Source organism: Lethenteron reissneri, chromosome 22 (assembly GCF_015708825.2).
Source record: "Lethenteron reissneri isolate LAM-NWPU_2019-01 chromosome 22, ASM1570882v1, whole genome shotgun sequence".
Taxonomy (NCBI): Eukaryota; Metazoa; Chordata; class Hyperoartia; order Petromyzontiformes; family Petromyzontidae; genus Lethenteron; species Lethenteron reissneri.
Genome location: NC_083800.1, coordinates 9,136,063 through 9,249,994, shown reverse-complemented (window position 1 = coordinate 9,249,994; position 113,932 = coordinate 9,136,063). Strand labels below are relative to the sequence as shown.

General features: G+C 41.3%; 2 protein-coding genes across 3 annotated transcripts; one reads left to right on the top strand and one right to left on the bottom strand.

Annotated features, from left to right (window-relative positions):
- The first annotated feature begins 24,071 nt into the window (after window positions 1-24,071).
- Window positions 24,072-75,622, top strand: LOC133345614 (B-cell linker protein-like). Its single transcript, XM_061556536.1, has 22 exons — window positions 24,072-24,251; window positions 25,257-26,516; window positions 35,749-38,693; window positions 41,146-41,208; window positions 46,029-46,075; window positions 46,566-46,622; window positions 46,731-46,792; window positions 48,506-48,540; window positions 50,236-50,298; window positions 52,434-52,653; window positions 56,785-56,858; window positions 58,809-58,851; window positions 60,120-60,866; window positions 61,234-61,268; window positions 61,677-61,717; window positions 63,217-63,360; window positions 64,672-64,765; window positions 65,807-65,837; window positions 66,262-66,368; window positions 70,543-70,581; window positions 72,162-72,317; window positions 73,467-75,622. The coding sequence occupies exons 3-22, from the start codon at window positions 38,619-38,621 to the stop codon at window positions 73,581-73,583; spliced, it is 2,250 nt and encodes a 749-aa protein (XP_061412520.1). The 5' UTR covers window positions 24,072-24,251; window positions 25,257-26,516; window positions 35,749-38,618; the 3' UTR covers window positions 73,584-75,622.
- A 4,384-nt stretch (window positions 75,623-80,006) lies between these two features.
- On the bottom strand, window positions 80,007-106,585 carry CCNJ (cyclin J). Of its 2 annotated transcripts, none has more exons than XM_061556534.1 (5): window positions 106,454-106,585; window positions 101,887-102,097; window positions 87,373-87,672; window positions 86,470-86,629; window positions 80,007-84,118 (listed from the first exon to the last, which is right to left on the bottom strand). In XM_061556534.1, exons 1-5 carry the CDS (start codon window positions 106,520-106,522, stop codon window positions 83,389-83,391), a joined length of 1,470 nt encoding a protein of 489 aa, XP_061412518.1. In that variant the 5' UTR covers window positions 106,523-106,585; the 3' UTR covers window positions 80,007-83,388. The 2 variants fall into 2 exon arrangements, with proteins under 2 accessions (XP_061412518.1, XP_061412519.1); XM_061556535.1 differs by having other exon boundaries at window positions 80,007-84,115.
- Between the last annotated feature and the right edge of the window lie 7,347 nt (window positions 106,586-113,932).

Here is a 113,932-nt window from a genome sequence, read left to right as displayed (position 1 = left end):
TTTCTATTATTTTTATTTTTTAATAATTCTATTATTTTTTTATTTTTACTTACGTGACTTTACCGAAAAAAACCTAAGAGTAGGACTCGGTACAAACTCGCCGGGTTTTCCGAATCTGGATTCAGAAATTCTAAACTCAACTCAACTGGAGTAATCCGATGAGCTGTAAAGTGGCTTTTGGGGGGGGTGGGGGTTCTCTCTCACAGATGGTTCAGCAACTTGCGGTTCTTGAAATATTGGAGGGGGGGAGAGGAGGAGGGGGAGTTGTGTTTGTGTTTACCGAATTCGAACCAAAAAAATGTCTCTTCTTGTTATTTTGTTTGCCAACCGCTGACCATGGGAGTCCAGTTTACAATGGGAGTCCAGTTTACCATGGTAGTTCGGTTTACGATGGGATTCAATTTTGCCGTGGGAGTCCAGTTTTCTATGGGAGTCCAGTTTACCATTTCGAGTCCGGTTTACCATGGGAGTCCAGTTTACCATATGAAGTCCGGTTTATCATGGGAGTCCAGTTTACCATGGGAGTTCGGTTTACGATGGGATTCCATTTTGCCATGGGAGTCCAGTTTTCCATGGGAGTCTAGTTTACCATATGGAGTCCGGTTTACCATGGGAGGCCAGTTTACCATGGGAGTTCGGTTTACGATGGGATTCCATTTTGCCATGGGAGTCCAGTTTTCCATGGGAGTCCAGTTTACCATATGGAGTCTGGTTTCCCATGGGAGTCCAGTTTACCATGGGAATTCGGTTTACGATGGGATTCCATTTTGCCATGGGAGTCCAGTTTACCATATCGAGTCCGGTTTCCCATGGGATTCCATTTTACCATGGGAGTCCAGTTTACCATATGGAGTCTGGTTTCCCATGGGAGTCCAGTTTACCATGGGAGTTCGGTTTACGATGGGATTCCATTTTGTCATGGGAGTCCAGTTTACCATATCGAGTCCGGTTTCCCATGGGATTCCATTTTACCATGGGAGTCCAGTTTACCATATGGAGTCCGGGTTACCATGGGAGTCAAGTTTACCATGAGCAGGAGTCGGCAACATTCATCTCTGCAGCAGCATGCGGCTTTTTAAGGATAGTTTCGTGACGTTATTTATTTAGAACCGTCTCGTATTTACATATATTACAGCTGTTGAACGTTGCGTTTTTACTGAATTTGAAAAAAACGGCTTTTATTATTTTTTTTGTTTGCCTACCCCTGCATTAAGTCAATATAGAACATAAACGTATTGTGTATTCAGCTGCAAAAGTATTGTTTTTATTTGACAAACTTGACTGTACATACGCTCCTCGTGATTTATAAAAACTTACATTTTTGTAAGAACCAAGATAATAAAAGTTGCTCACTGAATTAATTACATTTATTATACGTTTGCTGCGTTTGCAGTTGTGTACAAGTAATTGTACTTTGGTCTTGAATAGTTATTAAAAGCTTTATCGTGAAAAATATCGCTGAATAAAAACATACATTTTCAGAGTATAACAATCAAATATTTTAAGATATACAGTTGATGCAACATTTGAAAGAAAAAAATATTGTCGTGTTCCCGACAGTTTCCTAAAATATTTCAACCTTTATATTAATTTTAAAAAATAAACATGCCATAGTAATGTTGGTCAGGCCCTGGCCAAGAAATTATAGACTGGTGGCATTCGCTTTTCAGCAGGTGACAATCGCTACCAAATATATAAATTACGTAAATAATTGACCCTAATATTTCATGAAAGCCCCCTGCGGCAAAAGCCATCTTATATAAGAACTGGATAGTCTCAATCAGGCCAGTGTTTAATAGAGTACCGTATGAGAATGCGCACACCTCATGCTAACGTCACAACGTCAATATGTCAGGTCAGCACAAAAAGTAATAGAGCGATTGTATTTTTGGGTCACTCAAAAGTGATAAATATGTCACTACCCATTATGACCTCTTGATATAATACATGTTTTACTGTTCTCTGTAATTAATTAGCATTTTCAATGCAGGGGCAGGGGGAGCAATACAGCCCAAAGTCAATCACGTCTCGAATTTCATAAAAGACAGCTCACAGAAATATATCACTTTTATCTACTGATCAATACAGTGTCCAATGCAGTTACGTTACAATGCAGTATGACACCATGAAGGTGGAATTTGCATTTTCATTTACGACTCATTGTCAATCTCGTAATCTTCAGCTGAAATATCTCTGATAAAATTCTGCAACTGTCAGCACAAGATATGGCACTATATGGCAGCAATTACCAGATCTGCTCCATTATAAAATCTACGGGCATAAGCTAATCTTTTGCATGCATGCATACATATAGGACAATTGAGATACAATAAAAATGGACACGGTTAATCATTTAGATTAATGCAAACAGGGAAACAAATTAAACTACTGTAGTGCATTCAAATGTTGGATAATGATCTTCATAAACCACAACAATATTGTTACACTAGCCTTTTGCCCGTCCTAGGATGGAAGATGAAATATTAAAGATGTACATTTACTTGTTCTTGTGTGATTGTAACTTTTTTTAGGAATTGTTGCACATACATTTTTCTGAACTTAAAACATTTAATTAAGGAGAATGTATCGGTATTTTGTGTGAATCTCTTATCACTGTTCAAAAGGTGTCCCTGCAGTTGACTATCCTTGATGAACACTTTGATCCGCTGAGGATTTTAGATCTAGACAGAGCCACGTACAACTGTCCATGGGAAATTACGTGTCCATTGAGATAAATACCCATATTTTCAAAAATCTGACCCTGGCACTTGTTGATCGTCATCGCATACGCAGGAATTATCGGAATTTGTCGTCGTTTCAGTATGAAAGGAATAGTGACGTCACTTGCAGCGAGGTCGATTTTCGGGATGAAAACGATCTTGCCTCGGTTGCATTCCGATACAATATCTGCGGTGATTAAGTTATTTTGTAATGATTTGACCATCAAACGCATTCCATTGCAAAGACCATTCTTCGGGTTCAGATTTCCAATGTGTGTGGTGGCATTCCTGAAGGCGTTTGATCGTGAAGAAATTCTGGAGGGTAATTCAATGGGTCCGCAGGATCTTCCGACACGATGGAGTCATAGCTGAAATAATTTGAGCACGGACTCTTGTGTATCTTGTGCAATTTTAAAAGGCAAACAATATCTGTCTCAAAATAATTTGAATTAACACTTCACGTAACTTTAGCACTGCTTTGAACTCACCTGAAGCTTTGAAATCACAAATGTTTCTTCCCCGATGGACGATTGATAGGGAAGAGTGAATAAAAGTAGACTGCTGATACTGTCAGAAGATTTCAAATTAAAAAAGACCAAACATAACCATTCAATTTACGAAAAATTGACCAGAGTATTATTATTCTTAGGTTTTTTCGGTAAAGTCACATAGGTAAAAAAATTAAATTAATAAAAGTAAAATAAAACAAATTAAAAAATTCACGACGTTTCGGAAGCAATACAAGCCTCCGTCTTCAGGTGGAACCGTCACAGCCACGACAGCTGTATCAAGTACTTGATAAAGCTGTCGTGGCTGTGACGGTTTTATTTTACTTTTATTAATTTAAAATTTTTACCTACGTGACTTTACCGAAAAAACCTAAGAATATGAATCCTTGCAGTCACGAAAGCTTCAAATCTAGAATCAGAGTATTATTGTATCTTGTGTAAATTTAATGGCAGTGAATCTTGCACAAAACTATGTTATAAAACACGTCACTTCATGTAACTGTAGCACTATTTAACTCACCTTCAATTAGTTCTAAATCACTGCTCTGATACTTTATTTTCTTCTGCTTTCATTCGCTGGGGTTGAAATAAATTTGAATTCGATACAATATCTGGAAAATCACGGAGAAATGTAAAAAATGTATAATAATTTAGAAGCAAAAATTAGACTTACCTTTTGTTCCAAGTGCTGAAGAAATAAAGACACCAAAAGCACTTTCTTTCTGCCTAGAGTAATTTATTTGATAAAAAAAAATTTCAATAAAGAAACGGCAAATTTTATGCGAATTTGCGTAAAAAACATTTCTCCGTTCGACCTAGGGGAGTGTAAAAATCTACCTGCTCATGATTATTAATGAGGGGGGGGGGGCTCTTTTGCAGTGACGTCACAGACGGATGTAGCACTGTGCTGCGTATATCTATTTTTGACCCGTCACTTTCTGTAAAGAAACGTCATATTTGAAGCGACTTTGCGAAAAAAAAAATATTTCCGCTCGACCTTCTTCCGCATGAGTGTAAAAATCCATTCGCTCATGATTATTTTATTATTAATTACGGGGGGGGCGGCATGTGCAGTGATGTCACGCACGTGACACATTTCTGGACTATTGTAGTAATATGCACACCAAATAATGAAAACATCTTACAATTTGGTTTTATATCGTATGTTAATGCAGTTGCTTCTAAAACACGCTACAGAAATAGAATATGTGCATCATGATAAACCACCCAACAGCGACAAACTAGAAATTGAGAAAACCTTCATGATGGTGAGCGGGCCCGGGTAAAACTACGTGGCCAGGATGTCGGAGCCATTCCGTGTTCACCTTGGGGTGCGACAGGGATGTCCTCTGGCTCCCACATTATTTAACAACTTTTTCGACCACGTAGTTCATGAAGCCTTTGATGGCTGTACCAGAGGAATTCTACACTCGGGTCTTGAATGCCCATCTAACCACGCTATGGCAGAACTAGACACGGTTCGCTATCCTGGTCTGGACCACAAGCTGGGTCCCGGACCGCATGGCTAGAGGCTTCTTCTCCCCGATGTGGATCTTCATAACACCAGCACACGAAGAACCTCGAGCTCCTCACGGTGCCCTTGTTATATACCCCCGGGCAGGGGCTGGCTCCGCCTTTCGCCCCGCCCACCTTCCAGGTCTCTCGAGCTCCTCGAAGGTTCCCGAGAGCTCTTTTGGACCACATGGCCATCCCGCGACCCCCGTCCACCAGTGGCCCCCCTCCAATATCATCCGGTCATGTGTCAGCAGGTCAACCAGCATATCATGCCCCAAGGTAACCCTGGCTAGCTGACACTCCCTCTCGCTCCCTCACCGGGAGCCCGCACAGCACACTGCTTGCGGTGCCTCCGCGCTAACCAGCGCTCACCAGTGCCCTGCTCGGGCTGGTGGCTTCACAAGCCCCGGCACCAAACAGTGACAAGCACAGTCACTACATATACGTACACTTGGTGCCATGCGCTCTCTGACAAAATGCATACTTTTATTCAAGAAAGGTCATCCATGAGACCATTCTATGGGCATATTGCTGCCAAGTGAGATAGAGCAAACAATCATGGGAATGTTGCACCAAATAGGTAAGTGCCTGGCAAATACCAGCCTCATGTTAGACGCTTGCCTGCATTCTGTCCGTTTAACTTACTTCAAGGTCGTTCATAGTGAAGCTTGTTCTTTTGTCAATTTGATAAAAGGGAATAAACATTCAATCATACTCTTATATAAGTGCACAACTTTATCTATCTGTGAAGAACGCTGCACTTTCCATCGTTTTCATGCAGGGGGCACTGCAAACCTACGCGCCTCCTGCATTAACGACGGAGGCGCAGGGACAGAGGTTCAATTACATTGGAATCGATCTGCAGACGGCGGTCTTCTCGCACGGCCAATAGCTCTATGTCGCCTTATCTCGATCCCGCAATCCCAAACATGTGAAAGTCCGCATCGAACCGAACCCCCAGCAAGGCCATCTACTTAACGATGAAAGAAAATTCACACGAAATGTCCTTTTGAATTAAGTCTTCCAGATGTAAAATGATATAAGCTTTTAATGAAGAAATAAAATTATCTAATTCACAACATAATACAATTCAAAGATGTTTAATTTTTAAACTTCAAAACGGAGCATAGGGTGCTTGTGAATACGTCGTTCGTGTGTAATTTTTTGTGACTTTCCTGGCCGAAGGCCATAAATGGTTGTGACGTACGTAATCCTGGCCATGCCACCCTCCCCATATGCTGTGACAGCCTTGTTAGATGCTTGTAAAATTACAATGGAAAGCTAATTGGCCGAATGTTGTATTTCTGTGCTTAAAACAACACACACTTAAAAAATTATCTATGCCTCAAGTTTCCTGACTGGCCACTGGATGGGCTGCTCTCCACCCCAACAATAAGTCTTTTGTTAGTGTATGCAGGCGGTTGCCACCAAAAGTACCTTGGTAATTGGATGAACCGCAACATTTCTGCATAACAATTCAACATTAACTTGGACCGGCGGAAGACATTCGGGAGACAATAGATTTCGACTCCAAATAGGTGGAAGTAACAAATACAAAACACTGACACGGTTAATATAAAATTGCTCTAACTGTTGAATTTGTCTCCCATTTATGTTTTTGTTTCACCCAGAAAAATTATTTAAATCCCAGAGAATATTATCGTGGCATTCTACTTCATTAAAAAAGCAGATTACTTGTCGTGCTCCCAGTACAGGATTGTGAGATGAGCATGAAAATGGCAGCTTGCTGTTGTTTTCTGTTGCAGAGCAAAGGGTTCTCAAGTTGTACATTTAAAATAATGATGGGTTAAACTATTTTCATAAAATCACTCGAATAAACTACAAAAAAAATTCTGGCCTATATACATGTAATGGGGAAGAGGTATTGCAGTGGTTCGTGCATTGGTCTAGAAACCCGGTGAGCCGAGTCCAATACCTATCCACCCGCTCTGACCAATGTGGTGAAATATGATCAAACAAGCCCTATAATTGACACAGAAAATATAATGTATTATCCAGCAGTGGACTGACAAGGGCTGTCAATTGTATTCGTTATTTATTTACGTGTACCTGACCTGAGATAAATCTAATAGAAAAAAATGATACTTTCACGACGGCATTAACTAATCTATCCAATGTCTATTGACAGCTGGGCTGACACTAAAGAATTAAATGTGCATGAAATATGTCCAAACCATCGGAGTAGACTATTCAGTTTCTTCCTCCTCTCTTTTCTAAATGAGATTTGAGTGCATTCCACCTTGAAGTCAAACTTAATCCACATGGCCCATGTTGCTTATACAGGAAGTTAATTATGTTCTAATAACAAAAGCAAGTTCCTAACAAAAAATTATGCTCATTCTCTTTTTCGCTTGTTATTAAACACAGCTAAAGGTCAGCCAATACACATGCAGCAATACTCTATACATCTGGCAATACATTTTCGAAGGATACCAATTTACATTTATATATCTTTAGCATTAGATAATGTATCTTATATATTACAACATTGTGTTCCTTCTTACAGACATAAAGGTTTTTAACCAGGAGCTCGTTAAGACAAAGCTCTTTTTTTGTTCAAGAGAAAATACTGTGGAGATTAAAATACGAAGCAAAAAAAAGCACAATCATAAAATCAGAAATGACAAATGCGTTTATTTTACATAATCTAAAATGCACAACAATCACAATTAACGCTTTTTAACTGTAAATTCCAAACAAATAGCGAACATCTAGTGCTCTGATACATCAAAGCAGATTGCCCATAATGGGTTCATTCATTTATATATTACACTACACAGAAATGTACACACGTTTCAACACATGAATGCAAACGTAGCTAATTGTAATGTATACAGCCCGAGAACAAACTCCCTCGCAGCTGGTGTCACTCAAGATGAGAATATTGGGGACAGCACAAATGCCAGTTGAAGGCTGCCTTAGCACCCTGGTAATCACAGAGAAGCTGTTTGAAAGCGGATTCAACTTTAAGCGATTGAACGTCAGAAAGAGAGGAGTTTTAATTAAGATGCAATGTCTAATTTAAAAGGGTAGACAGGAATAGCGAATGGTGATTTTTTTTTTTACGTGAAATGAAGATTCATAATTATGGTTTGGGTTAGATCGCGAAAGTATAAACGTGTCGTGAACGACACATTGGTCGCGAAAGCCTACGTATCGCATTAAAATGAAGATGTGCACATTCTTCTGAGCATACTAGATCGTTGCTGGTGTTACTGCCTAGCGAGCTCTGTGCTAGGCAGAAAGATGATTTGGGGCAGATTCGCATCCCTGGCAAAACAAGACACCAAAAAATAAGATGTCCCGACCATGTTTACCAGCTGCTGCAGACCACCGGATTCAAATTCGTAATCTACAACAGCCAGCTAACACAAATTGGCCCTCCACCCAATCACACACCAACCTGACCTATGTGTTGGCACTGGGCGGCTAACTGCGCATGTTGATCGACCACAACTTGGAAATCTCGGTTTTCCAGCATTGCTTTTTCATTCGGGCAAAATCGTGGTTAATCGCCTTTTTTGGCACCGTGGAAGGCGCACGAGGACCACCACCACCATCATCTGCAACAACACCCAACGTGGAGGAAGTTCGGAGAGACAAAGGAGCAGGGCAACAAGTCGGGCAAGCAGGTCAGAGGGTGCCTGACACGTGTGGCACTGATGCTGCCCACGACACGGATGCCACGTTCCTGGTGTTTACTTCCTGCCAGCTGAGCTTGCATGCTCATGGCGTGAATGTGCATCACATGGTAGATGTCCTCGACCAGTGGTGGCTCCTGCAAAATCTCTCAGGGGGGGCAAATGTCTGGATGATTGATAAGGATAAGGTCCACCCATGCAATGGATAAATTAACAGCTTAAGCATGTAAAGGCAACTTCACTTCTTTAATATTAATGAAAAATAAAGTGACTCTTACAATACATCTTGTTTGTTTCTATACTCACTATTAAAACAAATCACTCAAGTTTATTTTATTAAAGATTCCACTCGGTGGCAACAAATTATATTGTTGGATGAAACGTGCTTACGTATGATGACGTAAGCACGTATGATGACGTAAGCACGTTAGGGCGAGCCCTCCCGGAAGCCATAGAGAATGCATTGCAGCGCCCCCGTTCGAAAAAAAGCATCTTTGAATGTAAGTCTATGGGGCCACTCGGGGCGATTCTTAGCTGGAGGGAAATCGCCCAAAAAAAGGCGGTACTCCACAGAACGTAGCATGACGCTGATTGGACTATATCCAGAGGCACAGTGACGGCTAGCGTGACTCTGTGGTTGAATGACATTGGTGGTGCGTCGCCCAATCGCCCTAATGAAGAAACCGCCCCTGTCCTCGACGGTAGTTTATCCTGAGAGAAGTGTCATGGGGAAGATGTACCATGTGCCACCTCTTGTCCACACTGTAGAGGGCAGCAAATTTCTAAACCCACTTCAAATACGAGTAATCTTCGTCAAACGACAGTCAAACCAATATTTTTATTATCAGTGCTGAAAGTTTGCGAAATTAAGTGCAGAACAAAATATAGTCATTATAATAACAAGTTACATGTAAGGAGCCTTTTCACTAATGTCTCAAGATTAATGTTAAAGAAAGGCCAATCGAGAAGGAGGGCTAAATAGAATAAACTGACTCGAGAAAATGTGTTTTAGACGCGACTTAAAAGTATCCACGTTGTCGGTTAAACGAATTTCTAACGGTAGAGAATTCCACAACCGAGGCGCAGACACAGAAAATGCCCGCTCACCCCAGGAACGCAGCCGGGATCGAGGTATGCACAAAAGAACAGAGTCTGCAGATTTGTAACGATCTTGAGGGGGTGTACGGATGGATTAGCTCGTAAATATATGCTGGTGCCAGGCCATGCAAGGCTTTAAAAAAAACTCTACTCATTTCAAAACCGGTAGCAAGTGTAATGATAAGAGAAACGGAGAAATGTCGTCACGTCATGGAGTTCGTGTGTGCACCCTAACTGCCGCATTCTGAACAATGTGTAGCCTAGGCCTCGGCAAGGTAAGGTAATTTACCATTTTTACCGGGTAAAAGGGTAAAGGTGAAGGGTAAAGGTGTCGACATGCCAAGGGGTAAGGTAAAGGGTAGGGTAAAGGTAGTGCAGAAGAATTACCCAGTAGGGTAAAGGTAGCGCAGAAGAATTACCCGGTAAATACCTGTTTACCGCTCGCTAAAAGCTCTGTGGTGCAGTCCTTGGCCTCCATTTAAAATTGGAATCATCGAGAGTATTCTATATGAATAAAGCGCTCTTCCTAGCATTTACCTGTTATAAACCTTCTTCATGTGTAGCACCCCAGTAATTACCCTGTAATCGGGTCATTTGTATGAGGTAAGGGTAAAAGGTAGGGTAAAGGTAGGCTCGTTGCTTTTGACCTTTTACCTTCCCTTGCTAAAGGTAAAAGGTAAGGGTAGAGTGATTGTATTGTTTTTACCTTTTACCTTACCTTGCCGAGGCCTATTGTAGCCTACCGAGGACTTATTTGGAACACCAACCAGCAAGACATTGCAGTAATCGATTCGTAAGAGGAGTTTGCGCAGCCGAACAATGTGTCTGAGGTGTTAAAACGAGATTTTCACAACCTATCATATGTTTTTTTTTTTTAGTCATTGGTGACCGGGCTGAGACAATAAACTCTGCGAACGCCGTTTGATCACAGGCAGTTTGCTTATATTTTAAATTCAGCATCTCAGCAGTGCTCTGACCGCTAAGTCACCTGGCCTCCTGTGGCAAGAACTTTCCAACATGACAAGGATGTACAACATGGTCATTGTTGCAGGTGTAACCAGTGTGGTTATGCTTTGTGATCAATGGTGCAGATATTCGCACCACAGGCGGTTTTTACTTTAAAAACCCCATCCTTCCGCGGGCATGCACTTAACTCACACGTCAGAGCCATGCGAGCACTGTAAAATGGCTTCTGGATCGATGGGGAAGGCCTTTTACCCGCAGGCCAAAATCGTGACACGAGCGCCTTCACATTGGAGGTCTGTTGGCGTACCAGTGTGGTGCTTGGAGCTGTTCAAATAAACAGGCCACATTTCACATTCTCGTCCTCTTGTGTGCCTTGGGTGGTGTGAGAGCGAGAGCAAGTTAGGACGCAGTATGCAGACAATAGAAATGAACCCACAATACCTTGCTGATCTCGTTAAGGAGTATAAACCATCACGCAAACTCTGGTCATCTTGGCAGCGGCTTTTGACTAGCCATCGAACAAAGCCGACCACTGCATCGCGCGCTTCTGCGGCCGTCTGGGAAGCTCTTCTTTCCGATATTAGAAAACCACTGGAGCTATGCATTTTTTAATCTAAATTGAAAACTCATTATTTAGAACTGCTTTTATGTTTAGTTATTCTTCCCCCACACCTCTGATTAGCACGGTTGGCTACGTGCTGTGCAAATACATAGAGGATCGCGGAGCAGAAATAAGGAGACAACGTATTATCACTGCCAAATCTTTAAAGATTCATTTATTGATGGCCAACCCTGTGTTCTCGGTGAGGATCACCGGCCAAGAAGAACGAGACAAAGTTGGAACGGGTCGCACAGGCATAATTTTGCTCAGGCTTGCAATAATATATGTTTTATAGCTACAAAGATCCCATCACGTCTTCTAGTTTTCAGTATACTGCAAGTTGTAAGTCGTTCTACTCATTATCGAGTATGTGCAACCTCGATAATTAAACTACGCCAATCTCTGTGATTTTGGATTTCCTATAACTTCATTCTCCCAGTTACATTTTCAAGAGCTTTCTTCAGCACAATCATTCAAAAGCTAAGCCCTTCAACTCAATATTGTTAATCTATTTGTTCAAAATCTAATCTCAGTGGTGAAGTGTTGTGTTGTTTCTATTTTTTTAGTTTAATCCAGAATTCAGCAAGACCCCCAGTGTTCAGTGTGTTATAATGCTAATTTACAAACCGTCAATGAGTTGAATTCTATGAAGCTGTTCCACTTTATTTAAACGAACATTATCTTCCTTCATATTCAAGCACTTTAATCATGAACACCAATACGGTGGCACATTTTTTTTTTATGAGAATACTTAAGAAGTGTAAGAGGTTGATATATTCACTCATTAAGGAATGTTTCAGTCCGAGCCACAAGTCACAGTTTGGGGCAGCATTTCCTCGTCGTGCATCAGGTTTGGGGCACACTGACCCAGGAACACAGCTACTGATCTGCCTCGCAAAGCAAAGTACAGCACGGTTTATTTTCTTCACATTTGACTAAGGTGACAGCAGAGTGCTATATGTGCCATAGTCTATGTTTGCCCTCCAACGTCTGCTCCGCTTTATGTGCCATAGTCGATGTAAGCCTTCCGACACAAAATAAATAGAAGAATTTAACTTTACTCTTAATGTGAGGGTGAAAAGATGAAAAGGCACAGCCCTGTCCACAGTACCGACACACATAACACATCACTCGTCTGAATTATCCAGGTGTCACACGCACAGCTATTGTATCTAGTTAGGGATCTTTCATAAACTTTTTAAATAAATGAATGACACAAAAGTCAGTCGCCGGAATAAAACTCTGACCTTCGTTTAGAGTAGAAGGTCCAACTTTTGAAACGCTGCCACAATGAAGAGTGTGGAACCGGGAGGACAAATATCTCGTTATTTCCAACGAGATGCAGCCTTGTCTCGCTGGAGGGTTATTCCTGGATGGGAACTTATGAAATATTAAGCTCTTCCCATACAGAGCGGATAGTGCAGGTTAAAGGTGAGCTGTTAGAGAAGGACCTTTCTTTGTCTTTCAAAAGATGAATCAAAAACAGGGGTTGCCAGCCACAAGAGGTGATCTTGCTTATTCAACCATTTACAACATTCCATAGCATTCTAGATTTGAAGCTTTCGTGACTGCAATGATTCGTATTCTCGGTAAAGTCACGTAGGTCAAAAAACATTAAAAAGTAAAATAAAATAAAAATCACGACGTTTCGGAGGCAACACAAAAAAGATTTAACTATACTTATTTGCCAATCTTATTTGACAGACAACCATCACAGTTTTACCATGTCTAGTGCCGTGGTGGTCTCCCTGTTACAGGTTGAGTCACAAACCGCACCTCTCCATAACAAAGGCTCGGCCTTTGTTATGCAGTCTATTCTTAGTCTTAAGCCTCACCTTACCATATTAATAAAAGTATGCGGCTCTTGCTCCACCACCTCCTCCAACCATTATATAAACGGAGTGGTGGCTTCTGCAATCTCTCATTTACTTTATACAGCTGTCGTGGCTGTGACGGTATCACCTGAAGACGGAAGCTTGTGTTGCCTACGAAACGTCGTGATTTTTATTTTATTTTACTTTTTAATGTTTTTTGACCTACGTGACTTTACCGAAAAAACCTAAGAATATTCCATAGCATAACCACAGTGCAGGTATCCCTCAATTTACGAAAGGGATGCATTCTTCAAAAACACGTGTAAGATTAAATGTCATGATTCAGAATGGCTTTTCCCATTAATTTAATTCGAAAATTAGGGTTGTGTTTTGGAAAGTCATTCCAACGCTACTCCTACACTAAACATATACACCGATATCACTTTTCGCAATACAAGAAAAAGAATACAGAACATAAATATGAAAACGATTAAATAATAGTTAATTTTAAAGAAAAAAAATTAACCTTTTCAGGGAACTCACCAAAAGATCTGCATGTTGAAATGCCTGGATAGGTGACGTGGAGGGATCACTGTTGCACCGTAGGGATACCGTGACGCTGTTTGCACAAGATACACAAGAGTCCGTGCTCAAATTATTACAGCTATGACTCGATCTTGTTGGAAGATCCTGCGGACGCATTGAATTACCCTCCAGAATGTATTCCCGATCAAACGCCTACTGGAATGCCGCCACACATATTGACACTGAAGACAGGCGTTATCATCATGCTGCTGCGAAATCTGAACCCGAAGAACGGTCTTTGCAATGGAACATGTTTGATGGTCAAATCATTACAAAATAACTTCATCACCGCAGAGATTGTGTCAGAATGCAACCGAGGCAAGATCGTTTTCATCCCGAAAATCAAGCTCACTGCAAGTGACGTCACTCTTCCTTTCATACTGAAACGACAATAATTCCTGCGTATGCGATGACGATCAACAAGTGCCAGGGTCAGACTTTTGAAAATGTGGGTATTTATCTCAATGGACACGTATTTTCCCATGGACAGTTGTACGTGGCTCTATCTAGATCTAAAAATCTTCAGCGGATCAAAGTGTTTATCAAGGATAGTCAACTGCAGGGAAATCTTTTAATAAAAATGTATTTACGTGCAACAATTCCTAAAAAAAAGTTACAATCACACAAGAACACGTAAATGTACTTCTTTAATATTACAGCTTCTGTCCTAGGACAGGCAAAATGATGTATAATATATCTAACCATCGCAAAATGTCTATTTTTTTTAAAGCCTTTAATTTCCATTTTTTTAGGGGTTTTTTTACCAAATAAGTTACTTGTTTTTATAAGACAGCCACCATTATGGCGGTAGCCAGTAATGCTTGACTGCAATTGCATATTTGGCAGAGGTTAAGAACGATGCCCGATGCCTCAACATGCTTACGTCCATACAAATGCAGCCAAACAAGCGCAGAAAATCTGCTCAAGCCATTGCACACGCGCGTGCACTGTTACCCAAAGGCAAACGCACTTGGCACTAAAAAGATCACACACAAATGTGTAGATACACGCATGGCCAAAGACAAAATATCCACTGTGCAGCCTGCACAGGCTGTTTGGGGTACCTCCTGTTAGCGAGCACCAATTAAGGCGGGCATGGAGTACCAGAGGGTGGTTTGACCAGCACGTCCGGCCGCCTTTGTCTCTCCGGTGCTGACTGTTTACACACCAAACCGCTCTACTCATTTAAGGGCTGAGTTGACCTAGTGGAAGAACCAATTCAGATATTTGTCACTGATGTTGGCCAAGGAGCGGGAATTGATCTCAAGCTGCAGGGTTCATAGCAGTGCAGTGGACGAGCCACTACACTTTACATACAAACACGTGGCTAACGACTGACATCACCCCATTGTTGGGATCGATTCAAATGCCTTGTCACTTGAATATCGTTCAACAATGAACATCTGCAGCAGAGAAAATGTTCACTCATTGGTGCACAAACCAGCGTGATAGATTCAGTTCTAACCAAAGCCAGCTAAGGGTTAATTTAGAAAAACCCGTATGAGTGAAATGCTGCTGCTTGCGTTGTGGCCGAAACGTCGTGAGAATTGTATTTTATTATGTTTAATTTTTATTATTTTGTTATTTCCCTTCTACGTGACTTTACCGAAAGAACCAAGAATATGAATCCCTGCAGCCACGAAAGCTTTAAATCGAAAAATGAAATGCATCTCGTTTCAGTAAAATGTTTATAATATAATATTTGAGGAAGTGACACCTTTGTTAATATTTACCTGCAACAATGCACAGAGTCGTGACTTAGATATGTAGCCATAGGTGTGTGCTGATGGTTGGCGGGGGGGGGGGGCGGCAGTCTTAGCGTTTCTTTCAGCAAATCATGAAAAGAATTGCAGCACAGTTAATCCGACCTACAGTGGATTACAAAGGTTGCTTGATTGCTCAGGAAACGATCCCAGGCCTCCAAAAAGGGAAGCATACAATTGGAATGCAGCAATTGCATTTTTTTACTGTGCCCAGTCACCAGTAATGCAACACTCACTGCTTATTTAAATACGTCACTTATCACCAGTTCGTGAAAGTACGTATATCTTTGAAAATATTGGTTCTCATCTATCTGAAATGTGAATACTGCTCATGCCCGTCTGTTCGAAGATAAATGTCTGCACTCGTCTTGAAGACCAGACCTGAAGCGTTCAGTGCGACAAAGCTATATGCCTGCCTGTGCATAACCTGAATTGGGCTTATATAATGATGGGCACATACAATGATGGGCACATTTACTCCTATAATGAGCCAAGAATGTCTGTGTGTCACGCGCATGACGCCACTCCACGTCGACCAGCCCCCCTCATTAATAATCATGAACAGGTGACGTCCTCCACTTGGACCCCCTCATTAATAATCATGAGCGGGTGACGTCACTGTACATCGAACAGCCCCCCTGATTAATAATCATGAAGAGGTGACGTCTTCCAAATGGACACCCCCTCCATTCATAATAATTAGCGGCTGACGTCACTCCACATGGGGGGCCAAGGCGCCTCCTCCCCCCTCCTCGGCGTCAACTTACAACCCTCACTACAAAGGCAGAACCCTCACGTTACACGATCTCCATAACGCTATTGAGACATAGCAGTAAAAAGTACATCATGATGAACAAATGAAATAAGTCTATGTCACTGCGGCCTTACAAATTGCACACAAATCGATGCAATGATTATATCACGTCGCGCTCTGCTTTTCGCTTGCAAGTTTCAAATTTACTGAAATACACCCGTCCTTGGACGGGCAAAAGGCTAGTACAATGATGTGCTCTCTTTAGAGGGCTTAAAGCTGGAGCATTCTGCATAACTGCAGAATGCTCCAGCATTATGCAGTTATAACACGTAGAGGAAAGTATGTGTTGTGTCTTGCTACTTCAATTCAAATAACGAACAGAGGTGGATTCAGTTCAGCTAAACATATTTTGTTTTACCCCAAACCACGCAGCCACTCATGGGGACAATATGTACAGGTGGTAGTACATTTATTGTTTAAATGTTGAGAGAAAAAAATGTGCCCAGATACAAGTGTAGTAAGTATATAGGAGGCTTGACGACAGGATCGGAGGCACACTTGTTTATTACACCAACTTGTGCACACACAGTAATTACGGGTCACTTGGCTACAGGGATACACGACAGCTAACCCCGCTAACCTATGCCCAATTCCTCCACTACGGAGCTAGGGGAGGCTATCTATCCCAGCCCTGGTCAAGCTGGGATCCCGGCTCCCTGAGTCTCCAGACCAGCTTGTTAGTCTGGGCTCTCGGGGCCACGCCACCGGCTTGCCCTGGTCGGCCCTTATAAGGACAGCGAGCCAGGGGAGCTCTGGGGCCTATTCTAGTAGATCTTCCTTCTTCTCTGGTTAAAGCTGAGTTCCCACCTCGAGCCCTCCGGCTCATCACCTTTTATAGGACTCGGCCCCCGGGGGGGGCCCGTGGGGGATGCAGGTGCGGACGTCGGTGCGAGCGCCACCCTTGTGTACGGCCGTAACCCCGCCCCTTGTGTTTGTTGGCCATCCGTGGCCATGCACAATTACACCTCAACATCCGTGGCCATGCACAATTACACCTCTACACAAGCTTCGTAAAATACATCCCTGGTAGGGCTGGCTTTGTATTTTTAGGATAAAATGTATCTGAATAAGTCTCCTCTAAGTCGGCTTAGCCTAAAATTAGTCATTGGTACAGTGAATTAACATCAGCACTGGGCAGTCAAAGGCGGCCAGGCATGGTGCTACCCACACCACCTCTTCATGCACTTGGTCAACATCAAAAGGAGTTCAATCTTGATCATTAACTGCACTTTCTCCAATAACCTGCAAGGCCTTACAGGGGATCTCTGTCTTTGAATGGAGGCACATTTTACAGCTTTCGGTGGGACAGTGTGGCAGGCTGAAAGCAACTTTTGATATACAATACAGCATAGCCCAACTCACTCTTATAACACACTATCCATCTCAATTGCCATATGCTAATTTAAAAACGCAAACATATGTACTCCCCTCTCTCGAGATAACCTATCACATTTAGTCTTCATAACTGGTACTGGACAAATGTTTAATACATTTCGCCTTTACAGCTGCCAGTTTCATATAGCTGAAGCACCAGCTGACACAGGGGCAAGATAAGATATTGGCAGGGCATCGTAAATCATTTACTTTTAGAACTGTGGCGACTGAGATTGTCTCTGACGTCCGTTGCTGGGTTTAATGGCCCTGTTCGACTGTGCAACGGATGCTCAGTGACGTCATTCACATACCTGTAAAATCCAACTGATAATTCATAAAAAAAATATTGCACAACGGTAAAATAATTTGCCTGGAAAACAACACCGGTTTTAATAACGCACACATTCCGGCATTCAAATTAATGTTTTTAATCCTGTAAAAAAATTCTCTCGAAAAAATTCACCAGTTGAAATGGTTGTTGTCTCAACACGCTCTTACCAAGTTCACTTAATGTATTTTGTAATAAAATAGTAATGATATTAATGTATTATTGTTATTATTTGTCTGTGAGGGAGCTTGCTCTGAACATAAATCAGCCCCATATTCCCTTTTGGGGTAAATAAAACATTTGTACCATTTTGAGGGCCATAAACAGTGACTGTTCAATGGAGAACCTGCCCCTACCATAGGAAAGTGGAATTTTCTTCATGGATTCCCAACTGCCAACAGGAATAAGCATCACAAGCTTGTGTACATGTGAGCATGGAAAGACGTTTACGAGCATGAACGCAAGGTGTTAGTATGAAATTGTATTTGTTTAATAAACGTTACATTTACAGTACTTCTCAGATGTGTTTTCAGGTTGTACTGTTTTTTTGTAAATCCAAACTACATTATACTGCAACAAATATTGTAACATTGCAGCTTTGCATTGAATTGAGATATTTGTTGTTGTTAAAGAATAAAATCTGACCAACTATTTCAACAAAATATTATCAGTTGAAAACTCTGCCAAGCTGTGCTATCATTGTCTAAATATCTACCAAAGTGTACATATGGTTACATTCTGTCCTGTGCAGAGTAAATATTTTATATGCATAGGAGCTTTAAACACCCAAGCACTTCATAGCTATATTTTTAAGCTCAATCCAATTTGAAACATGAACTACACTTTGTTATGTTATAACTAGAAGAGATTTTTTAAAATGGCATTGGGTCAAGAATAAGTCTTAATTTAATCATATCGTGGTAAATTTGCTTTTTCAAGTATGTGCAAGCAAGACAAATTTTACCGTATTTATCATAATCAAAGCAGGAGTGTAATGCAGCATGACGTTCATTGGGGCAATTTGGTCACATAGTAAGATATGACCAAAAACTAATTCTACGTTCTACCGCCATAAATATCGTAAAAAAATATATGACAGTGCGCACGGATTTTTTTTTTTTACTTATCGATGCAAATAAAGTATTAACGTTGTTCAAACACCAAACGGTGACTGAAAGTACCCGACTTCATATTTTTGTAAACTATACGTGTTGAATGAATGGTGATTGGGCAAAATAAGAATAGTGCATAATGGGATCACCAAAAAATGGTTTTGAGGCACCTTTTGAAAGTCATAACTTTTTTCATAACTGAAAGGTCACCCAAGCCGTTATATAACAGATTTCAATCATGTTCTCACCCAAATGACCTCACATTGAGAAACAGGGCAGAATGACAAGGATTGCGCGAGTCTTAGAGTCCAAGGGTCATGGGTTCAAAACCAAACCCAGCCTTCATTCTGCGTGACCAACCCAGCACACAAGACACGGTGTGTGGCTCGTAGGAATGGATAGTGTACTGTATTGTTTTATTTCAGTTACGGTGGACAATGACTTCTAAAAAAAAATTTGGCCAGCACCGTAAGTTATATTATGCTTTGGAATACAATATTGATCTTAATTTGAAAGCCATTCATACAAAAAAACCCCGAGTGCTTTACTGCTCTCAAGATTAAAATTGCATTAGAGCTTGGCTTAATATACGGTGAAGTAATGGATACTGATTAATATACAATATTCAGATTACATATAATACTTCATTTAATCACATTAGAAAATAACATTATTTTTGCTCTCCATGTACTGCAAAATAAGGCTATAAAAACGTACAGTGTTTTTGAAATGTTTCTAATCTTCTTAAAACAACAGCTCGGAAATGTGTTGAAAGTCTTTAACTGAAAATCCAGTGGATATTCATTGCGTATTTAGCAAATAATACTTGGGTATACAGCAGTTATTTTTTTTAAAGGAGTACACCAAATAATGATAATTGAGTCAAGTTATCCTACACATTTAACATTTTATCATTTAACTTTTAATACGAAATATTTTACTTCGTAATCCATTTTAATTATTGAAGGATGTCTATGTCTATTCATCAATAGTTACGAAGAGGGAACTTCATATGCCAGTTTGAGAACTGTAATTCGCAAAGAAATCTAATTGTATTCATACCCCATGGTGTTAAGTGCAGTCTCAACCCTTAATATCCACTCCGTCTCTCAGATCTCTCTTAGTTAGGAGCTATGAAGAAGGGCCATTTCCCAAAACAACACTTGATTGCATATACGATTTCTTTAAGGGCAGTATTCTTGACAAACGTGTCGAGTTTTTTTTGTTTTTTACAAGTAAGATTCTAACATATAAGAACAGTTAAAAGTATTTTAATAGCGATACAAATAAATAAACTACATCAATGTAATACTGGATGTATACTATATTTATATGCTTATTTTGAAGCCCATTCAAGCACTATTGGTTATGTAATTATTCATTGTTTAAATCATTTAAAAATCACTTACTACACTCAAAATTCATTTGCTCATGCTTGCAGGAATGTATAATTTTCTATTTGTGAAAATGTACATTTTTTCTCACGGTTAAAATGAATGACAAAGATCGCACGAGACAGTACAAATGAAACCGTGAAGACCAGACATAGCAACCGATGCAAAACCATCAACTGTTGAATTGAATCATGATCTGGAATTGTTAGCGTGTAGTGCACCAATTCACAGACACTAGTAGAAGACTCTCTCTTTTATTCCAGCCTTCACAGCCTTAGGGGTTAACTATATTCTGGGTCGGGACAGCCAACATGCTGCCAGACCCACAGCTTGCAGAGAGCAACGATCACGACAACGCCGGCACGACGAGTAATACTCCAGATCGCAACAACCTCGATTGTGAGTCGGAGCTCGCCTTTTATCCTGCCCAGTGTGGCCAGGCTCCGCGCACGGCCCCGCACCCCTCTGGATCCCCCAGAGTGCTCCGTGCCTTGCCCACAGGTGCAACTGGTAGAACGGGCTGTCAAATCTAGCTGTGACGGTCTCACCTGATGACGGAGACTTGTGTTGCCTCCGAAACGTCGTGATTTATAATTTGATTTCTATTATTATTTATATTATTTTAATTTGTATTATTTCTTTTTACCTACGTGACTTTACCGAAAAAACCTAAGAGTATGAATCCTTGCAGTCACGAAAGCTTCAAATCTAGAACCCATTATTCTATTGTCTACCAATTTCCCAGTGGCACGCGCTCCAGTGACTCGTCAATTCACTACACATGTATCAAATCCCAGGAGGATAGGGTTTGAATATTTTCCAACCCAATTGCCCAATTGTTCATACATCAGATGCCTAGAAAATGGCAATATGATTAATTGGTTACGAGAAGCATGTACTACTAGATTGAGAGTTTTGATGAAATGCTAGAATCCATCAAGCCACCCATACCACACTGCCGGCATGAAAGACAAGCGTTGCTGGATACATTCCACTGGTATCCACGCAGTGTTAACCATTCTTCATCTTTTTTTACATTTTCGGTAGCTGCGCAGAAGCGACTCTTAATGTCTGCAACTCTATTGTGCTAATAGTCATGTTTTTTAATGCCTCTCTGGAGAAGAGTGAATAAAAATGAAAATGACTCTGTCATTCATTAGGTGGAGCTGCAGGCTTTGTGAGTGTTATATGCTCTCACCACGTGACCGTACATGCACCCAGACTTGAGCCCTCTAGCAATGCATTATTAACATCCTGGGAAAACAATACATTCATCTCTCGTGTTTTTCAGATGTATTTTTCTAAACCGCGTTGTCACGTTGGGCTTAACTTTATTACCTTACTCTTTGGTTCTTTTGGTAAAGTCACGTAGGTATAAAATAAATAAGAGTATGGATCCCTGCAGTCACGAAAACTTCAAATCTAGATTTATTTATTAGCTTAAATAACATTGACAACAAAGTAAACCAGTGTAAACTTTAAATACCTGTACACTCATAATTAGGCGTGCAATCGTGCAAGACTACACTCAGTACTTAATCATATTCCATTGTGATTTATGTATAGCATTGTTGTCTAAATATGTATTCTCGGCATAGCAGTCAAACACCGGTGCCTTATATTAAATGTTTAACAATGTAATATACAGTCCCTTGTCACTGAACTGCTGCATAAAGGCTACTTAATACATATTAGTAACAGGGGGCTTGTGTGATCATACTTCGCTGCACTGGTCATTGCAGGTGAGTGAAGGGGGCCCATGACAGGTTCAGTTTTTACTCGCCACTATTTTAGCCATGGCCAGAAATAAGAAAATTGAGGTGGCCGGTTTCTTATGACAATGCTCTGTAGCAGGTATCAAACCCTAGAATCTGTAGTACCGCACCTCTGATTAGCACGGTTGCCTACGTACAGGGCTAAAGAAGTTCCACATGCATGCATACATACCGAATGAAAATGCTCTTTTTAATGGCACAATGTCATCAATTTATCTGAAAAAGCCTAAATTAGTCTCAAGGCAATTCTTCGGAATGGTCCTGCATGGGGATATGTGGCGAATACCCTTAATGAGTAAGGGAACAAATTTGAACATTAGGAAATTAATGTCCATGAAAGAAACCTCACGTGGTCTGGTACAGAAGTTGAATAACGTCTCATATTTTCCACAAAGAGCAGCACTGATAGCATTGTCTTGGAAATGCTTAAGATGGCTGCTGGCTAACAAGAGACGTAGAGATTTCCACTGCAACAGCTGCTCGTGTTTCTCTGCGTGTGTTGTTAAGAGGGAGTTCACAGACGGACACTTGTTTGCAGTTTAATGTCTTGTTTTAATGACATGGCTTACAATTGTGAAGACTACTTGAAGCAGCTGCAGTGTATTTTTGCAACGAACGCGCCGTTGCCAACAGCCCCTCATCCCCCTGGGTGCGGCAACGAAGAGCAACATTGACAATGTCCGGATCTTGCCGAAGGCCACACCCGCTGGCATATCTGTTCGCAGTATTGAGGTCCTTTGCCCAAATCTAAACCGAGCTTTGGCGCTCCACGACTGGTATTTCAGCGGTGAAGAACTATGTGTTCTGTATTTAATAGATGTAAGGAGGACAATTGTGCCATGGCGAATTAGCCTGAGTCATACCCACAAGTGGCAGCACGGCTGGCTGACTTTATCAAATCTTGCAGAGGCACTTTTGGCCTGCTCGTGTGACCCATTTCATTTAGGCAAGTCTATTTTATGCTGAAAAGGCCAGTACACTTCATCCCTGACAGGGACATATTGTGGCTCCAGGTAAGGGAAGTAACTGGGTTCTGCGTCAGGATTTTTATGCAGTGAAATTCATTTTCCTACCAGAATAGGTCTGGCGAGAGCTCAGTAGCAGCCACTGCTACATTACACATCGACTCTGCTTTCTTTTTGGGCTCTAACTGATTAATCAGCTGCTCATGTTACCTGCAAATGGAAAAGCTGAGGCAGAGGTCACTTCCCACGTAAACTGTAGGCACTGCGTGCCCCCTGATTCCTGAGTGCCACTGGACTTAGACAAAATCAAGTCAATCACTGTCACCTACAATTACACATTCATCTTCATTGTTAAATATTTATAAATCAACTATAGAGGGAAAACATCCAATTGTTAAATTACTGGAAAGGTTGGAAAATGCAGTGCATTATTAAATCATGTTAAGATATCATTTATTTATCAAGTGAAAGAGAAGCGCAGTGGTAATAGCACCGTACTATGAACCAGATTTCTGTGAACTTGTCCTGAATCCCTGCCTTTGACCAAAGCCGCACTTATCAGCATTGTGAAACAAATCCCCATCATGGATAAAGCATTAGAAGGCCCTTATTCAGTCAGTCGTGGGTTGCCAAAGGGATGTGATATATTATTAGAACCTCTTTATACGGTAATAAAGTACCTTTGGAAATTACTGGAGGGAAGCTGTGGAGGCTGGCAGTCTGAGGCAAAGTGTGAACTACATGAGCATAAAACACATCGTTTCGCTACTTGGCTACGTGGCACAAATAGGATAAACACTTCACTTGGTGGTGGGGGCAAAAAAATAAAGATTTTTAAACGCCTCAACAAAACCAAGAGCAACACAACTCGAGGTAAAGCACATGAAAAACATTTACGTTTATAGTTTTGTGGCGTACAGCGAGCCATTAAAGGTGGCTTAAACCCAGCCTGTTGCAATTCAACTACAGTGCCCTTTGGATTTGACGTAGGTATGGTTTTAGTTCCAAGGTCACTGACACACGATGCCAGTATATAACAGCCCTTTCAGAGGACACTAAGCACCATTTGAATGGGAACTCAACTCCAGCAGGAATGATGGTCCACAGCTCACCGCTTGAAAAAGCCAAAACCTTGACAAGGCAGGTTTTGGGATCTGATAACAATTACACATCATTGCCGAGCAAGGACTCCAGTAATAATGTTTCGGTTTGCTACCAAGAGGGTGTCTTAACAGCCGACAAATTTAAGAGCTCAGGTATGATATTTTGACTTCATGTATTGCTATGCGTGGATAATATATATTTTGTGATAGTCCCACAACACTTTTAAAACTATTAAAAGTTTTGGATTTGTCAAATAGTACATGGATATTAAATTGTAAAAGTACCTAATCTAACAATCCTGAAACTATATTGCAACTCGCAATGCTGTGGTGGGCTATTCATTAACAACAGAGGGATTGTGAGTTGAGTCAATGCTCGACCGGGTTTCAAACTTACAGCTTTTCACTCGTGAGTCAAGTGCTCTGTTACAGCACCACCAGAGATAATTTGGGGAGAGAAAATAATTTTGAAATATGTATTGCTGATTTATTTGGCAATTGATAAGAAAATGTTCTTTTTTACTAAGCATCTACCATATGATTGCTAATGTGTTACAAACGCTACAAGGGCTGCAAGTGTTCCATTATAAGCATTTATGAATTGTCTTATATGTCTTAAAATAAACTAGCATGGTACAAAATGATGAAATGTTACTGACAATTGTCAGAGGTGATATTTATATTCACTGATATTCCAGCAGTTTTTTTTAATGTACACCAATGCTGTGTACATTGCTCTTGCCAACATCTTGATATTATGCTTGCTCATGAACATAGATTGCAAAACATAAGTTCATGTTTTTTTAGAATGCAGTATTATATTTCGTCTTAAATGATGGTCATTGTTTATAGTGTCTAAGTTGAGTGCAATCATGCATTCAGATATATGTTTTCTTTTCCTTTGTAAATAAACACATTTTCAATGTAATATACCAAATGTAACACTTTAAAAAAAAATCCATTACCAGATTTTAAATACCAAAACACCCATTAGAATCTAGCAAATTACATTAGTATTTAGCAATAAAAAATCTACTGTGCAAATCAATGTCTATTTATTCGTTAATTCAGCGTGTGCCTAATTCATGGTATATTAAATACACTATTAAAAACTCATCAATACATTGTAATATAATTCAATGTCGATTTTATTTTCAGGCTTAGAGAAACCGCAATGTCAACAACGTCGCCTGTCAGATGAAGGCATCACATCGAGACGAGGCCGGTGGTCAAGCCCGTCAAGTCCTGTGGTCCGGCAGAGAGACTACTCGTCGTCGTCCAGGTCAAATCCAAGGGCCCAGAACTCCTCTGGTGTCAACCCTTCAGGGGCACCACCCTACAGCCCTGACAAAATAATCAGTCCGAGTTTCAAGCGGAGAACATTTGCTACATTGCCCTCTCAAGCCGGTCACCAACCAAGAGAGAACATGTCTTGTCCTACAACTCCGTCAACTCCCCGTCGATACTTCTTCCCATCAACATCGAACTCTCTTCATCAGCATAAAAGGCTGCAACATTCAGAACAGCCTTTTGCGAGCGATGATCAGAAACATAGAGTTCAAGGTGAAAATGTCTTTCCCAAGTCAGAGGGGAAGGTAATAATGGTTACGGAAACATGTCAGAGCTCAGGAGATCTGTTCAACTTACAAAAGCCACCGAGGGAAGAATACCATCACCGTCGCATAAGAAGCACAGACAGCCAGCCGTCCACGGAACACATTTCTCATCAATCTATTGTGAAAGAACCAATTTCTAGACAAAACAGTGGTAAGCATGGAAGAGAAGATGGGAGGCCACATGGTCCGATATTCCCAGTGTGGAATGAAAGGCCTAATTTAAATTTAGAACGGATTCAGCTGCCTATTAAGGAAAATCCACAAATGAGCCAAGACCGCGCACATGTCTCAAAGTCAGTGAAGCACCACCCTGTTGACCATCCACAAAGAAACACTCAGGTTGCTACTAGAGAGGAGCAAGTGAACACTAACCAAAGCAAGGAAAATAGAAGCAACAAGCACGCCAACATTCTACCCCAAAACTTGCACGCCTCCCTGAGATGCCTCTTCAAAAAAGCAAAGCCGGTCAACATGTCCACACCCTCTACTCCTGAAATGAATAGGAGGGTTATGCCCACGACGAAGGACAACCAGAGGATGCCTCCCGGCACCCCTGCCAGGCTATCGAATGCAAGGCTCACGTGCAGCCGCTCCTTGGTCGATCTGACCAGCGCTCAGCCAGGTAACGGCGCTGTGTCACCACCTGCCCCAGCGTCTGGAAGCTCAAGTCCGACCGCTGCACGAGGACAAGTGATCGATGTCAACCCAGGCAGCCGGGGCATGTCGGAAGTGGAGCAGATGAACATGGCCATCAGGTTGTCGTTGCAAGTGCGCAACGATCCGCTCAGTCCACAGAATCAAGGTACAAACATTACGAAATGGACGGGTACCATAGTGCAGTAGCGATCGTGCGTACAATTCCTACATAGTTTTTTTTTGTACGCGTTACAACTGAGGTTGACAGCGTTGATGCATTGGCTATGTCTGCTCCGTCTACCCGTCTGTCTCTCCATGTCTGCAAATGGGAGTCGCTTTGACTGTCTTAAAGAGAATCCAATATCAATTGCATTGGATTATACAATTCTGTTGATATTTGACAATTGGGTAAGTGTATTAAATTGACGAAAACATAGTGATAAGTTTACAAAGGTTCGCCTATTTCCAAATCGTGATGACATCGCACAGATCCGATGAAATAACTCAAATGTCCCTTGCCTTGTGACTCAAGTTCAAATATGCATGATCATCGTAAGCCAGAATAATCCACCGCTGGATGAAGGCCGCTCCAAGCCACCATCTCTCACAGTGCTGCGATGCAGAAAGCCATCCAGACACCCGCACATGAGCTGACCTTATCGCTCCATCTCCTCTATGGACACGTTCCTTATATTTGCTGCCACTCCATAATTCACGACGAACATCAGCCCTTCTAGCCGTGGCAATCGTTCGAGCTGAACATTAAATACTCCCGAGGATATGTGCATTTGGAAAATTATACAGAATGAATGCTTGCGTGTACATTTTCACACTTTTATTTAAATTGTACAACAATCTTGCATGGAATGTGGGTGATTCCACGGCAACGGAATTACAAGTACAGTGTAGGTAGTGTAGTATTCAACACAGCAATCAATTAGAGCCTTGTGTGTTGCACCAACCTGCTGCGTAGGCACATTCAGAAAGCCACGAAACCTCAAGCGATGTGCTTTATGATGCATTGTGTGATTACCAGGTTCTGTGTCCCTAGCTGTAATTCCGTTACTCCAGAATTGATCATTTACATGTGAATAGACTAAAGTAAATAATTTGTAACATGAACGCACTCTCTGTACTAAATCACGTGTCATTAATCCACGGCTGGATGAAGGCATCCACATGCAGGTTTGTGGATGTTACCTCGCCATACACTGCCACGCAGGTCAATGCGGGTTTCTGAAGACGGGGAGCGTATGCGTGGGAGCATAGAAACACAGTACAATTGTACAGCAGTGGATTTTGCTGTAACACCCTCTGCTGCCCACCATGTAGCGCTGCATTCGAATGACACCCTGTTTGTGCATGGTTGCTTGCCCATCCAAGCATTATTCAGGCTCAAACCTGCTTATCTTCCAAGATCTTCCGAGACATTCTGGGTGATTTGGTGAACAGGGAAATAAAAATAACGATAAGGAAATAATAACATATAACTTGCACCCCGATGTTAATGTGAAGGTGAGTATCAATGTACAGAGCCAAATGGAGTATGAAAACGATTAAACTTAGCTTATACAATACAGGGGGTCCCCGAAATACGTCGAGGTTAGGGACCGGAAAGTTGCTGCTTATAACGAAACGGATTTCCCCCCATAAGAATAATGAGGGGGAGGGGGGATTGGGACCATAAGAGCGTAATCATTGCCTATGCGATGCAAAGCGGGGCAATTTCTCCAATAAAAAAATAATGAAATAAGGTAAGGATAGGGACCGTAACTTAGGGAAATGTTTTTTCATACCAAGCAACCAAAATACGTACTGTACATAATGTACACATTTCTAACCAATTCTGAGTTAAATAACCTTTAAACAGCATTTATACGTATCAAACACTTCATTTAAAACCATTATTATGAGCATGTCAAAGCAGCCCTGTACACTTTAAAAGTTTTCAATTTTTATTTTAAAAAATAACTACCGTAGTCACATTTTTAAGCAATGACTCAAACACAAAAACTATTTTACTGCAAAAAAGCACATACTCTTAAACAGCATTTTTCAAATATTTTACCTTAACCTATTTATTTTATGATTTTACCTTGAGGAGTGGATGATTTGTGCTTATTGGAGAAAGGTGTTGGGAGATGATTTAACACCTTTTATAGGATCATACCCACCTTCAGTGATTAAAATTATTTTTAGAAACGTTTCTGCATAATCTATGTTGGCACTGGCTGACTTTGCCTGTATTTTTTTACGTTCTTTTATAGTGCCTGAAATCTGTAAAACCATCCACGGGCCGCCTTGAATGGTGTTTCTTTCGCTGTTTCTTTCTCTCCCAACTCCTTTTTCAAGTCATCATACAAGCTTAGGACCTTCTCCTGATAAAAGGCTAAGCCGATTGGCGTGTTCTTGCAGATTCTCGATCCATATAGCCAGCAATCGTTCAATCATTTCAATGATAACACTTCTTTGCCATGTAATTTTAACATCCGAATGTTTTAAACGCATGCTTAGCCTAACTTTCTATTTCATCAGCAGTCTTCACTATCGTACGTACACTCGGTGGAGGAAGATTCAAATGGCCTCCAATATCTACCACACGTTCACCTTTTCTACGACGCTTTATCACTTCCATTTTAACATCGAGCGTACTACTAATGCGCTTTTTCTTACACTCAATACCTGCACTGTCACCAGCACTACACTTGCTACTCATTGTTGAAGGGATGCGACGATATTTTGTAGAGTCAAAAACGATGCAACGTCGTGTGCGCGGGGAAATTTGACGTTGGGTTCCTCAAAGTCAGCGACGTGAGTGCGAAACAACGTATATCGGGCCGACATATATCGGGTACCCCCTGTACTTGTGATTTCTTGATAATGTATTGTTATACCGAACATTTTTATTAAGTGAATTAAAATAAAGAAAGAGGAATTCCCCACTTATGAGGAAGTCTCTCCCTTCAGACAGCCACATTGCCAGATGGCAAGGAACAAAAGCTGTGCTTTTACCAGTATGATGAGTAATATCCCAAATAAAATAAAAACGCAAGACATTTGTCAATAACACTGCCTTAAAAGGAAAAATATATAATCGGTGATGTTTTGGGCAATCCACATTTTTCATAACACAATTTATGGAAAACGGCCATTGCTCAAAGTGTCGCCTATGATATACTGCACTTTCCCTTTTAAAGCAGTTTGTTGACAAATGTGTTGAGCAGTTGTTGCTTGTTTGTGCTTGTGTAACCACTGCCAATGCAGTGTAACCAAATACATTCTTTCAGTAAAATTGTCCTTGAGAAGAAATGGTGTGCTCCTTAAAATTACAGCTTTGGGGATCAAAAAATGTAAAGACTGTCAACGCAGTTAATTTTGAGGTTGAGATTAATTTACCGTTGATATCTGTAGAGAATTTCCATGTATTAATCTGCATAAAACAGTAGCTCACTGTGCACAATTATATCATGAATGTGAGCAATTTTACATGTTTAAACAATATTTACATCTGTATATGCATAAAATGCAGTACAGTGCTGGAACGATATAACATGTAATACAAAGTACACTTCTTTCACCTATAAATGCATAATTATCTTTTATACTCATAAAATAGGGGTTTAAATAAATTCCTTTGTACTTTGTATATGCCTGGTATACTCTAAACCAGCCAATATTGGATAAAATAGATCATTATCTACAAATTGACTTAACGCCAAACTTCAATCTAAAGAAATCACGTTCCTCCATCAATCATTCTAAATGTGCTTGTATATATAGAATGATGTATATATCCTCATTTACATGTAAATTGCAAACCTGTGTTACATTGAGCTGTAAAGAAATAGACCCCATCAGCGGCAGGTCCCATATTAGCACCCAAAGAGCCCCAGTGAATGAGCCCCTTGTGACATTAATCAGACCATTTTGAGATCACTGAAATTCCTTTTGAGGCCCTCCCCCTTTGTCGGCCACCACAGTCGCTGACTATGCATGCTGGGTCATATGAGGGCTCTAGTGATGGGTCATAACAGCCAAGCATTGTAGGAGGCAAATGGATGAGCGTTCAACGTGGCTTAGGTCCAAGGTTTGTCGGTCTGCCACCCAGTGCCTGCCCTCATGCGAACGACACTGATAATTATCCACTTTAACATTATCTAATAGACACCCTGACCTTTTCAGAGGACATTCTGTTTCCCAACCCGGGGCTGTGAAATGTTTCATGACGTTTATTTGTAAAAGTGAGTTATTTGCTGGTGTTGTCCACAAATTGGCGTACTTCATATCGAAATGTGCGCACGTAAGTCAAGGGGAAACTTTTCAATTAAATGGAGATACTGTAGAGTATAGTGTTTTGTTGAAGCAGATCCACAAGGAGAAAACATATAATTCTGCATTCATGCAACGCTTCAATTTACGTAATTTAATAAAGCATGTAAATAACAGAAACATAACTCCAGCACAAGCTATAATCATCACCATTTTATGAAATACAAATGTGCAAAATTGGGTTACAGAACTTAACACATTGTGGAATAATAAATCAAGGCTGTGTTTCGTAGTCAATGTGGTATAGAGTGCACGCTTTGCTAAAATTATATGAAAACATTTATGAGTGGCATGTCTTTAAAAAGTGTGAATTTGGGTTGTATAATAGCTTTTAACACTCAAATAAAACTACATTTTCCACATTTATAGAGATTATTTTAACATGGCGTTTGTCAAATTGTAACCAAATTTAGTTATCAGCGTTTGGCACAATTGAAAGAAATTTGCCTACGTTTTAGAACTTACCACAAACCACTTTTAACACGTAGGCTTTCGCGACCAATATCATCCATAATACAGGTTTTTTGGGGGTTAGATTATAAACCACTTTTTGTTGAATACAAAGATGATGCTGGTAAACATAATACATCAATAAAAAAGTGTCACGTTGACAAAAGACAAATAGTTCACTGCTTTAGCCCACTGGTGTGTTGAAGCGTGAAACCACAACATTTACAATTTGAGTACGACGTTTCGCTGGTAATTGCATCCAGCATCATCGGGCAATTCGCCAGAATGGCGGTTGTGGTTTCACGCTTCAACACACCGGTGGGCTAAAGCAGTGAACTATTTGTCTTTTGTCAACGTGACACTTTTTTACTGATTGGCCGTGTCGGGTGGTGGAGGGTTACGACACATTTATAAATAACGCGATCTAAACCCAAAAACGTTGATTATGAATAATATTGGTCGCGAAAGCCTACGTGTTAAAATAATACATCAATACCTGCCATTCGCGACTAAGTGATGGTGATGTCACCACGGCGCTTGTGCCAAGCCACGTGCACTTTGAGGCCACGTGAATTGTCCAAGGCTCGCTGACAGGAGGTCTCGGGACAGACCCAGGTGCCATGGGTTGGCTGACTGAGATGACTGGCAGATGCACCAGCTGTAATCTTACTGTGCCAACTTGCTGCATTTTAGCTGACCGTCGCTCCACTGCCCTCCGTTGTTATTGGAGGGTGACTGCTCCCAACTGCCCAGTAGCGTCCTTCACGAGCCTCCTCCACAGAGGCCGATATTGACACCGCTGGTGCCAGTCGTCAGAAAGTCCACTCAGCTCCACATCCTCCCGTACTGCATCAGTCCATCTCTTCTCCAGCCCATGACGTGCCCATTTAGCCCCCTCTATGCAGCCAAACAGAAGCTGCTTGGGCATGTGGTGGCTGGGCATGCCGAATACATGACCCAGCCAACACAGCCTTGCCTGCAGAAGGAGCTCACTGATGGAATGTGTCCAGATCTTTCAAGGATTTGTGAGCTCCTCACACAATCCATCCTGGTTAAACCCAGGATGGATTGTAGCCATGCCAGCCTGAATGTTTTTAACCGGTACAGATGTCCCATTAGAGGGGTCCACGTTTCACAAGCATGGTGAAGGGAGGGCATGACTGTGGCCGAGAAGACCCGAAGCTTCGTGTGGGGTGATAGACAAGGTAGCTTCCACACAGCATTGCACAGCCGATGAAAAGATAATGCCACCCGACTGATTCGGAGTGAGACCTCTACTATCAAACCAGAACTGGTCATAAGCACACTGCCCAGGGATGTAAAACTCTCCACTCTCTCCACAACTGCTCCATCACCAATGCCCTCTTTACCCATCCACTAGATTTAAAAAAGTTTACTTTATTACATGAGGTTAATCGAGTACTACAAAACAAAACACGAACACTTTCTATTTCCTTTTCCGGCAGAATGTGGTGTGCAATGCATAGAAGCAAGCACAAGCAAAACTTTTACAAATTAACGCATCCTTCTTGTCATCATCAATGAGCAACATGGAACGTCGCTGGGCTCTCCCAACATTTTGTACACTTTAACTGGAACTTATGGTGACGTCATGACCGAGTGAGCAGCGCTCAAACGTACCCTCCCTGACCCCTACATTGACATCAACCCAATATATTTTGCCCCACAGTTCAAGATGGGGGCTGAGGTTTTTCTTCCCTCTGGCACGTCGAGGTCAGATTTGCGACCCCGGCCCTACCTTGTGCAACTCAAGCCAGCACCTGTGGCCTCCCGACCCCATACTGCACGTGCTCGAGAATCAGAATATTTATCGTGGAGGAAGCCGATAAGCTATGAAGCTCTTTTTTCCACAAATGTTCAGTATCACAAGTATCGAGTAATGGCGGATAGAGCCCTAGGCAAGATGCCCAAGGCCTCCCCCCCGCTGACCTCCCCAATCAAGGACAGGCCCGACCCTGCCTCCCCCGCCCCGGGACACTATATAGGGATGCTACAAACCGTGCGTGACAAAGTGGAGCAAACTGTCACAATATACTCATGACATTGGAGAGCAAACTGAGAAAAAAACCACAGCTCTGCTCTGAATCCTCAATGAAAGATGTGGGTAGCCACATCTTTCGTTGAGTGGCTCATTACTTGGACATACGGTGGTATGTAAACATATTAGGGACTGCAATGTGAAAAGACATCATTTGTCGAGCTTTCTAAAGGAGGGAGAAATGCGAATAATGTATTTCGGTGTTGGACGTACAAAATTATTTTTATCCATGCTGGCTTGGTGAATTTCATTGTACGCCTGTGTCCACTCAATTACCTATTCCATATTCCAGAAATAGGCAATATGTTGGTTTATACATGTGAATGACACCCTATGTGCATTATTAGCATGATTTTGTTGAATGGTTTGTACAACTGCCGTGATGCAACAATGCATGCGGCCTCTGTACTAACCACTGACTGGCTTTACCACACAAATACACGACAATGATTTCGTGCGTTGTATCACCATTTAGTCCATTACGGACTGACTAAAACGCATCTCTGGACAGTAGTTTACAGCACTTGATGTCATGTTCCAAGGTACACCTTTAAGACGTCGCCCGCCTGCCCGCCTTTGTGTCACTAGTTGCGATATGAGGCTGAGTCGTCCTAGGAGAGACCCAGGACAGGTTCAGATAATCGTCACTGGTGTCTGTCGTAAACGGAAATCGAGCTTTGGTCGCCGGGTTCGTACAGTACATTATAAAAAATAAATGATCAAATATGCTATACAGCACATCATTGTATTAACAAATATGATTGTATTAATTCCTGTTTATCTGAACAGAGCGTATAAATATATATTTGCCAACCATAATGTGAAAATGTGATAAATATGCAATACTTAAAAACGGTAACAATTTCCAAAAATGTGTAACTTTTAAAAAAGTGACAATTTATCAATTTAAACCAGCAGTCTGACACATTTCATGTGCCTTTTTTAATACTGGCTGTCTCAACCAATGTTTCATTTTATAGCAGCAAAACATGCAGTTGTTTATGACAGCTCTGCTTGGTTAATATGTAACAGGGGTGGCATTCGCCTACATAACACATTGCACTCACAGTGCCCATAAAAAAAACTCCACAATCATCATTAAAACTCATTAGAACACAGCACCAAGTTGTGCATTCCATTCCAAAGTCTGCAACGAGCAAGTCGGCAATCACTCACAGGGTGTGCTTTGGGGGGGACAATGTTTGGCTGTACCAGCTGCAAAAGAACAATTCTCCAATCTTGATTTGAAGCTTTCGTGACTGCAGGAATCCATACTCTTTGGTTCTTTCGGTAAAGTCACGTAGATATAATATAAAATAAATCACGACGTTTCGGGGGCAACACAAGCGTCCGTCATCATGTGTTGCGCCGAAACGTCGTTATTTATTTTATTTTATATCTACGTGACTTTACCGAAAGAACCAAAGAGTAACAATTCTCTGCTATAAAACCTGGAGTAGCATTAAAATCTGGAATGAAAACTGATCAAGGCTATGCACATGACAAAACTAAGCAAGTCATATTTTACAATCAATATTAGTATACAGACTTTACATTTATTGTGCTTGAAACTAAAGAGTTGAATCTTTTTAGTTACAAATATAGTTCTGTAAAAACGTAATCTTCTCAAATGTAGCTAAACGTGCTCCTATTATTGATGACCCAAATCCATCACTCCCATTTCCCCAGTGCTGTACATATCTTCTTTCAAGATCCATCCCATCAGAAGTTATATCATGTTCCGTATATTTTTTCTAATTACCATCATGCCAAATCATTGCTTGACCTACCATTGCAGTGTATTTAAGAACATACCTATTTTATAATTGAAAAGTAGTTGATCATTTGGTATTTTAAGAACACAAGGCTATCACGAAGGAGCTATATTTAGTAGGTGTAGTCTACAAAGGAGTTTCCCAGAAGGAGGACATCTTGTATGTAATTCCAATTGAGTCATTTGAGAGCATTTTTTTTGCGTGGCAAATTTGAACCTTGACACGAGCACACAATGACCCACTCGTTTCAAATGACGTCATGCGATATTTAATGTCCACTGTGAAAGATAAGGCGCCCGTATTTTATGAATATATACCCGCAGTAATAACCAGAGCGGCCTTCCGGATGCAAACCACGAACCTCTGCAACAAGAGGCGAAGTCTTACCGCTGACCCATGTCATTCTGCCCTGATGACATTTCGTAAATACACAATGCCGTTGAAAACCATATAATTAATTGTTCTCGCATACGAGCTGGCAAAAACGGCTCTAGGAATAGATTAGAGCAGGGGTCGGCAACCGCATGCGGCTCTTTAAGGAATGGATTCGTGACCGTGATGTATTAAGGACCCACCGTCTCGTATTCACATGCATTGCGGCTGTTAAAATATTGAGCGTTTTTTTTATCGAATCCGAAAAAAAAATTGTTTCTTCTTGTTATTTTGTTTGCCGAGCTCTTGGATTAGACGACCCGTATGAACGCTGAATTGATGATTACAGTCTATTCTGCATTTGACTTTGGAGATGTTTAAAAAAAAAAGCACCACTGTCTTATCTTCCACAGTTGCGATGAGAAGTTCATCGACAACCCAGGACATTTCCTCCGAGCCGGACTCAACACAGCTCGTCTCGTTTGGGTCCGAGCCCATCGACGACGGCTTCTACGACAGCGCGCTGCACTCCGAGTGCATCGTGTGCATGAGCCGCCCCGCGAACGCCGTCATCTACACCTGTGGACACCTGTGCATGTGCCACAGCTGTGCCGTGGGCATTAAGGCCTCCCAGTCGCCCAAGTGCCCCATGTGCAGGGCTCACATCAAGGACGTGATTCGTGTTTACACGTCGTAGCACTTCGAGCATGGAGCGTGTCAATCGCTTGTGGGCACTCATCTTCGTGTGCCGTGCTGGCCTTTATACGTGCTCGCTAACAGCACTTGCCCCAACAGTATGTCAAGGCTATAATTTGGGTTTTTGTATTAAGTTCAAGTTCATTTATTAGGTATTGCCCTGTGAGCCATTCGGCTCTTGAATCGGGTGCAACCGCAACAAACAAAAAACAAAAACATGAACAAGAAAACATCTTAAAGTGACTATGTGCAAACAGAAAATCCAAGAAAAGGCAGCTAAATATTGCAGAAAAATCACCGTGGTTAGCACGCTGCACGACTGAACCTGTCCCCCCGAGTTCGATTCCTGCTCACGGCCAACACCAGTGACGATTATCTGAACCGGTCCTGGGCCTTCCTGAGGTCGACTCAGCCTCAAATGAGTACCTGGTGCGGTGTGTAAACAACGCCACTGGGGAGACAAAGGCGGCCGGGCGTGGTGGTGGCCGCCCACCCCCTTGGTGTGCCATTGCAGCTTGCATAGGTGCTCGCTAAGAGCACTTGGCACAACAGTTTGTTAAGGAGATAAGGGTGGTCTTTGTATGTGTAATCAGTGCTCACGAACAACGATTGCCTTAACAGTATATGAAAGCTGTTCGGTTGTTTAGAATATTGGAAATGGAAGATCTCATTTTGAAACCCCAAGGCATTTTAACTACAGTAAGACTGCAAGCTAGCAATTAGCCAATTTAATAATACTCGTTATCATGAACAAGAAACTTTAGTTTTTATTTCAAAAAGAGGTTGGCCGTATACTTGTTTTTTTAAAAGAACACGGTCATTTAAAAAAAATAGACAAAAGCCAGCTGCATATGTTGGATAGTTGAACACTCACATTTGATAAGCATGTTGGTATGTTTTAAACATACACAGACAATTACCCCGGGTCTTATGAATTCAAACATTTACTTTATTCCTTTATGGACAAGTCACACTCTCTAGCGAAGAAACTAAAGCTTTATTTTAAAACACACGACACATGTAGTCCTAAATAAAATCAGCGGTCACATAGTATGTAAATTAACGAGGCTTTTACCAGAGAAACCGTATCCTCTTAAACTAAAATCATAACAGCAAAAGAGCTGCATTAAACTTCAATGTAAGCACATTATAACATTAACAACATAACATTTCCTGAATTACCTTTTAACTCAGGATGTAAAATTAGTAGATAGTATTTTAATCTTCTTAGTAGTCTTATAAAGTAATAACAGTACTGTACTTACAATGCTGTGGTGTCCAAAAAGGGGTTCCATTTTTACACAAAGAACTTATCGGGAAGTTTAGGTTTTGATTTTGAAACATCATCTGGGGGATCTGATGAAACCTCGTTTTAATGATATGAAGTGTTGGGTCTAAACCATGTGGCACACGTAGAGTTGAGCAGAAATTTTTGGGACAATTAATGGGCAGATGCAGTGTGACCATTTAGATATATCGTACACTCAACTGAAATATAAATGACTTATGTACATGAATTTGATATGTGATCAACAATAGGTTTTTTTTTCTCGAAAGCTTGTTGTCATTTGATTGCATGGTACGCTGCACCTGCCGAATTCTGAACCTTTAAGAAATGCTTGGCACCGTTCTTTTCGGAAGCTATACAAATACTGTGTATGCAACAATACGTGGAAAGGAAGTTGTACTACTGTAATTTGTAAGCTTGTTTTGATGCTGCCATTATTTACGAATGTTTTTACTACATACCCACTGCGTTGCTGCTAAGTGTTATTCCAGTGTAAGTGTAAAGTATTGGAAAAATAAAGAGCTGGTATATTTCTACCCTTGCGCCTGTTTTTAAAACTCCAACATTGAAATGTGTTGAGCAACACTAATACTGTATATTCATTGTACATGATTTCTGAGAGGAGAGCGCACCGTTCAAGCCACATGAGAAATTATTTTTTTAAATGCTTTAATGACAAATGGGGTATCATATAAACGTCAAAGTATTTTGGACAATTACATCGGCCGGTTTATATTCAATCTCAAAATAAACTAAAAAGTAAGTTTAAATGAATTGATATTGCTTGGTATTGCATCTTTATAAACCATGGTACATGGCTTCCTTTATAGCAGACTTACAATCCTGAGGTGTCTCCTTCAATCATTCTGGTATGTTTATAAACTTGAAACGACATACAGAGAATTAGAAAGCCAGAGGGAAGGCATTTCCAACACCCATTCGATACAAATTTATACACACTCCTAAATAATAATTCATAATTATTGCTCTATTAAAAAAAATCTTATCGGCATGAGACACTTAATTGGCATAGGAAATGCTTAGCTTACAGTATTACGCCCCCCATCCATGGCAAAGAATGAAAACCGCGAACATAGGACCATTTGGCGTGAAGAGGAACTGAGTTGTGCAAACTGCTGAGTGCACTGTAGGAAGAGAGGCAGTCGCGAACAAAGTGTCAAAGCGAAAACACTCGGAGGTTGCTGCCTATACATCAACAGGGGCAGCAGAAGCACGTCCATCAGAAGATACTTGGTGGTGGTGTTGGTGTGTGTGTGTGCGCGTTGATATCAATTTATTATGTCTGCACGACAGCCGAAAAACAAGAACGTTCAATTGTGGAAGCCCCAAGATGTGGTTGACTGGTTCCGACAGGTAAAGCCGTGTATGGAATTAGCTTTAACGTGAAGTTATGCCAACATGTGTTTGTTTGTAACCCTCTTGAAATATGTTGCTATGCACAACAGATTCTACCGTTATGACCTCATGTACTTGTAATAAATGAAACACTTTTTCTGTATTTGTACGATATAACGGGAGAATGTGTACGCATTTAGCTTAACTGTACGCGTAGGAAACTAATTGCGTTTAAACTGTGGTTATGTCGCGGGGTGTGATTGGTTAAATTGTGCGATTATAAAAATGTGCAGGCTGCTTGAATGTCGTGAATTTTAATGGGGGGTAAGCTGTCAACACCAGATGTGATATTTATGAGAAGGGCATATTTTTGCAGGACAGTAGAAGGCTTTTTGGTTTTTGCTATGAAACGTTGAGTTAAATGTCTTCCGAAGATGGGAAAATCGGCACATAATACAATGTTATTAGAATTTTTTAAATGATTTTATATGCTTCAATATTTCCCCCGGGAATTCACCACCGTCAATTATACTGCAATACTGCAAGTACCGTTGTTTGCGTAATAACATAACTGCAATGGAAATTCGTACATTGCCAATATATACAGTGTTACAAAAGGTCAACATGGCTGGAGTTTTTTTTTCATGGAGCTGATAATCACAGGTTTTGGTTTAACATCTGGGGACCAGCATGGAACAAATGTGAATGCATAATTTCTTACGTTTAAAGGATTAATGCTGGAAAATATACCGTAATGCGAGACAGGTCTCCGCACACGTGGACTATTGTGTCCCTACAGGCAAGGCTGCTTGGCAGTTAAGCGGAAGTTTAAAGCGGAAGTTCCACGTGTGGTCGTGCCACACGCAAGCCACGCGTGTGTGTGTGCATGTGACTTGATAACAACTTTAAAGCGCATTTATTTCAGCAGGTCTGCCTCTTGCCAAAAATTTACGGTTCTGATCGTGACTGCCAAATACGATGTGTGTCCCCTACCCCCTCGCTCGAAAAAGTGGACAATTCAAATACTGTATCTTCTTGGTTCTTTCGGTAAAGTCACGTAGAAGGGAAGTAATAAAATAATAAAAATAAAACATAATAAAATAATTCTCACGACGTTTCGGCCACAACGCAAGCAGCCGTCCTCAGGTGAAGACCAGGTCTGTCGAGACGACAGACCTGAGGACGGCTGCTTGCGTTGTGGCCGAAACGTCGTGAGAATTATTTTATTATGTTTTATTTTTATTATTTTATTACTTCCCTTCTACGTGACTTTACCGAAAGAACCAAGAAGATGAATCCCTGCAGTCACGAATGCTTTAAATCGAAATCAAATACTGTACTTCATCAGTCGAGTTTCTTTTTGTTAAAGTCTTGCAGCAGGAAAGTATGAATTCTGTAAATAAGTCTTAACATACCTGCAATGGAAATTCGTACATTGCCAATATATACAGTGTTACAAAAGGTCAACATGGATTGTAATGTGGCATTCAGAATGAGTGCTTCATTGAGGTCAGACGAACACCCAATTTGAAAACTTGTTTTTTAATGTATATACGTATAAGTGTTGATTTCAGAATGAATGCATAATTGTCACAAAGGGGAGATGAAGCGTAACCAAATTAGAAAAAGAAAATTATGAACTTAAGTGCAAATTAATGACCCAACATCCACGAATTCAAATGTATGCTATACAGTACTATTAAATGTAAATATTGATAACACTTTAACATGTATTCGCAAAATAGCGATTTAAATTTGCCATACATACATGGAGATAATAATAATTATAATTCCATTTATAACCTCCAAAATGTATTTTAACACAAATGGCCATCTAAACGTTGAATTATATAACAAGTATAATTCGATGGCCATTTGTGTTAAATATACGTTTTTGAGGTTATGAAGGGAATTCAGACTTTTTTTGTTTCTATAAAAAAACTGCATTTCTTTTAAAATGTGCGTTTTATCGCATGTCAGCAAATAAAATACAGTACTGTACTTTTGTGGGCGTATATATTTTTTAAATGTGACATTTTCTGCTGGCTTAATTGAAATAACTTTTCGTGCCACAAGTCGTTATCACTCACGATCGGAAAATTTAAAATCATGCAACTCTTGGCAATGTTGACCACATTCGATTATGCTGTAAGTACGCTGACCAAACACTTATCCAATGAGCAAACCTTAAAACCAGGTAACGCAACAACCCACTTACAAGAAATGTTCCTCGTACATGAAAAAAACGGAATGCATTCGCCGTGAATGTAATTAATCTCGACAAGAGATCGGTGCCACTACTTGAACTTATTGGCAGAAGACAGGAGGAAAGTGGAAATACATGACGAAACGTGCAGTTGACACCCATGGGCTAGCTGCACATTGATCGTGGTGATGATGATGTAATGCATTTCGCTCATTAAATGTGTGAGAACAAGTAATTGTTTAAATTTCATTTTTTTCTGTCCAGAACAAGTTGGAAGACTGTGCCTCTGTAGCCCGGAGGAACCAAATTGACGGGAAAGCTTTGCTGGTAAGGATCTGTCGAATTAAAACCCCAGAATATAATTTAATAAAAAAGGAAACAATATATTTAGGAAATAAGCATTTTAGAAAACAATTCTGTGGTATTTCATTATTTATCATCCTGGACTTGTGCATAATAATATAGTAATTTTATTCAAATGGACAATTAATGAGGTTAAACAAATGGTTTCCAGCACAAATCATGGAAGGATTGCACTGCTCAAGGGAAACATAAAACGGCTACAGGGATTTTTTTATGTTGTAGTTTATTTAATGAAAGCAATATAAAGTAAACATTTACGAATATTTATACTGCTAACCATACAATTCAGCCTTATACTATAGCCTGGTCGGTGTTCAAGGCTGTTGCAAATGTCTATGAACATCACAATACCCTATAAGGGGGGTGCTGTGATCGCACTACACAAGTCACTTTAGTTCCTCCTGTGTAGTTCACAAAACCAACCAGGTATTTGTGTATATGTACGTACATTGTACTTCTTTTGCACCGTACGTAGCCAATGCTCCTCGGAAGTGCGAGGGAAGGACAACAAACAAAACGCAAAAAGCAGTTCTATGCTGATGTGTAGTAATACAACATTTTGCTTCTCAGCCAAAAGTCCCATGAACGCATGAGTCCAGCTGCTCAGATTATTTTTCTCCGTGTACTTATAGTCTGTAGCTTTTTTTCAAGTCACTTCCACTCTCATTTCTTATTCCAACCACATTCATTCCACGTGACCCTCCAACGCCTCGACAACTTTTGCACTGCACTGATGACATCCCCATAGTTCTTATAATCGCATCTTCTTTGTCTCTTCTTTCACGTGCTCGAACCACCGCGGTCTCGCCGCCCCTAACCACTCCCGAACATTAGAAGCCCCCCCAGACTGCCCTGTCTTCTCACCCACCTGGCCTCAAGCTGCCCTTCTAAATCAGGTATAATAACCAAATCATCAGCAAACAAAAGCTGCCATAACATCACTTTTTTAGCTTCTTGGTTCTTTCGGTAAAGTCACGTAGAGGGGAAATAATAAAATAATAAAAATAAAACATTTTAAAATAATTCTCACGACGTTTCGGCCACAACGCAAGCAGCCGTCCTCAGGTGAAGAACAGGTCTGTCGAGACTGTCTTTCCCTTCTACATGACTTGACCGAAAGAACCAAGAAGATGAATCCCTGCAGTCACGAAAGCTTTAAATCGAAATCACTTTTTTAGCTTCCTCAATACATCCAACACTATTATATGTACATAATACATTTCACAGTGTATTAGGGATGTGTTGCCAATTTTTGGGAAGAACGAAAATCAGGCCTAAATAACAACATTCCAGGTCATCTGAAGCTTTTATTTCGGATTGATACAAAAAGATGACATCACAGCAAATGATATCACATGTATTACCTCACTTATTTTATTAGTACGAGACGCGTTACGTGTTTACGTAATGTAAAATTAAGCTAAAACCTGAAACGTAGACATCCGAACTTGTGCCTAAAATTCCTAAAATCGGAAATGTTTAATCCAAAACTCGTCCTTATAGTCCATATGCTGTTATTATTAATTAACTCATCAAAAGGAACTTGCGAAATATCACAATACAGAACCCTCTTGAAAAAGAAGCTTCATACACATGAAGGCATTATGTGATAAATGTATTGATATAGTCTCTCATGGCTGAAGTCCTTCCCGTGCCTTATTGGTCATGGCCATTATTTGACTGTACTTCACAATGCTGATCAGTGTGTGGTTGGTGAAGGTGACTGCCCAGATAAGATTCAAACATCACTCACCACCGATACAGTAAAATTATAAACTATTTTTTATTTTTACTAGGTAAGGCCCACAAACATATATCGCTCTTTTTGAGAAGCTGACCACAAATGATAGCTCAACGAAATTGCTTACCTTGTGCAAATTTATAGCAGCCAAATACTCTAAACGCATGTTGATTCTAAATGTGGAGGGAAAAACCGGAGGAAAATCCACACAACCATGGGGAGAGACATGCAAACTCCAAATATGCAGGCATCAGGGTCAGGATGAAACCCATATACCAGGCGAGCTGGTTAACATCTCCTAGCCACCGTGATGATAACTGCGGCCCAGAATTTAACTTAAGCGGGGTGGTTAATTATACCGTTAACTGTGTACTGCGTACAACAGTCGTGTCATTATGCATAATATACACCGTATTATTTATTGTACGTATACTGTATTGAATTGATAGCATAAGCAGTTTTTTTACGATGTCCGCCTGAATATTATAAATTCATTTAATAGTTTTTATTTTCCAAGTTTCCAAAATGATGCCGCAGCAGGAATGCAGAAATTGATAGATTTTTGTATAACCCTGTCAAAAACACACTGCAAGCTCATATCTATATATGGAAAGGGGAACTTTCTTAGAAATGGATGTTTTAGAGTTGGCCTGACTGCATACAAGTGTGCTACAGTTTATGAGCGTATGAGTTATAATGGTAAAATATATTTAAAATGTCCATCTGTGAGGGTCTATAATGGTTAACCTGTAACTTTTTGATCTCAATAACGATGACGGGTAGCTAACCACTCCAGAATGTGTCGAGTGGGAAAGGCAAAAACTGGGTACAGTAGCTCTCAGATGGTGGAAAACAAAGTTCTCCGGAGAACAGTGTTTGTATAACAACCTTTCTGGTGAAAGAATTTCCGAACTGGAAATGTACAGGCTAGATTTGTTCAGTTCTGTGAAATGTGTCTTCCATACAGCAGTGCAGTTGAATGGCGCAAGAAGTTTAACCATGAACTACAGATGGGCAAAAGGCTGATGAGGAAGTCAAATCAGATGTTCTGAAATGGCTGCAGAGATGTTCACATGAACTCCATAGATCTGATACGTGCATTGTCTTTGTACTGTCGCCTTTTGACCTTCTCTGGTCTGACACTGGTGAGACTGGGCCATACAAAAGGCTGTCTCTGGTCTAGGCCAATCCGTTTCAAAGACAATGCAACGATTATTAGAGCAAGTTTGTTTGCATGTTTTTTCCATAAGTACGTGTGGTTAATGCAGACTTGATTCCTTGCAAAAAGGAATCTATTTGGTTTTTTTTTACATCTTAATTAACACCTGTTATATTAGCAGAAAGGTTAAAAAACCTATTCTTATTTTTTTCCTGTTGACATTAAAAGTGTTACAACACTTTCATGGGACAAATGTACCCTGCAACCTAGTAGTATCGTGGAAAAAAGGGTACGTTTCAGTTTAACACGTAGTAGACTTTCGCGACCAATATTATTCATGAGAGTTTTTTTGTGTTAGATCGCGTAAATATAAATGTGTCATTAAACCGACCACCACCGGACACAGCCAATTAGTAAGGTTTGTCATGTAAACAAACATTAGTTACGAGTTCAGCACACCGGTGTGTTGGGAGAGTAACCCCACAACATTTACAATTCGAGTACGACATTTCGCCGGTAATGTTTTTTCAACCTCTATTATAGATTGGGTACGTTTCGTTCACTTAACTTTCAAATCTCCGAGAATTAACAGTTCATGTGAAATTTGAACAAGTTTCAAGATATAAAAACACACTTGTTTAGTTGAAATATTAAGTGTAAATTAGGACAAATTTAGAAGTCAAGAGGTTCCATTTAAACAATTAGTATATGAAACGTAATAAATTACTGGCCAACACACTGTTCGTGCTGTGAAGCCGACATCGAAATGTGATCTAAAATGCTGACCAAAATGAGTAAAATTAGCACCATCTAGTGGGGAATCAACGGTAATTGTATCTTTAAAAACTGACCGTAAAATAGTGAAATCTTGACCACTGGCTCATGACCATCAACAAAGTTGAGCAGTGACCATCGCATACTGTATCATAGCAACACTCTAACTTCGACTAAAATTACGACTAATACCCCGATTATTATTGGTGCCAACGCTTCGTTTCCTTTTCCCAATTTTAGCATCGTGTTGACTAATAGGTCACCCCAACAACGTGGGTAGGTAGCTTTGTTCGTGTCCAACTTTTCTGATGCGCAATGCAGTGCGAGGCACCCACGTGTTGGCAGCATGACCACACATAGCCTCGTCCTAAACAGTACCTCCGATTAGCACGGTTGGATGGGTACGTTGCAAAATAAGTTCAACGACTGCGAAACAAATAAAAAATACTGTAGTACAGCAAGCCATGTTCATAACAGAGAGTGAACATGCATTTTGACAAAACTGTGGGAAAAGGTTATTCATCTTAATACAACGCAATGTTCTACTCCAATGGCAGCAAGTAGCTTAATCTTTTAATTTCATCACAATACAGCAATACAACAATGTATAAGCCAATACTCAAAAGTAATGCAAAAATATTTTCAATGAACATTCTCACCATGATCATCATCTGTCCCTTTCATGAGCTCGTTAGCTGCTATGGGGCTGACAACATGACTACCAGTTGCAATAGTTTCGTTCAGTCGCAATTATTTCTCTATTGAGATATTTTATCCATGCCCCTGGGTTTTCGTCTTCTCTCTTGCTCCTGTTTCTTTTCACTCTTGTGTTGCATCGCAAAGTGCGGGATTCTGCCTGGGTTAATTCTATTAACATGACCAAACCATCGCAGTCTTTCACTCCTAACCGTTCTCTTATATCGTCAATGAACATTATAGTCGCGTCTTAAACACAATAAAATTGAACATCAAATCATATTTCAGAAGCATAGATTTGATATTGAAGGAAACAAGATTGTTTTTTTCCTCCTATACACTTGCGCATGTTGGAAATACTGTTCGTAAATAGTATTTATTTAATCGACCCATGTTGTTCCTGTGCTTTTGTAGGATCTTCATCCAAGTGTCCTCCAAATGTTCCCAGAAAGATCACGCATGTAAGCAGAGCCAACCCTGTCAGCACATTCTAAATCAAACGAGAAAACCAAGTCGCTCAGTGAGCCCCATGTTATCTGCTAATTAACGCCATGTAATTTTATAAGTGTACACATCGGTATTTTTGTGCGTACAAATCAATATGATATATTGTATACTCCATATTTTCAATCCCATGAGTGAACTTTTCTCTTAATTGTAATAAAATCCTATACAATCAGTGTGGCTTTTTTGTCCTGCATGTAAAATACCACCTACTCTTAGGTTTTTTCGGTAAAGTCACGTAGGTAAAAAATTAAAAGAATAATAGAAATAAAATAATAATAAATTAACTTATTATTATAATAGAATTAAAGTAATATTAAATTAACTTATTATTATTTTCTTTTTATTATGATTTTTATTTTTTACCGAAAAAAACTAAGAGTATGAATCCTTGCAGTCACGAAAGCTTCAAATCTAAAAAAATATCACCTTTTCTTTCTTCTGCAGGAAGGTGCAAATTCTCAGTAAAACACTTGGTGAGCAACCAAGAACACCTTGGAACAAGTAAGGAATCAACACACACACACACGGGTAATTTTAATTCAATACTGTTTTTCATATGCATCCTGATTCAAAGTTCCAATCTCTCAGCATGGCTATCTGCTCTTACAGATTTAGCAGTTCAAAATTGGTGCCAAATCCTCCAGACAAAGATTACACAGCACAGCCTCCAGGTAAGAACCATTACAGTGATTCCAGACATCGTGTGACTTTATATCCCATAGTGAGGGCTGCAAAAGGACTTCATGTGTACAATTCCTGCGCATGCACGTGATTGTAATATTTGACGTTGATAAATTGCTATAGATCAGAACTTTATCTTGTGTCCCTCTCCCACCTGCCCCCCCCCGCCCCCCACCGCAGACTTTCTGTGCCAGCACAAATCACATTTATTTTCCCAACCTGCCATGAGATTGTTCGCATTTGAATTTCAAGTGCTGTGTAACCTGCGATCCTTGAGGACAGCAATCTATTATGCAGCGTTTTAGTTTTCCGAGTAAACAGTGTGGAAAAAAAGTCACACTCACCACAAAAATCGTGATGGGACACTGCATCATACTACAGTCGACCCTTCCACATTTCGGGGGTTAGGGGCGCAGGCCCCCCGCAATCTGGAAAAAACGCGTAAATGTTTTTTGTCCCCTTGGCGAGTGAAGTGAGCACCTCCAGCGTATATTTATTGTATTAAAAGATAAAATACATTTATATTATACAGCACTGTACATATATTTTATGCATTTATGAGTTACTAAACTTTTTGTGTGTCGTCTGCTGGCCTTCACGTGTCACCTGCGGCTTTCGGAAAACTCCAAAAAACTTCCAAAAAATTCCCATTTAATTTCATATGCCGACTCCACGATATATCGAAACCGCGATGGGTAAAGTCGCCATGCAGAAGGGTCGACTGTACTGTGCTTATAAAACACATGGATATTTTCAAAATATTTTGTTTTGCAAATATTTCACCTCAAAATGCCCTTGAGAGGAACATTTCAATTGCAGGGGTGTCCACAGTGACACACACAAAGCAACGTATATTACACGTATACAACAGTCACCACTGCCACGTAGATGGTTTAGGTGATTCTTGAGGAAAACATTTAAATAATATGCACCATTTACTGTGTAAACACGGTTTTATTTTGAGGGGATACACTGTATTTAATAAAGTTATATCAATTTTGAGAATGTCACATTAAAAGGTTGACATTGGTGACAGCATTTATCCGTTCAAAACATTGCACCTCATTTTAGTCACCAGAAGATTATGAACATTTAAATATAGAAAAAGGTTACAACATACCTGGACATTTGTGAAACGTTAATCTCATTAAAAATGTAACAAAAGTAGGTTTAATTAGCATGCATCAAAAATGTCCGTAAATTAAGGTACAAAGGGCCAATTCATTTTGACCGCTTAAATATAAATGGAAGGAGTTCTCGTTATGTTTAACCTTCTTGCCACCGCTATTTTGTGCTGATTTGTAAAGGGTGCAGCAGCGTCGTGACCTCCTCAATCAAAAAGGAGCTCTTATAACCGCCCTGATGACTCTTGGTCTCTCCTTCGATAGATATCTGCAGATTTAATTTTCACTGATGCAGAGAAAACTGTTCACATTTCATTAATTCATGTATAGCTCATGACCTTGACGTTCATTATTGTAACATTTATGTTTAATTGGTCTAAACTTGAGCATTGGGATAATAAAATGTCATTGGCGAGTCAAAGCAGCATTCGGACTTTAAAGTAACATGAAGTCAGCAGCAATTTTGCGTGTGACATCTTCATGCAACAAAACCTTCCTCGCAACATTGGTAAAATTTCCGGCAAAATGTATGTGGAGTGTTTCGAAAAATTATGAACATTTTTATTTTTACATCGACAGCCCAAACAGGAGATGGTTGGTCTGAAAATGAATTTGTAAGTGCTTTTTAATTTAATTCTGCATACACTTTTATGCGCACACTTTGTTAATGTGTAATTTTGTCACGTGGATGTTTGTTAATAACGTCCGTGTTATTTATTAACGTGATCATATGCTAATGAGTAAAGAGTAAATGATTGTCAATTAATCTACGACAACAATTACATGTGTTTGTTTACCTATCTATAATGTTTACGCTGTACATAGACTACATATCGTACCCTATACTGTCAAGATGGTTACCATTGCAGTACGTACTTCAGTTAATGGCTCGCTGACCTACAAAGTGGCTTTCAGGACTGTACAGTATATACTCTAATGCACTTCCGTATATACGACACATCCATACTATTTTGGTCTCTGCACCATGCACGGCTAAGATATGCACTATATTATATATGGCTTGCCTATGACATTCGCTATGAGAATAGTAATTGTCGTTACCACGTGGTGTTTTACGCATAACTAAGTGTTATAGGAAACTAAATTGTATTGTACTTAAACAGATGTGATGCCACTGGGATGTAATGCTTAGCACACTGGACTTGCAATCCAGAGGTCACCGGCCCGATTTGACCTCCCAACGCGGGAGGTTAAAACAATGGGATAGTTTCTTAAATCCCACCACCTCTGTCCACCCAGCAGTATAAATGTTAGTCCATCGGCAGGTCGCGTGCGGTGGGGTGAAGTGTGGGCACACCCACGTTTTCATATACATCGAGCCAAAGTGGAGCTGACCCTTGTGCAGGACTTTTTTGCCAGCAATTGCAAGGGCTGCACCTTTACCTTTTCCTTACAAAAGATGGATTATGACATTCCCACAAAATTGTTAGATTTGTGAATTTCCAACATTTGGAACCCAAAATTCCGACAAAACACCTCGCAACATCCGATCGGCCGCCATTTGTAAATGATTATGTCAATTGAATGTGCCTGCATTGCACAACCTGGGCACAATGATTGATGGCTGGTAGTTCTACTTGCAATTAGGCCAACGAATGTCATTCGGAAACAAATAGCAACTTCCAAATGTGATATGCCGTTGTGAAATGCATTTGGTTGCAATAACGGACGTGTCAAAGGAAGATCAATGGTCATCAATCAGTATTTACCTCCAATATTGTCTATCCAGAAGTTTTGTAAAAATACTTTCAAAGCATACACGTATACATGTAGACACTAATAATTAAAAGAAATTGCAAGGGGTTCATGCAATGTAACTGGGTAGGTAGTTTTTTGGTAGTTCTTCAGGTTACTAACCATACGAAATCCACATCGCTGGCATTTCCATCTAAGTTATATAAGTGCGCGGGCAGTACTGGTATAAAATAATTCTCAATGCTTAGACATCATGACTACAGTATACGCATCTGTGTACAAACACCCTCGTGACAATACGTGGTATATTTTGACACTTGGGAATGTTTAAACAACAACCGAAAATGGCATGCGTTAGGATATGATTCTGCCCTTTCAGTTATGAAACATGTGCGGTATTGAGCCACAGGCAGCATTTTACAGATTGCACATTTTAAAAAAACGCATTAAAAAATGTGCAAATCCTTATCTCTGCTGTTTGACCTGCGGGCTACCATCTCGTAAATGAAACGTGGTTCTAAGCAGGCCAGGCACTGTGCGTCGTTTTTATGGTGCTCAAATCTCAGATTAATCATTCATATCCCGCATTGCAGGACACTGAAGATGATGAAGATGATGACTATGAAGAACCTGACGCAGACCCAAATATACCTCCGGTGACTACAACCTTTTACTAAATGTTCAAATGTGTACTCGACGCACCCACATACACAATAAGAACCCACATATAATCTCTAACAGAGTATTGGGGGAAGTGCTGTTAACGAGGAACTACTTGGCCCGAAATCGTGCATGATAGGGTGGTGTGACTCACACCAAACCATTGTCTCCCTAGTGCTGATGTTTATCCACTGCACCAGGTACTCTATTAAAGCTGAGTTGACCTTGGGGAGGCCCACACATATTTAAAGACACTAACAGTTGATAACATATCTTGCATGGACTGACTTTGGACCGGGATCAAACATGAATCTTCACATATTATCCATGAACGGGAATCAAACTTAGGTCACTGGTTTCACAGCACGGTATAACCATTGTGCCATACTCTCCACAAAGACACTCAAAGACAGGCACTCGCATACACAAATACAAAGATCCCCGTATAGCCTAACAGACTGTTGGGGCAAGTGCTTTTAGCAAGTAGCTTTGAAGGTAGCTTGGTTTGCAGGATGTGGGTTTGACCCCGACCCTGACGCCTGTATATGTGGAGTTTTTCATGCTCTCCCCGTGGTCGCGTGGAATTTTCTGCAGGTCCTCTGGTTTTTCCCTCCGCATTTATAAACATGCATATTTGGCTGCAATAAAACAAATCCACATAAGCCACTAAGTTGAGCTATCCTTTTTGGCCAGGTCACTTCTGAAAGACAGCCATATAGCCCAGTGGGCCTTACTTGGTAAAAAAAATATTATATTTGTAAGTATTCTTTGGGTCTTTCGGTAAAGTCACGTAGATAGGTTCAAAGAAAATAACAAAAAACTACGACGTTTCGATCGCAACTCAAGCGGTCGTAATCAGGCTGATGATGACCATCGCTTGCGTTGCGATCGAAACGTCGTAGTTTTTGGTTATTTTTGTTATTTTCTTTGAACCTATCTACGTGACTTTACCAAAAGACCCAAAGAATATGAATTTCTGCAGTCACGAAAGCTTTAAGTCAAGATTTATATTTTTAAGCTATGCCATAAGTAATATCACAGTTCAAAATGCCATCTGACAAAATTCATACAATTTTACGAAAAATTCCATTCCACAGGAACAGCTGACATTTAAAATCTAGGATAAATTTTTTTTTATTAATTAAAACATAAAACAGTATTGTAATGATAAATAAAAAGGAGCGCGGGTCGCAGTGCCTTTGGAAAGGTGAACTTAGTAATGAAAATTAACATAGCAATGTGCTTACAAAAGAACGTTTTTAATCACCACCTGATATGATGTGTGGTTCCGAAACTTGATCGTTAACATAAAATACAGAGTAAAAACGAAAAAGTGCACAAAAGAGCCATGGAGAGATCCATGCTTGGAATTTACGAGAGACACGAAGAGGAAGACATTGGTGAGAGAACGTAGGCATGTAAGTGACATTATTCAAACTGTTAAAAAAAAGTACAGAAAGTGGATTTGGACAGGTCGCATCATGAGGCCGACAGTCAATCATAGCAAAGGGGAGTGGCAACCCAAGAATGGAACAAGTCCAAGAATATATCTGCTAAGGAGATGGAGCGATGACATCGGGTCGTGTGCAGGTGCTAGGTGAATTACATAATTAAACCGCAGGATTGTGAGAGATGACAGATTAAGGATGCTTTCATCCAGTAGTGGATTGATCATGGCTGATGATGGGTAAATAAATATCAGAATCTAATGGCACCATTGTTTTTTAATCACTGTCTTTAAGCAATTCACGGTTCAACATTTTTCAAGGAGCCATGTTTTGATCGAAAATGACGACAATACGAAACTGCTCAATTTTGTGTTAGCATCACCATTGCCCAGGGGCGTGATTCTCCTGGCGTAGTGTGTGTGTGTGAGCGGTAGTGTAGCGGTTAGCGTGCTGGGTTTGATTTCCACTCAACGGTCAAACGCCAGTGATGATTATTTGAACCGGTCCTGTGCCTTCCCCGAGGTCAACTCCACCTCAAATGAGTACCTGGGTGTGGTGTATAGTAAACATCGCCACTGGGGAGACAAAGGCCGCCGGGAGTGGTGTTGGCCACCCACCCCCTCGTGTGCCACATTGCCGGTCTTTGAAGGTGCCACTCGCTAACAGCACTGTGTCCCCAACAGTCTGCTCAGGCTACACGAGTGTCTCTTTGTCCGGAGCCCTCGCAGCCAAGCAGCGAGGATGACAGCTACGAGGAGCCCGATGTGGAAGGACCCGATTACGACGATCCGTCGAAGCTGGAGGATGACTACGAGCAGACCCCGTGCGAGAAACAGAAGTATCCCCCCATCATGGCAACATCCATCGGTGGCGGCGGCGACGACGATGACAAAGACTACATCGGTAACGGCAACTTCGTAGCACCACGCCATAATTATCAACGATGAGCTTTAGCTCACAAGATTAACGCAAAGGCTAAAGAGGTTTGCATGCCTCAACGTACAGCTTTGGACGTCCCGTATAAAACAAAGCTCGATAAAGTTTTGATTTGTTTTCTTCCAAAGAGTGTAACATGGTGGTGCTTAATCATCAACGGTTGTGCGTGCAGTATCGAAATAAAAAACAAGTTTAAATGTCTCTCTGCTCAAAAATAACATCAGGGCTGTGACCGTAAGCCAGTTGTGGAATTTCCACATTGCTGTGGTGGGGGGTTGTTTGTGTATACGTTGACAAACTGTTAGCTCTCTGCAACATGGTACTCATTTTATCGATCCTAAATGAATGATGGGCCGAGTCAATACCCAACCAGAATTTTAACACGCAATCTTCAAAATGTAAGCCTAGCATTGCTACCCAGCTGGATGATATATGTGCAGCATTTTCAGTCCCTGATTTAACCAAAATGAGACCTCGCTGAGACAACACATGCAATTATATACTGTGTAACAAAAAACATTTATTTGTTCCTGGGTAGTGTTATTTTCTAATTGCTTATACCTCAAAAGTAGATTGCTTTTGTGTCCTGGTCACAAAAGCAAAGCTTGTGTGGAATAATAGCCATTTGCTGTACTTTTGAGGCATAAGCAATTACAAAATAACACTTACTACCCAGGAACAAAATTCGTGTTACATAGTGAATTATTAGAGGAGAGACCTACTACTGTATTAAAAAGTTGAATCACAGTATTTCATAACAAAGAAAACAACTATAGATCTTAAAGATATGGTAAGCTTTTTGGAATAAAGCACTCCGAAATATACTGTAAAGCAATTTAATGGAATGTATCTGTCCACAAATGACTCACATAATCTTGATATTATTCATAAGGATTCTGAATTTGGATGTTTTTCCAGTTCCGTTTTTACGAGTGTTCTGCACCTAGAAGCAAACTACTACATGTGTAGTATCAGTGAGATGGAGGCAAGATTTGTAGGAGGCACCTTCTTTATTAAACAACTTCCACCGTCTCGTCCTCACACTCTCCACAGTTTCTTAGCCAAGCCTGTACACAACACTAACCGTCAAACACTGACGGCGCCGACTGAGATAGCCAACGACTTCTAGCAGCAGAATATCTAGTGAAGACGGCAGCGACCACGGCAACGAGACGACAGCAACGACAAGAAGAGTCCACTCCCAGAACCGGCAGCCTCGAGCTCCTGCTCTCGGCTCCTTTTATCCTACCAGCGCGGCCTGGCTCCGCCCTGACCGCGCCTCCCTTCTCGAACCCACTAGCAGGTTCCAGGGACCTCCAGATGGGGTCCTCCATGACCCTTGCCTTAGTTCATTTTCTCTGCCAACACACCGTGCACCCGCTTACCGGCGTGTGCACTGTCTGTCCACCAGAGTTGCCGCCACTGCCCACCAGCCGGCGCTATTACACTACACATGCATAAAAAACCTACGCACAGATGGGTTCACACTCACTTGCAGTGCTGCTATCTCATGGCCACGTTGCAGCCCAATGGTTTAGATAAAGATATATGAGCAACTTACATCCCATGGTCATGTGAGGACATCCACTTATAAATGGCCCGCAAACGATATTTAGACCATTTGGCTGCTATAAATTTCCACATGATAAGCCACTTCGTTGAGCTATCATTTTTTGGCCAAGTCGTTTCTGAACAAGAGTTAGATAGCTCAGTGGGCCTTACCTAGTAAAATGCAATAACATCTTCAGTTTAGTTCTAGATGTTCAACATAACTGAAAGCATATGAGCCACACTATTTGGGTACAAAATGGCCAATATTTTTGACATGGCAACAAATCTTTGTTATTACTGTGATCATATCATAACCGGTCACCAGTTGTTTTTCAAGCAGTTCAGAGTTACGTCAATGCAAATTCAATGCGAGCCTGATCAAAGTTTAGTGTTAACTAAAGTAAGGTGTGATTACACCCTAAAGGTACAGTATTTGAAAGTCCTATAAGGCCATCAGGAAGAAACATGTCCCTCAACCCTTCTATAGGAGTATTGTACTGTATAACAAGTGTATTTATGTGGAACTTCTTTCACACCGTACGTAGTCAACCGTGCAAAAATGTAACACAATCCATCAATCCTTTCCCCAGAGCACTGGATTGCAGGCATGTCGTACCACGATTGTAGACTAACATCTCAGTAATGCACGTAAGCTAAACTTCCATAAGACACCAAACACACAGTGCACACACAGCACACCACACACATGTTCATAGAAACGAAGCAAGAACTATACAAAGCCATTAGACTGATGCAGTCATTAAGAAATCATCAAGAAATCCATAAATCACCCGGTAACTAATACCAACAACACTTTATTAAAAGCAGTTGTGTGCAAGGAGTCATAAATCAGGACGTGCTAAATTATAAATATATATCGCACATACATTATGTATTCAAACTGCTTTCTGAGCCTTGAGTCAAACTTAAACGACGTGAGCAGATTTTCATGAATTGACTTTCGGTATTTTACAAGCGGCAGTGTCAAGGGAAGTTAATGGGGATTTGTCAGTCCCAGACTCCAGCTTAATAGCCTTCATTCTTATTTAGTGCGTATCTGAGCACATGTAACAACCATAGCAGTAAGCAAAGAGGATACATGATGGTATGGAAGGCTACTCCCTAAATGCATATTTCTGCCTGTGCTGTAGTGACATGCCTCGTGGAGACATTTAACTGTTTGTGTACATATCATATTGTCTTGATAAATTCTTAATTAATTAATATATTTTTCTGAATGTGAATGGTTGGGTTAATTCATGAATAGATTCATGTCCTGCACACGCTTTCTATGTCTCTAAAATTGTTTCCCACTGCAGTAAGGTTTCCCCGAGATGCGATTTTAATTTAAACGGCACTGTCACGTATCATGTCATGTGTGCCAAAGCTATGTGCACCACTTTGAAATTTGTGACGAGTTTAACATTTTACTTAACAATGGAATTGTACTGCATTGCATCGCTAAGGGGAAAGGCACCTCAGTGTGTATAAATCAAGTTGACAAGATTAATTATGATGCAGTTCTTCTGTATTGCTTGTGCGGTACAGATGTTTACACAAAAATGCTCCCACTAGAGTGCTGAACAATGCAGACTATCCGCTGATAGCCACTGCCCTCTGCTGCACAACAGACGCAGCAATGCAATCCAAACAATATTGCAAGGTAACACACGCTTAAAATTATACTTCTAATCTAAGTGGATGTCAATAAGCAATTTGCAAGGAATTGATGAAAGTATGAACCAATCTATGCGTATACTGCATGTTGGTGCCAGATAGCATGCAAGCGCGATAGTGTTATTGCACGCAAACACAGACAGTAAACACTCAACTTCTTCAAATAGCAGCAAAGTGGCCGGATAACTACCGCAGAAAGTGGACAATATCTCGGTGACAATGTTTAATTTAAAGCTGTATAGCCTAGCCCCATGCATTTTCTTCGGCCGGAGCCAGGAATGTGTAGTGCACCCGTGTTGAACTCATAATGGGCTTTATTACTTTTAACAGAATTCACGACGAACAATAAATGGGCAAATGCGCTGTACAAGATGCCATCCAGGATGACAAAAATTGAGTTGTCGTGATTTGCACCTCGAAGGTGGCGATTTCGACAAGGGTTTAGATTTAAATTTCGATTTAAAGCTTTCGTGACTGCAGGGATTCATCTTCTTGGTTCTTTCGGTGAAGTCACGTAGAAGGGAAATAATAAAATAATAAAAATAAAACAATAAAATAATGATTATGTTTTAGATTTAATTGCGATTTGCATTTATATTTTAGATTGCGCTTAAATGCACCACAAGTAAGCTCATATGATACGTTCTACAAGGATAGAAACGGGGTAAAACAGCAATAAAAATGTAACAGACTTGAGAAAATCCCCAAGGTGAACCCGCCTCAAAATCCATCTTCAGGCTCATTAAAGGTCTACGGGATAAACAGAGATGATTAGAAACGTTATTTGTATGGTAACTGAAGCAAAGCACATCAAAGCTGCATAAAATTAATAACTGCATGTGTGTGTGTGTGTGGCGTCTGTTTCCCCAGATAAAGACTCCATATCGATTAATAGCAGCAAAAGCGCCTCCTTGGAACGTCGTAGCAATGACGGGGAAGATCAAGTAAGGATGCAAATGAAACAAACAAAACTTGCAGAGGTTAGGTGCTCACATTTTTCTTAGTTGTTGTTTAACCACAGCACCGGTCTGTACACAGCTCATTTGACTTCGTAATAGTGATTGAAAGTATGTCTCTAATCTCCAATTATGATGGACATAGCAAACATGTGCGTAATCTATCATCAGGCTAAGATTTCAACCACAGTGGCAGCTGCTGTTTTTGTTCATGCCCATATATTTAAATGGAAAAGTTGTGAATGTGTGTCTGTTCAAAATGTTTAGCGTACTTCCCGACATGCAACATACTGAAAATTTGCCATGTGGGGGTACTTTCCAGACTGTACACCATGCAAAAATTATAAAATTACACTTTTGATTTTTTTTGGGGGGGGGTGGGGGGGAGCTCAATAATACATATATTTTTTGCACGGCAAGTGAGCTGTGACGTCAAATCTGTCACGTGACCCACGCACGTGGAAGCGTAACGCATTGTAGTGTAGCGGGTAGCGCGCTGCGCTACGAACCCAGCGACCTGAGTTCGATTCCCGCTCACGGCCACCACCGGTGACGATTATTTTAACCGGTCCTGGGCCCTCCCCTAGGTCGACTTAGCCTCAAACGAGTAAGTGGTGTGGTTTGTGAACATCGCCACTGGGGAGACAAAGGCGACCGATGCGTGGTGAATCCAAGTCCCGGGCGAAGCCGGGTAGTAAAGCTCGTTCAACTATAAAGAGTGGCTGCACGATACTGAATGCTCTTCCCTGTATTCTTTTATATTAAGAAAGCAGAACGCATTTACATTGTGTATTTTTTGATACAGTGTTGTACAAAACTACAGTGTATGTGTTTATACGTGGGAGTGTAGTGGGTAGGGAACTGGTGCGGTGTACAAACATTGCCACGAGGGAGACAGAGGTGGCCAGGCGTGGTGCTGACCACCCACCCCCTTGTGCGCTGTGCCGGCCTTCATAGGTGCTCTCTAACAGAACTTGCCCCAACAGTCTGTTCAGGTTATATGGGGGATCATTGTGTATCTATGTCTTAATATTCGTGAAACTCTTCCAATGTATGGTGGAATATTTATCAACCAATCCAAGATTCATGTAAGACGGGTACATATTTAATTTAATTTAACCTGAATTGTTTAAACCATTCTGATTCATAATAGATATTTCGCTTTGGCCTGAAAATGAATCATGAATCATTCTATTGGCTGCATAATCCTACGTATTAAATTAATTGTGGTGTTGCAAAAAGTCAAATGCACTAATCTGTCTAATCATTCCACATATCTTGCAATAGATCAATTAATTAGACTATGGCCTTCGAGCTTGGACAAGCAATTAATATTAATATTTAGGCTATTCCATTATTATACAAAAGGTCAATGTTCCATTTGCCAATGCCGATTGTAACTTGCCCCGAAAGTCCGTCGCGGGGTTAACTGCGTACGTGACCCACGCAAGCATTTGCAAAGCGATGCATTTTGTCAAAGCTCCGCTGTAATGTACATTTCTGCTGGCCACTTTCATTTTTAGAGTTATATTTATCCTTGTCCATTTTCCGACTCGTTATCTGAGACTTCTGTTCAGAGTATATTTTCCATCTTTAGCGTTTTATACGTTGGTAAACAAATACTTGTCGATTAAACATTATCACATTATTTAACTGCATAGCGATCCACATTCACTTATTTGGAAAACAACGTAGAATAGAACCAGAATTATAAAATCTCAAAACAATGTCCAACAATGAGGTTAACATTTTTATACAAAATTCACACTTTCACAGCAAAGCCCCATTTTGTTATAATCGCTGTGCATATTCCTGCCCTGAAGAAGTTAAGTCATTTGAAACTTGACTCACACATGTAATAAATGGAGTCGCACATTAAGATTATATATGCTGTCAGATTAACTTTGCATTGACAATTAATTTTGACATGTGTTGCAGGAGGACTACGTAGTTCCCGTTGAGAATGTGCCAAACGAAAGTTGTAAGTTTGACTTTTACTCTCAATTTGCAAAAATATACACATATACAGTTCATGCAACCATCTAACCATGAATAGTAGTACCGAGTCTCATTGGATCTCAGAAGCTAAGCAGTATTGAGTCCGGTTAGAACTTGGATGGGAGAGTATCTGGGAATAACAGGCGGGCCAATGCACATCACGGAGATGAAGGAAGGCATTTATACTTGTGAAGTAAGATGCAACTGGAATCACTTCATACATGGGGAACAGTCAGTCATTTTCAGAGCAGAAGAGGAAAGTCTTGACCCCTGACTTGTACAGGGGGCAGGAAGTCAACAGCACGGACGACCACCATGGGCAGGGCATTCCAGAGTGACCTCCCAACGAGTGCAAGTTGAATTTTGATTTAAAGCTTTCGTGACTGCAGGGATTCATATTCTTGGTTCTTTCGGTAAAGTCACGTAGAAGGTAAACGTCGTGAGAATTGTATTGTTTCATATTTTTATTATTTTATTGTTTCCCTTCTACGTGACTTTACTGAAAGAACCAAGAATATGAGTGCAAGTTGGTTAACGGTTTTGCCGGAAGGCCTTGGTTGCTGGTGCAGTGCAGACCGCACGAAGTGGGAGTAAAGGAAGATGAGAGCGAACGAGGTCGGCAGGGGAAAAGTTAACAGATTATCTCAAAGATGGTGAGGGTGATCTCGTAGTTTACTTGAGACCGGATTGGACGCAAGTGGGAGGATCCGAGGACTGGAGTGATGTGGGTTTCGCTTAGTTTGGAGGTGAGGGATGTGGGGAGGACGGAGTTGCAGTAAAGGCGAGAAGGGATACAATACATGGGTGAGGGTCTCGGCGGCAGATGGTGAAATGATATGGTGGAAGTGGGAGATGTTGCACAGGTGGAGTTAGGGTGTGCTATAGGATCGAGAGATGTGCGAGGGGAATGAGATCTGTGGCTCAATGATGACTCCAAGGTTGTGCCAGTTTTTGATGTTGGAGGTGAAGAAGTGTACACTTAAAGAGCCCCTCTAAGAGGGTGTTTTGGCCTCCTCTTCCACGCTGGCTAAACGTCTTGGAAGAGATGGTAGGGAGCACCTTCACTTTATTCTAATGAATATTATACACAACATGTATAACATTAGGGCACTTACTGTGATATAACAAATTCTATTATGTTTTAATGGTGTGCCTTGCTTTCAAAAAATAATTATTTTCGTTGAATGTTATATGTTCCAGTTCTTCCAAGTGACCATGAGTTCAACCACTAACATAAAGACTCTTCTCCAGGTTTTCTCAAAGGCGAGCCTTCACTGTCAATGAGGCCAGGAACCAGACCCAAGCCACACGAAAAGCCCACAACCCTATATCCATATTCGCTGCCACCCAAGCCTGTACCTGATCGGCTGCCTTCCCTCCACAAGCCGTTCCTCCCTTCCACACCCAAACCTGGTTCAGACAACTCGCAGGCTTTCCTCAAGACCCGTTCCTTGGAAAAATCTATCCAACACAACAGCAGCATCGCAACGAATCTCAATCAAACTTTGCCCAATAGCTTCAAAGTGAGCTCCCCGACTCATCCAAAACTCTCTTCCGCCAGAGCCCATCCTCTGCACCTCAACGCGAACATTCCAGCAACCGTCCCTCGACCCAAACCAACTCCCAACATGATCTCTGCACCACACATGACAGCTACCCACCTGGGGGGCGCTCCCAAGTGCCCCCCAAAGCCAAGCTTCAACGCAGACGCTCCACCGTCGCAAGCCATCCCAGGCGGGAGTGGCCCTCCCCCTCCCTTCGGACGCAAGGTTAACAATGGCCACGGGGGCTTTTCGTTACCCATCCCTGAGAAACCGCTCAAACCGAAGGGTTACCCGACCACAGCGCATGCCACCATGCATGCGCCACCACCCGTCCAGACTGGCCACAGGAGCCAGCAGCGTAAGGTCTCACACGAGGGTTTCGCGCAGCCAGTGTTCCCGCCGCGGCCCCAGCACACGTCTCACCAAGAGGGCGCCTGCAGGGACTCAGAGTCAGGTGCGTTTCCATTGTTACATCTGGGTTCTTCGTGGAGTTGCCACCTCCGATCGATGTACAAAAAGTGCAGCCGTGTTATGAGAAAAATAATATCTCACAATATATAGAGGGAGGGAGTATAACTGCATTTGAATGCATTGTCTTGAGTAGTGTAATTGCAGTATTATGCAACTGATCATTTATTTACACATTTCGGAGTACAATACCTCAAAAAAGGTCAACATTGGGGAAACCAGGGCAGGTGGCAACCCTAGTTTTTCTATTGAGGGTGAGCTAATGTTTGCTTTGCAAGTAGAGCCAATGATCAAATGAGAGAAGCAAAAGGTTTCACACAGCAGGATTACAATAATCCGTGTTTTTCTTACAGACAATGATGATTATGAGATCCCCAATGAAGAAGAGGTAGGCAACACATTTAAAAAGTACCTCGTCCACCTTTCTGTAGAAATTTCCTTTTAATGGTATAAGAATATGTATTAATACATGAGAATGTTCGTCGTGATGCAAACAATCAGAGGGTATATCTTTTACAGACATATTTGCCTGTTACAAGATATAAAAACATAATACGTGAATCACAAATCACAATATATTATTGGTTCTTTCGATAAAGGCACGTGACTTTACCGAAAAAACCAAGAATATGAATCCCTGCAATCACGAAAGCTTTAAATCACAAATCACAATGTTTATAATGATGCATAAAATGGCCCATGTTAGAGAGGTACATTGCATTGGCTAGATGTTAATATTTTAAAGGCCATAAAATGTTCCTTTTGCTTATAAATACATCACTTCTTATTTTTACAGCAGAAGGAGATTCCACAAAAGATCAACGATCACATGAACAGGTAAGTGGTAGGGGAAGGTAAGCTGCCATATTATTTGGACGTGCGTAGCTGTGGAAAGCAAGTAGAAAAGAATACGGCTGCCGTGGTGTTCACAGTTGTGTTTGTCGGGTTGTACCGCGTGCTGTTCAGTCACTGTGTTGAATGACACGCGGTACATGCCAAAAACACATTGGGTAGCGAGGCAGACATGTTAACTACCTCGCCTGGTATCCAGGAGCTCGTGGGTTCCGATCCCGACCCTGACTGCCTGGATATTCGGAGTTTTCATGTTCTCCCCGTGGTGTTGTGCATTTTCTCTGGGTCCTCTGGTTTTTACCTCCACATTTAGAAACACGCGTTTAGAGTATTTAGCTGCTATAAATTTCCACGTGATAAGCCACTTCGTTGAGCTATCATTTGTGGCCAAGTCGCTTCTGAAAAAGAGCTACATAGCTCAGTGGGTCTTACCTGGTAAAGTACAAAAAAAGTTTGAAGAAGCTGCTGACCTTTGGATGGAGGTGCACCTAATGGATGCAAGAGAGTTCTGAATAGAAGGCACCAGGAAAGCATTATACGTTTAACCAGGAGGAACAGGTTGCGATGAGTGGGACGCGTGTGCACAGTGGAGATGGGCAGGTCATTCGGACAGGTATTGGAGTGGCACCCTGTGACCTAAAGCCCAGGTGAGATACTGGAAGTCCAGACCTTGGAGGGAATGTCAACTTTGCAACGGCTACGAAGTCCAAGAGAAGAAAGATAGTAATGAGGATATCAGCAGCATTAATTGTGATGACTTCGTGACCTTTATCTTGACATTCCAGCTTAGTTGAATGATCATCAATCTATGCAATGTCTACACTAAACCCATCATGTTTGCAGTCCAAACAATTGTACACACCAAAGTTGTAAGAGTACGAATTCGAGAAAAGTTTATTCTGACCGTGGCTGGAAAACATTTTGAGAACAAGGGACTAAGTATAATATTGGTCACACTTGTTATTTGTATACAAACATATAACACAACACTGAAACATGACAAATTATTGGAAACAATTATTAGTAAAGTATGGGTAAACATGACATTTAAGTAATGTGATTCAAATAGGTCTACTCGGCCGATAATTCCTCCATTGTCAATAAAATAGGTACAATTTTGCGGGACATAAACAGTGATTGTCCTGTGGTTAGACTGGTGCCTGCTATGGGAATGTGGAATTACCATCACAGCATACAATGGCGTCACTATACATGAGTTGTTTTTTGTGTTCGTTTCGTATACACCCCAGTCTATACAGCGTTATTTGTTGTTTTGGTAACCCTTTTGTGAACCGAGTTCATATGTGCCACTTCCTACGCACAGTGCTTTAGTCAAGTGTGCTTTTTAATTCCTTTGGCGCTTCGCGACTTGTCTCATATACTTGTAACGAGGCGCAACATCAATACGTGATCATTGTCTCTACGAGTACCGTACTATAAAGCTCACTCATGGTCTGCTCCTCGTCCCCTGTCTTGGGGGCAAGGTATCCACACCCAACCCCACCCCCACCATCCAGGCCTGCCCCCCTCGGGCCCCCACCTGTGGACAGAGTGTCTAAACCAAACGCTGCCGGCCGTTCTCTCATCATGAACAAGGAGATCCTATCCGAGATTAGCGCAATGCCCAGGTTGGTTCCACCTTTGCCCACACAATGTGCCTAGCATCCGACATCCACCTCAGTAAAAGGCCACTGAGATTCGGTGTCCGTGTTCGAATGACACCTAGGTAGCCGGGCGGAGGTGGCTCGCATGCCTGTAACCCAGCACTGTGGAGGCGAGGGTTTGGTGGAGCGCACAAATGTTGTGAAACTCCCTTCCCGTGGGTATCGAGGTTTCCATACCATGGCTTACCAGCAGAAGACGGTACAGCAAAGTATGGACTAATATCGTCTGTCCCTTCAGAATGGGATAGCATATTGCCCCCTCGCATGTGTGGGTTTTCGCTTGGTGCTCTGGTTTCCTCCCACATGATTAAACACAACTTAATTGGCTGAAAATATCAAAATATATTATATAGAGGACTGTAGAACTTGGGCCATGGCTTAACTGGATACTCAAGTGGCCGCAGTCTTGGTCGCCAGTGAAAGCACAAATACATAATTTTATTGAATTTGGCGCTTCACGTAATTTGGAAAAATTCCAGCTACAAGAATGTGACCGCACATGGGGAAATAGCATCGCCTCTAATGTGGAAAAGAGATCACTGAAAATCACGTGATGAACACAAAGTAGTTCTGTGCGATCGCAACATTTTAAGGCTATTCTGAAACACAGGACAAGTCACTGCTGTGAGAGTCCCAAATGGGCATATTTTCAGAGCATGACATGATGTCAAAAGTACAACTAGAATCTTGACTTAAAGCTTTCGTGACTGCAGGAATTCATAGTTTATTATTATTTATTATTATTATTATTATTTTCTATCTACGTGGCTTTACCGAAAGACCCAAAGAATACAACTAGAATGAACGCAAATAAATATATTATACAAAGGAGGTGACGGAGATATGCAACTCCGAAGTCACCAATTCCTTGTAATGGTTTCATTTAGCAATAAACTATCAACTTTACATTGCTGACTAAAAATGTAAAAAGTAAAAAAGGTTACAAGGCGTGGAACGATGCATCATATTCATTGTTTAATATTTAATTTTAAGCTAAAGAAACATGCATTGGCCAAAATGTTCAAATCCTTGAATCGTGACAATGTTATCGAATCACTGGAAGAGTCGAATCATACCACTCTTATCAATTACCATGTCACTGGGATGTACAGACCCAGCTCTGTTAGAGGATAGACACAAACCACTTCCCTTTCATTCACCACAGCACTGTAATACTGCAAAACCCCCATACCCGTATCAGTGACGGGCGTGTCTGTAAGGTGGTATTTTAAGCTTCACATGTGGCAGCTTCCTAATAGTTTTTTTTATTTGCAGGTCCCCATTATTGCCCCAGTCTTCAAGGAAACCGAGTCTGCTTTCAGGGAACCAGGCAGGCCACAAACCACACGTGTCCCCTGGCTCCATCAAGGTGATGAATAGCAACCATCGCAATACACCTCCTTCAGTAGGATTCCTCTTCTTTCGTATGGCTGATGTAGATGCAGAGCAATGACTACAATTTCATATTCAGGTGGTCAAGCCAGATATCCGCGTCAGGAGTAGCGGAATGTAATTGCTATGATGTCTCTTTCGTATTTGCGGATCGGGCATTGCGTCGTTATACGTTGTATGGTCTGTTCTGGATGACCACAGTCGCACATTACTGGAGAGTTTTTAATTTTCCATTTGGTGTTCGCATCTGCCATGGTTTGTGCAGTGGATGTGATTTAGGGTGAACCGTAATTTTCGTGGAAAATCAAAACCAGGGATATTCTGCGTTTGGTCTTTCAGTAGGATCATTGATAACAACATCAACTTTGAGCATCAAACAATGCCAATACTTCCCTGTGTGAAGTATTCTCAAGTTTTAGTATCAAAATGTGGCATATATATATTTACATTATAGCCTCTCCTAGTCTCGAAACTCTACAAGCACCTCCCATTGGCACGGTTGGCTACGTACGGTGCGAAAGAAGTTAAATATACATGCATGCATTCAAACTCTTCTTCATGGAAAATTATGAGCCTTAATTGGGTCATGAATGTTGTCCATGAAAAAAAAAACATGAAATGGTCTGGTACAGACGCTGAATAACGTTTTGAATTTTTCCGAAACAGCAGCACTGCTCCGATTATTTTTGTAGATGCTGAAAAACTTTGCCGACCACGAAAAAAAATTGGAGACGTTCACTGTCACTGACACAGCTGCTCGTGGTTCTTATTCTCAATTTCTAGACTACATTCTTGCCCATGTCAAAATGAGCTTCACAGGATGACACTTGTTGACTGTGTTTTTTAGTTGGTTTACAGCTGCACCAACCAGCTCCACCCCAGACACATATTAGCAGGCACAAAATAAAAGGTCTCGATGTTTCTGGAAAGTAAGCTAAGTTGACATCGGCAGGGCGTGTAAAGCCCGCAGCAATGTTAAATCAAGTCCGTTTCTAATCCCCATTTTTATTCTTTTCAGAGATCAGAGGAAGACCAAAGAATGTTTGCAGGTGAGTACATGTTTCATTTCAAATACTGCTGCTCATTTCCCTGAATAACATGTCGGAATTTTTGCACTGTCAACACCACCACTGCAAATTACAGAAAAACAAACATTTATATTTTTGAACTTTAAGGACTTTGTAATGCTAGATTATAGAAATGTCAAACGAGCTGTTCTGATGTTCATTACACAAGAGCTTACGTAAGGAAATACAACGTAAAAATACGTTATTTTAACATGTAAAAACAATTCAAGTAAAAAATACAGCACTAATAATGATAATAATCATAAGATGAATGTGTTCTTTGGTAAAATACATAGAGTTGCTATCCATCTCCTACTCTCACTGTTTGGTAATGTTGGGTCAGTGCTTCCAAATATTCTTACTGCCTCTCTTTCATTGATTGATGCCACAATGTGTCCTGAAACAGGTGACACCAGCACCAAACAAAGTTTGGGACACAGCTCCTCATTCTCAAGCCGTGGAGGAGGAACAGCAGTTGGAGGCCTCTCTCCATCTCCGTGCTCCATACCACCCGTCAGTACAGATTACACCACTCGCAGGGCACTTCACGCTGGGATTGTTTCACTTCACCGGTATCATCAACAGCCACAATCAATCCACTCTTGAATTCAGGCCTCACCAAGCCGTCGCCATCTGTACGTATGTATGCGTGGACGTTGAATTTATTTTGCACCGTACGTAGCTGACCGTAATAATCGTTTCTGCAGGGGAAGGACAACAAACTAAACAAGAAAAGGATTTCTAAAGAAATTAGTTTTCAATCTAGATTTAAAAGTGCATAGCTCCAGTAGCTTTCTAATAGCGCTCACGATCCGACACGATAATTTCATTACTCCATCTTCTATGAGGACGTGCTCTTGGATGCGTTCCATCCCTTCGCTTTCATTCCATTGGCCATCACCTTACGTAGTAATGTGTGCTGCTGAAGCTCACTTTTATTGTTTTTACTTAAGATCACTTAAGGTCAATACCAATTTCTACAATAGAAACCAGTTCATTTTTTTATCTCATTTTCACAAATTAGTTTGTCGAGCATCTTATAATTTACTCTCCCAACACCAAATATCACTCGGTGCATGATCACTGTGTGATTATCCTAAAATAAGCATGGTGTTTTTTTTCTTACAAAAGTGTTGATTTTTTTTTTTTACACAAGGAAACAGCTTATTTTAAGTTTTGTAACTTGGGGTGGCGCAATGGCACTGAGAACCCAGCGATCTAATTAGATTCCCAACGAAGGCGGAACATCAGTGGTGTGATAAAATGGTGGGGGGGAGGGCACTATCCAGCAGCATATTGACAAAGGGCTGCTAATGATTTATTTGAACAATAACCTAAGGACTTTCTTAACGTCTACGAGAGAGGGCTGCTTGACCATGCTTCAGCATTGATGGTCCAGTGCAGGTTCGGCAAACATGACATCGCTAGAAGGGCACGAATAATGTCCGGTGGATGAGACTGGTGACAATGGTAGTCAAAAGAGAGAAGACACCTCAAAGGATGATAACCACCACAGAGATAAGGAGATGATCTCATTTCCAGGCACGAGATCGATTTAGGCATTATAAGACCAGACCATGAGGAATGGCAACAATGTGGGGAGGTTTTAAACCAGCAGTGGATTTATCTTTTGCTGTTTACGATGATGGTGGATTTTCTCGCCATGCATTTCTTCCACACACTGTGAGCATCGCTCATTAGTCACCAAAACAATGCATGTGCACACAGCATGAATCGGCAACTCCCAAGAATCCAATAATACTCTAATCTGTACAGCAGCATATGGCATAATCAGCCTGATTATACTAATTTTATGACATCTAAATGACGTTGTAATTTGAGAGGGCATTGACACACCAGACATTAGCAGCAATAGCTGCAAGGAGGAGTCTGTGTGTAGAGATAGAACACTATCCTGGGCCACCATTGAGTTAATTTGCTCTCTGCCAACACTGTGATTCATAATAGAGGTGCTTTGGGTTAGATCGCGTAAATATATAAATGTGTCATTAAAACCCACCACCACCTGACACAGTCAACTAGTAAGGGTTGTCACGTAAACAGAATATGCCGAATCGTCACTAGTACAGCACACCGGTGTGTTGGAGAGGCAAATCCCAACATTTACAATCTGTACGCAGATTGTTGTGGTTTGGCTCTCCAACACACCGGTGTGCTGTACTAGTGACGAATTGGCATGTTCTATTTACGTAACAAAGCTTACTAATTGGTTGTGTCGGGTGGTGGTGGGTTTTAACGACACATTTATATATTTACGCGATCTAACCCAACAAAACCTCTATGATGGATGATATTGGCCACGAAAGCCTCCGTGTTAAACACGGTGATTGCAGCTTCAGATGCAGCATCACATGCCGTGGCATTACCTTAACCGCTTTAACAGACATGCCGTGTGCACATTCACAATCGCATTGTACTAGATCAGGGGTCGGCAACCAAAATAACAAGAAGTGCATTGTTTTTTGCCAATTCTGTAAACAAAAGCCTTTGTATTTAAAGAGCCACAGTGCGAGGAGGACTGAACGACTGAAGTCTTTATTCCTTAAATATCCGCATGCAGCTCCTGGGCCCCAGGTTGCTGAGCCCTGCACTAGCTGATTCATTCGGACAAAAAATCTATCCGAATATGTTCATTTGTATTATCCAATAACAGCTGTAAATACTTACCATCGACATGGCCATGAAGGTATCATCCATTCCTGAAGAATTATAATTAGACAGCAGTTTCAACTGATACGTTAAAATGGTGCAACGTATTCCTTAAGTCTGTTTTAAAACCTACGTTTGAAGTGTATGGTACTGGAGGTTTTTTGTACCACGCGGTGTCAGATGAGTCAGATATAAGGATGGGACATTGAAATACAAACAGTGACATCTCAAACACTTGATGTTTAAAAAAAAAACATTGAGCGTTCAATGAGTGTTTGATATGTGTTTTATTAAAGTTTTTTTTTTATTTGAGTGAAAATGAATGTTTTTATATTATTGTTGTTTTAGTAACTATTAACAGGAAAGAGAAAAGGAAAATTTAGAAATCAATGTTTATTACGCACTTACTTTATCGTAATGAAATAACATAAAAAAGCATTCGCCAACACATGTTACTTTCCAGGATATAGAAATAAAGTGCCACAAGGCTGTTCTTGAAGGGTCGAAGCCCAACCGCAATATTCACTTTTGTACTTTCCAAAATGTGGAAAAAAATATTTTGCAGAGTCAACACTCAACCGTGGTAAAATATACATTGCAGACTATAAACTTTAAACTTTTCTAGAGTATATACATCCGGCGATGGTATTTGGAGAGGGACCCGTTTTCACGAAAGAACCTTAAAATAATATATCAGTCACTTTTTGATGGTTGGAAAAGCGCAAAATCGTAAGGAAAACATCACCATTCCGATGTAAAAAGATCGATGCGTCGATGTTTTTCTGAACACCGCGTATCCTACGTGAAACAAGAATTCCAAACGTCGGTAAAACAGGGGCACACTGATATACGGAAGCATATACAACTCCTGAACGTGTCCAAGCAGCTGGCGCGTTGCACAAGCAACAATTGTGCTTAAATGTCTCAATCTATGCTCATCGTATGGAATTAGAAAAGGCACTTTGAGGGGTGGAATGGGAATGCTGCAGCGAGTTCTGCATTAAGATGTGTAATAAAACAGACAAATACAGCGATTGTTTGAAGAAATCCATCTTTACATTTAAAGTGACATTTTCATGCAAGTGTGTGAAGTTATCACTCAAAACTGCATTGTATGGGGAAAATAACAATCTCATGTTCGTATTGCACATGAACGTGTCAGTCCCACGAGTCGGCGTGTGAGCACGTTTTATGCACAACCAAGTGTGCAGCCTTCTTTTAGTCTGGATAAGACACCGTACGTTCTGCTACATACCGCGATATGCTCCAACAGCACGCCGTGCCACAACTCACGTAGGATATCCCGTACGACTATCATCGACCAATCAGATGGTGGCTCCTCCACACTGATCATTGGCCAGTAAGGATAATTTTCAGTTATACCTTTCTCATGACCATCAAACTTACCAGACCTAATGCCAATGGATTTGGTCACGTGATATAAAGCGTCAATGTCAGAAAAATGTATCTTGAGTGAACTTCAACAGCACACGACGAGCATTCGAAACAATCGTAACCAGGGTATTGGTGAACACGTAGGACTGTCGAATTTGGATGCGACATGCGTCACAAAAGCTGCGGCAGATTTATGGGAGTTTAAACGAAACCCATATGATACAATTTTCATACTGTCAAGTTTGTGTGTGTAGTTTTATGGACATAGCTCAAACTGCTATATGATTATAAATATTGGATGATACCCTGATGGACATGATGTCAAAATAGATACGTATTGCTTTGTAAAGTTGATATTATAGAATGTGTTATTGTACATTGGATACCAATGTCATGGCCCAAAGTTTTCTAGAATAATAACACAGCAGGAATTCCCCTAATTGGCATAGAGATGAACAAAACTAAATATCATAAATCTGCTCATACATGCATATGTCTATCTCTCTTATAACAATGGCCATATGTTGTTGGTTATATTTATATTGAATGAGTGAATACATGAACACAATTGTATATTATATATATATGCAGAGCAGTTACCCAAACTTTTATCTTTTTACAGGAAATAAACAATTGTGACCGAAAGACTGCAGAAGCCATGGTGAGAAAAAACAATAAGGTAATTGAGGGAAACATCAGTGCATATATTCAAATTGAGTGTCACAGACTATTAACATGACTAAAATATTGGTAAACGTGCAACGCAAATACTTATTCGTAAGATGGTGACATGGCTCAGAGATCAGACAACTGAGCCAGCACCACTGAGATTCTGGGTTTGAATCTGGCTTTTTTGTCACCCATGATCTGACTTTCTGTCACCCATGATTAAGCTGGTCCTTTTTTTAAGGGTATTGCTTGGACGGTCTCAACACGATCTCACACTTAATTTAGCGAAATTGCAGCTATGAAATAAAATATATTTCTCATTATTAATTAACATGTGGCAATCTCGGAGTAGAATGTGTGAGGAAATGCTCCCCCTACTGCTCGGAGGCTAAAAGGGCTCCTAAATGTGTATATTTTTTTGGAAGAAGTCGTTTGGGAAAAAAGATCTCTTCCACAGCCACTCTGTGACACGTGGTGCAGTGCTCTGCTCTGGGAGACTCCTGAATCATTTTTTTTATATTCATGGCAGATAGAAAAATTGGAAGCAAACTCGGGAAAATAGCACGGTTGTAATGTAATATGGATTTTGGTGAGACACACACCTACGCACGTGTTACAGCGTCAAGTAGGTTTCTGAACGCTCCGTGTGCAGTTTCTGTATCCTTCTTGTAGTTTTATCACACACACAAAATATATATTTAAAATAATTTGGAAAAACATACCAAACAGGAAGTTGAGTACTAAAACCACAATACGGCTCTTTTTTATTTAAATAGATTAGTTATTATTATTTATTAACCCTTACAAATATCTATCTCAAGCAAGAGTGGTGCTCATCTCTGTTAGAGGTCCTGAGGCAGCCGTTACAATATCACATTCATATGGCAGGGGCCAGCCTCTTCAAAGTACAAGCACTCGCTGTATTTATTATTTAACAAACAAAAAAGGTAAAGGTGCAGCCCTGCATTTGCTCACTCTCACCACGACTGGAGGCAGGGCCTCCAATAGAGGGAGCGCTCGAAACCTCCCCCCCCCCCCGCCCCCCTTGAGGGTATCTATTTAGATTCCTACTCTTCCACACCGACCAGATGTCTTGAAAGGGATGGGGGGTACCCACACTTTACCCCATCACATGCGACCTACTGATCAACTAATCCCCAAAATATAAATGTGCCCATTTATATTTTGGGGTGGACACAGGCGGGGAGATTAAAGAAACTGGCCCAATGTTTCAACTGCCGTGCCAGGAGCTTGAACCAGCAACCTCCAGTTTACAAGCCATTACACCATGAACTGCTCTTTGTGTTAAGATTGTTGTTCTTACTCACACTTTCGATAAGCATTTTGGCTATATACGGTGCAAAAGAGGTTCAACATAAGTATATATATTATCCCGAATAGACAAACCAGGACATACTTAATGATGTACAGCTATGCAGCTGTTTCAAGTTTCAACTCATGGGGCTTAACAACAAACAGAACATACTGCTAAAGACGATGCCGTTCAAATACATGATATATTAAGACCCGCTGTGGATTAACAACAACTTCTTTTCCAATTGAATCATCCAGGATGGGGCGTTCATGGTGAGGACAAGTTCCAAGGACAAAACAAACCAGCCGTACACGCTCGTCATTTACTACGAAGAGAAAATATTCAACATTCCCATTCGATACTTGGAAAAGTATAATAAATATGCATTGGGTACAGAAAAGGCCAAAGAAGAGGTAATGTATTTATATCTTTATTTGACTGCTGATTGCACTTTTTTATATAAATATCCTTTTAAAATATATATATGGTACTGTGCTCTATCTACAAGTAGAGGCAATGGAATTTAATCATTTTGGAGGAGGCAGGCACAGTGTGACAGCAGGAGCGGGAGAGAGGGGAGCAAAGATTACAAGTGTAGTGACGTGCTATACCACTACACAAGGCCTGGCTATGGGAGAGGTCCCTACACGTGAGCCGTCTCCAAACTGACTGACCTGGAGACAACGGAGAGATACAGACACGCAAAGAGGAGACAGACACAGACAGTGACATGGAGAGAGCCAGACACAGAGATACATGAAGAGTGACACGGACAGATTGACAGTCAGAGAGACAATAGTAAAACACAAAATAGATGGCGTTGTGCACTGATATTAACTATTGTACTGTATTAACTTAAACAAAAACATAACTCTGATAATGTATGCACTGTCCTTGAAGTTGATTGGTCCACACCCGAGACAGCTTTCCTCAGAGCCTAGTCTCACATGGGTTGGACCAGATGACGCCAAAAGGCGCACAACTCAAAGACAATGCATTATGACTGCAGGTATTGTGGTCTATGCAAACATGACTCCTTGTAAAAAAAGGTGTCAGTTTTGTTGCCAGATGAAAGGGTAAAAAAACAATTATCATATTTTTTACTGGCAAATGAGATACCAATGGTGTATTAACTTAATTTAGGAGAGCAGTGCCCAAGCAAAAATACTTTGGGTGGGAGGGAGGGGGTGTTACATTTTTTGGTGTTAAGTTGTATGTATGTTCAACTTATTTTGTACCAGTACATAGCCAGCCATGCTAATCGGAGGTGCGGGGGAAGGACAACAGATCTCTACTGGTTTTGACTATACTACGTTCTCATTTGTCATCACAATAATACCGGGACACGGTAATAACGCTGTTCGTGTCAGGTACCAAAGAGGGCCTACAAAGCAATGAACTGAGCCACAAAGCTTTCTGCCCCTGTCCACATGTTGAGGAGGGAGGCAAGGGGCAGCTGCCACGCTGCTGCCTCTTAACATTGATCTCTTTTTGAAAGCATGGGATTTGACGAGTGCTAATTGTTCGCACAAAGTGTTTATTTTTGTTTTTCAATATGTTAGAAATTTGACAGCATTCTGGATATCATTGAACATTACAAGAAACTGCCACTGCTTCTCATCGGGGGACAGCATGGCATCAAGAAGTCAACACTTCTAATTCATCAGGTCAGGATCTGAAGATTATCCAGGATGCTGAGAATGTGCTTGCCACACCTTCATTATCGACTGGCCTTATGACCAAATGCATCTTATTCGATAAATAAGGACACCACCTGCCTCGCCCAAGCTATGCAAGTTCGTTTACATGCATTACGGAAGGCCAAGTCGAACACCAATTGCAATGAAACGAATGCAAGTCTCGGTCAGATGCCATGAATTTATCATGCATATACTTACCGCACGTGTGCCCACTCCATTTCATAGTAAACTAAACGTTTACTGTTGATATTAAGCATCTGACCAATTTCAATCTCTTACTTACTTTTTTACTCACACCGAGGTTTAAAAGTCTTTGCTTTGAGATTAACCTCTATAAGAGATATATTGTGCATTACTACCAATAATTTGTACCATTGCACTGTATAGCGTTGTATGTATAGCTCGATAATTAATGTTTCGTGCGAGTAGTTGGCATCATTCTGTCTCCAGCAGACTTATTCCAGAGCAAAATGTATTAAGTTGCTCAATCTGTGTACAGAGCATCTGTGCAGAGACGATATATAAGAGTTACAGGATGGCAATGGACATCAAATATATTTAGCTATTTTCTTCAAACATTTATATTACGGAGTGGACAGCCAGGGAGATTTTGTGGTAATGTGAGTTTAAAAGAGTAATGTTTACGACTAAAACATCACAGTACATTCTGTAGTACATGTGGCTTAAGAGCAAATTCCCACAATGTCAGAGAAGTGAATGTGTACCTCTGAGAGAACAGGGTTTTGCACCCTCAGGCTGATAAAAAGAAAATAAGTATAACGAAATAAATCATAAGCATATTTGTTCTGACATACATTGTCTAATGAATAATTATCTTGCACATAAGCAATGGTTTAAACCTCGGCATAGATTTTTGTAGTTGTGCTGTACAGCTCTCCAATGTCTTTTGGATATATGATAAGCAATTCCGCTTGATATCCAATGCCTCGCTCATCCACGTGCTCGGAGCTTTTTCAGAAACGTAAGCTGCTTCGTTCAGTTCTTGAAGGAGCTCCCAGTAGGCGGAATGAAACATCATTCATCACTCCGAAACGACACGCGGTACACGACCCCCCAAAAACACATCGGAGAGTGATTCATTTCCTGCGGGGGCCCGAATGCCCGACTGTCTGCTATGAAAGAGCAACAACGTCTTGCTGCTGTGTGGTGGATTCAATTTCCAATATCTGTAAATGACGAGAAACCCCATCACAACGGAATACATTGGATGTTAAAGAGCATATATACACGAGGCTGTGACATTTGCAAGAGTCGTGGTGTTACCGCATAAATCTCAACATTTTCGTCCAAACTAATCCACACCGCGTGTTTGCACGACATTGAATCGAATACAAATCATGCCAAGTGTGGTTTGATTTGTGACCTTTCACCAGTCAATGGAAGTAAACGTAAATGTCTAAACTTGCATGCTAACAATGAGAAACAGGTTGGTTTTCCTTTAGCATAACAAATACCGCGTGACATGTTAAGTAAAGCGCTCTATTGACAAATTAGCACTAAGTGATAACGCTTTGTTTTTTGTCAACTGACACGTTGTATTCTGGGCAGCCCACATTAATCGCTTAACAAAAAATAAAATACCATGTTACCGGTAACTAGCATTGACCAAACATCTGAATGCTGAAATATGACCTGCAAACCACTCAGATGGGATCACGTACAGCAGCAGCAAGATCGGCACTATTCGAACACTTGGCAGGACCCTCCTGAAAAGAGTCTTGAGACTCAGTGAGGCTTTTCTGGGATATCCAACATAATTTCCAGATCTGCTAACGTCACTCGTACTTGTCAGTGGTTTCAAAACAACCGTTACTACTCCGATATGATGCATTACTGCATGGATAACAAGAGATGCGAAGGAATTGTCATTTAAGAAATATAAAAATGAACAGTAATTACAATGAGTCAGCAGCCTCATGCCTAAAACTGAGGTGCAAAACGATCTTTGATGCTATTCTTTGGGTCTTTCGGTAAAGTCACGTAGAACATTTTTTTTTTTACAAAAACTACTGCTTTGTTCTTCGATAAAACGTTATTTAGAATGTATATTATGTTGTATTGTTCGCTCTATTATTACAATTTATAGTCTAACATATACCCTTAACAGGAGGCTTTCACATAATAGCTTTGCGATGTCAACGCAAATGGTTTAATATTATTGAGGTATAAGCAAGGTATAACAGTACATTTATCATGAATAAGGCCATGTGTTTTAACATTCAGCTGTTGAACAATTAAAAATGAAATACAAAACATTGTGATGCAATTATGTTTATCAATATTTATGCACGTAGCTTACATTGAAATGTATCTTTTTAGATGTTTATTTTACACGTTTGTTTAATTAGCGTCAACACTTTTTTTTGTAACTATTCGACAGTAATTGAAATCCCCATTGTGCACTTCTGAAATGTCCCAGGTGCCTGAATGATCTATGGTCCGTTCAGGGGCTAAACCATTCATTAGGGAAACTCAATTTCCGGTTGGCATGAACAACCTTACTCAAATTGAATGTCCCGCATATTTCTCAAATACAGTCACCATACATGCGGGTGTAGGTAACAGTTGTGAAGAAATCCAGTTTGTGTGTGGCTTATTAATCATTCCGCTTTGACGTCTGGTACAAGCTATGTAATAGAATAATATGTGCACAGTCACCGTGTACAGAAGTGTAAACCTACATGACTGGAACGTTCAAGGGTTCGCATACTCTTACTGCTGAGATCAAGAGAACGAATGTGCTCCATGTTAAAATGAGTTACCTAAGGCATGATATAAATACGTTTATTTAATAAATTGCCTAAATAAGAAAAACATAGACCAAATACCATGTCCATAGTTAGCACATTCTATTTAGCACGGTTTGTACTTCACGTCTTTATATAATGTGGATTTCAAATGAGCCTAAGAATGGTTAATTTTCTTGGTTCTTTCGGTAAAGTCACAGTAGAAGGGAAGTAATAAAATAATTAAAATAAAACACAATAAAATAATTTAATTACTTCACTTCTACGTGACTTTACCGAAAGAACCAAGAAGATGAATCCCTGCAGTCACGAAAGCTTTAAATCGAAATTTAATGGTTAATTTCTACATTAAAAACGACGTTTGTTGTCCTTCCCCCGCACCTCAGATCAGCACGGTTGAATACGTACTGTGCGAAATAAGTTGAACATACATAAATGAAACACAGAGTTGCACTAGAAGCAGCATTACAATTGTGGGATTTTAATTTGAAAAATAAACTGACCTGGACGAATGTTTATCAGCCCCTGTTTATTTCAAACAAAACCGAAACTCTATTGTTGCCTTGCTCTTTAATATGCACCACAATTAGCACTCCGGAGTAGGAATGTGACCTCTTTTTAAATTATAAAAGGGCTTCACCAATGACCTCCCATTAATAAATATTCAAATATCAAACCATTACCTTTTTCAAAAAGTATACCCATTGAAACGCGAATGATTTTGCTGAAGAAAGACAAATATCTTCAACATTGTGACTCCATTGGCTCTAACGTGCGTCCGTAGTTCGAGGGAAGAAGGAACGCTGGCAGATTCACTCGTTAATTCACATGGTAATTGGACACCAAGGGGTCAAAAGTAAAACTTGTAAACAAAACCAGCGTGTCCTGTTCTCCCTACTCGACAGCTGCAATGCCTCCCAACTTGCCGGGGCAAGTGCAATTGGAACAATGCATTGTTATAAAACTGCACTGGGTTTTTTTTTTTCATGGAATATGCAAATAATAGGGAAGCGGAGTGGTTCACACACTGCGCTAAATTAACCTGGCCACCTGAGGTCAATTCTTGGAACCTGAGTCAGATGGTGCCTGATAAGATGGAACCAGCGCAAACCGCCTCAATCTGACACCAGCTTGGAGTGTATTGGGTCAAGGACGCTCCAACGACTGAACAGCGTGGAGAGAGAGAGAGGCCCTCATCCAGCAGTGGATTAACAAAGGGACTGTGAATGCACGATACAAATAACGCATATTCTTTAAACTCGTTCTTACATGTACGCATACGAACAACATAATCCTAAAACGTGTATGTTGAACCAGTCAATAAAAAATGCTGACCTTTGTCCAGACTCAAATGTGATATTCTGTGCCAGTTTAAATATAGTTCCGTGGGAAACACATTTACTTTGCAGTGTTTAAGCCTCAAAAGTCGGGTTTAAGATGTGAATTTTCTAACCAATTGTGTTCTGCTGTATAAAATCAAGCATTCAGCCGATGCAACTGAACGTGGAGTATGAAACAATACTGATGACAGCAAAGTTAGATCTCTAAATTAGGGTACTTGGCTTCAGCACATAATACATGCGTGATTGGATAGGTGAGTGCTTAATGCAGTGTAATAATCTAGCGTCATTGTTGCTATATACGTTACACACAGGAAATGCGTAATATTTTTGCAAGAGCGCATCGCTCTTTGCAGGTTATGGTTGTGCATGATAATTTCAAACACGAGAAAGAATGGTGATACCGTTTGCTTGCACTGCACGAATGCTGCTGAAATTATGCAATCTCAGAAGGTATTGAGGCCGATGGGTTTTGTAAAACAAACAAAAAACCCCTAGCTTTTTTTGTCGAGAAACAGATATTTGATGGAGACAGTGTCATGCTTGTGTATCTATTTTGTTTCGCGTGGGAGAAGTTCCTTCAGTCGGGAGACCTTTTCACAAGCTCTACCTGCGGGGGAGGGGGGCTTAATTTTACACCTCGTGTGGACATAACCTTTTCGAATTCCCGTGAAGTCGACTTAACTGGTGTTGTCACACTGAAGTCGAGAATTCCGCATGCTTGTGGAAAAAGGGCGCAATGTGTTCAGCATCCGACTCACCCATAACTCAGCAGCTCTGTTCCTACCATCTCTCCTGCCATAAACTTACGCAAAGGCTTCACGTGGATAATGACCATGTCGCCATATGCTTAATTAATACCGCTTGAGACTGATAGTCAATTGCAGTGTAAAACGGGTTGGCAGTGCTCTGTGTGCTCTGTCGTGCTTTATGGAGAGGCGTTTGTCACCGTCAATGACTCCTTCAATATGGATAATGCCATTGCGCCGAAAAAAAATATTCGATTGTTTGTTTCGCAATTGTTACAGCCCTATGCATAAATACAACACTGAACATGGTGGTACAGATGTTTCGTGACATCCCCCCCCCCCTCCAATTTAATTCTGTAAAACTTACTATTTTTAAGTGTTATTTTTCAAAAAGAAATGAATGTAAAGAAAAAAAATTAGTTGTGGGTCACAAGACATATGGACCCCCTGAATATCTCGGCAGGTATACAGGAGGTCGTGAGTTCGATCCTAACCCTGGCGCCTGTATATTTGAAGTTTACATTTTCTCTTCCCGTGGTCGTAGATTTTCTCAGGGTCCTCCGGTTTTCTTCCCTCCACATTTAGAGACACGCGTTTAGTGTATTTGGCTGCTATACATTTCCACATAAGCCACTTCGTTGAGCTATCATGTGGCCAGTTCGCTTCTGATAAAAGTTATATAGCTGAGTGGGCCTTACCTGCTAAAATAAAAGTTTCTAGTAGTTAACGTTTAGCATTTACTTATACTGGTAGGAACCACAGGGGATTATTGTGTCCTGTCCGTCCGTCGTGCATCCAAAAATGGGAGGGGTGGGGCTGGTTGGGGATTGGAGGGTGGGGAGGGGCTGGGTGGGGAGAGTGGGGCTGGGTGGGGAGTGGGGCTGGGTGGGGAGTGGGGCTGGGTGGGGAGTGGGGCTGGGTGGGGAGGGGCTGGTCACCCCGTGGTGCCCTTATAAAACTCAACATTTAACCTACTCACGCCGGCTTGTGCCCGCCCTCACAGTCGGGCATATTTGCGGAATACACCACGCCGCTGTTGACCCTGGCCATTGACCGAACAACCCAACGTTCCTACCAGCTCCCTCCGCAGGAATGTGTTCGCCAGCACACCACTCTTCCTTCACTGTTTGTTTACGCGTCGTCTGTTGTGTGGAATGTGGCTCAGGATAGGGAGTAGGGAAACACCGTCCAGATTAACCAGCTGCGATTCCTCATTTAGAACGCCTCGTATTTTTGATGTGGGGGTGACCAATATCCTGGATTCTATTATCCACGGGGTTAACCGCAATTTTACTCCACAGGATGAATTTCCCGCGCGATTCCTAACTGCGAAAAATCGTGAATAAAAAGCAAATGCCACAAAAATCACAAGTAGCAGATAATGGGGGCACGGATAACATCGGTTTTTTCATGGACCCTGCATATCTCATGGACAATTTGGAAGTCATGATTATATTGTGTTGAGATGTCACCCTCACTCCTGAGACCACGCAAATCTTTGTTTAGCATTGTAAAGCAGTGGAAAAAAGACATGCAATAGGGGTATTGATTTGACGTTGTGCTTTTAATAATGCCCTTTGAGGTTATGATCCAACAGATGCAGTGACAGGATGATGCACAACAGGTTACAACCCCATGTCATTTTAAAATCATTTTAAAATACAACTATGGCACAATGTTTCCAAATAGACGATGCAAAAGTGTGGGAATGTCAAAATCAGTAAACGGGGAAAGGAAGCAACATTAGGTTTTAAAAAAACACCAATTATAATTAGGATAAAGCCCCAGGCATTCAAACCACTTGGCTTAAGCAACTGTTGTAGATATTCATACTAATCAAAAAAGCAAAGGTTTCTACATCACCCGTGCTATAAATAAGTTAAAATAAACATGTGCTGCATCATTTTGGTGGAACTAGAGCACCATAAACTTGAACCCATAGTGTCAAGTTACGTACAAAAACAATTGGCTTAAGAGACAGATGACCTTAGAATTGCCAGAGAAAGTTTTAAAAAATATATATTTAAGATACAGTATTGATTATTGGGAAATGTACATGTCCTTAAAAACAAAGTCCCCATTAGAACATACAACTCACTGATAAGGCACCTTGTTATATTTTAATTAAAACGTGATTTCAGCAGCGTACCAATTGTCAATGTGTAATTTAAAATTACTTGGAAAATATATTGTGGAAGGCAGAGTTATATACACTTTTGTTAACAGCAAATGCAAAGATGTTATACCGTTGCCTGTATACAGTAAAATGCCTCGGTTGCCTATTTTTGACATAAGGACACTTTTATAGGTGCTATGGAAGGTCACACAGACTAACAAAAGCCACGGTTTGCAGTAGCCACTTCCGATACAGCATGTACATTGCATTGAGTTTCCATATTGCATAACCCACCCTATTACGCCAGTCATCTATAGCCACCAACATTAGTGAACACCATTGAAAAATGTTACAATGGTCCAATCCGTTTTAACTGGAGTATGACCAAATGGTGTTTGGCCTAATTTTTTCAAATATGATTATTTATTGCTGTACAGATTCAGTCCGACAAAGTAACCAGTGACATGTTTAAATTCTCTTCTAGTTTGGCACAAAACACAATTACTACTGACTGGGGAGAGAACTTCAAAGCAATGCCAGCCATTTAAATTAAAACAGGTTACAGAGGATTATTATTTTTGCAAAAGGGTTCCTTCATTCAAATTTTCATTTACAATATTTTTTTTTTAAAACATCAAAAAAATATTCATAAAAAAACATTTTTTTAATAATTCATTTTCCAAATATCCAATCAGACAGCAGTGATTGTTGCACCATAATTCTTCGCACAAAAGACTGCAAACTCATGACAATTTGCACACCTTGCGTGTCAAATAATCGGGAACATGTTATATACTTGTAGTGGAAAGAAATGTAGATGTAGTGAACAGGTTACCTAAAATGCAGACCAATTTCTGCAGGCACAGTTAAGAAACAAAATGAACCAATAATGTACCACAGCCATCATATATTAAAAATAGACAGAATCTGTTTGGAAAAGTATTACTTTCAAATAGAAATTAATGAGGATATGTTCAAATCTAGGTCCAAACATAATACAGTATGTAAAATATGGTCTATAAAAAGAGAACGTTGAACTTGAGCGTCTAAAATGTATCTAATTTCAAACTAAAAAAAAGAAATCAAATTTGCATATAATACAGTGATCCAACAGAAACAAAATGGAATTGGTAGTAATGTAATACATGGATACATTGAATGACAAAATAATTTCACCACCATTAGCAGTGATATAGACGCCAACAAGAAAATATTACAGAAATACATGGCAATAACATGCCCACCAAAATTACAATCTTTAGCTTAGCAAGTACAACAGCAAATAGCTGCAATAACCGCTTACAACTGAAGCACTTGTACAGCTTTTATTTTCATCTATGCATATCGCACTTACAGTACTAACAGAAAGTGTTATGGTCCTGTATAAAACCAAACTGTAAATGAAAACCAAATAAATTTTGGCAGCTACCTATTCTCAGCAAAGGCACAACTAAACCGTGATACACACAATAAAAAAGCAACGTTAATGAGTCTAAATCACTGACAAACGTTGGCCATGAAAAAATATGCAAAAACATAATAAAAAAATGTACACCTCACAAATATCTTTTTTTTTGTCGAAAACCAAGTGGTCTTTGAGGTAATTTAAATGATAATGCTATTAGTTTACAAACGATGCCAAATTATACAGTGGACGGAACCCGTGGGTAAAACTGCACCAATGATCAGCATAAGCATTTAAATACATGACAAAGTAAAAAAAGCATGCATTGAAAACAAGTCAGAGGAAATGGGAGAAAAACTTTAATGCTTGTAGCAAATACTTTCCTTTACAGTTTACCAATGCTAAAAAAATATTCAACATTCTCAGCTAGGGCATACAATGTCATATGTACAATTAACATCAGTAGTAGTTGTTGATTCAGCCAGGTACTTTGTTTGTTGCAGGCTGATTGCTAAAATTTAGAAATGACAATTTAGGCGGTTGACCAACACAAAAATGTCTGCTGCATACCATATTTGATCAATGTATTTTAAAGAAAAAATCCAAAAGAATGCACAAGTTGGAGATGGATGCTTTGTCACCACAACCGTACAGCTAAAACAGTGCATATGTAACAATTATTTGAACGTTTTACCATTGCACTCTTTTATCAAGAAATGCACAAAACACCGAATCGATGGGATGACTATAATCACAGCTGGAATTACACCATCCATTATACAAATGTCAGTGCAAAAGCATAATGCAACATCGCAATGGAGGTAATTCGTTAATTCAAGTATCAAATTCCAAACCCGGAAAAAAAACCGTGGATTCCTCACAATTCACAGTCAATTGCAAGACAAACCCCCAGCGAAGTTACCAACTAAACTTGTGGACACTACCAAATGACAGCAATCAACCAGTCAACCGCAGATGCACCTAGTATCAGCAAAGGCCAAGGAAACATTACAAAAAATCTTCTTTAAAAACTTGCATTGCTTGCGTTGCTTAGTCAAGATCATTTGACATGCACAGAGCTGAAAACTCGTTCCTGCCTTTAACCCTCCACCCCCTCAGCATTTGGCACTGACCAGAAATCAGGGAAAAATTATAACTCGAAAGCAAATCCAAAAAGTGATTCTGCAATAGCTGCCACCTTGTTTACCTATAATTAGTGTTCTTATCCCTGAATAGTGTTGTAACGAGGTTTTACTTCATCCTCCCCAGAGTGGTGACGTATGATGGCAGCATCCCAGTAGTCTTAGGTAAAACAAGGCAAAAAAAATCTTCAACGAGGCAGACTTAAACCCAGGTAATATGAAACAAAATAGCAGGTCTTTGCTGCAGGTGGGCTCTTTGCAAAGCTACCGCTCGAAGCAGGCTGTCGGGATGCCGCCGTAGTGGCCATACATCTTAAAGCTCATGTTGTAGGGTCCGCTGAGGAATGGCTTGGTGGAGTCGGCAACCATAGACACCTCGAGGGTCATCGGGGCCTGCGCGGGCAGGATGTGGGCTGCGCCCTGCAGTGCTGAAAGCGGGTAGGCCTGGGTGGCAGGCGCGCATGCAGCAGCCAGGCTCAGGTGCCCAGGCAACATGTGTGACGAAGAAAGCAGGGATGACGACGACGAAGACGACGATGATGATGATGTTGATGATGAGGAGGAAGTGGTGGACGTGGAGGCAACAGCTGCCACAGCAGAGTGACCGTACATCTGAGTCTGGCCAAACGTTTGTGCCTGCTGTGTCGGATGCGGAAGGTGGCCACTGCTGCCCAGCTGCGGCGACTCGTGAAGATGAACACCCTGCATCAGCTGCAATGAGTGACGGTGGTGGGGGTGGTGGTGCAGGTGGTGGTGAGCATGCTGCTGCGAGCGCTGCTGCGAATGTTCCATCTGTGGCGACTCATGCAGCAGGGCCGGGTGCGAGATCTGCGCCGGCTGTGGGATAAGCGGCAGCGAGATCTGTGGCGATTGAGCGACGTTGGAAGGTTGGAACGCCAGCTCCTGGGAACGGTGCGGCTGGGGAGAGTGGTGGTGGTGGTGGTGAAGGGGGCTCTGTTTGGTTGCTTCCTTGGTGTCGTTCTCATGTGCTCTGCTGGGATAAAATAATCATTTATCATCATTAGTTTTCCACATCACCCATGCAGTGACATTCATGGCACCAGAACAAACGGGTACTTGAGATAATAGCAATATAATCACTCGGTAAGGGAGTGATTGAAGGCCAAATGCAAAGCAAAAAAATTATGCAGTATAGACAATATACATGGAGAAATGAGAAAACATTTGAAATTTTAAACTGTGCTTGGGACCTGTCTCTTTTTTGTCCATTTAATGTAAGTGATGAATGTGTTATCTGAAAAAGTATCTTATATTTAGTCTTAAAATTATTCATTGTGGGTCCATTTCTAATTTGGCAAGCCATTCTACAACTTTGGTGGCAAAACCCCCAATGCTTGCTCAGTTATTCTTAAGTTTGTCTGCCGTTCATGTCATAAAACAGCTCCATCACCGGAGTGTAATTTGCAGTTTGGATCATTATTTTGCAATTCCTCTGCCAAATAGTGGGCCTGGGTTGTGTAATGACTTAATACAGGGGAGTCACACTTGCTACTCAATCTAAAACTATGACAGGCAATTGCATGCATATGTTGACACACAAAATAATTAACATGGAAAGCAAACTCCTTAAATTGTATGAGAAATAAGAACAGGTTTTACCATTTCTGGCAATACAACAGGTGTTAATAATAATAATTTTATATTTATTTGTAAAGCGCCTTCCACTCATGTCTCAAGGCACCTTTGTAAGATGTTCAAACACCATAAAGGAACCTTTTTCAAGGAATCAGGTCTGTTTTAACCACATGTACTTATGGTGAATATGCAAACAAACGCTGATAATTATATATGTGCATTGTCTTGTAAACGGATTGGCCTAGACCCGAGACAGCGTTCTTAATGGCCTAGTCGCGCCAGTGTCAGACCAGCGAACGCTAGAAGGCAAAGAGTACAAAGCCAATGCACGTATCAGAGCATTTGTCACTCGGGGGGGAGGGGGGCAGCTCCATCATGGAGCCTTTTGATACTGGCAAAAAATAAGGATCCTTAAATGGTGCTGCAATTATTTCATTCAAAAAGGCAGCATAAAATGCCTTTCATTTGTTTTGAGTGTGATTTACATCGGTGGCCACTCTGAAAGCTGCTTTCGAGGCATATCCATAATAAACAATTACTGCATTCAAATTGGTTCCTAAAACAAATGTTCTCTTTTTCAAAATAATATTCAGCTTAATTTTGCATAGATCAGATTGTGCAAACATTTACATTACCGCATCCGTACATATTTTCAAGTTGTCAGTGCTGTTCAAAATAAGCACATCTGTAAACGTCTGTTCTACCATTGCAGAAATCCAACAAACCATATAAAATAACATCTACAAATAGTAATTGCATAATCCTACGTACCAACATGGTGAAATGGGTCAATCATGATCTCACACCAATGTGATGGGCTTATTTTTAATCCAATCTTTATCTTTAATCTTATACTTTTTGTACTAAAACCAGTTTCTTGAGTATAGTCAATTCAGGATCTCAGCCTGTTCACCAATGACACCAAAAAACATTGCATAAAATTTGGTTTGGCATTTAATTTGGCTATATAGTAGTCCCTCGGTTAACAGTGACATCAGTTAACGGTTTTTCAGTTAAAGTTTCGCTTACCATAGGACCCCATGGCTTCGACTAACATTAACATTTTAGATTAACTAAATGTTTACGTTATGCATGTGGGCGCCAATTTCGGCCAATCAGAGCGCTCATAAATGGACTGAGCATGCCTCAGCCCATCAGTGACGCCCATTTATGAGCGTTTAGACCTCAACTGGCTTTGTTTACATTGTTTTCTGTTTTACATTTAATTCCTAAATTCGATTAACTGTTATTTCGGTTCATAGTAGTTTTCATGGAACGGATTAAAAACGTTAACCTAGGGACTACTGTATTCCAACTCTGAGAATGAAAATATCAGGTCGTCATGCACCAAACATTATTCTTTTATGCCATAGCAAATGGTAAAGTGCTGCCCCCTCCTGTACGGAGCAGGTCACTTGAAGGCATTTTTTTTATTTGAAGCTTACGTGACTGCAAGAACCCATACTCTTTGGTTCTTTCGGTAAAGTCACATAGGTATAAAATAAATCACGACGTTCCGGGCGCAACACAAGCGTCCATCATCAGGAGGGAAAGCATGGTCTGCTGCTTTTATACCTATGTGACTTTACCGAAAGAACCAAAGAGTACTTGAAGGCATCTCTGAAAAATGATTTGGGCCATTCCCTAATCTGAGGACTGCAAGCAATCAAAATGTACACTCCGCCTGATGACATGACGGCAGTAGCACATCAGGGACAAAATAGGGTAAGTATGGCAAGAGGGCCTTACAGCAGCATGAGTTCGATGCATGGAGTCAGGTGGTCCCATGTGTAGCTGGTGAGCCGCTGCAGATGTGAAGGCCACGACGGTGTGAGGTTGAGGCAGATTCTTGAGGCCGCAATGCAAGCAGCCGCCACCTGGGATGGGTAAAACCTCAGGTACGCGTGATCTGCAAGAGGCAATGCACACACCGCAAATGGTCAGTTCACACGACATACCAATTTGCCTTGTGGAATGGTGAATGTAAGGAATGCATCTTCATTGTACTTTAGTACAAAACAACCAGTAAATCTTCTGAAAAGGATTTAGTCATAAGTGTTGTTGGTGAAATTTATTTTATTAAATTAATGTATTTGGTCCAGTGTTTGACAAAAGAACAGTCCTCACACAAGGGCTTCCTCAAATTATGGGCTCCGTAACATAAGACCTATTTAAACAAACTTAATCACACAACACAAAACATCTTGTATGCACAAACATACCTAAAGACTGTGTCGCAGACGGTTTTGCTCAACCTTTAAATAAGTTAGCAAAGGAATGACATCCCTTGAGTGACAGCAGTGTGCCTAAGTTATTTTAAATATCTTTCTCATGATTTAAGTTAAAACTCATCTGCGATCGTTTAAACAGCCGCGATACAAGAGCTATTTGTTTCTTGGGATATTTTTTTTTAACATAATCCCAGAAAAATGGCTTTAAATCACTGGACACCTTTAATAAACAGGTGCCAGCCCCCAAAAATGTAAAGCTTCTGGTACAGATATTGCTTGAGCGATGGTGCAGAGCCCGAAAAGTAGCAGGTGCCTTCAGGGAATTTCTTTAGAAATACTTCCAGAATTGCCGGGCACGGAAGCATCGTCATACTGAAGGTAACACAAATTAGAGTACAGAAGGAAATAAGGGAACCTTCACCTTGCAGAGACACCTCAAGGAAGTAGTGGGTGTACTTCTCCATATAGAAGCGGCTCTTGGCCAGGCCAGGCAGTGGCCAGCCATTGTGCAGGTCCGTCTCATTGACGGCCGAGCACAAGTAGTAGTCGATGAAGTGTGCCGGCGTCGGGAGGCACAGGTTCCACTGGAACGAGTCGAGTAGCAGCAGCTCCATCTGTCGCAGTTCCTGCTTGCCCAGGCGCAGGTTCATGTGGCTCATGAAGCCCAGCGCGTTCAGCTGGTCCAGCTTGGGCACACGGTCCTCCTTCTCCTCGAACTTGCCTTGCACGCGAGCAAGAAGATGACGAAAATTAGCGCAAAATTATTTCAATACTCGGTAAGTCATGAAATCCACATTTCTACTACTGCTCTGGCAATGTCAATTGGCTCTGGCCCGGCACTGTGGACCGAGTGCTTGAATTACATTTGTAAGAGGACAAGTTTAAATCCTGGGTAGGGGGTTAACTTGGCACCTCTAGTGTAATGAAGCCAACAATGAATATCCTATGGTGGAATAAGCCCCAAACATGGGTATATCGAATTTACAACACTGCCTCTGGGCTACCAATGAAGATGACCACTGCCCCATCGCTCACTTGAGAGACAATTACTCGTCTTTGGCTTGAATGCCAAAAACAATTATACAAATGGATTACAAAACAACTATGTCATGTCTATGTATATTCATGTCCCAATGCTGTGTGTGAAGAAATCTCCCACGCAGTTTGATGACATTTACGTGGACAGCAAATAAATCATGGGTGCGGCATGAAACATCCTTGTATACATCTTGCAAAACAAACCATCTGGACAATATAATATACTTCACGTACCGACGTATAAAAACATGTTTAGTGCTCTATTACACTCATTGTAAACAAGGGTGTACAATGGCATGGAACATGAGTCACGCAATCACTCTTTTGGAAATGTCAAAGGGATATATGTCATTGCATGTTCATTAACATTTCCTGTTCAAAGCGTTTACAAAAACTTGATTAAAAACCGAAAGACCTTGGTAGCTATTACTATATCCTTTACTTATGATCAAAGTGAACGATTCAAAAAGTTGTGAGTTACATAATTTTTACGTTTGCCTGAAAAGTCCCCCTTTATTTACAAATTGTAAAAAAAAAATACGGAAATGCAACGTTATCCTTCAATAAAACACACATCATGTCTGCTAGCTGAGTTACGCCATGCCAAGCCAATTAACCAGCGCACGCACACATTGCCAATCCAAAAAATGCATACAAATCGCAGTCGCCTCCCGAATCATATTGCTCTGCTCACACGATGCTGCTGCACTCTTATCCCAAAGGCAAAGTGACACTGCATGTACAGGGACTCCTCTACTTACGAACAAGGTTCCAGGTCTGTTCGCAAGTCGATTTGACCTTACGACTCATGGTTCGAACAGGCAACTGAACATACGGACAGGTTTGTTGGTATATCTGAAAGTTCGTGAGTAAAGGAGTCCCTATATAGATATTTAAATCCATACCCTGCCTCATTAATACTTAAAAAAAACATATTTTGAAAGGAAACAAAGTGAAAAGAAACTTGTCAAACCACTCTATTCCAAACATGTTTAGGCAGCTAGACAAGCGGTGATGTGTGCAGTTGATGCGTAGTACGGCATGATCCTGCGACATCGTTCTGCTTTCAGACTTAAAAGGGGCCCACTCCTTACAACTCAGCTGCACCCAAATCCATATTTCAGACATAAAATCTGCCCCTTTAAGTCTTAAAGTGCTACACTACATGTTTCCACACACAGGTGCACTCAAATCCGTGTTGTATTAAAGTGCCAAGCTGCAGTAAAGTGGCATTTAGAGCAGTGATTTGAGGGTTGTGACGTTAAGTCAAATGGGTGTGACACAGGCCAAATGAATTAAAAGACAGCGATGAAAATAATTACCATGCCTAGTTTTAAAAAAGTGAGAACACTACAGTACTTGCTTCATCTTATGCTGTACATTACGAATGTAAGAATTCAACATACTTTAAGTTTGTTTTCTTGTTAATTAAATAACTAAGGCCTTTTGACCAAAGTACCCAGAATGCACCAAATCTTATCCAATGTTAGAAGCTAAGGATTAGCCTAGATACTGCTTGTATGGGTAACCACTATGCATCATACGGGTTGTTTGAGGCAGCTGTGAGGGCTATGTTGTGGCTAGCAGAGGGTAGTAAATCAAAATGATATGTTGTACCAGACTATGCTCCCATATATATATACGTACTCCCCACCTTCACCTCCCTCCCCAATCGGCCAGCATGGTGAAGTTTGATGACATAACCTCCATAAAACCTACTATCAGGGAGGCCCTCATCCAGCAGCGGTTTCACAAACACGCTTCATTTACAGTAGATGCCAACCATTTCTCAGCATTGTAAAGCACAAAATACAAAAACCAGACTGATCAGTGGATGCTGGAAGCACATCACTTTGGTTAATAAGGCCCTATAAAAAAAATGGATCTATAAAGAAAGGCACACGTCTTGTTTATAAAAAGAGCTTTCCACTCAGGGTCATGCGGCACAAGCACGTAAAACAGATTGCTTGTTAAATCCAATACAAGTGGATGGAATATTTATTCACAGCAAGCACCAATGGCAAAAGGGAACATTATATTAAAAGAATGCAATTTATGGCAGACAACATCTGGCCAATGGACCCGACACTAAATGTTCACGTAAAGATACCCCCGTACGGAGCAATTAATGTTGCACACAGATTCAGACAACCTTAGCACACTCCCCTATTTAAACCGATCGTTTAGAATGCTATAAAAATTCTCAGAAGCACCTCCAATTCAACGATGCGTTGAATCGCTATATATCCTGCATTAACGAGAATGAGACCATTCTGATTTAACAAAAGATCAGGCGGAAATCAAGAATGGATGTTTACTTCCATGTAATGGCCCAACTGATTGTTCCACCATGCTGCATGCACACTTGCATTCGTATATGAGAATGGCTTTTGGACATACCATTTAAAACATAGACGAGGTAGTAAACACAAATGTTCACTTAATTGTTCACAAAGGCAAAGTGATATCTAAACACAAACACGAAGCTCAACAACAGCAAAGGCTCTCCACTTCAGACGTCGTCTCTTTACACAAGTTATTAAAACCTCTCAAGTCAAGAAATGGCATCTACTACAATTTCAGTAGTGCTGTTTGTTGCTGGACATTACCTCTGTGCCTGTGCTCAGCAAATGTGATTTTAAAAAGTACAATACTGGTAATGTTTCGAAAATCATCAATAATAACTTTCATCTATGTGCGTGATTTGCTTATCTACGTGACGTGTGTAAATATTTACCAACTGCTACAAACGTAAACTATTTAATTGCGTAAAAAAATTACATCTTCATGCCATCACTAACCACACGCAGCCAATTTATACAGCTCCAATCATAAAGACCCCAAGGTTGGGGAGAGGGGAGTCGAAAAACAACACATCAATGAAACTAATGTTCCCAAGTAGATGGTAGAAATTAATGCTTTCACTGCGCAACTGATTTCCGAAATATACTGCGTTCCGCCCCCTGCCCCTCCTCGAATTGCCAAATCATTTCGTGCAGACAGCGCTGCCCCGGGGGCAATCAAAGAGCACGGCAGAGATTCTAGATTTGAAGCTTTCGTGACTGCAAGGATTCAAACTCTTAGGTTTTTTCGGTAAAGTCACGTAGGTAAAGGCACGGCAGAGTTTGGAGAGCCGGGGTGGCGGGGGTTAGCCTCAGCCTGCAGAGAGCAAAGCAGGCAGCAGAGAGCCCCGTCTCCAGGAAGCCACGCTGCTGCAGCATCCCATTTCCCGAGTGGCTGCCAATCATGCCCGAGCGAGCACAATGCAGCGGGCGCGTCCCCGCCTGCCATTGTGTGACTCTCCAGGGGGGGGGGGGAGCGTGGCTGAATTTGCACTTCAATAGGGTAGGGAGGAGGAGGTGGGGGGAGAACGGCAGCTGCTGCTGCTGTGACTGAGACAGAGATCCCTGAGCTTTAAGCGAGGGCGTGCAAGCGCTGTGGCTGCCACTTGTGTTGGCCTCGTCTGAGCAACAGCTGACAAAGCGTGCTTAAAACGCAGTGAAGCAAGCCTTCTTTTCACACAAACAAAAGACAAAGATCCCCCGTATAGCCGCCTTTAGAGATTCTTTGGGGCAAGTGCTGGTTAGCGGGAACCTATCGAGGCCGGCGCGGCACCCAAGGGTGTGGGGGGGGGGGTAGCCAGCACCACACCCGACCACCTTTGTTTCCCAAGTGGCGATGTTTAACACACTTCATCGGGTACTCAGGTGAGGCTGAGTTGACATAGGAGAAGTCCAGGACCGGTTCAGATAACTCGTGTTGGCCGTGAGCAGGAATCTAACTCGGGTTCGTAGGGCAGCACGCTAACCGCTGCACTACCGCTCCTCAAACACACACACACACACATAAACCAATATAATACTGTACACACAACCTTATGACATCATGTATATAACGGGTAAATATTATAATCATATTTTACTTATATTCTAACTTGTACTTTTACTTGATGTCAAGTTAAACCTGTCCATTTACAAACTGTGGCTCAAAAATTAATGACAGCCATGCACGGGATACATTTGGAAACTTTACTAATAGAAAAAGGGTTGGTGATAATTTATTATAAACATGATGTATACAAAAGGTGCATACACGGTCTAGTATAAGTTATTTATGTCGCCACGTTCCTAATGTACGAACAGGAATTACAAGACGGCCAAAAGGTATATATCAGGTACAATGTTTGTCATGCAGAAACCCTTGATACGTCTGTGCAGTGCATGTGCTGCTGGCAGGAAGATTATTGTATGAGGTGCGCCAATTCAGTTGCTGATTTTCCTGCCCTGCAAAAGATATGCGAGCCTGAATGCTCACACACTTCTGTGATGTTACATAGAACTCAGTCCTCAAGGTCACTGTGTGAGCAAACATGAAATAGGCGCTCTAGTCAAAGACATTTCACGTGGATATTTCTCAGAAAGTTGATAACCTTTATACAGTGATCAATATTTTGTAAGGTGGGGAAAAAAGCACTTGCTCGTGTACATGTTTACCTGTTTACATGAAAACTTTCTTACGAGAGGTATGCTTAACCAAATATTCGCATTTAACATGGCTGGAAGTTGTACGTGACACATCAGCTTGGCATTAGCTCAAACTAATTTTCCCTAATATTGCAATTAATGTGCCTGTCAAATTAGATAATTTTCTGCAAAGTCTACAGCAGTGGTTGTATTATCAATGTTCATAATTGCACGCTACACATTGCCCACATTAACATTCTCCTGCATACTGTGTTGATAAACGGAGAAGAGAAAACGGCCCTTGTTGCAAGCTATCAAGAGACAACCTTTTGAGCTTCTTGCATTTCAATGGCTCTACAGATAGAGTTAAATCGTGGTACAGAGAGTCACACAGCCTTGCTCATCTTGGAAGCCGGCAGAGAAGAGCCACTGAGAGCGTCACAAATAAACGACGTGTTCACACATTAGGAAGCCTGGGTTGCACGAACGGGATTGGCACAAGATGCCATGGTTTTCATCAACATAAAATAACCCGAATATTTTTCGGCAACATACACCGTCAAATAGAATCTGACGACGATGATATACCTTCGAACGAATTAAGACAACTTGCGCTCCATAATGCAAGTAAAAATAGCCCGAAGCAGATGTCCTTTACAGTCACAATACATTGTGTTCCATGTAGTTAATTTAAACCTTCACCGACATTCGTTCACGAAATTCACATGAAATGTACAGTATTAGTCACACATGTATCCAAAGAAACTGCACACCAACGCACTTATAAGCATATTGCAGATATTAAATATCCCCGAAATGCACTACAATTAAATGGTTACACACTAACAAAATGGGAGACCATGCACCTTTGAAGTTCTCTTGACTCGTCAGCCACATTACCAAGTTAAAACTCGGGGAGATAATACAATTGAATACGCCCAGAAAGAGTATATAGCTTAATATTAGATTTTGCAAAAATGGATCCAAGTGACTCCTTAATTTATGAAGTTTGGCAAAACCCAAATATCCATTGGAACCCAGTAAGTGCATTTCAGACATTTCCGCACATTCCAAGTAAAACGATACAAGCTTCCTTTACCCTCACCTCTCGACCTTTGGTTGATGGCTGTACAAGCACTAACAATATTCTCAACCAAGCTACACACAGACACACTTTGTGCTGCAGACTAGCCTTTTACGAACTGTTGATAAGTTTGAATGTGTAAAGCAGGCACAAAATCAGCACGCAACATGCTTTTAGCACAACTTGCAAACGAGCATTGAAGGTAAATGCCAACATTTGTCATTCGTTCTATGGCTCATGTTGACAAAATAAAATGTGAATCCTCTGGAGAAGGTTCTTACAACACAGCCATTCACTATTTAGAGATACTGGATCTCTCCCCTCCACAGTCACATCTCAGGCTGTCCTTCATTGACAGCTTCAGACAAAATCTTGAAGCGATGACGACTTCAGGTGGCATTTTGGAGACTTCTGGTTCTCTTTATGAATAGGAAAAACGGGGTTCTTCATCGCACAGTCGTGTTCTCCAATAATTTGTTTCTCATTGGAGAGTTTGGTAGCGTGATGCGTGGACGTGATGCGCGCGAGGATGGGGAGTCGCCTTTGTCACTGATGACTTAAGCACTCCTGTGACGATTCTCATTGCAGTGTTAAGTTGCACGTCAACATGATGCATGTGTGCTACCTGCCCATACGGGTGAGGTAATGAAAGCTTAGGAGGTGGCTGTCCACAGGGTGTGGGCATCCACTTCCCCCAGCTGGTCCTGGCTAGTTTGCGGATTACGTTTTTGCAACTCTCCATCTTGGCAGCAGTATTCATCGGATGTTGGCTGTATGTGAGGCTGTGATCCAGAATCACTTTGAAGTATTTGGGGAAGTCCTCATGCCCGAGTTCAGTACCACGTAAGAAGTTATTCAGGCGCTTATTTGCATGCCAGTTTCTCAGATGGAAGGCAGAGACCACTGATTTCATTCGACAGAAAGTTGTAATATTTTACTTTTCCTTCATCCCCTGAACCAAATATTCACTTTAATACATTTTCAACGACTACAATTTTACTTAATTTGTGTAGAAAAGTTTTCTTAAAAGAAAATAAAGGTGTACGAGAAACATGACAAGAAAATAAGTACAGTAATTCCAATTCTGATTCGTAAAATCACTACCCAAGTAACTGCCAAGTAATTGTACAAGAAAACAAATCTAAGCCTCACGATGCCCTGGTACTTTTTTGCAATGTTTAGTAGTACTGTAAAAAATATATAACACTACAATTCTTTCAGTCTTTTTCATTCAAAGCCCGCTGCTTAAAGATTCTAACTTTTAGAACTATTGTCATACGGTTCACAAAACTGAGGAGCATTCTGCACTTTGATGTGAAAGGCCAACAATTAAAACCACTCCTTGCTCGTGGAGGTAAATCTTATTTTTGCAGGGAGGTGATAAAGTGAATAGCAGCAGGGAAGTGGTTGTTGGGGGGGTGGGCAGAAGAGGCTGTAATCAGACACCTGCTTTTATTGCCACCTATGGTCCCCTTCCCTCCTCTTGGTAGGAAATAAAAAGCACTTTACTGAAGACAGCTGCCCAGCGACGGGTCCCTGCTGCCTTGAAAGCCCAACGAATAAAAAAGGCAAGGTGACCCGAATCAAAGAGCCTAAAACAGACAAAAACTTTGCTCCCCTGCATGTGGAAATTCATCGATTTGCCCATCCAGGAATGCCGGGGAAGTTGTGCATGAAGCCACCGTTTTTGATGGGTGTCCAAAATGTGCAGTCAGCTGTGCACGGTGCTGGTGGCGTCTGTGCTGATGTGTTTGTAGTAGCAGGAGGCTGCGGGAAGAGTCCCGCAGCATTTTTAATTATCTGCCAAAAGTGCTGACCAGCTGGCACTGCAGGAATGCAGCCACCAACGGCACGATTCGAAAGCATGTAAAAACACGGCCTGTGGGTGCAACAAGGCCACAAGAACCATTTTAAACGAACCCCTAGGATGGTCTCACAATGCAACGTAGAAGTGGTGTTATAATAGCCGGCTCAATGTGTGGCTGCAGCAGCCTGCTGTCACTGCAGTTAAAGTCCGCGTTAACAAAACAAACATTACGGGTCAATCATAAGGGTGTTTTCAGCAGCTCGTTTTCTTCCCTCGTAATTTGGACTCCCCGTCTTGCTCTTTTACCAAGACGAGGCAAGCAGGATGTATTTAACTGCAGAACCTTTAAATTTGTTTTCGCAATGCATATTTGTACAAAGTGCTTGGAGCAGGGAAATGTATAATGCAGTGGTGGCTCCGAGACGAATTCCTGCTATCATAGCCACATGCTGGTGGAAAGACCAAAAGCTAGACGTGACAGCAGTTTGGTAAACATAGTGCAGGAAGTCAGGTTTTGTTTGTACAGATAAGCATGTTGAGCTAAAGCCAGACAAAGGGGGTGGCCTCTCTCCTGTTGGCAGGAAAGCAGCTGATCGGATTGCAGCCTCACATAAATGCAAACATTCCCTTCCAGCCCAAGTTAGTGGAGGGATACATCAGCCCAAAAGGAGCAGTGTGCATTATCATCGGAGAAAGCAGAATGCGTGGATTTTAGAATAAAAAACTATTGTGGTGGATAATCAAACTATAGTGAGATGATAAACTTAAATTATTTACAAAAAAAGTAGCAACGTTTAGTCTGTCAGCCTGGGAAACTAAAAATAAATTGTGCATTCACAAATAGTTTCGACGGAGTGCTCTTGTCAATAACATCTGGCCACCCACCAGTATTTGTTTAAGAATTCTGACTCTGCTCACGAGGCCCAAAAGGTTGAAAATGGTCCTAAATTTGGTTGTTTAAACAAATGCTGCTGGATAATATTGGTCTGGAAGGCCTGGAGGCTGACAGTAACATTTTTTTGTATCCGGTGATACAGAATGGAGGTCAATTTATTTTCCTGTAATGCTCCAAAACACCATGTGTTTTATACTAAAGAGTAAATCAAAAGCTGCATTCAAATGAATGAAGTACTGCAATATACACACAATTGTTTACAAACAAATACTGTACTACACTCAGACCTTTATAAATACAAGCGTAATAATATTAAGGTTATAAAGTTTCGTTCTGAAAAGGAATTTTGCACTGATTTTACGAATGGATCATTTAAGGGTATGTCAAGAACCACCCTAAAGGGGCTTTTCTCGAGCTCGCTTTGGTGGAAGCCCTTCCCACCATCAGTGTTGAGAGCAGTACTTGCAGTGCTGTACCTTTACATGACAAAATAAATGTCACTAATAAAAACTAGATACGAAGAATGTCGCTAATGTTCGCTTGAAAATATATGTTCACCACGGATATATTTTCTGCTATTTTAAACATTTGGAATCGTCTTAGGTTGTATTCATCCATGTAATTCCATGCCATATTTGGTTTCAATTAGAAGCAGGAAGACTCCCTCCGCTTATTTGAATCAATATATATTCGTATAAGTTGAAAAACTTTCCATTTTCAAAAACAGAATGGGTTTCATTCAGCTCTTACCACTGGTGCCATGTGATGGTGATTTATGTATTGTATTACCATTTGTTAATGACTATAACTATCTGTAATTGGATATGATAATAACTGTCTGTAATTGGATCAATCAATCATGTGGTTTATTGAGAACTAGCTTTACTACCCGGCTTCGCCCGGGACTTGGATTCACCACGCCCGGCTGCCTTTGTCTCCCCAGTGGCGATGTTCACACACCACACCACTTACCGGTACTTGTTTGAGGCTCGGGGAGGGCCCAGGAGCGGTTAAAATAATCGTCACCGGTGGTGGCCGTGAGCGGGAATCGAACTCGGGTTGCCAGGTTCGTAGCGCAGCGCGCTAACCACTACACTACAATGCGTTACGCTTCCACGTGCGCGGGTCACATGACAGATTTAACGTCACAACTCACTTGCCGTGCAAAAAATGTATGCATTATTGAGCTCCCCCCCCCCCAATTTCAAGTTTGTTGCATGTCGGGAAGCACGCTAAACATTTTGAACAGACACATAATCACAACTTTGCAATTTATATACACACTGCTTCCAAAAATTACTCAATCAAAAAATATAGTGGACAAATACATTATCCTTTTGGCGAGTATCATCCAATTTCTTCAAAGGCCAAATGCATGCTTATCCATCCTATAGATATTCTAAATATTTGTTTGAATAAATGGCACATGTCTATACAACATTTAAATGGACACCCATGTATCAACATAAACAAAAACATGTTCGGGGAAGATATTTAAGAATGAAATGCCTCAAATTGCACATTTACTCTGATATGACACACTTAAAAATTATGATTGTGGTGATATCATTCAGATACAATCTAAGTAAAGTTACATACTGCCAACACAAGCCCTCGTTCACGGGACATTTCCTAACCATATGGGTAAAACATTTTACAAAGGTAACTAAAGTAACTAAAGTTACAAATGTTATTTGTAGTGATCTTCAAAACTACTCTAAAATAAACGAATTTCCACATTTACAACAGTGATTAATTTAGTGGTTAAAAACTGAATACTGTATTGGAAAGAAAAAATTTGGAAATATATAATAAAGTGACTTAATGACATTTAAACCATCACTAAATGGATACACATCTCTTGTCTAGGCTTCACCTACAAATAAATAATGAAACAGTTTTAAATAACAAAATAATGCTATATTTTAAAGGCAACTTTTGTGTAATATACAAAGGTTCTAATTGCGGTAACTACACTACACTTTGGGCCCACCTATCAGAGTTGGGTTTGGGGCTACAGCTGGCATCAGTGTCAAGTGATATACGACCCCCCCTCCGCATTCACAAATCCACAATGACCAGGGTGGAAAAGTACGGTCAAACATCCTCCGTAAACAACATTGCATGAGGCCTTCGTCCAACATTGGGATGAAAAATGGCTGCAATTGTTTTACTTCATTTAAAGATTCCGATTTCTGTTTGCATCAACTTGACAGCATGAGAGAATGAGCATCAAGGCAGCAGACTCCAGGCTCAAGATCTCAAGCAAGTAATGCTCATGGATTTACCAAACCATCCATTCTCTACTTTGGCTCATCGCGGCTCTGTCTGACCGTGCACAGCCACTATTTTACACTGGTGTAAAATGGAAACTCTCTCCCACAAGTCCTTGAGAAAACAGGGAAAGCAACGTACACCCTCACCTGCTTTCCCTGAACTCCCCAGGAATGCCCATTCGTAATGAAAATTCCCCCATGGATGCTACAAAAGGGTCGACTTCAGTGAAAACACACTGGATTATAATTGTTTTTCAAGAAATGTCAAACAACATTTAAGTTGTGCACACACAGCATTTTGATCTTGTTCAAATAATTAAATTCCTTCTCCCCATTTATATTTTCCATCAATTTACTTGCACCACATTACATATGGAAAGCATATTAATGTTTTCTTTTATGTAGTGGATACGGATACGAAAAGTAGCACAACACAACGACGCAAAGCCAAGGCTTCTTGCCAAGTTGTGATCTGCATCCGATTTGCGAGATAAACTGGAACCATTCAAAAACATTAACATCCCTGACACTATTTTGGAAGTCGGTTGTTGTTACATTTATGGACGAGAAATCCTGCCCCATAGCACACGATCAACAGATTTACTTGGAATAACGAGAGAAGGGGAGCACAGCAGAGATGGCAAGTGAAAAATGGCTCTCAAACGTTACGGCTTAGGCCACCAAGACATTTAACCAACCCATGTCTTGGCCCCTGATATAATTAACACAAACAAGCAAACAAATAAAATGACAAAATGATCCACAGATAAACAGATACTAGTAGACCAAAACAAACATCATTTATTTATTTTTCAATCAAGTAAATAAACAACTATTCCAATTATATGAATAATAAATGAGTGCATCTAAGGCTGGTATTGAGGGGGGGAAATCATCACTAAAATAGCAAAGTTAAATTTGATGCAATACAGCACAAACTTAAGTTTGCTTTGTGAAAAAATAATTTTCAACTGTACTGAAAGCATTCCAAGCTCCCAATTGATTTTGCGATCCACACACATGCAGTGCTTTCCCTATAAGAGTTTATTTGGCAAGATTTTTCCCCCTGCAGATCACACATAAAAGACAAATCAAACAAGTCCCATAGGAAAAAGCTGCCAAAGTTGCGACAATGTGAGAAAATTCTGGACTGAACAAATGAGATTGCGGGGGGGAATGTTCTTGCTAATGGGTACAAGCAACCATAGAAGTCCGATGCCCATATGCCACACATGGCACCAGCCCGTTGGGCCATAAAGCTCACCCTGATCCACGAATCTAATTATTGCAGGCGCCTAGAGTCACAGCTGATTGCTCAGCCATGCACACCCCTCCAGCCACTATCTGCGCATGAATACCATCAGACTGCCAGAGTTTCTATTCAGCACGTGGGGGAGGCTCCGTCTGGGATGGCGTGGCATATAAAAAGGCAGGACCGGACCATATGGCTTTCCTCTCTGCCGACTCCAATTGAACAATGGACGCTTCGCTTCCTACACAATCTCCGCATATAATTAAGCTCAAACGCAGCTCACTTTCCAGCCTATTTCTTTTTTGGAGCATTTCGCTTCAGCAAATTCATTTGTCACTTAATGGCATTCAAAAAGCCAAAGAGATGCGCCATGTGACAGTAAAAAGGTACAGGACACATTCACAATGGAAGCCACGGACAGTAAATCACCAGGAACATCCTTAAAATATTAACTATTTCCAACTTTATACCATAATCAGATTAAACACACAAACCACAAAAATGATCAATCAATTATCTTGCGAAACCATCAATGGGCAATTGTTTGTGGTTTCTGAATAAAACTGCAAATATGTTAAAGGCAGGGATACAAATTGGGACTTGCGGTGAATAGAGCTAATGTTAAAATAAACCAACATTTAGAACTTGTTGACAACCACTCCTGTAGAAAACAGAATTGAGGTTGAATTACAATGGCCACTTCTTCTGGCATTCTGGTTTCATGTCATGGAAGAATGAACAAGACAAGTTTCTAGAGACCCTCAGGATATCCCCTGTGAAGCCCCCTCCAGCCCAGAGGCACACATTAAAAAAGCATCATTGTTGGAACCGTGAAAACGTGAACCCCCACGAATCACCTCCAGCCAGATATGGAAAGGCAACACTAATCAATGCGATAAGAAAAAAAACAGCATTTGAATGACACCACAATTAAGTTTCCCAGAGAAGCAATTTGTTTTTTTTTTCGGCATGCTTCACTTGTTTTCCATTACTTTGTAAATAGGCAAAATATATTCTAAACAGTCGCTTAAAATGAAAAAGCTATATATGAACCTTATGGCGGGACCCCGGGGTCTCAAATAAACGGAAGTCAAAGTCGTAATTAATTAATTTTGGCGACTCCGTCCCACCGCGCACAAATGCTGCAACCCACCTAGCACGGATCATTCTGTTGTCATATCAAGCCCAGCGAGAACAAATGCGCAGAAGAGCTGAACAAGTGAATGCACTCCATGCTCGGGTATGGGCAGGATCATAAGTCTCATCCAAAACTGCTCAAACTGCCTACACGACTTAAGTCCTTTATTTGTCATAGCGGTATGCATAATACCGTGAAACTGCTCTCTTATCTTCATTATAATTTGTGACCTACCAATGTCTGCAGCTAGGATCAATCGCTAACAATCCTAATACCTGCAGATATTTAACAGATGAGATGCGTTGCACCGTTAATTTATCCTGTTTGATAATACTTCTCTTGTCCGTAATGCATCTGTGCAGATAGGTTTTTTTTGCGGTTCAGCCATAGTCCCCACATACCACTCGTATCAATGCGTATAAGAGGAGCAGTACTCTGTAGAGAAACGTTGATATAAACGCTTGTTACAATATGAACAGCGCATTGAAAACGCGTAATATTTTATGTACTGTTTACAAAGTGTGTTCACAAATCTACACTGAGAAAAACAATGATTGACAGAGGGGTGTAAATTAGTTTTATTATTTTTCGATAGTTTATTTAAATAGAGGTACTGCAGGTAAGTAGTTTTCAGTTTTAAAGGCATAGTTTACCAAGACAACACTTGCCACCATCCTTCAAACCCATTGGTGAAAAAAGAGCAAAGTTTTTGTTTACATTATAATATAATGTTTATGCGAGAGCTGGGGGCTTATGGGACCCTGGGGTCACGCCATAAAGTTCAAATATTTATAAAAAAGTGAGGTGATGCATAGGTGAAAAGATCAATCAGATAATGTCCAGCGACAACTCATTCTGGGAAAAATAACCAAAACCACTTACACAATTTAACAGTGAAAACACGTGAAACAGAATTTTAAATAGAATAAAAATTAGACACGTGCAAAAAAACATGCCGAAAAGAGAAGGGAAGAGCTCTTACTTGCTAGCACAAGGCAGGAAAGGGAGACAATGTAGAGCTGCTTGACGGAGATGTCGTAACGGTCCATGAAAAGATCCAGCAGGTAGACAGCCAGGTGGCGCGCCGTCGGGCAGAGCTTGAAGCGGTTGCTCAGTATTGCCAGCAAGTCGGCAAAGAATCTCCGCAGGCTGATCTGGGGCGACTGCGCCCTGTACGCCGGCAGCTTCAGCTCCTGCACGCGTCAGCCACACACAACCAGACCACACCAGAGGCCACAATACATCACCTCTTTAAAACTCACGGCACAATTAAAACAAAAACCGGTTTGCCAAATTGTTAGGGAATGCCTGCAACACACCTACAAACCTATCATCCTCCTTCTTGGATTAAAACTTTCACGACAGTATCTACAAGGGTTGGGGGGGGGGAAGTAATGTTATATTTAACATAATTCATCAGCCAGTGTTTTTAGTTACATTGCATGCAACACTCTTGATAAAATTTCCTTAAAAGTTTGGTTCATTTCGTCACCTAGGAATTACATACAGGAATAATTTTTTTTCTTTGGAAAATAAAGTTGATCAAATGTTTACAAGTTATTTTCCAGTTTTTCGATCATTTGTTTTTATGCAATTCAGCAGCACTTCAAGTACTTCTTCGTGAAGAATTCACATTAAATATGTAACAATTATTTTTATACAATCTTTTAAGTTTCTAGGCACTATACCGAAATATTATGTTTGTTCAGTCAATGATGTATTCTTTAAAAAAAAGTCATACATATCCAGCCATACTGGGAGGGCTAAACACAAAAATTAAATAAGACAAAATACCCGAAGCTGCTTTCCTTACAAAACGCAGGACAGAACACCATGTTTTCTCTGGATGACCTTTTGCCCTGGTCCTTCAGATGGTCGGATGTATTAAAACCTCTTCATTTGCTGCTGTGAGCGCCTCTAGGCACGACTGCATGGTCCACTGCCACCAGAAAATGTGTCTGGGGTAATCCTTTACTTGGAAACCAGGACACTTAGGTCACCCACAATTGGGCCCTATTCCAATCACCATATGCACACAGATACAGTACATTACACATCAATTCAACTATATAGCTGACACATTTCCGGGACGCAGATAGTTTAAACCACATGGAAGAATCTTCTTGGTTCTTTCGGTAAAGTCACGTAGAAGGGAAGTAATAAAATAATAGAAATAAAACATAATAAAACAATTCTCACGACGTTTCGGCCACAACGCAAGCAGCCGTCCTCAGGTGAAAACCAGGTCCGTCGAGGCGACAGAGTCTGTCGCCTCGACGGACCTGGTTTTCACCTGAGGACGGCTGCTTGCGTTGTGGCCGAAACGTCGTGAGAATTGTTTTATTATGTTTTATTTCTATTATTTTATTACTTCCCTTCTACGTGACTTTACCGAAAGAACCAAGAAGATGAATCCCTGCAGTCACGAAAGCTTTAAATCGAAACACATGGAAGAAACGAAGCAGATTCATATGAAACAACTACATGCTGGTAGCAATGCCTGCCTTTTAAGTGCCCTTTTCACAACAGAACCCTCAATGTATTTATTCATATTACAGATTATAAAATTCAATTAAATAATTTGGACCTGCATCTGGCAGATTGATAACCACAGAAAAATATTGGACAATGTAGCAACATGCTGAAATTATTAAAAGTTTAGTTTAGATTTAAGACCATAGTGGCAGCTTCCCCCATCCTTGTGTGCCGAGTGGCCTGTGTAATCATGTTTCCAATCACAGGGTCACTCTCAGCTGTTTGGGAGAGCCTGCCATGCCTGATTGATTACAGCGGAGCTGTCGCCCTATTGAGTAGCCAGATGAGCTAGCACCGAGCAGGGAGGAGGAAAAAATTAAGGCACACCACTTTTCCCTTAATCTGTGATTGCAGACCAGGCAGAGTGAAGGGAGGGGACGCCGTCACACCCTACTCACACAGCACTGGAATAATTAGCCCACCATTACATCCCATTCATTAACATCATTACAAAACACCACATGGGATTTCAGTACCATTTTGTTACAGCAATTTCAGGCAGCAATTTGAAGTTATTATGCTTTTAAATTGGGGCCGAAAATGCTCGCAAACACATTCTACACACAAGTACGACAAATAAATCCATACGTAATTTCTATAATTCACAGGCGAGACCTTTATTATATAAAATGATGATGAACCTTAACTGCAGAATATTTCGAAAATTATGCTAAAACGACCAACCCATGACTTGCCAGATGTCCATGTGATATGCTGCTTCAGCAGTATTTTTAATTACGGGTATTTTTCTTTGTAAACCACTATGCTTTTCATGTACTTCCATAGTGTGGATTTGAAAATGTTCCATGTAGAACGAATTAAATCCTCGTATTCCTCGCAGTGAGACATTTAATAGAATGGTGCATCTAGATTAGTGTGGAAAAAATATTTCCAACACTGTTTTGGAGATGGCTCTAACTTGATAGTTACCATTAAATCCAAATCTATTACACTGGCTCAATAACCACTTGGAATTCAGAAAATGGGCGAGTTATATATTTTTTTTAAATAAAATAATACCCTGACCACACCTGAGTTGGCTGAGTGTCTGACAATGCACAACAGAAATTTCCACCCCACCCACTTGCTTTTAATGTAAAAAAAAACTCCATTTAACTTTACGACCAGTTGTGAATTTCATTCTTACTGTTCTCTGTAGCAGTGCTAATGCCAACCACCGCTTGCACACACAACGCCTTAAAAAAACTCATTAATCTTGTTGTGCTGCGTTGGCAATATCAAATTCGTCAATTAACAATGCCTTAATATAAAAAAACTATATATAGAACTATGATCGACTTCATTTCGGTAAATGGCCCTGCTTCATAGCATATGACGCACAATGTGTGGAGTTAAAAACAGTGATTTTCAACGGCAAGATTAACAATTCCTACTCTTCAAAGTCACTCAAATATTCGGTCACACAGGTTCACCACAGACCAAGCAATAAAACACTTCACACTGGACATAAGCTTGCGCCCTGACCGAGATGAGTGTTTGAACAGCTGGCTGTAACGCAATGAAGGCATATGGCCAACGATTAAAAAAAGCCTCCTCTCTGAAGGCCACGGATCAGGCATTCGCAAGCGATAAGCAGTTTACAGTGGGCATCATGTACTGTGTAAATCAAGGACTACTCAAATGACTTTAGTGCACTTAAACGTCAATAATGTGGCAATGATGTGAGCATTGAGCCAGGATTCAACACGGCTGACCGCCACATAGTGGTAACAACAATTCCTGTAAAGCATCAAACATGCGTATGGCATAAACATAAAATCATTGTTTGGCTTAGAACATGACATTTATTAAAATCGTTAACTTCCCGGTATAGCTCGTCAACTCTAACTATACTTTAGATTCCAATTTGGTGTGTATGTGTTTTTCTTGCTTCGTTTTAAAGTATATTAACTTCACTTTGTACGTGCCATTAATTTAATTGACGATCCTTTGTCAAGCCACTGCTGGATCACGGCCTCCATACACCAGATCGTTCACTGGGGATTCGTTTTATCGATACTGCGCTGGTCCATATGCTGGTTGGTAGCTGGTGTGACAACAATCGATTTAGATATCACTCGACACTGATTTATTAAGCCTCGACCCAGATGGCCGGGTTCACAGCGCGCTGCGCTAACCACTGTGCCACCATTCCTCCCCTTTGTGATACATTACTTAGTATATTAATCACCGATATTTACACAACTTAATTATAAACCTGCAATCATTCCCACTAGTAATTTTAGATGTCTTCCATTAAATTCCCTTAAGAGTACAACAACACACCCATGCACGCGGCACTTTGTAACATGTATATTAGAATCGTCACTCTATACTGTGAATAGTCTTTCATGTTTATACCCTATCCTGTATGGTATGGATATTCAATTCTCATTCGAGACGCTCAATGAGTTATGCTCGTTAACAACACAGATCAATTGATGGAACCGATTTAATTAATTAAAACATAACCGCGTGGCAGCGTTAAACGCACAAAACCCAGTCTCAAATCGTCGGTATAATCTTCATTTGTCAAAGAGAGGCACAACTTGAAGACATCGTCAAAGACACGCGCGTTTACAATAAGCGACTAGGCTTAAAACAAAACATTTATCGAACGTTCTTTGTGGATCATCACCCTTCCCGGTCTGGGACAAAGCGCGTGGCCAGGTTTAAAAGGCCCCCCTCTTTTGTTGTTTCCGTGCCGGCCACGTTTACATTCCCCACCACGCACCCGCGCCGCCCTCGCGCTTCCGCGCACGCCATTGGTCGGTGCGCAGGCAGCGAGCCGCCGCGACGCGTTCCGATTGGCCAACGCGAAACGCCACAGCCAATCGGCGCGCAGCGCCGCCTATGCGGCGTGGAAAATCGAGAAAGTCAAAACCGATGCTTTAACGAAACGAGTGAAATTCACGAAATAAAGCGACGCGCCCTTCGGTTTTTTCGTTCTCTATATACAACGTAACAGCGAATTGATGTTGTTAGGAGGAAACCACCACCACCACCACACACACCTTGAGCCGGAGCGTTTGGTTAACGTCGGCCGCGAGCTGCCCCTTCCACCAGAGTACGTCGCGGTCCATGCTGCCATGTGCGTTGCGCCCCTCCGAGCCTCCGCTGCCGCGCGTCAAAAGTCGCCCCACGCCCGGAAACGGAAACCGGTGCCCTGCACCCCCCCCCCACCCCCAGCGCGCGCGCGCGCGCGGTGTCGCCGAGGGAGGGAGGGGGGAAAGTGGTTGGGAGGGGGCTTGAGCGGTGTGAGCCAATAGGATGTGGGGATAAGAAGAGGGGAGGGTGGGGCGTGGCTTGAGTTGTCTAAGCCCCGCCCTCACCCGGGTGCATGTGAATAGGGTGGGGGCTTGGGGGGTGGGAGATTGGTTGGGAGCCTGGGAGCTTGGGGGGGGGGGGGTGGGAGCTTGGGGGGGGGCTTGGGGGGGGCTTGGAGGGGGGGCTTGGGGGGTGGGAGGTTGGGGGGGTGCTTGGGGGGTGGGAGCTTAGGGGGGGGCTTGGGGGGGGCTTGGGGGGGGGCTTGGGGGGTGGGAGGTTGGGGGGGGGCTTGGGGGTGGGAGCTTGGGGGGGGGGGCTTGGGGGGAGGCTTGGGGGGGGGCTTGGGGGGTGGGAGCTTGGGGGGGGGGCTTGGGGGGTGGGAGGTTGGGGGGGGGCTTGGGGGGTGGGAGGTTGGGGGGGGGCTTGGGGGGTGGGAGGTTGGGGGGGGGCTTGGGGGGCTTGGGGGTGGGAGCTTGGGGGGTGGGAGCTTGGTTGGGAGCCTGGGGGCTTGGGGGGGTGAGAGCTTGGGGGGGGGGGCTTGGGGAGGGGGCTTGGGGGGTGGGAACTTGGGGGGGCTTGGGGGGGGGCTTGGGGAGTGGGAGCTTTATTCTAGATTTGAAGCTTTCGTGACTGCAATGATTCATATTCTTAGGTTTTTTCGGTAAAGTCACGTAGGTAAAAAAACATTAAAAAGTAAAATAAAATAAAAATCACGACGTTTCGGAGGCAACACAAGCTTCCGTCTTCAGGTGGTACCGTCACAGCAACGACAGCTTGGTTGGGAGCTGGGGGCTTGGGGGGGTGAGAGCTTGGGGGGGGGGCTTGTGAGGGGGAGCTTGGTTGGGAGGCGGGGGGGGCTTGGGGGGGTACCATCACCGTTTGACTTGGTCTCTTCTATCGTATGGATTCATAGCAGCATATGAAAGATGTCATTTAAAGATTTGTTATCCACTCAATAATCTGTTCAGACGCAGAGTGGATCTCGTCTGTTCCTCCTTTAAAGGAGTAATGACCGCAGCCATTTACAATGTGGTCGATCGTTTGGGATTAGTGGCCGCACTCGGAGACCGCCGAATCTGTGATGCGCCATTTGATCCTTACGGCGGTACCAAATACGGTAATACAGAATGGCCGAGGCAATTAAATATTGTATTTCTGGAACACTACTTTTTTTCCAGGGGTGTACTTAACTCCGCGACTGGGGTACCAATCAATCCGAAATCAGTGCTACTCCGCGATGTCGAAACGCAGCGAGGACGATTGCGCCGAAACCCTGAATGCTCGTAAGCACGATGTTGGTGCATCGTGTACACCTCGTCGAGATGAGTCGATTGCCGCATCGCTGACCATCAACAGACTAAAAATGACCGCATCACGGACATTATGCGAGAGCTGGGGTAGCGCCATAAGGTTCATTTGTGCATCTGGTGGCCGCATCGGCCATGCCCACTCCTGATTCGGTTGATGATCGACTTGGTATCAACGGCCAATAGCAAATGTTAAAGCAAAAATAAAATCTCAACAAATTCGTGTAAATATTCACATGATAAGCCACTTTATTGGGCTGTCATTTGTGGCCAGGTGGCTTCTGAAAATAATGTAAAAGTTTCATGGGAATTACCTGGTAAGGTTAAAAAAATCTTTTATTTTTGTATTTATTTTTTATGTGATTTGTTTACCTTTCTTATACTTTGCACTCCTGTTGTGTTTCTATATTGTTTGTTATAACGTTCTGACCTGGTCCTACTGGACATCTGTGAAAACGAGCTTTATAGCTAATCGTATTCCTCCAGTATAAATACATATTCTGATTTAGTAAGACTGCGGTTCTTACAAGTAAAAAATATATATTTATAAGGGGACGTTTCGGCTCATAATGGCCCTTCAGAGCTCATACATAGAGATGCCAGAGATACGGTATATAAGTTGGGAGACTGCACCTTCCACCATTGGGCCTGACGAACAGTTAAATTGCCATCTTGAAAATTGGAATCTGAATGCCATATATTATTATCAGAGCATGTTTGTTTGCATGTTAACCACAAGTACGTGTGGTTAATGCAGATGCCTTGCAAAAGGTGTCTATTTGGTGTTTGAACATTTTAACACCTGTTTTATTGCCAGAAAAGGTCAAACGTAACTTTTCATACTTTGATACTGGCAAAAATCTAAGGAACGAAACAGGTGGACTTCTCCACAAATCTGGCTGTCGCCTAATGAAGCTAGTTGTAATTACTGGCGAAACGTCGTGCTTAGATTGTAATTGTTGTGGTTTTGCTCTCCAACACACCGGTGTGCTGTACTAGTGACGAATTGGCACGTTCTGTTTATGTGACAACCCTTACTAGTTGGCTGTGTCGGGTGGTGGCGGGTTTTAACGAACGACACATTTATATATTTACGCGATCTAACCCAGAAAAAACCTCTTATGGAAAATATCCCATTTTGGCATCTGAATAGTTAAGTAATTGTGAGTGAATTACCCAAAAGTTTTAATGAATTACCCAAAAGGTGAATGAAAGGTGGGGAGGGGCGTAGGCGCGATACAAGCCCCGCCCCCGAATTTGTCAACAGTCCAATAAGAGCGACGCAGATGATGAGAGGGAGGGGTCTGGACAATACAAGCTCCGCCTACAAAAAAGATGAGGCGGAGCCGAAAGTGAACGCGTGGAGTTAGAGACCGGGCTCACAAAGGGTCACAATCCCTATTGATCCTGGACGAATCCGATGAGCAAATAAAGCTCTTTTTCACGCACGTTCAATAAGGGGCGAGTCAGCAAAGTAACAAAAATGCACACAGCAAAATATAGGAGTGCAAAATGTATAACGGGTAAGAAAGTCGCTAGAAATTAATAAAGTCTACGAAGTCAGTGGCAGAGCCAGTCGGGGGGGGATGGCACGTGCCCCCCCAATCATCCGATCGGCATCCCTAATTTCGATCGGATCATTGAGGTTTATTAGTAATGCATCGGCATTTTGCGACCCCCACTGCCACTGTGTAGCATATTATTATGTGCCAGGGACTCTATGAGATGATAGGACAATAGTCTGAGTACATAATTGGCAATAAGTAACGGAAAATCAGTTATAAGTGACCCACAGAATTGTGCGCAGTCGCGTATTCAGTACACGACTTCCCATGAAGGCATACCTTCAGCGAGCATGATGCCGATCACACACGCGTCTAATAAAAAGCAAGGAACAAGTCCTTACTTACTCACAACTTCTATAATTTTTCATTACTGGAGGGGTTAACCTCTCTACCTGAAAATCATGGCTCCGCCACTGTATGAAGTACACATTGCACGTTGTCTGTGCATACGATTTATACCCGACGATGCATTAACAAGTTGTCTGTGATGGCTACAGAGCTTTTACCTGCAACTGAATGGTTTCCATACATTAACCAATCACACTACAAATAAATACGGTAATTGACTCTTACAAGCACGATACACGTTGATTTCAGACGGTACTAATGAAAGTGCACGGCGTTGAACGAAGGTTCTCGCCCCCATCTCCAACATATCCACCTCCTCACCCCGGGTGGCCCCCTCTCATCAGCATGACCCTCCATACGCCACGAAGTGCCGATAACCTCACCACGGCACCTGTGCCAGGCCAGGTGCACTTTGAGGCCACGTGAAGTGTCGAAAGCTCGCAGACAGATCACGGGACAAACCCAGGTGCCATGGGTGATGCATTACCTGTGCCAACTCCGCTAGTTGTGAGCGTCGTTCCTCTGCTCTCCGTTGTTGCTGGAGGGCGACTACCTCCAACTGCCCAGCAGCGTCCTTCACGAGCCTCTTCCACAGAGGGCGATCTTGATACTGCTGGTACCAGTCATCTACAAGTCCAATCAGCTCCACATCCTTTCGTACCACCATCAGTCCATCTCTTATCTAACCTGTGCCGAGCCCATTTAGTCCCCTATCTGGTCAAACAAAAGCTGCTTGGACATACGGTGGCTGGGCATGCGGGCTACATGACCCAGCCAACGCAGCCTTGCCACTCGGAGGAGCTCATTGGTGGGACTATGTCAACATCTTTCAGGGATCTGTGAGTTTACACAATCCAGTCTGGTTCCACCCAGCACGGAGAGTAGGCAGGCACATTTGAATGCCTCAAACCGGCGCAGATGTTCCTTCAGAGGGCACCACATTTTGCAAGCATAGAGAAGGTAGGGCATAATAACCGTGGCCGAGAAGACCTGGAGCTCGCTTAACAGCGCGTGACTTTAGCCAATCAGAACACTGGAAATTTACTGACATACACGTTTTTTTTAATGACTAACATCCTGCGCGTCCTTTGGATGTGACTTAAATCCATATCTCTGTCCACCCCTCACTCCGGACGTGACACTCCTTGTACGTGACCATTACAGGGGATAGGAGAGTAAAGAAACGCAACATTATCTTCATTTTATAGCTGTTTCAGAATACAGAATGATAAATTTACAATGGAGAACGTCTGCATATACGATGCTATTTATAGTCTCGTCTTCAGACAACGAGAATGGCTTTCATCAAAGACACTCGCGATAGGACCACATTATAATTGACCGTGCGTGAAAACGGCCTTTTGGAGCATCAACCCCGATTTGAAGATTTGCCCCTGGCGTTTATGAATGGCCATGGCAAATGCCAGCCAGAGGGGAAACTGCCTCCAATGCAATATGAAAAACCGTGTCGTTGCTGGTGTTTCATTTTATCCTTGGGGTCAGAGTGGTCTCGCTCAACTGGAGACCGTAGATATAGATATTTTAAAAAATGTATATGTGAATATTGATTTTAAAATTATTCTTTTGTGGTATATGTAGCAGCCAACAGTGTCTGCAAGTCGTGTAAACACCATTACACAGCTGGGATTCCCGAGTATTTAAGTAATCAATCACCGATCATTGTATAATTACTGTACAATTTATGCTTATTCCTTCCACTGATTGAACTATACTCTTATAAGGATGGGGCCACCCATTTTATACAGTATTACTATTGTTCCATTCACTTATTCTTGTGTTTTCCTTGTATTCTTGTCACTGTGTATCTTACTCTTATCAATCTATTCTCACAAGGAAAAGTCCACAGCCCCAAATGTTTTCTTAGAATTAACTAATCACAACCCAAGTAGTCTTTCTCAAATGCCTTTCCTAGAACTGACTGACCACTTGGCCAGCAATTAAATCAATAATAATTTCACTTTGTGTGGAAAAAGGAGCGGTGAAGTAGAGTAAAATATAAGCTTCATATATAAATCCTTCCTTTTATTTTGCAATTATTTTCAACCATTCCACATATTGTAGGTGAACCCCCTGCCAGTGTCAAAATAATAAATGACCATTGCACCATTTGAGAAATCAGTTGCCACCTGATATCATGCACCCACAAAAGTAAAACAAAAAATCGGCTCATCCCATGCAGCTGAAGACCACACACTAAGACTTTCATGCAGGGCTTTTGCCTGTTGCCGCTCTGCTTACAAGATTACATCTGTAAGTGCAGCACTCGCAAAACGGTGGAATTTTACCGTGGAACATGAGTGTGAGGTCTAATTCTTTTACAAAGTCCAAACTTGGGTTGGAAGAATCCAGCCAACAAGTACGGCATATCATAATAACAAAGGGATATAGTGTTGGCATATTTTCACAAACCTTTGCTTCAATAAACAGATAACCCAGCCAACACTCTACCATACAATATACAAAAGGCAAAACGTGGTCTTATACACACAGCATTAGCAAATTATTTTATGGAGGAATTTACATGCTATATTTGGGTATACTGTTCAGTATTTTATTTAAACCAGTTGGTTTGCCTTAAGCGCCGTCCATAAATGACGTCACACGATTTTGGACGATTTTGGACCCCCCCCCCCCGTCACAAAAAGTCAGACCCTCCCTCAAATATGATGTCACAAAGCTCTGCCCACCCCCCCAAAATAAAAAAAATGCTTCAAATTGCTTTAAACTATTGCCATTGCAGTGCGTATTTAATGTGCCGCTGCACCCTGATGTTGTAGGAGAAAACATTGATTAAAAAGTCTATTTAATTAAGCAGAACGTGTTGTCTATATTTATTTAAAGTTGCGCATTTTGATGTGACGTCACATTTTTCACCCCCCCCCCCCCCTCGTCACACATCGTCACAAATGCCTGACCCCCCCCCCCCCCCCACTAGGTGCGTGACGTCATTTATGGACGGCCCCTTATCTTAACGTCCAATTCAAACCCTATTCAACCCCCGTCTTAACAGACATTTATGTAAACATATGCATTGTAAGTACAATTATTTTGTTTGTATTACTTCCTAAATTAACCCGTTTAATTTGTAGATGTTTCATATCTGTAAATGACAAACCCCCAAGACAGAATACTTGTGCAGGCCAAAAAACCAACACGCACGTTTCAACGCACAAAAATGTGTAGAAAGTATCTGTTCATTGTAGTCCTCGTCCTAAACCGCCAACAAAATCAACTTTGGCAAATGTGACCTACAGGCAGCATTAAGCCATGTACATTCAGTCAAAGTGTTTAGTGTAAAGTACTCAACAACGCTCACTGCTCTATAAAGTCTGCCTCTCGATACCATGTAAGTGTAGGCTCCACACCCATACTATGGGGCCCATTAGCTTGGCTAATGCCAACAAGAATAAATCTGTAAATTATGAATAAACCCCATCATAACAAAATAATAGTGCAGGCTGCAAATCCTTGAGTTTCAAATAACACCCAAAAATGTGTAAAAAGCACACAGTACTTGTGCATATGCTAAAGCTATCTGTATTTCCTGAAGTAGTGCATTTTCGTCCGTGTCTTGTGTCACCATCAAAAATTATTTGAGCAGATGTGACTGATTGACAGGCAGCAGTGAAGCAGTGATAGACAACTATGAACCAGTTTAAATACTTATTAGGACCCACAATGATCATTATGTAAATACCTGTTTTATTTTTACAATGGTGAATAAAGGTTACTCAATAGAAAACGACACTTTGTTTGAGAGCTTGAGGAGGTCGCTCAAAGTATGTTTCTATACCGTATAGCCCATGGGCCCAGACCAAATATATGTCAAACTAAATTCAAAGATGATTTTTATTTTACCAGTTAAGGCCCACTTTTTTGGTATAACTTGAGATGCCAACGCTAGAATTCTACCAATATATTAAAATCACCAATAAAGTGAATCATGCAACGATTATTTTTACGCAGTCCACTTTATTATCCACAT

Excerpts from the sequence above, each read along its gene's own strand:
- LOC133345614 (XM_061556536.1), top strand. The coding sequence starts at position 38,619 with ATGTCTGCACGACAGCCGAAAAACAAGAACGTTCAATTGTGGAAGCCC. Across the intron at positions 61,269-61,676 it reads AGATCCCCAATGAAGAAGAG|CAGAAGGAGATTCCACAAAA; the intron begins GTAGGCAACACA and ends TTATTTTTACAG. Across the intron at positions 66,369-70,542 it reads CTCCGTGCTCCATACCACCC|GAAATAAACAATTGTGACCG; the intron begins GTCAGTACAGAT and ends ATCTTTTTACAG.
- CCNJ (XM_061556534.1), bottom strand. The coding sequence starts at position 106,522 with ATGGACCGCGACGTACTCTGGTGGAAGGGGCAGCTCGCGGCCGACGTT. Across the intron at positions 102,098-106,453 it reads ACCAAACGCTCCGGCTCAAG|GAGCTGAAGCTGCCGGCGTA; the intron begins GTGTGTGTGGTG and ends TGACGCGTGCAG. Across the intron at positions 86,630-87,372 it reads CCTTGAGGTGTCTCTGCAAG|ATCACGCGTACCTGAGGTTT; the intron begins GTGAAGGTTCCC and ends TGCCTCTTGCAG.